Source organism: Bubalus bubalis, chromosome 3, assembly GCF_019923935.1.
Source record: "Bubalus bubalis isolate 160015118507 breed Murrah chromosome 3, NDDB_SH_1, whole genome shotgun sequence".
Classification (NCBI taxonomy): Eukaryota; Metazoa; Chordata; class Mammalia; order Artiodactyla; family Bovidae; genus Bubalus; species Bubalus bubalis.
The window spans coordinates 135,609,646-135,753,824 of record NC_059159.1 but is presented as its reverse complement, the minus strand read 5'-3'; the positions used below and the strand labels follow the sequence as shown (position 1 = coordinate 135,753,824).

The 144,179-nt window shown below is 41.7% G+C and overlaps 1 protein-coding gene across 5 annotated transcripts; it reads left to right on the top strand.

Annotated features, from left to right (window-relative positions):
- Positions 1–38,555: 38,555 nt before the first annotated feature.
- On the top strand, positions 38,556–143,757 carry ADRA1A (adrenoceptor alpha 1A). 5 transcript variants are annotated; one of them, XM_025281887.3, is made up of 5 exons: positions 38,556–38,728; positions 40,119–41,656; positions 135,971–136,356; positions 137,758–137,803; positions 141,412–143,757. In XM_025281887.3, exons 2-5 carry the CDS (start codon positions 40,774–40,776, stop codon positions 141,603–141,605), a joined length of 1,509 nt encoding a protein of 502 aa, XP_025137672.1. In that variant the 5' UTR covers positions 38,556–38,728; positions 40,119–40,773; the 3' UTR covers positions 141,606–143,757. The 5 variants fall into 5 exon arrangements, with proteins under 5 accessions (XP_025137672.1, XP_025137671.1, XP_006057386.1 ...); XM_025281886.3 differs by having other exon boundaries at positions 38,556–38,883; XM_025281888.3 differs by lacking the exon at positions 38,556–38,728 and adding an exon at positions 38,904–39,703.
- Positions 143,758–144,179: the final 422 nt, after the last annotated feature.

The following is a 144,179-nucleotide window of genomic DNA, read 5'->3' as shown; positions in this document are numbered from 1 at the left end:
AAGTTAATTACAACATTAATTGTTGATACCTATATTTTAGCAACCATAATTTTTTTAAAGCACGTTGAAATTACTGAGAAATGTGATCCTTTTAGACATTACCAACTTAGAAATTAACACCATCAAAGAATCAGGATTTTTAATATTTTATATACCCTTAGAAATTATCTTAGCTAATGATTTTCAAATGCATGGAACACTTAGGATTCCATGGAAACCTTATAGGACCTTGGGAGGGGCCGGCAGCAAGCAGTGTCAGAGGAAATCAGCGACAGTGAATGGGCTGCCAAAGATATTTTTTTTTTTTTTTGGAAAGAAGAGAAGTATTTGTTTAGCTTAAAGAAGTATTTTTTCGTTAGTACTCATTTTTTTAATTCTTTATTTTGTGGTGGTGGTGGGGGTCTTTGTTATGGTGCACAGGCTTCTCTAGCAGTGACTGGCAGGGTTAGTTGCCACTCGTGGGCTTAGTTGCCTCGAGGCATATGATATGGGGCTTTCATTCCCCACCCAGGGATCAAACCTGCATCCCCCAGGTTGGAAAGTAGACTCTTAACCACTGTACCACCAGGGAAATTCCTCGTTGTACTCGTTAGTAACAAGGTTCTAATCCTACTTGTCTTCTCTTGTGGCTCAGATGGTAAAGAGTCTGTGTGCAATGCAGGAGACCCGGGTTAAAGCCCTGGGTCAGGAAGATACTCTGGAGAAGAAAATGACAACCCCCTACAGTATTCTTGCCTGGAAAATCCCATGGATGGAGAAGCCTGGTGGGCAGCAGTCCATGGGGTCACAAAGAGTCAGACATTACTGAGTGACTTCATTTTCACTTAAACCTACTTGAGATGACAAGATACCCAGTTCAGAAGATTCCATTCCCCACCCTCCATCACACAGATGAAGTTCTAGCCGATGAGATGTCAGCAGAAGTATTACATAAGACTTTGAAAGACGTTTGAAAGGTAGAACCATCCTTTGGTTCTTGCTTGCTTCCTCTGCTCTGGCTTGGAATGTGGAGGTGATGGCTGGATTTCCAGCCCTCACCTCAAGCTCCTGGGGACCTTGGAGACAGAGGCTATGCAATGAAGATGAAGCAATTTAAAGTAAAGAACTTCAGTTGAGATGACAGTAGGGAGCCATCATACTACAGCAGTCCCATACAGCCTGCCTCCAGATTTATTTTAAATGAGTAAAACAGAAAATTCTGTCCTGCTCAAGCCAGTATTCATGTCTGTCAGTCACAACCAAAGGCAGTTCCTAGTGCTAAACCTCATTTAACATATAAAAAAGTCAGAGGTCCTAAGACTTGCCTTTGAGGAGTCAATTCTTAAAGAAGTTAAACATTTATCCACTGTTCTTTTTGTAATCCCAGTTTGAGTAACTTCCTAACCATCTAGGTGTTCTTAATAAAGAAATGGTGCCCATGTGTTCATATTTCAAAGCAAATTTTACAGCAAATACAGAGAATTTTTATAAGTATTTCTGTGAAATTAAACCATACAAGGTTATTTTCAGAAGCCAGTTCATTTAGCTGACCATGAAAATAAAAACGTAAGTTGAAATAATTTAAAGATGATGGTAAAAAGTACTATTACATTAAATCAATATATTTTTATTTTTGGACAAAGCCTCACAAAAACTTTAGAATAAGAAATGGATATAAACTGCCCATTAAAATTAGCTATACAGTAAAAAAAAAAAACAGTAGGAAAATACATAGTGTTGATTAAAAGAGGAAGTATTCAAACAAGGGACTACTGTGAATACATCTTTTTTCCAAGGATATTGAAAGAGATTTTGAGTTTGGTTTTGAAGTAAGGATTATGACAAAGAGAATTTCTAGTAAGTATACTTGCTCACCTATCAAGATGAAAGCATTTGTCTTCACTTCACATTATATAATGCCTATGAATCCCCTTTTATTCATAAAATACATAAAAAGCATATGTAAAATATAGGAAAAATAAAATTAAATCCCTTCTACTCTATATTTCACCAAAAAAATGGCCAATCAAGCTCCAAGCCTTTCTGTTTTGTTTTGATTTTGCTCTGAGAGATTGTTTGAAGGAACATTTACATCTCTAGATCAAAGTTTCTTAACCTTGGCACTCCTGACATTTGGACCAGATGCTTCCTTGGGTCCTGTGCTTTGCAAGATGTTTAGCATCATCTCTGGCTCTACCCACAAGATGCCATTAGCAAGGCTCCCCACACAGTCATGATCATCAAAAATGTCTGCAGGCGTTACTGACAGTCCCAGATAGGGAACAGACACTCTCCACTGTTTCGGCTGTGTTACTTTAATCAGAGGCTTCTCTGGTGGCTCAGATGGTAAAGAATCTCGTGCAATGCAGGAGACCTCAGTTCTATCCCTGGGTCAGCAAGATCCCCTGGAGAAGGGAATGACAATCCACTTCAGTATTCTTGCCTGGAAAATCCTGTGGACAGAGGAGACTGGTGGGCTATAATCCATGGGGTCCCAAAGAGTTGGGCACAACTGAACAACTAACACTTTCACTTTCACTTTATTTTAATCAAAGGTTAGAGAGCTTGCCTGATGCTAAGCATGTTGGAAGTAGGGAAAGAATGAAAGAATAAGCCCTCTTTCTGCTAATTTTGTAAAACTCCTTCTCTTAGAGGAGTTAGATAAAAGAGATGAACTAGAGAAGCTCTCCAGCCATGTGCTCTTCTCATGCAAGGGCCCTTGCTTCTCTGCTCAGGCTGTGACAATTTAGTGTTTTTAATAGCCAAGTTGTCCTGGGCATGGTTACTGCAAAGAAACCGTCTCCTTGCTGGTAATTGGTGTCTACCTACTGCCCTTTGTTTCCTTCCCTTTGGCCTTGAGTGCATTTTCTGGTGAGGAAAAAAAATAAGGTCTGAATATTATAGAGGAGAGGACTTCCCTGGTGGCTCAGATGATAAAGAATCTGCCTGCAATGCAGGAGACCCAGGTTCAATCCCTGGGTCAGGAAGAGCCTCTGGAGAAGAGAAGGGCTACCCACTCTCCAGTATTCTTGCCTGCAGAATTCCATGGACAGAGGAGCCTGGCAGGCTACAGTCCATGGGGTTGCAAAGACTCAGACACGACTAAGCGACTAACACTTTCTTCTTTCTAATTGTAGAGGAAGAACTTCCCTGGTGGTCCAGTGACTAATACTCTGCACTCCCAATGCAGGGGGCCCAGGTTTGATCTCTCATCAGGGAACTAGATCTCACATGCTATCGCAACTTAAAATCCCTGAGTGCTGCAACTAAGACCAAGTGGAGCAAAATGAATAAATAAAATACTTTTAAAAAAATAAATATTGTGGAGAAGGAAAAAACTTTCCTCTACCCTTCTAGGCTCTTCTGGCTGACCTAAGAATGAAATTGACATGAGAGAGATGAACAGGAAAAAATCAAATTTAATTACATGCACACATGAGAGAGATAGATATACATATGTGTTCAGTCACTAAGTCATGTCCAACTCTTTGCAGCCCCATGAACTATAGCCTGCCAGGCCCCAGTGTCCAGGGAATCTTCAAGGCAAGAATACTGGAGTGGGTTGCCATTTCTTACTCCAGGGAGATATAAATATAGATAGCCCTAAGTCTCTCCTATTTAAATAAATTAATAATTCCTAGTGAAGGTGAAAGTTGTTCAGTCGTGTCCAACTTTTTGTGACCCCTTGGACTATACAGTCCAAGGAATTCTTCAGGCCAGAATATTGGAGTGGGTAGCCTATCCCTTCTCCAACGGATCTTCTCAGGAATTGGACCAGGGTCTCCTGCATTGCAGGCAGATTCTTTACCAACTGAGCTACCAGGGGAGCCCGCTCCTTATCCCACACCTCTCTCCGCTACCATACTTCTGTTCTCCTGTTCACAGTCCAATTTCCTAGACATGTTTTACACTCATCTCAGTTTCCTTCCTTCCCATTCCCTCACCCTTCCATCAACTCCAAAATAGCTTTTGTCCCTAATTTTCTATAAGAAAAGCACTTACTAAAGTCCTAAGTGTCTTGTAGGTTTCTAAATGCACTGGACATTTTTCAGCTCTCATCTTATTTGACCTTTAAGCAGAATTTGGCACTGCTTTTCTCTCCTTTTGGAAACACCTCTTTTCTTTGCTTCCATGACAATTTGCTCTCCTGGGCTTTTCTACTGGCTCAGCCTTCTCATGGTCTTTGTAGGTTTGTCCTCTACCTGGCCATGACGTTCTCAATACCTGAGGCTCAGCCCTAAGCACTCTTTTCTTCTCTCTCTGTTCTACCGCCTGCCCCTCACCCCCAGCCTGTTCTCATCCTTGACCATGGTTTCATTTGGCCCCTCTCATATACATATGCCAATGATTCTCAATGTCTATCTTTTGACCAATCCTACTTTTTATCCATTGGATCCTTACGTATAACTACCTACTTGAAATCTCAACGTGGATTTCTAAAGGCTATCTCAAACTTAACAAGTCCAAGATCAAATTCTTGATCTCCAATCCAGTCCAAACCTGCTTATCTCCCAGGACCTTCTATTGATGAATGGCACCACCTCACTACCTCATCTCATACCACACTTCACCTTACTCTCTGGCTTTGGATTATATTGGCCTTCTCTTCATTTTTCAAATTGACCATGCTTTCATCCCCAAAAAGCATGTTGCTCTTTCTTTCTTTTAAAATATTTTTTTTGTTGTTTGTTTTAAAGTATTAATTTTTTAGATGCCCCTAATTTTATTTTTTGGAAAAGACCCTGATGCTGGGAAAGACTGAGGGCAAGAGGAGAAGAGGGTGACAGAGGATGAGATGGTGGGATGGCAGCACTGGCTCAATGGATATGAGTCTGACCAAACTCCAGGAGATGGTGAAGGACAGCAAAGCTTGGCGTGTTGCAGTTCACGAGGCTGCAAAGAGTCAGACAAGACTTAGTGATTAAACAAAAACAGCAACAATTTTATTTTATTTTTGGCAGAGCTGTACAGCATGTGGCATGTGGGATTTAGTTCCCTGACCAGGGATTGAACCCTGCATGGGAATGCAGAGTCTTAACCACTGGACCATCAGGAAGGCCCAAAAGGCATGTTGTTTTCTCTGTCTGGAATGCTTCCCTTGTTGTTCTCATCTCAACTTGGATTTATCTTTCAGATCTCCACTCAATATTACTCGTCAGGAAGTTTCTCCTGACATCTCAGTGTTCATGGGACTCATCTGATATCTGCTCTCAAAATACCATGCTCCCTTTGCTTCATGTAATTACATACCCATCAGTCAATGTGATGACTTCTTCTCTGGATTATAAACTTCATGAAGGCAAGGACCTCATCTGTTTTTGATCTCCATTTTACTTCAAGGTCAGTATATTTGGAAAGAATAAATGAATGAATCAAAAAAAAAAAAAGAAAGAAAGAAAGAAAGAAAATTGCTTTCTCGTACTGAGTTGCTTGCCTTTCCTCATGATTGATAATTTTAACATACTGACTTTTTTATTTTTGTGAAATCTAATGTGTTCATCTTTTCTACTTTAAGGCCATTTTTAGAATGGCCTTTGCCACCCCAAGATCACATAAATATTCACCAAAATTTTCTTCCAGTACTTTTATGGTTTCATTTGCAAGATTCAATTCTTAAATCCATCTGGAGTTTATTTCTGAAAGAAATGAAATAGTGCCAGCTATTTTGTTTAGAGCCAATTTCTCCTAAGTTGAAAACTTCAGCTATATCCAGTAGTATGATACCATTAAAGATAACAGGATTTGGAATCAGAAGTCCTGGATTTAAGTTCAGCTTCCCCACTTGCTCACTGTGCAAGTGTTAGCAAGTCATTTAATCTCTTTGAGAGTTATCAGAAAGCTTTATGGGAGGAAGACTCACGGGAAGAGGCAGTTCTGCAATTCTCATGAACAAGATGACCTAATGCAGGGGAAGGATAAACTAGTGGTTAAGAGTGTGGGCTTGAGTCAGACTGGGTGTCAGTCTTTATGTTTCTCACTTTATCTTCTGTAAAGTAGAATTAAAAAATTAAAAATAGAAACCTTCTTTATATGGTGTATTGTACGGGCTATATAAATCAATGAATGTAAAGCAGATAGACCAGTGTCAGATCCTGGTAGCAATAAATAATAAGCCAAGGTCCTCATAGACAGAGATGCCATTATTTCAGTGAGGATAATGGAGATGCCGTTTTCATACTCCCTTGAAGAAACTAGGAGAGTATGTTGTCAAAGTGTACTCCACAACAAGCTGCTCATCGGACCAGTAAAGAAATGAAACCTCAGTTTCTTGGCAATCCAAAGTCAACTCTCTCCCAAGTCTAATTTCATTTTCTTCTTGCAGAACTATTGTCTGTATATTGTTTTTGTTTGTTGGGTTTTGTTTTTGTTTTTCGGTGGCACTGTGTGGCATGCAGGATCTTAGTTTCCCAACCAGGCATCCAACCCTTAACTCCTGTATTGGGAGCTTGGATTCTTAATCACTGACTGCCAGGGAAGTCCCTGTATGTTTTTAATACAAGCAGAATAACTTCAAATGTTTTCAGTTTTAAGGTAGTATGCTTAGTAAATTCAGTAAATTGTTATGTCAGAGTTTATAAAAACCAATTCCTTTGATATGGACACATTTTAATAACGTCACTGGATATGAGTATCTTTGGAAAAGAACTGGTAAATGTGTCACATAGTGTCAGTGAGCTAGTGAATATGCCCAATCATAATGAATCTTTTCATTACCATTCTGATCCCCCAAAATGCAGGAGTAACTGGGGAGCTGGCATGTTTTAACTGCACAGTACCACGGAATAATAAACATGAAATCACCATTTTCACTTTCCCTTTCCTTTCTGAATATTTCCTTCAGTTACAGACCATGATACAGTCTAACCTCACATCAGAACAGTAATGGGCAAGCTAAGAGATAACGGTGTCCAGAAAGCGATTTCAATGATGAATGGAATCATGTCTCTTTCATTGATTTAAAAATAAGGGATTTATTACTTGCACAGAATTTTACACTCTAGCTCATTTGGAATAGCTCATCATTTTACAGTTTGTCACATAACTAGATAGCATCAGCCATTCAAATAAGGAAAAAATAAATCATTTTATTGGTTTTGTTTTGGGGTTTTTTGTTTTATTTTTGTGGGTAAAAATTTTTTTTATTTTCTGACATGTTCACTTTTATAGTAGAAACATCTTCAACTGACAAGTTCACACAGAGAATTCAGGTGTTCATTTGACATCAATGATTATAAATACAGTTTGGTAATTTTATAACATTATAAAATCTAATTTTATGTTACATTGTATATAATACATTATACATCTAATATAGTAAAGTTTATAAACAGAAATCTCATTAAAATTTTTTCTATAATGTATTGAATCAGAGAAGCAACAGTTACTGGAAACTTCAAAATAAAATTATTTTTTTCCACCTATATTTACCCCCCTTCTCCATCACCAGTTCAGTAGTGGAGATGGAGGTAGAGTGGGAGGCAGGGGTGGGTCATCAGTGTATTCTCTACTACGTAGTTTAAAAAAGCAACCCAGGAGCTTCCCCAGTGGTCCAGTGGTTGAGAATCCACCTACCAATGCAAGAGACACAGATTGATCCCTGGTCCAGGAAGATCCCATATGCCAAGGGGCAACTAAGCCTGTGTGCCACAACTACTGAGCCTTCACTCTAGAGCCCGTGCTCTGCAAAAAGAGAAGCCAACCTCAATGAGAAGCCCACACACTGCAACTAGAGAGTAGATCCCACTCGCTGCAACTAGAGAAAGCCCATGCACAGCAACGAATACCCAGCACAGCCAAAATAAAATAAATAAATAGATAACTTAAAAAAAGCAGCCTGGGCTCCTCTTCTCTGACTCTCTCATGCCCAACCACCTCCTGAGGTGTGCATACCCAACTCTCGCTGCCGCTTCTGCCCCAACCAGGTCTCTGATCCTTTTCTTCTGGCCACCGGGTACATATAATTCAAGTCAGCTCTTCAGTGACGGCCAGTTTTCTTAAATTCAGAGGCAGGAGTCAAATGTCCCATTTGCTCTTGGGTTCAAGCCAGAATCTCCAGTCTAGGGTTGGCAATAGCAAAACTGATGTTTTGAGGCCCCCTGCAATCCTATCCCCTTTTGCCATTTTGTATTTCTTCTCTACATACTGGAAACCAAAGAGAGAAAGTCATGCTTCACTGGGACTTGTGCTCTCATGTTATAATATGTTCACAGTTTGTGCAATCCAGAGCACCAGGCAGAACCCTCATGATTAATGTGACTAGCAAAGCAGTGAAATGTCTGTTCACTACATGAGCTGAAATTTCAGTTTCACATGGAAAGAAAACACCACCGTGATCCAATCAATTTTCAAGTTTTTATATTGTGACTAGAATGATCTGCAGTAGCAGAAAAGCTGTTTTAATTTCTGTTTTATGCATGCATGCTAAGTCACTTCAGTCGTGTCTGACTTTTTGCAACCCTATGGACCACAACCTGCTGGGCTTCTCTGTCCATGGGATTCTCCAGGCTAGAATACTGAAGTGGGTTGCCATTTCCTTCTCCAGGGGATCTTCCCAACCCAGGGATTGAACCCGTGTCTCCTGCATTGGCAGGTGTGTTCTTTACCAGTAGCACCATCTCGGAAGCTGAGATAGGAATCAGATCCTGTTCAGGGAATGTTTACCCAAAACAGGGGGAACAAGAACAAAATCACTGATTTACTTCCACTGGGGTGGGGGGGTGGGGGGGGGAAGAATTAATGAAACCCTTAATTTTCTTTCATAATTGTTCTCTCTTGAGTTTTTCTCAGTTTGATGGGGGGAAAAGTTCTCAGATAGGATGTTAGTGCTTTTTTTTTTTTTTTTTTGGTAAGAAAAAGAGTCACTGTTTTTTTAAAAACGAATGTTTACCCAAAACAGGGGGAACAAGAACAAAATCACTGATTTACTTCCACTGGGGGGGGGTGGGGGGAGGGAATTAACAAAACGCTTAATTTTCTTTCATAATTGTTCTCTCTTGAGTTTTTCTCAGTTTGATGTTCTCAGATGGGACGTTAGTACTTTTTAATTTTAGATAAGAAAAGGAGTCACTGTTTGTTTGTTTTTTTTAACAACTCCAGGTCATACACTATTATCCCATTTCAGGATTTTGTATGGTTTTACTGATGACTTCAGGCAACTGTCAACCCATGGGTCAAGGATTGGTGTCTGGATCAATATCACACCCTCTAAGATGCCAAGTGTCACTAATATGCTCCACAGACCTGGGTCAGGACTGGCAGGATTTATTGTTTTTATTATTTTTACTATTTACTTGAGGATACTATTCATTTTATTGGGAGCAGGAAATAATTACATTTTGCCAGTTTTATTAGTCTCCTTGGGCCATCATAAGAAATTACCACAAACTTGGTGACTTAAAACAACCAAAATTTATTCTCTCACAGTTCTGGAGACTAGAAGTTTAAAATTAAGGTGTCCACAGGGCCATACTGACTCCAAAACTCTAGGGAAGAATCCTTCATTGTCTTCAAACTTCTAGTAGCTCCAGGCTTTCTCAGTTTATGTCCCCACAATTCTAGCCACTGCCTGTCTTCACATGTTTTCTACTCTGTGTGTAGGAAGGCTCTTGTTCTATCTAGTCTCTTGTCATTGGATTTAGGGCCCATCTGTACCCAGGAGGATCTCATCTTGAGATCCTAAATTACATATGCAAAAACTTTTTTTCCAAATAAGTTCACACTTACAGGTTCTTTTAACATGCCACTATTCAACCCATTATACCAGCTATGGAAGAAGAAGAGGATGTGGAAGCCTGAGTTAGCTGGTTCTGTATTTCTGATATCTTTTAAGGATTTCAAGCCCCTTAAAGATCACACTGCTGAAGTGGATGAACCTAGAGTCTGTTATACAGTGAAGTAAGTCAGAAAGAGGAGAAGCGATTATCGTTTATTAACGCACATATATGGAAACTAGAAAAAAAAATGGCACTGATGAACCTATTTCCAGGGCAGGAGTAGAGACGCAGAAATAGAGAACAGACTTATGGACACAGAGGGGAAGAAGGGGGGAAAAATTAAGAGAGTAGCAATGTTCTTATCAGTTTAATATGTGATATGTCCTCTATCCCTGGTGGTTCAGAGGTTAAAGTGTCTGCCTGCAATGCAGGAGACCTTGGTTCGATTCCTGGGTTGGGAAGATCCCCTGGAGAAGGAAATGGCAACCCACTCCAGTATTCTTGCCTGGAGAATCCTATGGACGGAGAAGCCTGGTGGGCTACAGTCCACGGGGTCGCAAAGAGTCGGACACGACTGAGCGACTTCACTCACTCACTCACTCACTGACATATATACACTACCATGTGTAAAATAGATCACTAGTGGGAAGCTGCTGTACAGCACAGTAAGCTCAGCTTGGTGCTCTGTGATGACCTAGAGGGGTGGGATGGATGGGTGGGAGTCTCAAGACGGGGGGATGTATCATGTGTATACACATGGCTTTTGTGTCCATGGGGTCATAACAGAGCTGGAAACAACTTAGTGACCAAACAACAATCGTCTCCAAGCTACATAGGGCTTCCCAGGTGGTACAGTGATAGAATCCACCTGCCAATGCAGGAAACACAGGAGATGCAGGTTCAGTCTCCGAGGTTGGGAAGATCCCCTGAAGGAGGAAATGGCAACCCATCCAGTATTCTTGCCTGGGAAATCCCATGGCCAGAGGAGTCTGCCAGGTTACAGTCCTTGGGGTCGCAAAGAGTCGGACACGACTTAGCGACTGAGCACACACGCATGGCTAATTCAATTTGTTGTACAGCAGAAACTAACACGACATTTTAAAGTAAATACCTTCCAATTAAAAATAAATTTACACAAGGATTTTAATGATGGACTTACAATTGGAAAAATATCCTCAACTATCCACTACTAAGAAAGAATAACAAATAAAATTTGGTTATATTTAAAAAAAAAAAAAAATCACAATGCCTTTCAAAGCTTCCCAGCAGGTTCTATCCCAAATCTGGCTTTTGCCTAGTGTGGAGAAGAAGATACACTGATTTAAGAAAGAGACATTTGAAAGAAGTCTTTTAAGTACATTCTTCCACCAGAACTCCACTGGTGAGTGTTCAATAAACATTTCATGAAACTAAACCTACCAATATAACTAATACAACTTCCTTCATTATCCCTTCCAGTTCAAATTACCATCCTGCTTAAACCTAATATCTACCTTCCCCTCTTATTCCCAAGTATTGACCAAAGTACTCACGTACCTCATATTAAATTCATGACCATCACCAACAAATTGACATTAAACACTGATCAGCCATCCTACTTCACTTTCCTCGCTCTCCACCTTCTAGAACTATTTTATATCTTCTCCTTTATCATCAAATAAATATTATCAGCACTCGTAATTTGTAATCTTGCTTCTCAATGTACTGATGATATTGAAACAATCTTCCCATCCTCAAATTAGTAATTAGCTGACATCTATATCCAAAATCTCTATCTCTGCCTTTCCTCCTGTTGTAATGTTTTCCTATCAGACACCACTACTTTTGGATAGCTTCTCATAACTCCTTCTGAAAGACCTCACTCTGGCAATGAGCTCTTCTTCCTGTCATCAGCTCTCCTCCATGAATCATTCCCATTTTCATGTATCAGTCCTACTAGTACCCAGGTTTTTTGCTGTTTATTTGCTAAGTCATGCCTGACTCTTTGGGACTCCATGGACTGCGGCACGCCAGGCTTCCCTGTTCTTCACTATCTCCTGGAGTTTGCTCAAACTCATGTCCATTGAGTTGGTGATGCCATCCAACTATCTCATCCTCTGCCACCCCTTCTTTTGCCTTCAATCTTTCCTAGCATCAGGGTGTCTTCCAGTGAGTTGGCTCTTCGCATCAGATGGCCAAACTTTTGGAGCTTCAGCTTTAGCGTCAGACCTTCTAATGAATATTCAAAGTTGATTTCCTTTAAGATTGACTGGTTTGATCTCCTTGCAGTCCAAGAGACTCTCAAGAGTCTTCTCCAGCACCACAATTGGAAAGCATCAATTCTTTGGTGCTTGCTCAGCCTTCTTTATGGTCCAACTCTCATATTCATGCAAGACTACTAGAAAAACCATAGCTTTGACTATACGGGCCTTTGTTGGCCAAGTATCCAAGTATGTTATAGCAATTCCAATATGAGAAAACTTTTCCTTGGCCTGAAAACACTCATCTATTTGGTGATTTCTTCTCCTTTCCCCTTTTCAGCAATTCTTTTTCATTTTTCAGCACATTTTCTTTGGATTTCATTTCTCATTACTGTATGGACTCTACCCATGGTTAAGTTCAAAACTCCTTCATGTTGTCTTTTTCATTGGTTATCTCTACATCTTTAACTTCCTTAAATTTGCTTGAAATTTTTTCCTGTTATTTGTTGATTTCTGCACTCTTTTTTTAAAAACTATATCAGTAATTCTCTCTCTCTCTCTTTTTTATATCCAACGTATGCAGAAATAAAATCCTGTGGAGAATCTACCTACCTCAGTTTTCAACTTGGGAGACTGATTTTTTTAAATATTGGAGAGCTGTTAAATTATGCATGTATCTACTTTACCAACATCATTTAAATATCCCTATTAATATAAATTCTATGTATCATACAAAATAGCCATTGGGTTTTAAAATCTACCAGAAAAATGAATAATTATCTTTAAAAATTGGCAGGGCCTCTGTTTCCTTAGAGGTGATTAAAGCCTGACATTTTGCGCAAATTAGATTGTTAAACTATTTCTCTGGAGGAAAAGGGTCTAAATATAAATCTAATCGTGCACATAGGTATAACCCTTTACAGTTTTCAAGGAAATTTTATATCCATTATTTTATTTGACCCTTACAAACACCCTGTAAGATACTGGTATCTATCTAATTTACATAAACAGGAAGAAAAAGATTCAGAGTGTATAGGACTCACCTGTGAAAAAATAAGTGTAAGTGCTAGTCACTCAGACATGTCCGACTCCTTGCAACTGCATAGAGCCCACCAAGGTCCTCCATCCATTGAATTCTCCAGGCAAGAGTACTGGTGTGGGTAGCCATTCCCTTCCCCAGGGGATCTTCCTGACTCAGGGACTGAACCCAGATCTCCTACATTGTGGGCAGATTCTTTACTATCTGAGCCACCAGGGAAGCCCATATGATTCACCTAACACTCTCCAACTAGAACTCAACTTAAACCCATGTTCATTGTGCCAGTGGCTCAACCTGGAGTGCACACTAGAATCACCTGGGGAGCTTTGAATACTCTTGAAACGCAGGCTGGACCCCATACTAATTAAATCAGAATCTCAGGGGGTGAAACAAGGCATCAGTATTTTTGAAAACTTTCGAGGTAATTTTAGTGCACAGCTAAGTCTGAGAACCAGTAGATTACCTGTCCTTTCTGAAGGAATGCCATCTCTCCAACTCCCTCTACTCTCCCCTTCAAAAAGGATTTAAAAAAGAAAAAAAGGATTTTTACTTCAACTTAAAGGAGAAGATAACCCTCTTGGGGCCAAGTTTCTTACAGCATAGATATCAGCCATTTATAAGGGAAAAACAGAATAAAGAAACAATATCAGTCACATTAGATATATAACTTTCTCTGAAGCCTCTGATAGATGTTTCTACATTTGCCTTTTTTTTTTTTGACCGTATCACATAGTCATGCAGGATCTTAGTTCTCAACCAGGGATCAAACCCACTCCCCCTGCAGTGAAATCATAGAGTCTTAACCATCGGCCTTCCAGGGAAGTCCTTCTACATCTGTATTGACTGGAAGATAAAAGGTATCAAAAAAGTATACAGTGTGATTTATGGTAGGCATCGAAACATTTGGGCCTATCTCATAGGTTTTCACACATCACATGGACTTTCATATTCAAATTTACATTTAAATGTCTTATGAATATCATCATCTTCTCACTCTTCCTAAAGGAATTACAAATGTGACTCTGTCAATATAGCTTCAGTTCAGTTCAGTTCAGTCGCTCAGTCATGTCCGACTCTTTGTGACCCCATGAATTGCAGCATGCCAGGCCTCCCTGTCCATCACAAACTCCCGGAGTTTACTCAGACTTACGTCCATCGAGTTGGTGATGTCATCCAGCCATCTCATCCTCTGTCGTCCCCTTCTCCTCCTGCCCCCAATCCCTCCCAGCATCAGAGTCTTTTCCAATGAGTCAACTCTTTGCATGAGGTGGCCAAAGTACTGGAGTTTCAGCTTTAGCATCATTCCTTCCAAAGAAATCCCAGGACTGATCTCCTTTAGAATGGACTGGTTGGCTGTCCTTGCAGTCCAAGGGACTCTCAAGAGTCTTCTCCAACACCACAGTTCAAAAGCATCAATTCTTCGGCGCTCAGCTTTCTTCACAGTCCAACTCTCACATCCATACATGACTACAGGAAAAACCATAGCCTTGTGTCTTTTTAATAGCTGGGGATAACATTAGAATGGTTTGAGAAAGAGCTTAAGTATCTTAACAGGTCCTAGAAATGTATCCAATATATGTAAGGTCTGAGAACTGTTGGTTGTAAAACAATTTTTAAATGTATCCCCTTGGCTCTGAGGCTGAACTGGAAAGTGGCAGTTATTCTTCTATGACAATGAGATAGTTCTGCTCCTGAGCATGTGTTGGGGAGGGACAATTTTAGTAAATTGTAAACCAGCATCTCACTGCAGTCCTTCAATTATTAAGAGAGCATTTTTCTTGCAAAGTTGGGCTGTGAATGAAAAGTAAATAAAAAATAAACATTCCCAGAGTGCTGCTGCTGCTAAGTCGCTTCAGTCGTGTCTGACTCTGTGCTACCCCATAGACGGCAGCCCATCAGGCTCCACCATCCCTGGGATTCTCCAGGCAAGAACACTGGAGGGGGTTGCCATTTCCATCTCCAATGCATGAAAGTGAAAAGTGAAAGTGAAGTCGCTCAGTCGTGTCCGACTCTTAGCGACCCAATGGACTGCAGCCTACCAGGCTCCTCCATCCATGGGGTTTTCCAGGCAAGAGTACTGGAGTGGGGTGCCATCGCCTTCTCCATACCAAGAGTACAAGTATAGCAATATTACTGAAAGAAGAAGAGTATAAGAACTAAATTTAAAAATGATGATTCTTAAATATTTAAAATGATAATCAGGTCTAAAGAATATAAGGTTTATTGTTACATTTTATTCTGAAACCGTTGGTTCAGTTTGCTATATGTAAAAATGGGAACGTAAGTTGTTAATTTTTTAAAAGTTACGTATTTGCTTCTTTTTGGCTTTGGGTCTTCGTCGCTGCCCGCAGGCTTTCTCTAGGTGTGGTACGCAGGCTTCTCATTGCGTTGGCTTCTCTTGTTGCAGAGCGCAGGCTCCGGGTGTGCATGCTAGTTGCTCCGCAACATGTGGGATCTTCCCAGATCAGGAATCGAACTAGTGTCCTCTGCCCTGTAAGGCATTCTTAACCACTGGACCACCAGGGAAGCCCCGGTGATGTCATTTTTAAATTTACACAAAGCCTGAAGAGTTTGCTTCTTAATTTTCTCAGCACATAAAGAATGGAATGAAATCATTTTTATGTTGTTACTGAACTAGTTTTCATTGCTATGTTTTAAGTGAAATATATTTAATTATGATGGCTTAGGTGAGTGATTATATGGAAGTTGTCAGAGACCAGTATTCTGACCGTTTACTTATTTCTAGATATTACACTAAAATGGCCACCTCAGCTTTGGGGAGAAAACATGGCAAAACAGTAGAGCATAAAGAAAATAATGTCAGATTTTGAGCTAGGAGAACAGCAATTTCTGTAATTTAATTTCAAACTGATCTTCACCAGATCTGTAACTTGTATAAATAACAAGTTATCTTTGTAGCAGATTTATATGTGTATGTCTCTGTGTATGTGTGTGCTGTGCTTAGTCACTCAGTCCTGTCTGACTCTTTACGAGCCCGTGGACTATAGCCTGCCAGGCTCTTCTGTCCATGGGGATTCTCCAGGCAAGAATACTGGAGTTGGTTGCCATGCCTCCTCCATGGGATCTTCCCAATCTATGGATCAAACCCAGGTGTCCCACATTGCAGGTGGGTTCTTTACCAGCTGAGGTACCTGGGAAGCCCATATATATGTTACTAAGAGAAAAATATATATTTACTACTTTAAAAAAACTAAAAAGAGGTAACATAGTAATGAATATACTTAAATTGACTGTTTATTGGATATAAAGAATAGCACTATGTTAGAAAATAGATTGCAAAGGTGACCAAGACAGTGGGTACCTGGGAAGCCCATATATATATATATATATACATATATATATATATGACAAATATATATTTACTACTTAAAAAAAACTAAAAGCCGATAATATGGTAATGAATACACTTAAATTGATCATTTATTGGATATAAAGAGTAGCACTGTGTTACTTAAGAAAATAGATTGGAAAGGTGACCAAGACAGTGGAGTAGGAAGACCCTGAACTCCTCAACTCTTACAGGCACACCAAAATCACAACAATTTACAGAGCAACGATCTACAAAAACAACCTGAAGACTAGCAGAAAACATTTTCCCACAACTGAAGATATAAAGAGCCACAATCAGATATGAAAGGTGGGGGGCGGGTAGAGAAGTAGTATGATGAAGACCTAGACCTCTGTGTAGGAATCCTACAAATGGAAAGATAATCACAGTTGCAAAGGTTCTCCCCAAGGAGGAAGAAGTTGTGGAGAAGGGGAACCCTTGTGCACTGTTGGTGTGAACGTAATCTGGTGCAGCCACTGTGAAATAGTATAGAGAGTCCTCAAAGACTTAAAGATAACAGTGCCATATGACCCAGTACTTCCCTTGTGGATATTACCTGAAGAAAGAGAAAACACCAGTTTGAAAGATACGTGCAAACTAATGTTCACTGCAGCACTGTTCACAATAGCCAAGATATGGGAGTGACATAAGTGTCTGTGTGTGTGCGTGAACTTAGTCACTCAGTCTTGTCCAACTCTTTGTGACCCCACGGATTGTAGCCTGACAGACTCCTCTGTCCATGGGATTCTCCAGGCCAGAGTACTAGAGTGGGTAACCATTCCCTTCTCCAGGGGATCTTCCCAACACAGGGATTGAACCCAGATTTCCTGAATTGCAAGCAGATTCTTCACCATCTGAGCTACCAGGGAAGCCCCCTCATTGTCCCTTTAATCCATGCACATCTGCTAGAATTTAAGCTTTGTCAAAGCAGGGAAGACCTCAGCACCTAGAATGATACCTAGAGTACAGCAGCAAAAAAAAAAAAAAAGTGTACAGTAATTGAATGGATGGATAAATGTGAGATATTCTGAAGGACTGGAGGGATCTCATTTGACAGTCTGAAAACAGAAAAAGTCCTTCTGGACATGGTGATGTCTGTGGACAAAGGAACAATGACTAGTCAAGGGTACCATGCATCTGGAGTATACCGACCCACCTGGACAGTCTGGGACATGCCTGATGTTTGTGTGATCCATAAAACCCTGGAGGGTCAAGTCCACAGAAATCTTGTGATTTTTCTGATGCAGTTCCCTCAGAGGAGATCATTAAGATTTGAAAGGTGAAATGACTTGCTGAATTCAGATAGCAACCAGGGGAGACAATCGGCTTTCAGATTCCTGGTTCAAATATCTCCACATATACCCATATCCCCCAGCCTACTTGCTATGGACTAAATTGTGTTCCCTCAAATTAATATGTTGAAGCCCTAACCCCTCAATGTGACTGTAATTGGAGACAGAACTCGTAAGAAAGTAATTCAAATAAAATGAGGTCATAGGCTGTTCTGATAAAAGTTGTACCCTGAGGAGAAGAGACTCTTTATGACCCCATGGACTGTACCCCACCAGGCTCCTCTGTCCATGAGGAGTATTTCAGGCAAGAATACTGGAGTGGGTTGCCATTCCCTTCTCCAGGGGATCTTTCTGACCCAGGGATTGAACCCAGATCTCCTGCATTGCAGACAGATTCTTAACCATCTGAACCACCAGTGAAGCCCCTAGAAGAAGAGACAGCGGAGAGCTTGTTCTCTTGCTCGCTTCCCCAGACACGTTGAGCAAGGACCCTGTGAGCACACAGTGAGAAGGTGGCTGTCTGTAAGCCAGGAAGAGAGCCTTCACCGAGAACTGAACCCTGAGCACCTTGATCATAAAATTTCCCATCCCCCAGAACTCTGAGCAAATAGATTTCTGTCTCTTAAGCCCCTCAGTTTAGAGTATTCTGTCATGGCACTGAGCTAACTAAGACACTGCCATCCTTTCTCAGTCAGTGCCTCTTGATAAAACCAGCATCAAATGGCTAATCTACATCTCTAGGTGACTGTGTCAATCACTTAGAGGGGAATAAGGAATAAACTGGGAAGTGGGTTATAAATAATATCTTTAGCCAGCTCACATTATTAGACATAGTCTTCACAGGTGATTCACTCAAATAATTCAGTGGCTTCAACTTGACGTTTATAACAGCCATCAGAACTCTATCATGTGAACGTTTCAGAAGAGATTCAAACTGTCTTCTCTTATTGTCTTGTTCTTTGGGAACAAGCTGCATATGAAGGTGGGGGCAGGGACAGTCAGGGAAAGACAAGCTGCTATTTTCTTTTTCAGTCTATCAGTTTCCCAGGGTAATTCATCCAGCATGAAAGCAATGAAGCATGGATTTCACTTGTAATGATATAGACCCAAGCATATTAACCCAATTATTTTATTAAATTACTTACAGAAAATTTCTCTTATCTGGTGCTCTAATATCTCCTTTTTCTTCCTAGAACTCAAAAAGAAAACTAGAGACTCAAGTCTTAATTTAGAAGAATCCCTGCAGGCAAAAATATTGATATTTAAAGCCTGAGTTTGGAAGCAAGAAAGTGGGAGAGATTGCATTAGAATTCAATTCATTTCACCCATGGTTTATAAAATGTAAATGATATGCAAAGCACTGGTTATGGTGTTGAAAATGCAAGAAAACCTAAGACTTGCTCTGTGGTCTGGTTAGAGATATGTATAAGATTCAGCAGAAAGCATTCAGAAGCAATGTGGAGACCAGACAAGATGTGATATGTGTACAAATATCAAATTGCTTCTCCCCGATTCCTATCTAAATGATGATAAAGATTATGAAAAGATATTCAGTGCTGTAGTTCCAGGAATTATTTTATATACCAGAAACCTTGAGAAAATCATTCAGATATAGCAAGATAGGGAGATAGGATTAGATTAAAATAAAGAATCACCGGGCTTCCCTGGCAGCTCAGTGGTGTAAAGTCCACCTGGCAGTGCTGGAGACATGGGTTCCATCCCTGGTACAGGAAGATCCCACATGCCACAAAGCAATGAAGCCTGTGAGCCGTAACTACTGAAGTCTGTGTGTCTAGAGCCCATGCTCTGCAACAAGAGAAGCCAACCTCAGTGAGAAGCCCACACGCTGCAACTAGAGAGTAGTCCTCTCTTGCCACAACTAGAGAAAAGCCCACACAGCAACCGAGACCCAGGACAGCCAAAAATAAATAAATTAATTAATTTAAAAGCAAGCAAGAATCGTTGACTACAATGCTGTCTGCCCAGAAAGTAAGAGGAAGAGAATCCAGCAAAACTGCTTTAATATCTTAGGATGCAAAGGAGCAAAGGAGTGAGGATTCATACCGACAGGCTGTAGGGTGATATGGAGAGAGATGGTGATGTCTTACCTCCACCATTCACTATCCAATGTCATGTTGAAGAGCTGGGTGAATCATCTCCATTCTACCAGCACATGTGGAAAATCCTTCTGATCTGGAACCAGGCACCCCACTCCAGTACTCTTGCCTGGAAAATCCCATGGATGGAGGAGCCTGGAAGGCTGCAGTCCATGGGATCGCTGAGGGTCAGATACGACTGTCTTCACTTTCACTTTTCACTTGCATGCATTGGAGAAGGAAATGGCAACCCACTCCAGTGTTCTTGCCTGGAGAATCCCAGGGACGGGGGAGCCTGGTGGGCTGCCATCCGTGGGGTCACACTGAGTTGGACACGACTGAAGTGACTTAGCAGCAGCAGCAGAAGGTACATACTAGGGGCAAGCATCAGGGGATCTGGTTCTCTAGGGATTCAACACAGGGAAGGTTCCTGCTGAGATGCCTTCCAGGACCAGGTCAGGCTTCCGTATGCCATTTGGTGACTGACATTGAAGAGGGAATGGAGATGTGCCAGCAGGCAACTGCCGCAAAGTATACCAGAGAAAAGCTGAGCTGCCCTGTCTCCCTTCCATTAGACTGAGAGATTGAAGAAGAGATAGAGTCACCCAATCTTAGACAAAGCACACACACACACACAAAATCATGAGTTCCTAACTCTATGAGCTCATCTTGGCAAATGTGGACCTCCCTCCTAAAGGAACAATAAACAGAAAAGCCATTTAAACCATCATATTTCATAACAAGAGGAACAAATGTCAGCTTCTGAAATCCACAGGTATTATCAGAAACGGACATTTTAAAGCAATTGTGTAATTTTTATTCTCAGTTTCTTATGGTTTGTTTTGGCCCTGTGTCCAATTTTAGTATTTAATGCCCTCCACCCCCATCAGAGCTGATTCTTCTTGCATTTTTTCCTTCTGTCAGTAATTCATGTGTTCATCTTCACTGATCTCCCAGGAAGCATTCCATAGTGGTTCAGCTCACAGTAGTAGTAACCTTTTTTATTCACATCAAAAGAATAGAAACCTTTAACCAAAGCATTTTATCAAAACAGAGCATTACAAATATGCACCTCTGGAGGTGTGTTCTTATTTCAAAGCAGTAGATGCCACAGAAGTTCTTTTTAACAATGACTGAAAATAGAGTTGATTCCCACCTTCACAGCTTATTATTTTCATTGTGAAAAGTAATTAAATATAAGTTGGAGATGAACAATGAAGTGTATAATAATATGATACTCCAAACTAATCTTAGTTGAAGATCAACACTGCCCCTTTCAGTTGGCATGAACCCAGTGACAGAGCACTGAAATAAACCAAGTCAGATGCTTAAATGCACTGGAATCACCAAACCATTGGATCACCTTCAAAGTCATCTTTAAGCCAATCCTCCCCAGGCAGTCTGCACTCTGTGGCTGATAAACGTTAGTAATTGTACATCCATTCCCTGTGAGAGCCAGTTGAGGGCTATGCCAGCATTTAACAGATGAGAAAACTGAGGTTGAACAGCCTGTTGTTTCTCACACAGTTAATGAATGTTATGCCAGAATTGGGCTTTTTTTGTGTGATTATACCTTCCCCCAGATCAGCTCTTCATATACCCTGACTGCAGCAAAACATTTTTTCACTTTGGTCAAAACTCTTAAAATATATTTTGTAAGCTTTACAATATACTACCATGCAAATAGTCCATGACCTGCTCATGCATTCCTGAATCATTGGATATTTGTTTTTCTAATGTTTTGCTATTAAATAAATATTGGAAGCAACAGACTATATAAAATATTTTGCCTGAACTCCCTCCTGGAAGGTAGGATCTGACTAAGGGTTGGCTTTCAGGACCAAGGGAACAAAAATAAGAACAATGTAGGGCTAGTCTTCAGTCACTGATCATGGAGTCAGGAGACTGCTGCCAGAGGCAAGCGAGCTTCAAGAACTGAACAGGCTGCCAAACCAAGCATCAGTCCAAAGACAGAGAAAAGGTAAAACCACACCCACGGCAATGGGATTATAAGTGGGAACGTGTGTGTTCTCCTTCAGTCGTGTCCAACTCTTTGGGAACCCATGGACTGTAACCCACCAGGCTGCTCTATCCGTGGAATTCTCCAGGCAAGAACACTGGAGTGGATTGCCATTTCCTTCTCCAGGGGATCTTCCCAACTCAGGGATCGAACCTGGGTGAGACAAACCAAGCAGGTACAGAAGAGAGATTCCAGGCGGATCCTTGAAACATTATGCTGTCTGTAACACCACAGTGGCAGACAGAAGGAACTTGGCAAATCATGTATCTGATGTTAAGTTTCTGTCTGAAATGTCTCATGCCTTCTCCTAAATTCAAGGGGCAAAGAACTGAAATTATACCCCATGTGGGAAAGGAGAAAAACCAGAAACACAGATAAATACTATAAAAACTATCACAGGTAATCTATTACAGTGCAGACATCTAGAGGTTTTCAACAGTAAATGTATGTATAAAACACTATACAGTCTTACATGTAAGAATCTCAAACAAGTGAAAATGAGAACAAATATGTTATCATTTTAACAGTAATGACTTAAGATGATCAGATTATTGGTGGCCTTTTTCTGCTTCTTTATGTGTTATTAATTTTATATAACTAGGCTATATATATATATAACAGTCTAGCTTACTGTTAAAATGAGCAAGACTAATATTTATTACTGTTTATGCCTAGCTGTTTTAATCAAGTTTTAAAATTCTGTTAACCACAAGCCTGGAAGGTCAGCTGTTTGGATGATGAAATCACAACCAGGGTACAACTAGTAGGGGAACAAAAAGGATATACAAATTGTAGGCAGAAAAACAAGTAAAAAGGTAAGCAGACTATGTATAGCCAGCATTAAAGAAATGAATGTTCATTTTGAATTGATGAAAAGAATAAAGAGAAAGAAAAACTTTTCTTTTTATTCTACATATCCATATGACAAAATTAATATCTGCAGAGAGCTGAGTGGCAGGCAGGATAAACAGTGAATACAGTGGGTCTTATCAGGAACCTTGAGAAATGGGAAGGCAATTCCTGGTGTTTCATTTATCTTAAATACAGATGTATTAACCTAAATGTAAGTTTCCCCAATAAACTGATATATAAACAAAAAAAAGATTTAAGTGTTCAGTTGATAGCAAATGTCAAAATATAGGAGCAACAATCTATATTGCAAGTAACATTGTCATAAGATACTACTAATGAGAATCTTGTCTAATGAACAACCTATTTCCAAATTGTTTGATCAAAGTTTAAAGTTTTCCTCAAATCTCACCTTCTTCGTGTTCAATAAAATCAAAAGCATTATAGTCTTTGGTTAAAATATACTTAAGCATATCAAAAATCATAGCTTTTGTAGTGGAAAAAAGTAGCTGTTTTTAAAAATTCTCCTAAGACTGAAGAAAACTCTAAGCTTGTATCTAATAAAATATAAACTCACTTTAATGATATTGCAGATCTAATGTCCTCTGTTATAAGTTCCCCATTCAGCAAAGAAAACATTTTATTTCTGTCTCTTTTGCAGTTATCAGTCACTGACCTTGCACCCCAGTCTGACTCCCTGAAGAACTGTGACCCCAAAGTCTGGGGATGGGAGCTGGTTGCTTTGAGTCACGCTGTCTGAGCCAAAGATGTCAGTTGTGTGCTGTTTTGTTTCTTACTGAGAATAGGGTTATCGGAGAGAGGACGTTGAGTTAAATGGTGCTTGTAAACCAACCCAAAGCAGCATAATATTGTACTTCTGCTATTGAAGAAAATGCAGGCTAATAGCTTATTTGCCATCAAGATTTTTATTTTCTTCAGCAAATTAATGTCATTAAAAAAGATGAAGGAGGTTGCTTGGTATTAAAGGAGAATTTTAAAGCACAACCCAGTGAAATGTGTGGACTCCAACCAGTGCAATAGAAAATATCTTGGATACACAGGGAAATTTAAAGGCTGAGTATTGCGTGCATGCTGCATGCTCAGACATTCAGTCATGTCCAACCCTTGGACACGTGACCCCATGGACTGTAACCCAACAGGCTCCTCTGTCCATGGGATTCTCCAGGCAAGAATACTAGAGTGGGTTTTCATGCCCTCTTCCAGGGGATGTTTCCCACCCAGGGATCAAATCTGAGTCTCCTGCATTGCAGGCAGATTCTTTACCACTGAGTCACCAGGGAAGCCTGAGAGCATTTAGACAGTTTATAAAATTACAAAGTGTCTAAAATAGGAGCAATAACATAGAAGTCAAGACTCTGCAAAAGAAAGCCAAGTGTTCTTAGGCCCTTTATTGTTTCAGAGGAGGGTAAAACAATCGATTAATAGTAGACTTTAATATGTATACACGCCGAATTTCTAGAGTAACTACTAAAATAATAGTTTAAAAGTGCATATATTCCAAACTAAGGGGAAAAATAAATGGAGCAATATAGTGAAGACAAAAGTCAAGAAAAGCATACTACCAGTGGGGCAAATGAGAAGTATACACTAAGATCTTTTGAAAGTTCACCAACTTGAATGGTTTGTCTAAACTGTGGAATTTCAGTAAAAGAAAAGTTTTTATGACTCCATTTTGGTTGTCAAATGATCTGCAATTATGGGAGAGAAAGAACCAAAATCATCCAGTTATCTCAAGACTTGAACTTGAGGAGTCCTGATGCATTAGACCAAGGTGACCTCAACCAAATTCTACTTAGCCAGGACAGTGAGGTCCCTGAAATACAATTTCATTGAGAAAAGTGGAGTACAGTCTCAGAAGGAAGATTCAGGAAGATTCAAGAAGAACCAAAGGTTCCATATAAAAGGATCCATTTCTTCGGTGGGGCTGATTCTGGAAGATCCTTCAGATCAAACGCACTGTCATAGTGCTTCTAACCTTGGAAAACTAGCTGAGAATGAGAGCTTTATAGGAGCATCGTGGAATGAACCTGGTACTCATCTGCCCTCAGGGGACTTTGACAGCATATATATTAATAGTTATTGCTGGTTATGAATTACTGCCAAAAATTTGTGTCTGAAGGCAACAAATACTTATTATCTGTTAGTATCTGTGATGAAATTAGGAGGCATGGCATTTGAGATTTAGAAGAGGTCATGCAGGCAGAACCCTCGTGGTGGGATTCGTGTCCTTAAAAGAAGAGAGAGCAGAGCCTCTCCATCTCTTCACCACATAATGACACAGCAAGTAGGAGGCTGTGTGCAACCCAAGAAGCGGGGTCTTTCAGGACACTGAATCAGCTGGCACTTTGATCTTGGACTTCCCGCCGTCTAGAACTGTGAGAAATAAATGTCTGTTTAAACCACACAGCCACGGTGTTTTGTTACAGCAACCCAGACAGACTAAGACTTGTGAATTGACTCGTTTAATCCTCACAATGACTCAGTGAAGATGTGTTACTGCTGTACATTTCACCGTGGAAGGAAAAAGAGGCACAGAGAGGTTAAATAACTTATCCAAGATCATAAAGCTAGTAAATAAACTTCCTGGGCATTCAAACCCAGGAAGTCTGGTCACAGAGCCTATGCTTTCATCCACTCATTCCACTGAGTGGACATCAGTGTGAGTAACTGAATGGACACCGGGATCCTCCCTTAAGATTGTACAAGCTGTTGAAGTTTTGGAAAAATTGGAGTGAAGCAAGAAGACAGATTTATCTGACTTCCTTCCAATACAGCAGATGGAAGCTTAAGCAAGTGTTAACCTGAAAAACAAAAAGATACAATAACATCTGTTCCTGTAAAGGCAAAGAGTTATGAAGTGCTTTGCTCCGGGTTTTCAGTGATTTGCTGACTCTGGGGGTGTTCATCTTCTTTGGATTGAGCCGCAGATTTGGGTAGCTAGGTAGGTTTCAGGGACCAGGGAGATTGAAAAGTCCCAGGAAAGGCATCTATGGTTCTTACTGAACCCCACAAATATTAGCTCAAAGAAAGTCCTCGGAAGACAGCCGCTTTCCTTAATGGCTTTTGGTGGCATTTCATCCTTTTCCTGTACTCACCTTGGAAGTACGTAATAGACAAGCCTTGCCTTACACTGAGAGCCTACCATAAAAATGAGTTGGGACCAATTGACTTGCATTGACATAATTTAAAAGCAAAGATTTTTCACTTAGCACCTCTGAATTTCTTCCTCTTCAAAGAATATTGCCTTCCAGATGCCCCCACCCCTGAAGTCATGGTCCATCTGTCAGTGGCCATCACTGTGTCTCCCCATAGTCCAAGCCATTTGCAGCACAGTGTGGGATGAGCTTTCTCACAAACTGGGACTTTCTCACAAACTCAGATGGTAAAGAATCTGCCTACATTGCAGGAGATCCAGGTTCAATCCCTGGGTCAGGAAGATCCCCTAGAGAAGGGGATGGCAACCCATTCCAGTATTCTTACCTGGAGATGGACAGAAGAGCCTGCTGGGCTACAGTCCATGGTGTCACAGTCAGATACGACTGAGTAACTAACACTTTCACTTTCAAAGTGAAGGGAGCCCTCCTCCAGATGCCTTCACATAAACCTAAGTTTTCATTGGCCTGAAAGGAGAATGACTATTTCCATTTGAACTTGGCCTGGAATCAACACTTTTTGCTTCTCTGGTTTTGAGACCACTGCTCCCTATGCCAATTTCTCATAATTCATCTGGAAGCCTGGGACAACTCAAAATGCCCTGATAGCCAAAGAAACTCTAGAGCGTGAGAGAGTAATTCTGTAAGCATCAGTCAGCAACATCCAGTTTAGAGGGAAGCAAATGCTCCTTCTGGAATCTCTGAGTACAGAGGGAAAACAAATTGCAACAGGTTGGGTTGGTATTCTTTTGCTCCAGGATAAAGTAGAAGATGTGCCATCTGAAAGGGAATGAACAAAATGGGGAAGTAAAAAAGCAGAGGCAATCTGTAATGGCAGGAGATAACACTTATTTTTTGGGGCTCCAAAATCACTGCAGATGATGACTGCAGCCTTGAAGTTAAAAGATGTTTGCTCCTTGAAAGAAAAGCTATGACAAACCTAGACAGCATGTTAAAAGACAGAGATGCTATTTTGCTGACAAAAGTCTATCTAGGTAAAGCTATGGTTTTTCCAGTAGTCATGTATGGATGTGAGAGTTGGACTATAAAGAAAGCTGAGCACCAAAGAATTGATGCTTTTGAACTGTGGTGTTGGAGAAGACTCTTGAGAGTCCCTTGGACTGCAAGGAGATCCAACCAGTCCATCCTAAAGGAGGTCAGTCCTGAATATTCATTGGAAGGACTGATGCTGAAACAGAAACTCCAATACTTTGGCCACCTGGTGCAAAGAACTGACTCATTGGAAAAGACCCTGATGCTGGGAAAGATTGAAGGCAGGAGGAGAAGGGGAAGACAGAGGATGAGATGGTTGGATGGCATCACTGACTCAATGGACATGAGTTTGAGCAAGCTTCAGGAGCTGGTGATGGACAGGGAAGCCTGGCGTACTGCAGTCCATAGGGTCGCAAAGATTCAGACACGACTGAACTGAACTGAACTGAAAACTTAGTTGCATGAGTCAGAACAAGGGGCAAAGAGGGGTGGGAGGATTTAGGAGATTGCGTCTGACACATATACACTGTTGAAACCTCATATAAAACAGATAACTAATGAGAACCTACTGTATTGCATGGGGAACTCTACCCAGTGCTCAGTGGTGACCTAAATGGAAAGGATATCCAAAAAAGAGGGGATATAGGTATACATAAAGCTGATTCACTTGGCTGTACAGCAGAAACTAACATAACATTGTAAAGCAACAATACTCCAATGAAAAGTAATTTTTAAAAAACTAAAAAATTCTTAAAAGAGTATATATGTGTGTATGTATAACTGATTCACTTTGCTGAACACAACATTGTAAATCAGCTGTACGCCAATAAAAATGTTTAAAAAAATATATTTCAAATAGAAGGAAACCTTTTCAGCTTCCTGATTCCCCCTTCATTCTTTCACACAATTGCTCAGGATAAGAATATGAAAATGAGAAAATGACCTGTTTTTATGTTCATTATTGAAAAATGCTCCTTAAGCTACCACCATCATGTAGAGTTCTAAGCCAGATGTTTCAGAACATTATTGGGTATTCAGAAATAAAGAATGACTCCAAAATTGCTCCTATCCTCACCTAAAAGCACACAGCCAAGAAGCCCTTGAGGCAAAAGCCTATGGAAAAGCCAGCCCCTACTCTGCTGGGGTCTAGTTCCTTAGCCAAGGAAGTTACACGGGTCCATTTCTAGAGACTTTCTGGGAAGTACAGACCAGAGGGCCCTGAAAACACTCACTATCCTCCTCCCAAACTCTTAAACCTAGAGAAACGCTTGACAGAAAAGCAGGAGCCTCCAGGCATGCCTAATACCAACCATACCATAAAATAGTGATCAGCACAGTTTGTTGTAAAGGACCAAATAAATATTTTAGGCTTTGCAGGTCACATAACAGTTGCAATTTTTTCTCTGCTTGCTTGTTTTTACAAACCTTAAAAATACAAAAACACTCTTAGCAGGAGGACACCTACAAAAAATTAGTGCGGAAACGAGATGTAGGTCATGGGTCATAGTTCACCAATCCTTGAATTGATGCTCTTTTACTTTGATGATACCTCCAAACCAACAGTAAGTTCATTTTTTGTGGACCTTTTCTTATTAAAATGTGTTAAGGGTTTAGGTTCTGAAAACCTAGGTTTCTATCACTAAGGCACTGTGTGATTGGGTAAGCTCATTTGACTTCTTAAATTGCAGTTACATCATCTTAAAAATATGAGCAATAAATGAGTATCTTATATTTGGCTGTTCAAATTCCCCAGTGACAAAACATATGTCAAAGTTCTTTGTAAACTATAAACTCTATTTAAATTTTAGCTATTATTACTCGATGTTATTGAACTTATAGGAAATAGAATCACTCTGATGACATTATGGTTTAGTTTGTATATATACAGTCCCAATGATAGAGTGTGGGAAAAGTCCCAAGAAGTATTTGGTTTGAATCATAAATTATTAGAAAGCTTCGAACTTTTCTTAGAAGCTATTATTTTGTTTATGTGGGAAGTTACTTGTATGGAAAAGAAGCTGTGGCTTTTTAAACCTTCCACATTCAAAGGAGAAAAACCACAAAAGAAAAATAAAATAGTTTTCTAAAAACTATTTGCAGAGATTTGTTTTCAAATGCCAAAAATTCTATCCTTCAGAAGTTAAAATGAGCAAGGATCTGTTTCTTTAGAAAAAGAGAAATTCAAAATTTTGCTGCAAATTAATACAGTATATTATATAATATACAAGGAGAAAAATAGACATATATGAAGAAATATATAAGGGTATAGTATATAAGGCGAAAAGGCAGATTTAAGTAAATGGTGTTGGCTGATTGCAACCACAATGCTACCTTGTCTAATACATTGAGGAATTGAACAGCTATTAAATGTCAGACTTTATTTTTTGGGGCTCTAAAACCTCTGCAGATAGTGATTGCAGCCATGAAATTAAAAGACACTTACTCCTTGGAAGGAAAGTTATGACCAACCTAGATAGCATATTCAAAAGCAGAGACATTACTTTGCCAACAAAGGTTAGTCTAGTAAGGCTATGGTTTTTCCTGTGGTCATGTATGGATGTGAGAGTTGGACTGTGAAGAAGGCTGAGCACCGAAGAATTGATGCTTTTGAACTGTGGTGTTGGAGAAGACTCTTGAGAGTCCCTTGGACTGCAAGGACAGCCAACCAGTCCATTCTGAAGGAGATCAGCCCTGGGATTTCTTTGGAGGGAATGATGCTGAAGCTGAAACTCCAGTACTTTGGCCACCTCATGCGAAGAGTTGACTCATTGGAAAAGACTCTGATGCTGGGAGGGATTGGGGGCAGGAGGAGAAGGGGACGACAGAGGATGAGATGGCTGGATGGCATCACTGACTCGATGGATGTGAGTCTGAGTGAACTCCAGGAGTTGGTGATGGACAGGGAGGCCTGGAGTGCTGCGATTCATGGGGTCGCAAAGAGTCAGACATGACTGAGCGACTGAACTGAACTGAACTAGATGTTACCAAATTTGGCAACAAACAAAACAAAAACTGAATTTATGTTCTACCCGTGTACCTCTTAAGGTATTTCTCCCCCAACAAAAGTTATGTAAGAATATCAACAAACTGTCATAAATAGTGATAGCAAATAGTGTGTCCATTTATAAAATGTGTATAACAGATTATCTTTAATAATTCTTTTCAATTCTTTGTATTTGACTCTAGATCACACTTTAAAAAAAAAAAAGCCTCAAACTTTTGATATTTTATTCTCCCAGCTCTTTATTAGTTTCTAGCTCCTCTTCCATGTCCCATCTTGAAAACATGAGCATTTGCCAACATTTTTCGATTGACCCAACTGTCTCCTCAGCTCCATCCTCCAGACAACAAAATCACTCATAAATAGTTGCCTAAAACACTTATTCCTGTTAGATTATAAGGTCCATGAAGCAGGAACTTTCTTTCCTGCTAAATATCTCTGTAAGGAATTTGGAGCCCAGCTCATGACAATAACGTTCAGTGTTTTAATCATTGCTGTTACCCACCATACTCTGTAGAACTGTACTCTGCCACAAAGCTCACTAGCAGCATCAACTTCATCATATTCAAACCACACTTTCAACATTTATCAGCCATCTCATAAATCTTCTCCTCCTGATTTCATAAATGTCACCAACTATTTTCTCAGTGACTTAAAGGTATTTCTTTTCATCAAGTGGCACTTTATTTGCTATGTTATGGTCAATTCTGTCTTTTGCAGGGGAAGCTTCTAACATGCATAGGGTGACCAAATAGTGCCACATATAAACTAGACAGTGTTTCTATTAAAGTATTGTTGATTTACTTTGTTGTGTTAATTAATGCTGTACAGCAAAGTGAATCAATTATAACACACATACATTCTTATTTTTTAGTATTCTTTTCCATTATGGAAATTTCCATTGTTACAGAGGTTTATTGGCAAGCACTAGTCTAGAAGCTTGAGAGGAAATAAACTAATGCTATATGCAATAATGGAAAAGGCAATGGCACCCCACTCCAGCACTCTTGCCTGGAAAATTCTATGGATGGAGGAGCCCGGTAGGCTGCAGTCCATGGGGTCGCTAAGAGTCAGACACGACTGAGCGACTTCACTTTCACTTTTCACTTTCATGCATTGGAGAAGGAAATGGCAACCCACTCCAGTGTTCTTGCCTGGAGAATCCCAGGGACGGGGGAGCCTGGTGAGCTGCCGTCTACGGGGTTGCACAGAGTCCGACACGACTGAAGCGACTTAGCAGCAGCATATGCAATAATAAGGGGACTCTCATAATGTACGAGTGATACTAAATGAAAAAATATATATACATACATATATATATATATATGCTTAGGACTCCAATCATGTAAATATAAAAAATAGGCAAAATTAACCTCTGGTCTTAAAAGTCAGTATAGTTGTTAATTTTGAGAAGGAAAGAAATGATAATAATTGGGAATGAGCATGAAAGGTCCTCCTGGGATTCTGGTAAGAATGGATTTCTTAATCAGGATGTTTCCTTTGTGAGTATTCTAGCTAGCTGTACAGTAATGATTTTATTGGTTGTTGTTTTTTTTCCACATTTTATACCTCAAGGAAAATTTTATTTAAAAAATACTAATAAGAAAACAATATCAGATAACTCAATAGGAATTTCAAAAACAGACCTGAACACTGCACAAAAAAGATAGGCAACCAATAAATATATAAAAAGTTTCTCAAATTCATTAGTAATCAGGAAAAATGCAAACTAAAGCCACAATAAGCTATTTCTACATACACACCAAGATGGTTAAAATTAAGAAGACTGACAATAGACATGCTTGTACCTCTGATAGGAATGTAACTGGTACAACTACTTTGCAAAAGTATGTGTCAATATATACTAAAGTAGAACATCTATAATTTATACTTTGCCCTAAGATCCAGTAATTCCATTTCTAGGAAATATATCCAATGGAAATTCTGGCCATGTGCACCAAAAATCTTCACACGAAGTTCATTGCAAGATTATTGATACTAGTTGAACAGCACACAAAGAAAAGATAATAAAATATTGGCTTATTTATACACTTAAATACTATTAATATAAAGCAGCATCAATAAATGATCCATATGATGTATATGAAAAGCATGATTGAATGCCATAAATGTAATCCTGAACTAAAGAAGCTAGACATGATTGAATATATATTGTATGATTTAAATAAAATTCAAAAATAGACATAAGAATAAAGTTAGACATTGAGATAGTGATTACCTTTAGGGAAGAATGTAATTACCTATGAAAGAGACTGTGAGCAATTGGAAGTGTTCTTGTTCAAAATCTGGGTGATTGTGATAATCCATCAAGTTGCACATTTACAGTCGGTGCACTTTTCTGCATCTGTGTTTTATTTCAATTTTTAAAGTTTAAATGAAGAATGACAGATGGAAATTGTTCAGAAATAATCACTCTGAAAAGACACCATACTACTCAACAGAATGGAAACAAATTCACATTTTTATGAAAATGCAGAACATAAAAGGTAAAAATAAAAACTACTAGGGAGATAAAAGATTACACACAAATGCCAGTTAGACTGATGGCAAAATTATCAGCAGCAAAAAATGAGCAATAGCATAAAAGAATTAATCTTCTAAATACTAAAGAGAAAATCAATGTTAACTTAGAATTTTATCACCAATAAAACAATCTTTCAATAGTAAATATGAAATAAAAATGTACTTGAATTCACACAATCTTCAAATAACAGATTTTCTAATTTATATATACTGTCCCAGAGAACAGAAAAAGAGGGAGAGCCAGATATCATTTTTTTGGTGAGTACAATTATAATTTCAAAGAAGAATAGATAAAATAGTAAAAAAGAAAATCATAGTCCAATCTTACTGGTAAATAGCACTAGGAAAAATTATGAATAAATTACCAAAAAATGGAATTTAAAGTATATAAAAGAAAATATTATATTAGGACTAAGTAGTACTCATAAATTAAGAGCATAAAAATATTCAATATAAAAATCAATCTATGTAATTCACCATATTAATAAATTAAAAGTGAAAAATCATAAAACCTTAAAAGTGAGAAGAATTTTAAAAAGCCACTTAGCAAATTAAAAACAGATGGGAACCAATTTAACAAATTATTAGCAAAAGATATACAAACATCATCCTAACTATTGGAAGTCTAGAAGCATTCCCATTAAAGTAAGGATTAAGGCAAGAATGTTTATAATTATCCCTAAAATTCAACATTATACTGGGGCTATAATTAAATATAAAAGTAGTAAGAAGAGGTATAAGCATTTGAAAGAAAGACACAAAATTGTTAACTAAATATAGATAATTGTCTTTGTAGGAAATCCAAGATGATGCAGAAATTTAAAAAATCAATATTAATTTTTGAAAGGAAAAAGAAAGAAAAGAAATTCAGTACATAAGATCAGTGTACAAAAGTTAAGGCCATTTCCATATATCGGCAAATCAAATAAGGAAAAGACACTATTTATAATAGAACCAAGAAATATAAGTTATCTAAAAATTACTAACCAAAGTCAGGCCAGATGCTTATGAAATTTTTTTTTCAATTATTAAAAAATATATTTTGAGTAAGAGGAGAAATAGAACTATTATAAATATGTTAATTCTCTACAATCTAACTCTTGCAATTACAACTAAAATTCTGGTAAGATTTTTGTTGAAAATCAATGAACTCATTAAAATTCAAATGACATTTCTAGCTTTTGGAAATAGTGGAGTATTTCGTCATAGTAATCCTGCATATAACAATTCTAAATTCTGGATTATCTATATATACCTGTGCATATGCACACTGGGTATGTGTGTGTGTACAGACATTCCCAGACAGACATACACAGCTTATTCACACTCATGATAGTTATGTTCTAAAAGTCACTGCAAGCACTGAGTTAGTGAATATGGAACCATTCCTGGGAATTCAGGGTTAGGTTCCTGCAAGCCTCTGGTCACATTTTCATCAGCTGACCAATGTGAATCAGCTAGAAAACGAAAACTATATACTATCTACAGTGACAAAATAATATAAATTTGTCTGACTTTTCAGAAACGGCAAAGGTTAGACAGTAGAACGTATATACTCCGGAAAATAATTTTAGTGTGCTATATATTTTACAGTATTTGCTCCCAATTAAACTTATACTTTTATCTTGCCCTTTTGTATCTTTTATCAAACTGCAAAGTATTAAATATTGATGGAAATTTGTCAATTTTTTTCAAAAATTCTATTCTTTATGTTTTATTTAAGAATTCATATGTATATATAAACTCATAAGGTGTTTTCCTTTAAATATCCATGACTGGAAGAAATAACAACATATATCACAAAGGGCTGACATCCTTAATATATATGTTAATTTTGTACCCCAGTAAACAGACACCACAGTTCAAAAGCATCAATTCTTCGGCGCTCATCTTTCTTCACAGTCCAACTCTCACATCATACATGACCACAGGAAAAACCATAGCCTTGACTAGACGGACCTTTGTTGGTAAAGTAATGTCTCTGCTCTTGAATATGCTATCTAGGTTGGTCATAACTTTCCTTCCAAGGAGTAAGCGTCTTTGAATTTCATGGCTGCAATCACCATCTGTAGTGATTTTGGAGTCCAAAAAAACAAAGTCTGACACTGTTTCCACTGTTTCCCCATCTATTTCCCATGAAGTGATGGGACCAAATGCCATGATCTTTGTTTTCTGAATGTTGAGCTTTAAGCCAACTTTTTCACTCTCCTCTTTCACTTTCATCAAGAGGCTTTTTAGTTCCTCTTCACTTTCTGCCATAAGGGTGGTGTCATCCACATATCTGAGGCTATTGATATTTCTCTCAACAATCTTGATTCCAGCTTTTGCTTCTTCCAGCCCAGGGTTTCTCATGATGTACTCTGCATATAAGTTAAATAAGCAGGGTGACAATATACAGCCTTGACGTACTCCTTTTCCTATTTGGAACCAGTCTGTTATTCCATGTCCAGTTCTAACTGTTGCTTCCTGACCTTCATATAGGTTTCTCAAGAGGCAGGTCAGGTGGTCTGGTATTCCCATCTCTTTCAGAATTTTCCACAGTTTATTGTGATCCACACAGTCGAAGGCTTTGGCATAGTCAATAAAGCAGAAATGTTGGACTGTGAAGAAAGCTGAGCACCAAAGAATTGATGCTTTTGAACTGTGGTGTTGGAGAAGACTCTTGAGAGTCCCTTGGACTGCAAAGAGATCCAACCAGTTCATCCTAAAGGAGATCAGTCCTAGGTATTAAGGACTGATGCTGAAGCTGAAACTCCAATACTTTGGCCACCTCATGCAAAGAGTTGACTCATTGTAAAAGACCCTGATGCTGGGAGGGATTGGGGGCAGGAGGAGAAGGGGATGACAGAGGATGAGATGGCTGGATGGCATCACTGACTAGATGGACATGAGTTTGGGTAAACTCCGGAAGTTGGTGATGGACAGGGAGGCCTGGTGTGCTGTGATTCATGGGCTTGCAAAGAGTCAGACATGACTGAGTGACTGAACTGAACTGAACTGAAATAGACACGGAGACAATTAATCATGCAAAAGAGATAAGGGGGAAATTCCTGTGAAGGAAAAAGGGAAAGTTGGAGAAAGAGAGCCTTCAAACTATGATCTAAGTCAAAATCCTGTGAAGAAGAGAGGAAGGAAGAAGTACTGGGAAAGAAATATATTAGACTGTTGCACAGTTAGAAGAAAGTTTTGGCCAGCTAATGAGGAGCACATGAGACAAAGTCCCCCATTCAGGAAATCCCAGGTCTTATAGTAACAGGCCTGCATTAGAACCTCTTCCATGCTTAGCCATTGGTTGGGAGTAGCCTGTAGGAAGTATAACATGAGCAGAGGGATGGATCCAGAAGGACAAAATGTGGGACTGTCAGTCAATTATGCATCAAGAGATCTTGATAGCACATTTTCATGGCTGCCATAATATGTAAAGCGTACTTACAAACCAATAAGACAAAAGGGGAAACACCACTATAAAAATACCCATGGACATTACACCAAATTACCCATCAGCCACTTAGAATTATTTTCCCTTCTCTATGTTCCTTTCTGCATTCCAATGGATGGAAGAATCTCTGCCAGCCAGATTTGGGGTTATAATCTACCAATGAGAGGAATTCCTGTGGAAGTTCTGAAAGGAAAAGAAAAGCAGAAGTCATCGTGCACTGTTTACCACTCTTGCATAGGAATGAAGGCTTCAGCCCACAGCATATGTGAAGATTTTCCAGGAGATTTTTTTTTCTGGATATTCTGCACATTATTGATCCTGAGGCAGCCGAATGCACTATTGCGACGTCCTGATATTCCTGTACTTACAGATTTCCTGTAAGCAAATAGCAGTTTTCCCTGATCTGTTTTCCAATCTTTCTTAACTGTCTCCAGAGTGAAAAAGTGAGAGTGAGTTTCATCCTGGTCTCACAGGAGGGCAGGAACAGACCTTTATCACTCCACAGCCTACTCTGACCTCACTGCACCTTCTCCTGGATCTCACTGAACATCTTCTGGGGCATCCACGTCAACCATTTTTTAAGGAGATGAATAGTTTCCTCTTAGCAACTCTGTGATTAGCTACGGAAAGATTGGTTCTGATAGTTTAGCAAATGTTGATGTTCACAGGTTTAGAAGCAGATTTGAAAGACCTACCTGGCACCATCCGGGGGCCAAGCTGGAAATAAAGAGCTGGCACGGGTTACTTGGTTGAGGGAGCTGGGATTGTGAGTATGCTTGTTAGTTAGGGATGGGAGATTGAGAGTTGCAAAGTCTTGTACATTTTGACCCTGCAGAGTTGAGCGATTTTTACTTGCTCTTCTTGATTACACTATTTCCCTATCTACCATGGAACAGATCTTACCAGAAAGCTTGCATTCATGCTAAAAGGTTAATGGATAAGAAACTAAACGATAATATAGTCCTCTGGTGGGCGGGATTTCTGAAGAACAGACATTGTATACATATTGGATGATAAGATGTAGGAGTCTCAGGGAACTGATACAGCCTTTCCAACCCAGGGGACTACATCTCAGAGAGCAAGTGGCTTAAGGATGAGAGCAAACCCAGATTTCCTGCCTCCTCTCATGTCTGCTTCTCCTTCAACATAGAATTCAGTTTATGAATAATAAAGCCATTTGTGTATTTATTTTTAAAATAATATTAAAGTCAAGTCAAAAAATTAATCAAATAGTATTAAAGTCTAATGAAACGTGACAAGTGTCAGTTGTTGTTTGTTGTTGTTGTTCAGCCTCTAAGTTGTGTCCAACTCTGCGACCTCATGGACTTTTAGCCTGCCAGGCTCCTCTGTCCATGGGATTCTCCAGGCAAGAATATTGGAGTGGGTTGCCATTTCCTTCTCCAGATAAGTGTCGGTACCACTCCTATAGATGTGGGGGTAGAATGGCATTGTTTTTAAGAAAGAGGTCATCTATACACTAGGTCTCGGATGAAGCAAAAAAAATCCCTTCTCCCTGCTTCCTCCTCCCCTGATCTTCCTGAGGGCATTTCTATGAGATATTTTGAGGTATACTGCTATGATAAAAGTCTTCCAAACATTTCCCTTGAAAAAGGTAATAATAAACTTCTGTTAAGGGGAGGGAATTCAAGTACTTAGCTCTCTGTTACTAGATTTAACAGAACCTACCATATTTTACAAACAGAGTGTTTTGCCTGAATCAATAAAAATGAAAGGAGGGGACTTAGGAGATGGGAATCAAGAATGGAGAAAATTCTGGCATTTCCCCAATATTCCAAAACACTTTATTCAACTGTAAGGTAAAAAGCACATGGGATTTATCAAAAAAAAAAAAAAAGTAAATAAGACTGGCAATGCCAACTATTTGAACTCTAATTATTCATTCATTAAGAAAATTAAAGAGAAGTAATACTCTTTTGTGGGGGGGGGGGGGGGGGGGGCGGTGGAGGGGGCGGGCACACTTCCCAGGTAACACCAGTGGTAAAGAATCCGCCTGCCAATACAGGAGACACAAGAGACACGGATTTGATTCCTGAGTCAGGAAGATCCCTCCTTGGAGGAGGAAATAGCAACCCACTCCGGCACTCTTGCCTGGGAAATCCTATGGACAGAATAGCCTGTCAGGCTACAGTCCATGGAGTGACAAAAGAGTCAGACACCACTTAGTGACTAGACGACAGCACTCTTTTAAAGGATATATTTTCTTATGGAAACTGGAAAATAATAAATGGCACTTTAAAAACACTAAGCTGTGTAAGAAACTGCAGTGGAACCAACATGCTTTCTTAATCCATTTGTCTGCAGAAATGAGAAGTGAATCATATTTCAAAAGGTTTAGATATGCTCACTTTATTCTTCTGGAATTATAATTTTATTGCAATCAGATTTATTGAAATTTATCTGATTTTACATTCTTCTTAAAACATCTGCAAATAATATAATTCACCTGCATATTTGGCATAACAATATGCTTCTTTTCTATTTTAATAGAACCTAGTCCAAGCGCTAATTGAATCAAGCTGTTCAAAAGTAAATCTACTGGGCATTTCTTTGAACACATCATACGCACTGTAATACTTGTCTGGCAAATGTCTATTTTTCTTTATTTTTAAAATCAGAGCATGTAAAGAAGTTATTTACTACAAATAAAAAAATTCCTTCTCCCCGCTTCCTCCTCTCCTCTCACACACTTTCTTAAAGTAAAGCGAGAACCTAATTCACTCAAAGTAAAAAGGCAAAAGCCAAAAATTAAAAAACAAAACAAAACAAAATTTAGTGGGCGCATAGGGCCTATTACCGCCGAGTAATACGGTAACAGCAGGAGATTACGGTACTAGCTGGGGCTACTGACTGTGTTACGTCAGCGAGAGCCGCAAAGTTCCTTGCCAGTCTTTGCTGATGTAGGGGAGCTGAATATTAAAAGGGCGAAGGTGGAGTTATTGCTTGACTGTATTTTTTTTTTCTTTTTCTGTTTTCTTTATTGTTAAAATTTCCAGGTAAAGCGTCTGTGAGCCAGGATCTTAAAGACGTCTCTGGTAGAGGGGTGAGTCAGCGGGTGCAAAACGACCGGGAACTGTTTGGTGGGAGAGACAGTCCCCTCTCCCCGCAGGGAGGAGGCGGCGGAGTTGCTCGGGGGACCGCGGGCCGCTCCACTTCTCGCGGCGCGCGCGCACCAGTGGCTCTGCATCCGCGCTCCAGGTGAGTGCGCTGCAGGGCCGGGCGGGTGAGGGCAAACCTCCCGGGGCCTCCAGGCGAGACCCTACTCCCACTTTCCCCAAGCTCCTGCTCCGTCTTTCTCCCCTCTTCCCCACCCCACCGCGTTTCCCTCTTGTATTCTGGAAACTTATCTCCTAGTTAACAAGTGTGTTTTTAACAGCGTATTTATCTCTCCGCGGTAAGGGGAAACGGGTTTCTGCAGTTGCTTGCGTTCTGTTATCACCTGTGAGCTCTAGAACTTGGGATTTTCACAGAAGCCTTTGCTGAGGGAATCCCTCCTCGGGGCCCAGCCGCAAAGTGGGTCCCCACTCCCCCGCATTCCCACCGGAGTCCTTGTGGTCCGCTAGCAGCTATGGAAATCTACCTTTCTTACGCAGACGGTGGCCCTCGGCTCGGAAAATAAATACGAGGCGTCCCCTGGCCGCCGGCTTGATTTTTACGCCTACAAAATCCGCAGTGACTGCCTCCAGCAAAGCCCCTTAGGCTTAGCGATGCTCCCTGCTCCCACTCCTCCACGGAACCCCCAGGGCCCTCCTGGGCGTGGCTAGAGGCTCGAGTCCTCCGGGACCCCTGATCCTGTGGCTCGGAAAGGACTCTCGGACCTTTCCTAGAGTCGGGTTCAGCCCTCGTTGTGTCCCGAGGGCTTTGCTCCGGACCCGGCTTTCAGGCTGGCTTGGCTGGTCGACAGACCGGCGCGCTCCGCACACTCAAGTGTGAATTCCTCTGGCGTGAGCGTGCGCGTGGCATTGCCTCTGCGGTCCCCGGGTCTCGGCGACTCCCTCTCCCAGGCCGCCCCCTCCAGGTGACTGCGAAGCAACCTGTGCAAGTGGCCACCGGGTAGATCCTCCGGGTTTCCACCAGCTTGGCTTGGCGCGGCATACCCTTCAGCCTCAAATCGCGCCACTCGGGCTAGATTTTAATTTCAAGCTAGATTTAAATTAATTTCAGATTTTAATTTCACGCCGGCCGTGCTGGAGCTTGGGGTGTGTTTGCCTCGGTCCTTGAAAACCGCCAGAGGCCGCGAGAAGGAGCGCGCCAGGGCAGGTGCCCAGAGGTTGGGCACGGCTCGCGGTCCCCTCCCGCGCGCTGGGCTGCGGCAGGACGGGTAGGGATCTCAGAGTCCGCGGGACTCCCGGCCGGGTCAGACCCCGCGTCTAGCACGGCCTCGCTCCCCGCGGCAGCCGGCTTAGACTCTGCATTTCTTTGCGCTCTTTCAGGACAACGCTGGCAAACTACGCTCCGCAGCCATCTCGCGCTTGGTGAACATTTCACATCCTCGTTTCCCCTTGGCCTGCGCGATCTATCATGAATCCAGCCACACCGAGTGTAACTGCGGGTGGGGAGAAGCACCCAGATGCCAACGGTCCCCGCCTTTGAGTCGACGGCAGACCAGTACTTGCTTGTGGTTTGTGGGGGGGAAGACTGAAGTTTTGAATTCCAATTATGTGCAGAATGCTCAAACTTCTCACCCGGACGGAGCGGACAGTGCAGGAAAGGGGACTCCCATAACTCTGGGATTGCATTTTGCATCGCGTCTCCCAGAGTTCCGTGCTAAGGCTCGGATAGGGAGGGAGCTGGGGCCCCGGGCCAGCGCTACGGGTGGAGAGGGTCGGCTGGCAGCTCCGCGAGCCCCTGGCCATGTCGCCTTTAAAGCCCTACCCCTTTGCGTGGCCTACTGAGGGTTTCCCGGGCTGGCCGGGGTTGCTTCCTCCCTGCACGTTCTCTCTTACCCACAGACAACCCCAGCAGACGAGGCTCCTGGGAGCCGAGAGCTTTTGACTCCCCGCTCCCTCGCTCCCCTCCTCCTCGCCCGCCGAGGGGTGGCCCTCAAGAGCCGGACTTTGCCGGCCCTGGCCCCGGGGGGCTGGGACCATGGTGTTTCTCTCCGGAAATGCCTCCGACAGCTCCAACTGCACCCACCCGCCGCCACCGGTGAACATTTCCAAGGCCATTCTGCTCGGGGTGATCTTGGGGGGCCTCATCCTTTTCGGGGTGCTGGGGAACATCCTCGTGATCCTTTCCGTGGCCTGCCACCGGCACCTGCACTCGGTCACACACTACTACATAGTCAACCTGGCGGTGGCCGACCTTCTCCTCACTTCCACGGTGCTGCCCTTCTCCGCTATCTTCGAGATCTTGGGCTACTGGGCCTTCGGCAGGGTCTTCTGCAATGTCTGGGCGGCGGTGGACGTCCTGTGCTGCACGGCTTCCATCATGGGACTCTGCATCATCTCCATCGACCGCTACATCGGCGTGAGCTATCCTCTGCGCTACCCCACCATCGTCACCCAGAAGAGGGGCCTCATGGCCCTGCTCTGCGTCTGGGCGCTCTCTTTGGTCATCTCCATCGGGCCCCTCTTCGGCTGGAGGCAGCCGGCCCCGGAGGATGAGACCATCTGCCAGATCAACGAGGAGCCGGGCTACGTGCTCTTCTCGGCTCTGGGCTCCTTCTACGTGCCGCTGACCATCATCCTGGTCATGTACTGCCGGGTCTACGTGGTGGCCAAGAGGGAGAGCCGGGGCCTCAAGTCGGGCCTCAAGACCGACAAGTCAGACTCGGAGCAGGTGACGCTCCGCATTCATCGCAAAAACGCCGCGGTAGGAGGCAGCGGGGTGACCAGCGCCAAGAACAAGACGCACTTCTCCGTGAGACTGCTCAAATTTTCCCGCGAGAAGAAAGCGGCCAAAACGCTGGGCATCGTGGTCGGCTGCTTCGTCCTCTGCTGGCTGCCTTTTTTCTTAGTGATGCCCATTGGTAAGTCTTTACATCAGCTCTTCCCCTTCTGCTGTCCTAGACTCACAGTCATGGGTGGACGAGAAAGGATCTGCGTTTCAAACGGCAACGCTAGGAGGGCAGTTAGGAAAGACTTCCCTGTAGAAAAGTAAATTTTCATTCCCTTTCTGCTCCAATCTCACTTATATTCAGTCCTAGGGTACTTTTTCGACTACTGCAAAGTGGTTTCCCACTGATGCAGATTAATTGGTCTTCTTAATAAGAATATCAACTTCTGTTAATGCTTTTAAGCCTGTGTTTAACTTAAAAACATCCATCCTTGGATTTCAAGTCTCTGAGTCTCCTCCACCAGGCACTTAGGCAGGGGCAATGGAATGTCACTTTCATCTCTGCTGCTGTGGACTGCAAATTCTCTTGGCCTAAAAATAAGCACGATGCTTATCCTGAACAAACTTGTGCAATTTGATTATTAGATTAGATTATTCCTAAGGGTTAGTGAAAATGGTCTGCTTATGTTCTATATCTGTGTTCATTTTGTTTTCTGGATTCTGTGTGGAAGAAACTATAACGAGCTCCTGGCAAGAAAAAAATATATCTCCAAAACAGTTTAACCTTTAAAGAATTCAATATACTGTTTCCAATAAGTAAATACATTCCTCTTTATTTTAATGCTAAGTATTAAAGCAAACAGTAATGTTACAGATCCAATTTTCACAAATGCTGAATGAGCTGTTGTCAAAACTAATTAGTTCATTATAAATGTCAGCAAGCTGATGCACTTGGATTCATCATTTACCTCTGGAAGGCCTTCCTGACAACCCAGAATGGTTGTTTACTATTTTTAGTTTGTGAGCTCAAATGTAGACCCACATACATTGGTTATCCACTAGCTCAAGCAAACAAAAAATTACAATAAAAAGTCATAAAAGTCTTTATGTACTTTAGGGTCAATTTACATGGCATGTACTGAAAGTCCTTTTATTGGCAATACCAAGTGGTCATTGCCACTATTATTTTTTGAAGACTAATTATGTTTCAGACATTGACAATTTGATATCATTAGTCCTCTCAGTAACTAAGTGAGGTATATGTTATTATTCCAAAATCACAAGTCAGGGGAAGGAATTCTTCAGGTTCTAAAGCTTTGCTGTCTACTGTCATAACCGCTAGCCCCATGTGTCTATTGAATGTAAGTTAAAATTAAAGAAAATTAGTATTCAGTTGCTTAGTCCCACTGGACCATTTCAAGTGTTCGGCAGCCACACGTGGCCAGCGGCTACTGCTTTGAACAGCAGAGATATAGAGTATTTCCATCATTGCAGAAATTTCTACCCAACACAGCTGCTTGAGAGGCCCTTCCAAGTCCATTCCCTGGCCTTTCATCATTATTGCATTCTCTGCTTCTAGAATGACATCACAGCTTTGATTGTATTTATACAACCTTCTTTACCTGAGCCACTACCTCCTTACCTATCGTCTGCATCCCATCCCTTCCTCTTGAAGTTTGCACATTTAGTTATGCATCTGTTCACCTGTCAAGTATTGTATTTATTAAGCACTTGTTCTAGACACTTAGGGTGAACAAGGCAGAAAAGTCCTTGCACTGAGATGTTTGCAATCTTTGGGGGGAAATAGACAAAAACAAATAAATATACCTTTAAAAGTCAAGGATTAACAAGCACCCTTTTAAAAGTAAACAGGATAATAAGATAGAGACTGGGATGACAATGTGGTGAATGGCATGGAAAGTCCTCTCTGAAGAGGTGATATTTGAGCAGAGACCTGACTGAAGTGAGGAGCAAGCTTTGCAAATTCTAGGAGGAAGAGTTTTCTGGGCAGAGTCAATACCCAGTGCAGAGCTGGCAAGGAACCTGACTTGTCTTTTAGGCCAAAGTAGAATTTGCATATTATTCTAATTGTGATGGGAAGTCATCCAATCAGAGGGGCTTTAGCATGTGAGTGGCTGGTCTTATATTTTTAAAGGATGGTTCTGGCTACTGGGAGGAGTGAGGGCTGTTTCCTAGATAAGAGTTGAAACAGGGAGACCACTTAGGAGACTGTTGGAGATATCAAGGGGGGAAAAGTGGGGAAGCCCTGTACTCAGGTAAGACAGGTGGGCGTGGTTCAAAGTGATCCCAGTTCAGTTCAATTGGTCAGTCATATCCGACTCTTTTCAACCCCATGAACCGCAGCACACCAGGCCTCCCTGTCCATCACCAACTCCCAAACTCATGTCCATTGAGTCAGTGATGCCATTCAACCATCTCATCCTCTGTCTTCCCCTTCTCCTCCTGCCCTCAATCTTTCCCAGCATCAGGGTCTTTTCAAATGAATCAGCTCTTTGCATCAGGTGGCCAAAGTATTGGAGTTTCAGCTTCAACATCAGTCCTTCCAATGAACATCCAGGACTGATCTCCTTTAGAATGGACTGGTTGGATATCCTTGCAGTGCAAGGGACTCTCAAGAGTCTTCTCCAACACCACAGTTCAAAAGCATCAATTCTTCAGTGCTCAGCTTTCTTTATAGTTCAACTCTCACATCCATACATGACTATTGGAAAAACCATAGCCTTGACTAGACGGACCTTTGTTGACAAAGTAATGTCTCTGCTTTTTTAATATGTTGTCTAGGTTGGTCATAACTTTCCTTCCAAAGAGTAAGTGTCTTTTAATTTCATGGCTGCAATCACCATCTGCAGTGATTTGGGAGCTTAAAAAAATAAAGTCAACCACTGTTTCCACTGTTTCCCCATCTATTTGCCATGAAGCGACGGGACCAGATGCCATGATCTTAGTTTTCTAAATGTTGAGCTTTAAGCCAACTTTTTCACTCTCCTCTTTCATCAAGAGGCTCTTTAGTTCTTCTTTATTTTCTGCCATAAGGGTGGTGTCATTTGCATATCTGAGGTTATTGATATTTCTCCCAGCAATCTTGATTCCAGCTTGTGCTTCTTCCAGCCCAGGGTTTCTCATGATGTACACTGCATATAAGTTAAATAAGCAGGGTGACAATATACAGCCTTGACGTACTCCCAATAGGCACTTATTTCAGAGGTAGAACTGACAAGTTTGGACATAGCATATAAAAAAAGAGAGGAGTAGAGATAACTTTTGGGTTTTAGGCCCTAACAACTGTGTAAATAGTAGTATTTCCTGAGACTGGAGAAACTAAAGAATGATGGAGGTAGTAAGGGGCTGGCAGGAATATGAAGCACAGTGCTTATTTTATACAGTCCATGCTGAGAAGTGTCTATTAGATGTATGAGTAGATATGTCAAGTAGGCAGTTACATGCATGTATTTGGAGCTAAGAGGGCAAGCTGTTTATGTTTATCCAAGTTTATGATATAAACTTGGGACACATCCACATATTTCCACAGAAATGGAAAGATATGCAAGTGAGAAAGTGTGGAGAGGAACAAGAGATGAAGACTGAGCCTTGGATCCTGATATTTGAGGGTCAGGAAAAGGAAGAGAAATGATCAGCAAAAGAAACTGAGAAGGAGTGGCCAGGGAGGTAGAAGAAGGTGATGTCCCAGAAACTAAATGGAGATGTTTCATGAAGGCGGGAGTCATCAGCTGTCACATGCAGTTGCTAGACCAAGTCAGAGGAGGACTGGGAATCCACCATGGACTTGGCCTTGTAGAGGTCTTTGGTGATATGAGAAAGTCCTGAAGGAAATGGCAACCCACTCCAGTATTCTTGCCTGGAGAATCCCATGGACAGAGGAGCCTGGCAGGCTACAGTCCCTTGGGTCGCAAAGAGTTGGACATAACTGAGCAACTAACACTTTCTTTGAGGACAGTAGTTTCAGTGGAGTGATGGAGACGAAAGCCTGATTGTGCACTTTTTTGAGAGACTGAAAGGTGAAGTGAAAGGGTTTTGCTAGACTGTGGGACAGGGAAAGGCAGTGTAGCTATAAGGATCTAGAGAAAATTTTCAAAGGTGGGAGATAGGATATCATGTTTATTTTCTGATGGAAATGATGGCCTAGAGAGATCTTGATGGTACAGGTAAGGGAGGAGACAAGAGGGTTTGAAAATGATGGGGAAGCCAGAGTGTATGGGCACAGAGGCAGTAGGTAAGGAGGGGAAAGGTCAAGATCACTTCCAAATACATGCATGTTCTCCATGAAATAAGACTCATGGTCATCTCAAAATTTGATGAAATTTATGTATTTTTAAAACTAAGCTGATTTTAATTTCAGAATGACTAAGAGAATAGAAAACATTCGTTTTTAAAAAGCAAATGTTCCTACCAAGCAAACAGCATCATTGTTAGAGTTAAATTTTAGATATAGATAATGCTGATGGCTTCAGCCTGGCTTGCTTTATACATCAGGAGCAAATTGTAGTCAGATAAAAGTACACATCAGCTTAATTTCTCTTGCTTTGGGTTCCCTTCTGTATAATTCTGCTCATCATTAAAAAGAAGTGAACCAAATATCTAAGTGTTTATGAAAATGTCCTGTGGCATCTCTATTCCCTATTTTCAATAAATTGAGTTGGAAAGAAAAAAAATAATTAAGATCATCAACTAAGAGTGAGGAAGGAATAGGAAGTGATGGTAGTTTGAGGAGTAAAAGAAAATGTGAAAGATCAGTCTTTGAGGTGAGAGAGTAAATAGATTATGGAAATTTTCTAGAGTTGCCAGTAGGTCCTGAGGACATGTTTGAGACTTAAGGTCATATATTTAAAGGAAGACCAATCAAGAAGGCTGAATGCTGGTCTCTCACAGCTACGAGGCTGGGAATGATAGGGAATGTTGCTGGTGACTGATTATATCTAGGGGCTGAAGTAAAGAAGGGGAGACTGTGAAGGAACATAGGCTAGATCAGATTGTGCTGTTTGTGTGCTCACTCAGTCATGTCTGACGCTTTGTGACCCCGTAGACTGTGGCCCATTAGGCTCCTCTGTCCATGGGATCATCCAGGAAAGAATACTGGAGTGAGTTGACATTTCCTCTTTCAGGGGATCTTCTCGACCCAAGGATCGAACCACATCTCCTGAGGCTCCTAGATTGGATTAGGGGTCATACAGAGCCACATGGTGGGAACAGCTCAGATAAGGATGGGTGACTGGGAGTTTGGGACTTCCAGTGGTGGCTTAGCTATCCAAGAAGATGAGCATGATAGACTGGATCTTGAGTCCATCTAGGGGAAAGGAGACTCTGGTCTTATCAGAGCTTCTCTTGTGGATCTGCTGTCTTGGGAAGCTGGTAATGTTGAAGTGAAAATGGGCACTCCTCCGTCCATAGGATTCTCCAGGCAAGAATACTGGAGTGGGTTGCCATTTCCTTCTCCAGGGGACCTTCCCAAACCAGGAATCGAACCCACATCTCCTGCATTGCAGGCAGACGCTTTAACCTCTGAGCCACCAGGGAATAACCGAAAATGGGCACAAGATCACCAAACCTACCAAATCTATGGTCCACAGTTTCTTTTTGACACCAAACAAATAAGACATTGTCTCTTCCCAAAGTGATTGGCTGTATAATAAGTGCCAGGCACTGTGTTAGAACAAAAAGTTGACCAAAGCACAGACTCTGCCCTCAAGGGTCTCACAGTCTAGTTAAGGAGACAAATTGAAAACAATGATCACAAATCTATGAGATTGGTCCTCAAAGTGATATTAGAAATGCTAAAGAATAGAATAGTGAACGATGTCTGGAAATCACTACAGAAGCATCTAGATGTCTCGCAGTTGACTAATCAGGGACTTGAAGACTGCACTGCATCTCGTGAGCCATCAGTGAGACATTGTTTGTTTTTAGTAACTATCTTAAGTACATTTTTCATGCAAAATGTGGAGAGAAGAATAAATATGCCATTATATTATTATACCCAAGGGACATGAGCTCTTAAGTAGGACAAGTAGTCTCTTGGGAAGAGAGCTTATGGGTTTGCCCTCAGCTGCCAGAGGACAGAGGGCTTAGAAACTAAAACCAAAGCAGGGGTGGATGTACTGTGCAAAGCTGAGGGTGAAGCACCCATGTGGGCAGGAACCAAGCCAGGATAATCAGGTGAGGGGGGCCTCCCATCTCATTGCTGAAGGCCCCTCTGGATTTGTGAGAAGGTTCTGTCTCCCCATGGATTCCACACTTCACTCTCTCCCCAGTTCTTCCCCACCAGGGCTGGGTTGGTTGCTGGGCTGAATAGCCTGATTACAGGTAGAAATCTGACTTTTCTGCCTTCAAGTCTAAGTCTTGCTAGCCTTGTCTTCTTCCCATATCCTAAATATTTGCCTGAAATTGAGAACCCCTTCAGGGGAGGGAGATTACACTTGACGTAATGATTAGTCATTTATACCTGAGAGTGAATTTTTTAAATTTTATTTTTGCTTATTTATTTTTATTATTTTTGGTTGTGCTTGGTCTTTTCTGCTGTGCAGGGGCTTTCTCTAGTTCCAGTAAGCGGGCTTCCCTTTGCATTGGCTTCTCTTGTTGTGGAGCATGGGCTCTAGGGCACACGGTCTTCAGTAGTTGCAGCTCGTGGGGTCTAGAGCAAGGGCTCAGTTGCTCCAAGGCATGAGGGATCTTTGTGGACCAGGGATTGAACCCATGTCCCATGCATTGGCAGGCGGATTCCTAGCCACCGAACCACCAGGGAAGTCCTAGAGTGAGTGAATGTTCTTAGAAAACAAGTTTTGATCATGAAGCTAAATAAAAAGAATTTGAAGCTGTTAGCCTTCAACATCAGAGAAGGCGATGGCACCCCATTCCAGTACTCTTGCCTGGAAAATCCCATGGATGGAGGAGCCTGGTAGGCTGCAGTCCATGGGGTCGCAAAGAGTTGGACACGACTGAGTGACTTAACTTTCACTTTTCACTTTCATGCATTGGAGAAGGAAATGACAACCCACTCCAGTGTTCTTGCCTGGAGAATCCCAGGGACGGGGGAACCTGGTGGGCTTCTTTCTATGGGATCGCACAGAGTCAGACATGACTGAAGTGACTTAGCAGCAGCAGCAGCCTTCAACATATGAAAGAAGGAAGGGTATAAACTGTGCCTCAAGGAACCTTGGCACCTGGAGTGTGTGTTTCATCTTTGCCTATTACATTCTTTTGTCTAGAGCCAACTGGTACCAAAGGCAGTGTGCTGGATGGAGAAAGTATTGACCTGAGATTTCAACCTAGGCTTTCTTTTTTCATAAAATACAGAATGTTATATGGGTCAGCTGCCTAATATAGCACCTAGCACTGAGCAAATGGCAATAAATGTTCATCTTATCTGAATTCATATGTTTCATGGATCATTACTGACATATGTTGATGTGGGATGTTGCCATGAAGAGTGGATGCCTTTGGAGGTCTGGGCAAAAGAAAGCATCAGAAAGAAGGGGATGAGGGGGGAAGCATTTATTGAACACTTGGTTATACGCATCAGAACTCTGAACACATCTTATTTACATTCAAAATAAGTATTATTATTGCACTGAGCCATTGCCATTATCTCTGAATGAAAGGAGACAGCACTGGCTGAGCTGTGCTTCAGATGGACATTACTATTTGAGAATTATTTTAAAATAAAAAAAAGACAGTACAGCAACTTCCCTGGAAGTCCACTGGTTAAGATGCCATGCTTCCACTGTAGAGTCTGTGGGTTTGATTCCTGGTCGGGGAACTAAGATCTCACATGCCACATGGTACGGCCAATTAAAAAATAACTTATTTTGAAAAAGTTTATAGATGTTTTTTAAAAAAGACAGCACATGGTAAGGAGAGAGAATGTTTTAAGATGCAGTGTCCAGGAGAAGGCAATGCAGGCAAGATGATTACCAGGTGGAAGCAGTGAGGCATAGTCATTTATTCATTCAGCAAAATTTCATTGAGCATCTCCTATGTGCCAGGTAGCTAGAGAATCCCTGGAGATAAAGACAAATCCTTGCCCTAGTGGAGCTGAAAATCTGCACAATACATAGCAAGTTTCAGATGATGATGTGTGAAAAGTAGCAAGAAAAAGGGGTGAGTGCACATAATGACATCGGAGAAGGCGATGGCACCCCACTCCAATACTCTTGCCTGGAAAATCCCATGGACAGAGGAGCCTGGTGGGCTGCAGTCCATGGGATCGCGAAGAGTCGGACATGACTGAGCAACTTCTCTTTCACTTTTCACTTTCATGCATTGGAAAAGGAAATGGCAACCCACTCCAGTGTTCTTGACTGGAGAATCCCAGGGATGGGGGAGCCTGGTGGGCTGCCATCTATGGGGTCACACAGAGTTGGACACGACTGAAGTGACTTAGCAGCAGCAGCAGCAGCAGCACATAATGACATAGAATGATGATTGTGGATGCCCAGGCCAGTTAGAAATTGCATCTTTTTGCTGCAGGTACAAAAGAACAGGCCCCTGATTCTTATGGAAAAGGCTGACTTAAGAGAGATAATGGTGTGGAGAGAATCTAAGAACCACTTTGACTTTAAGATAAGAGACCAGTTTTTCAGTTACTCTAGCTGCATCACCGGAGAAGGCAATGGCACCCCACTCCAGTACTCTTGCCTGGAAAATCTCATGGACCGAGGAGCCTAGTAGGCTGCAGTCCATGGGGTGGCTAAGAGTCAGACATGACTGAGCGACTTCACTTTCACTTTTCGCTTTCATGCATTGGAGAAGGAGATGGCAACCCACTCCAGTGTTCTTGCTTGGAGAATCCCAGGGACAGGGGAGCCTGGTGGGCTGCCGTCCATGGGGTCACACAGAGTCGGACACAACTGAAGTGACTTAGCAGCAGCAGCAGCTGCATCACATAGGTAGGTGTGTGTGTGAAGTCGTGTCCAACTCTTTGTGACCTCATAGACTGTGGCCCCTAGGCTCCTCTGTCCATGGGATTTCCCAGGCAAGAATACTGGAGTGAGTTGCTATTTTCTTTTCCAAGGATTATCATTTCCTTCTCTAGGGGATGTTCTTGACCCAGGGGTTGAACCCACATCTCTTGCATCTCCTACATTGGCAGGCAGGTTCTTTACCAGCTGAGCCATGGGGGAAGCCCCTTGCTGCACCACAAATCATCTCAAAACTTAGTAACTTAAGGCAACAATCCTGCTATGGCTTGTGACTGTAGGGCAGTTATGAGTCAAAGTCTAGTTTATTGGGCTGTTGGGATGTTAGAATTGGTGGCCGCTTTCCCCCCAGTAGTTGAAGCCAGCTCTCCTGCAGTGTGGCAGTTCTCTCCAAGAGAATCGGGGCAGAAACTGCCAGGCTTCTGAAGCACAAGAGCCAGACCTGGCCCAGGGTCACTGCTGCCTCATTCTGCAGGAAAACCAAGTCACCGAGGCCAGTATACCTTCAAGGGGAGGGAAACAGACTCACCTCCTGGCGGGAGAGCAGATTCGCAAAGGGATAAGGGGATTATTGCAACCATCTTCCAGTACATCTTCCTCACAACTGTATCAGGCAGCATTTCTCATTCATCTTCCAGTTACTTATCGAGAATGTCCCATATACTGGGGTTTATGAAATGTAACCATGTAAAAACAACCTCGGTGTTTGCCTTCCTGCAGGCTTCTAATCTCCATGAGGAGACAGACATGAATCAGATAACCACATAAAAATGCCAAAATTGTGTACAAGGAAGAGGATGGAGTGGTACCTTGGAAACATGTGCTGTGGATAAGAGTGACCCTGGGCGAGAGGGTAGAATAGGCTTGCTGGGAAGGAGAGCTTGACCTTCTTGACCTTGATCTTTGGGACTGAGATCTGTAGACCAAGGAGCTGTTGATTGGCTAAAAGGAGACTGGAGGGAATGAGATGGATAAAGACTCTGATAAGACTGGACTGAAGGGTCATTTTTATGAGTTTGTGTTTTTATTTGAAGATGACCAGGAACAAGGATGACATGATCAAGTTTATATGTTAAGTTATCAGAGGCTTAGCAAAAAGAAGACTGGCTAGACCAGTTGGGAGACATTGACCCAGGACAGGTGAGAGATACCTTCCCAAATAGGATCCTTCTCACTCGAGGTTGAAAATATTTATTTCCGCGAGCTGCCACAGAGTTCTCAAATGCCTCTTGTGTCATTGCCTCCAGAGCAGATTTACGAGAAAAGCTTTCCCTGATCACTAACAGTCTAACCAGACTTGGCTTTAAATTAATTGTGGCTCTTTCCACAAGACGAATCTGTCATTGGAGATTTACCATCATATTCCAAAGAATGTGCCTCAGGCTCAGAAGACGTCTACGATGAGTTCTAACAAAGCTTTGAACAATAACTGACTCTTTTAAACCAGCTGCATACAGGCAAGTCAGTACTCCGAAAGAGACACCACTTAGTGCCCTAGGTATTGCTGTGTTTTCTTATTTCGTGGTTGCAGGTTCAGGCGGAAGGATTTTTCCTAAGGCATTTTCCTCATTGGACAGGTTCACCATCTTTTAGTCCTTTAACTTGGCTTTCCATTTGGACATGTGTATAGTGACTTTTCATCTTGAAACTGCATTTTTCTTTACTATTTGAAATCCCCCCATATTTTTATATTTGAAATCCACTCCCCCCATATCAGTCATTTCTATTTCAATTTTGTATTGTGAAATCACTCATCTGTGCTCTTTGGCCACTTTTTTGTTAAGCCACTGAGTTTTACTTCTTTTCCATTTGTAAGTTTATTGTATACATTGACCATATTAATCACTTATTACTGTATATCCTGGGTTGCCAGTTTTCTCATGCTGTATTCAGACATGCTGAGAAAATATAGCTTCTTTATTTTTCAAAAACTGATGTGATCTTTTTCATGAACTCCCAGGGGACACACACACACACACACACACACACACACACACACACACACACACACACACTTTTCGTTAAACCCAGTAAGTTCAGTCAAATCCAATCATTTAAGCAGCATCTTTATATACTCAGCATCTCTTGGATAACTCAGCATTGCAGGTCTGCATGCTAAATTGTTAATCAGGGGCACATGTTATGGTTATTGGGGTAGTGGGTGATAGGAAATTATCAGGTCCTAGGTTGATCTCTCTGAAGAAGGCAGTGGCAACCCACCCCAGTATTCTTGCCTGGAGAATCCCGGGGACGGGGAAGCCTGGTGGGCTGCCGTCTATGGGGTCGCACAGAGTCGGACATGACTGAAGTGATTTAGCAGCAGTAGCAGCAGCAGGTTGATCTCTCATGGTGATTTTTAGTTTCTGGCACTGGGGATGTTGTTTTAATCTAGTGGCTGGCCACAGGTGCCAGTCCCTAGCCATCAAACAGCTGTCCCCGATGAGTCTGAGGGTGCTCACCCATGGACAGTTGCCCCACCTGATGACCCAGCCCTCTTAAGTCACTATAGGTTTATCTGTTTTGCCTCCATTTGGTTCCTGGCTGGGGTGATGCTTGTTCTATTGCCATTGGCCAAGGAGTCACTTTGTCTGTAACGGCCCGCGTGGTCACTGTTCACAGGCTCCTGAGCTAAATTCTCGATGATGTTTCACCATTGTCTGAAGGCATGGAGAGCCCTATGGGTTCCTCCAAGTCCACACCACTCACACCACACCTCACCACACCTCACCACACCTCACCACACCACACCACACCATACCACACCACTCCACACCACACCAAACATTTGTGCCAACCCACACCTACTCTTCTGCACCCAGCCACATGGGCTGTGACTTTAGCAGATGTAATAGCCCTCTTGTGTCATCTCCCAGATGCCAGGATGGAGAGGGGGAAAAGGCACCTTCATTTCCACCTTTGTCTTAACAGCCTCTGCAGTGCTTGTCAAGAGGGGAGTTCGGGAACCCCAGGCTTTCTCTTTTCACTTCCTCCTTCCCCACTTCCCCCACTGTCCACCTGTGGAGGGCAGATAGAGAAAGCTTTCCCTTCCTTTTTCTGGCTAAAAGGGACCCTCCTTTGAACCACATACTCCTCCTCCTCCATGCAGGCGGAGAGAGGTATAGGTTTACTAAAAAGGGAAAAAAGATGAGGGATATTAACAATTTTATAATCTTTATACATATTTAGCAACTATTCTTCTCATTGATTTTTTTTTTGCATTTTATCCTTTTTGTCCTTTTACAAATACATAGACTTTTAAAATTTTTATGTAGTCTCATATTTTAATGTTTCTTCATGGATTGTGCCTTTTAAGGGACCCTTGGAGAGATCTTCCTCCATGTAACTCAGATAACCTCTATTTTCTCCTAGTTCTTTTAGAGCATCATTTATCATGTACCTGGAATTTAGTTTTGTATTTTGGTAGGTGATGTCTAACTGTATTTATGTTGAAATAGCTAGGCAGATATTCTTTTTCTTAAAGATTTTTACGTGGACCATTTTTAAAGTCTTTATTGAATTTGTTACAATATTGCTTCTGTCTATGTTTTGGTTTCTTGGCCCTGAGGTATGTAGGATCATTGCTCCCTGACCAGATTGAACCCACACCTCCTGCATTCAAAGGCAAAGTCTTAACCACTGGACTACCAAGGAAGTCCCTAGCTAGATACTCATGAAAGACTTTTTGAATAATCTATCCTTTCCCATCTTCTTTGGGAAACTGCCTTTGTTACATTAGGAAGAATCTTGAATCTATTTTGGAACTCCCACTTCTGTTACATTTATCTGTCTCTCTGCTATTAGTGCTACATTATTTTAGCTTCTGTGGTTTCGTAATAAACTTTCATATTTTGGGGGTGAAGGCACCTGGATGAATATTGTTTTTCAACATTATTTTGTCTGTCTTTGCACGTTCATTCTTCCAGGAAAATTCTGAGCTCATTTTGTCCAGTTACATCTCCTACTCCACCAATACCACTGTATATGTACATGCTCTCACACATACATACACAAATCCTGTCACATGTTATTCATAATTTTTGGATATATAGATCAATTTGAAAGGCACCATCTTTATCACACTGAGACCTCTTGTAAAGAAATATGACATATGTAAGTCAACAGTACTTCAATAAAAAATATAACATTTTTCCATTTACTTCCCAAATTATTTTTTGACTCTTGTTTGTACTTTCCTTTTAATCACACTTAATAACATGTTCTTGAAAAATGATTGTTACAAAGAAGTTGGGAAATGCTGCTTTGGTATTTCTTCATTAGATATGACAGTGTTGGTTTTTAGATCAATATCCTTCATCATATCAAGGAAGTATCTTTCCACAGTTTATAGAACAATTTTATCAAAATGAATTTTTAATTTTATCAACTGTTGGCTTTTTAATAGGCATCAATATAATATTTTTCATTGACATTGAGTTGATAAATTTTATTTCCTAATAATAACCAATCATGTATTCTTGGATTAAATTCTAGCTGATCAGTGGTATTATTCTTTTTTATGTTGCTGTATTTTACTAAATATTTTATTTCTGGTTTGCATCTATATTTCTATGTGAAATGAATATATTTTTTTATTTTACAGTGGTGTTTTTGTTGCTTTTTTGGTTTCAAGATTATGTTAGCTTTATAAAATGAATTGCGACACTTTTCCTTTTTTTCTACTATCTGTAACAATTTAAATAGCATAAGAATTATGTGTTCCTTGAAGGTCTGAAAGAACTTGCCCATAAAACATCTGGGTATAGCACCTTTTATGGAAGCAGCTCTTGGAGACTGTTTTCTATTTCTTCCATGGATAGTGGTCTATTCTGATTGTCAGATTTGATAATCTTTGTTTTCTTCTTTTCTATTTTCCTTCTTATTGAGGTCCTACATTTTAGCACAGAATTCTACATGAAATTCTGTTATTTTTTCATTTCTTTTCAATCTCTCTCATTTTGTACGCCATCTATTTATGTTTTCTCACTTTTTGTCTTCACTGAGGTGTCTTGAAAGATTGTTCATTTCATTAGTTTTTTTCAGAGAACCCACATCCTGAATTTATTCTCTAATAATTAGTGATGTTGAGCATCTTTTCCTGTGCTTTTTAACCATTTGTTTTCTTTGAAGAGATGTCTATTTTAGTTCTTCTGCCCATTTCTTGATTGATTTGTTTGTTTTTGTGATATTGAGCTGCACAAGCTCTTTGTATATTTTGGCAATTAATCCCATGTTGGTGCTTCATTTGCAAATATTTTCTCCCATTCTGAGAGTTGTCTTTTCATTTTGTCTCCTGTCACTCTTTTAAAAGTGAAGTTTTATACCTGAGAATCTCTGATTCCTCAAATCAATCTCATCTACCGAACAGCTGAATCTTTTCACGTAAACAGTAATTCTCTTTTTGTTCAGCCTCACGAGGGTGACCTAATAATAACATTTGAAATGGGCTCTGTTTGGAATTGGTTGGGTCCCAGTCCAAACCTTTCAGACCCAGATTAAGGGACTTTCAGGTGGTGCTGGTGGTAAAGAACCTGCCTGCCAATACAAGAGACATAAGAGATAAAGTTCAATCCCTGGGTTGGGAAGATCCCCTGAAGGAAATGGCAGCCCCCTCCAGCATTCTAGCCTGGAGAATCCTATGGACTGAGGAGCCTGGTGGGCTACAGTCCATGGGGTCACAAAGAGTTGGACATGACTGAAGCCACTCCATATGCACGTGAAGGGCGAAGGAAAAGAACTGTCTTTGTTGTAGTTGACATTTGCCAGAATCTTGATCTGTTCATCCATAGGGAGCAGAGGAGAGAGAAGGACAAGTGTTCACTTGTGCCTAGCAGAGGACAAGAGTCCTTGTCCTGTTTGGTTGACACAGTGAGTGCAATGGCCTCTCCTCCATGTGGCATGACCGGCTCCCTGGGATCGATGTCCCAAGAGCCTCCCTTTAGTTGCTGGCTGGTCTTGATGAGAAAACTGAGAGATTTCCCATCTTGTGTGGACCTCGGCATCAGTACTCTAATTAGACACTCAACTGCAGTTGACATTTGTCTTTGAAAAGCTACCCTGACTCTGCCTAGGTCTCCAGGATCTACTATTCCAAGCCTCTGGGGGTGTCACCCAGCAGCAACGGGGAGCCGTCTTCCCTTCATCCTGTTTTTTGAGATAAACTGAGGACTCCATCCTTCATTCAGGCTGGTGGTGACCAAACTAGTTTCCAGAAATCTCTCAGAGGTTCTGCCTTATGTGTATGACCCTTTCTTAGTGTTTTCAGTAGTGATGCAAAATTTCACCTATTTGTGTATTCTTTTAGATTTTAAAAAATATGCATTTATTTGACTGCATTGAATCTTAATTGTGCCACACAGGCTTTTGGATTTATAAAGAATTTAGAAAGGGGATCAGGAGGTTCATTGTGAGCCACACATGCCTGCCTCAGCCCTGGCACCTTTTCAGGTTGATATTGAAGTGTGCAGCAGAAATGAAAATCAATGGACCTGTGAGCATTTCCTTTGGTCTCATGTAAGTTTGTGGTTCAAGGCAGAGTAGTCAGAGAGAGATACCTATGGGGTCAGGCAGGGGCAGAGTCTGTGTAGGCCAGCAGGCTGAGCTTTCACTTGATCACAAGAGGAGATGAAATCATGTGAAGGGCTCTTGTCTGTGTGTGTGTGCTCAGTCAACTCAGTCGTGTCCGATTCTTTGCAACCCCATGGACTGTAGCCCTCCAGGCTCCTCTGTCCACAGAATTCTCCAGGCAAGAATAGTAGAGTGGGTTGCCATGTCCTTCTCCAGGAGATCTTCCCAACCCAGGGATCAAACCTATGTCTCCTACTTTGTCATGTGGATTCTGTAACACTAGCGCCACATGGGAAGCAAGAAATGAAGGAGTTTATGTAAGGGATATGAAGAGTGCTTGCCCTAGGCAGGTCAAGCTGTTGAAACAGAACACCATAGACCAGGTGTCTTAAACAACAGATATCTACATCTTGCAGGTTTGAAGACTGGGAAATTCGAGGTCAGGGTGCACCATAGTCAGGTTCTCCTGAGGGCCCTCATCCTGGTTCACTGACAGCCAGGTTCTTGCTCTATCTCTCAGGACAGAGGGCAAGCCGGCTCTGGTCCTTCATCTCCTTTTAAGAACACGGATCCCATCACAGGAGCTCCGCCCTCATGACCTCATCCAAACCTAATTACTTCCAAAACGGAGGCCCCACCTCCAAATGCCATCACAGTGAGGGTTAAGGCTTCAACAGATGAAGTTGGGGGGAGGGAAGGGACACAAGGATTCAGTCCATATTAGTGGTGCTTGTGGCCACTTCCTGACTCTAGTTTAATTTCTAGAACAAGCCTGTAAGCTAGAAGCCACTGGGCTCACATAGAGAAGTAGAAACCAAGGCATGGCAGGGAGGAAGTGACCTCTCACTGGAGTTGCCTGGAATAGGGGAAAGTGCTCTGGCCCTGAGTTTAAAAGCCCTGGGTTCCATCTTCTCATCTGTAGAAAATGGGGCTTTCGTGGGACCAGTAGCTTTCCAGCTCCTCGACTTCACAATTCCTGGTTCCAATGAAATCCTTCTCAGACACCCAAGATATAAAGTGGTTAAAAGTGGCACTGAACCCATGAAAGTGGTCAGGGGACCCCGAGTCCTGGACACTGAACCCTCACCTTCCCACCAGGAGTGGTCGGTGGGGCGTCTGGGGCACTGATTGCTCTCTCTTCTACTAGATCTGATTCCATGCTCAGTAAATGGTATCAGAAGAAGTTCTGGAAAGAGTTCAGTCTGCATTTTCAAACGAGCAGGAGGGAAAGTTGACAAAGGGCACATCAGCTGTCATTATTCTGGAATGCTGGCAGAGCCGTCGTCTTTGCCCAAAAAGGGTTTGAGAAGAGAACATTGCACGCTAACTTTGTTTCTTTTTTTTTTTATGCTCTCCGCATTTAGCTTATCGTCGGGGCATTTCGTTGCCAGTGAGAAGCCTGCTGTTTACAAATTGGCTGTGTGGTTTGAGCCCATGTGATGAGAAATGTTTTAGAAGGTTACCTGCCATCTGCAGTCATTCACTTTGTGAAATGATTTCACTGTCTTCATAACTGAAGGACCATCTCAGAAATGGATTTTTTTTTCCCCAAAGGAAACTCTAGGAGAGGACAGAACCCCAGAGTAACAAATTACTCCTAAAGAAGTTATTGGAGAAGGAAGTGGCAACCCACTCTAGTATTCTTGACTGGGAAATCCCATTGACAGAGGAACCTGGCAGGCTACAGTCCATGGGGTCGCAAAATAGTCAGATGTGACATAGCAGCTAAACAACAATGAAGTTACAGCAGTTGTTCTCAACCAGGGGTGGTTTTGACTCCTAGGGAATGTTTGGCAATGTGTGGAGACATTTTTAATTGTCACAATGTCTCAGCTGGGGTGAGAGATGCTATTGGCATCTTCTGGATAGAGGCCACGGATGCGGCTAAACATGGTACAATGTGCAGGACAGCCCCACAACAAAAAGGTATCCAGCCCCAGATGAAAACGTTGCCAAGACTGATTAGTTCAGTTCAGTTCATTTCAGTTGCTCAGTCGTGTCTGACTCTTTGTGACCCCATGAATCGCAGCATGCCATGCCTCCCTGTCCATCACCAACTCCCCGAGTTTACCCAAACTCATGTCCATTGCGTCGGTGATACCATCCAGCCATCTCATCCTCTGTCGTCCCTTTCTCCTACTGCCCCCAATCCCTCCCAGCATCAGGGTCTTTTCCAATGAGTCAACTCTTCACATGAGGTGGCCAAAGTACTGGAGTTTCAGCTTCAGCATCAGTCCTTCCAATGAACACCCAGGACTTATCTCCCTTAGGACGGACTGGTTCGATCTCCTTGTAGTCCAAGGGACTCTCAAGAGTCTTCTCCAACACCACAGTTCAACAGTATCAATTCTTCAGTGCTCTGCTTTCTTCACAGTACAACTCTCACATCCATATATGACTACAGGAAAAACCATAGCCTTGACTAGACAGACCTTTGTTGGCAAAGTAATGTCTCTGCTTTTGAATATTCTATCTAGGTTGGTCATAAATTTCCTTCCAAGGAGGAAGCGTCTTTTAATTTCATGGCTGCAGTCACCATCTGCAGTGATTTTGGAGCCCCCAAAAATAAAGTCTGACATTGTTTCCACTGTTTCCCCATCTATTTGCCATGAAGTGATGGGACCAGATGCCATGATCTTCGTTTTCTGAATGTTGAGCTTTAAGCCAACTTTTTCACTCTCCTCTTTCACCTTCATCAAGAAGCTTTTGTGTTCCTCTTCACTTTCTGCCATAAGGGTGGTGTCATCTGCATATCTGAGGTTATTGATATTTCTCCCGGCAATCTTGATTCCAGCTTGTGTTTCTTCCAGTCCAGCGTTTCTCATGATGTACTCTGCATATAAGTTAAATAAGCAGGGTGACAATATACAGCCTTGACGTACTCCTTTCCTATTTGGAACCAGTCTGTTGTTCCATGTCCAGTTCTAACTGTTGCTTCCTGACCTGCATATAGGTTTCTCAAGAGTCAGGTCAAGTGGTCTGGTATTCCCATCTCTTTCAGAATTTTCCACAGTTTATTGTGATCCACACAGTCGAAGGCTTTGGCATAGTCAATAAAGCAGAAATAGATGTTTTTCTGGAACTCTTGCTTTTTCCATGATCCAGCAGATGTTGGCAATTTGATCTCTGGTTCCTCTGCCTTTCCTAAAACCAGCTTGAACATCTGGAAGTTCACGGTTCATGTATTGCTGAAGCCTGGCTTGGAAAATTTTGAGCATTACTTTACTAGTGTGTGAGATGAGCGCAACTGTGTGGTAGTTTGAGCATTCCTTGGCATTGCCTTTCTTTGGTATTGGAATGAAAACTGACTTTTTCCAGTCCTGTGGCCACTGTTGAGTTTTCCAAATTTGCTGGCATATTGAGTGCAGCACTTTCACAGCATTATCTTTCAGGATCTGAAATAGCTCAACTGGAATTCTATCACCTCCACTAGCTTTGTTCATAGTGATGCTTTCTAAGGCCCACTTGACTTCACGTTCCAGGATGCCTGGCTCTAGGTGAGTGATCACAGCATCGTGATTATCTGGGTCATGAAGATCTTTTAAATGGCAATCCACTCCAGAACTCTTGCCTGGAAAATCCCATGGATGGAGGAGCCTGATAGGCTACAGTCCATGGGATCACAAAGAGTCGGACATGACTGAGCAACTTCCCTTTCCTTACTTTCCTTTCTGTGTATTCTTGCCACCTCTTCTTAATATCTTCTGCTTCTGTTAGGTCCATACCATTTCTGTTCTTTATTGTGCCCATCTTTGCATGAAATGTTCTCTTGGTATCTCTAATTTTCTGGAAGAGTTCTCTAGTCTTTCCTGTTCTATTGTATTCCTCTATTTCTTTGCACTGATCGCTGAGGAAGGCTTTCTTATCTCTCCTTGATATTCTTTGGAACTCTGCATTCAGATGCTTATATCTTTCCTTTTCTCCTTTGCTTTTCGCTTCTCTTCTTTTCATAGCTATCTGTAAGACCTCTCAGACAGCCATTTTGCTTCTTTGCATTTCTTTTCCATGGGGATGGTCTTGATCCCTGTCTCCTGTACAATGTCATGAACCTCCGTCCATAGTTCATCAGGCAGTTTATCAGATTTAGTCCCTTAAATCTATTTCTCACTTCCACTGTATAATCATAAGGGATTTGATTTAGGTCATACCTGAATGGTCTAGTGGTTTTCCCTACTTTCTTCGATTTAAGTCTGAATTTGGCAATAAGGAGTTCATGATCTGAGCCACAGTCAGCTCCCAGTCTTGTTTTTGCTGACTGTATAGAGCTTCTCCATCTTTGGCTGCAAAGAATATAATCAATCTGATTTCAGTGTTGACCATCTGGTGATGTCCATGTGTAGTCTTCTCTTGTGTTGTTGGAAGAGGGTGTTTGCTATGACCAGTGCGTTCTCTTGCCAAAACCCTATTAGCCTTTGCCCTGCTTCATTCTGTAATCCGAGGCCAAATTTGCCTGTTACTCCAGGTGTTTCTTGACTTTCTACTTTTGCATTCCAGTCCCCTATAATGAAAAGGACATCATTTTTTGGGTGTTAGTTCTAAAAGGTCTTGTAGGTCTTCATAGAACCGTTCAACTTCAGCTTCTTCAGCATTACTGGTTGGGCCATAGACTTGGATTACCATGATATTAAATGGCTTGCCTTGGAAATGAACAGAGATCATTCTGTCGTCTTTGAGATTGCATCCAAGTACTGCATTTCGGGCTCTTTTGCTGACCATGATGGCTACTCCATTTCTTCTAAGGGATTCCTGCCCACAGTAGTAGATATAATGGTCATCTGAGTTAAATTCACCCATTCCAGTCCATTTTAGTTCGCTGATTCCTAGAATGTCGACGTTCACTCTTGCCATCTCCTGTTTGACCACTTCCATTTGATTCATGGACCTAACATTCCAGTCCTATGCAGTATTGCTCTTTACAGCATCGGACCTTGCTTCTATCACCACTCACATCCACAACTGGGTATTGTTTTTGCTTTGGCTCCATCCCTTCATTCTTTCTGGAGTTATTACTCCACTAATCTCCAGTAGCATATTGGGCACTTACCGACCTGGGGAGTTCCTCTTTCAGTATCCTATCATTTTGCTTTTTCATGGGGTTCTAAAGGCAAGAATACTGAAGTGGTTTGCCATTCCCTTCTCCAGGGGACCACATTCTGTCAGACCGCTCCACCATGACCCGTCTGTCTTGGGTGGCCCCGCACGGCATGGCTTAGTTTCATTGAGTTAGACAAGGCTGTGGTCCGTGTGATCAGATTGGCTAGTTTTCTGTGATTATGGTTTCAGTGTGTCTGTCCTCTGATGCCCTCTCACAACACCTACCATCTTACTTGGATTTCTCTTACCTTGGACGTGGGGTATCTCTTCACTGCTGCTCCTTACCTTGGATGAGGTCGCCCCTCCTGACCTTGAATGTGGAGTAGCTCTTCTTGCCCTCCTGCACCCGTGCAGCCGCCCTTCCTCGGACGTGGGGTAGCTCCTCTCGGCTGCGGCCCCTGACCTCGGACGTGGGGTAGCTTTTCTCAGCCGCCTCCCCTGACCAGCTCTTCTCAGAGGCTCTTGTGCCGTCACAGCGGGGCGCTCTCGGTCACGGCCTGGCGCTCTCGGTCGCGGCCCCTGACCTTGGGTGTGGGGTAGCTCCTCTCGGCCGCACTTCTGCCGAGACTCATTAGTAGTTTATATTAAAAGAATTCCTAAAAGTCAATCAAAATCTTTAGAAACACCGCATTTAAAGCAAAAAAAATTTTTATTATGATTCAGACTTTTACTTGTATTTCCAATATCTTGGCTAGTGATTTAAAACAAAGCAAGCAAAAAAGGTTTCATGTACCTACCAACAATATATGAGGGGTCCAATTTCTCTACATCCTCACATTGGTAGGATTTCTCACATCCTCACATCCTTCTTTCCTTTTTTCAATAATTTAATTATAACCATCCTAGTGGACATAAAGTAGTATCTCGTTGTGGTTTTGATTTGCATTTCTCTAATGACAAAAGAAGTTGAACACCTTTTCATGTGCTTGTTGGCCATTTGTGTATATTCTTTGACATAAAGTCTATTCAAGTCCCTTGCCCATTTTTAAATTAGAATTTGTCTTTCTATAGTTGAGTTGTAGGAATTCTTTATATATTTAGGATACTAGAACCTTATGAGATATATGACTGGCAAGTGTTTCTCTCATTTGTGGGTTGTCCTTTCACTTTCTTGATAGTATCCTTTGATGCACAAATATCTAATTTTGTGAAGCCCAATTTGCCTAATTTTCCTTTTGTTGCTTGCGCTTTTAGTACCATATCTAAATTGTCTGATCCAGGTCACAAAGAATTATTCCTAATCTTCTAAGAGTTTCTCATTTTATCACTTACAAGTGCCTTTGATCCATTTTGAGTTAATATTTACGTATGGTGTGAGATAAGGTTCCAACTTTATTCTCTTGCATGTGGAAATCCAGTTGTCCAAGCACCACTTGCTGAAGAGACTATCCTTTTCCTAATGAAATGGTCTTGATGTCCTTGTTGAAATTCAATTGACTGTAGAATATGGGTCATTTCTGGACTCTATTACATATTTCATGTGCCTATTAATCTTATGCCAATACCAAACTGTTTTGATTACTGTATCTTTGAAATAGTTTTGAGATTGCTCAGTTCAGTTCAGTTCAGTCACTCAGTCATGTCCAACTATTTGCAAACCCATGGACTGCAGCATGTCAGGCTTCCCTGTTCATCACCAACTCCCAGAATTTACTCAAATTCATGTCCATTGAGTCGGTGATGCGATCCAACCAACTCATCCTCTGTCATCCCCTTCTCCTCCTGCCTTCAGTTGTTCCCAGAATCAGGGTTTTTTCCAGTGAGTCAGTTCTTCTTCACGTCAGGTGACCAAAGTATTGGAGTTTCTTCTTCAGCATCAGTCCTTCCAATGAATGTTCAGGACCGATTTCCTTTAGGATGGACTGATTGTTTCTCCTGGCTGTCCAAGCTGTCCAAGGGACTCTCAAGAGTCTTCTCCAACACCACAGTTCAAAAGTATCAGTTCTTTGGTGCTCAGCTTTCTTTATAGTCCAACTCTCACATCCATACATGACCACTGGAAAAACCATAGCTTTGACTAGACGGACCTTTGTCAGCAAAGTAACATCTCTGTTTTTCAATACACTGTCTAGGTTGTTGTAGCTTTTCTTCCAGGGAGCAAGCATCTTTTAATTTCATGGGTGCAGTCACCATTTGCAGTGATTTTGGAGCCCCAGAAAATAAAGTCTGACACTGATTCCATTGTTTCTCCATCTATTTCCCATGAAGTGATGGGACCAGAGGCCATGATCTTCGTTTTCTAACTGTTGAGCTTTAAGCCAACTTTTTCACTCTCCTCTTTCATCTTCATCAAGAGGCTTTTTAGTTCCTCTTCACTTTCTGCCATAAGGGTGGTGTCATCTGCATATCTGAGGTTATTGATATTTCTCCCGGCAATCTTGATTCCAGCTTGTGCTTCTTCCAGCCCAGCGTGTCTCATGATGTACTCTGCATATAAGTTAAATAAGCAGGGTGACAATATACAGCCTTGACGTACTCCTTTCCCTTTTTGGAACCAGTCTGTTGTTCCATGTCCAGTTCTAACTGTTGCTCCTTGACCTGCATACAGATTTCTCAGGAGGCAGGTCAGATGGTCAAATCTCTTTGTGAATTTTCCACATTTTGTTGTGATCCACATATTCAAAGGCTTTGGCATGGTCAATAAAGCAAAAGTAGATGTTTTTATGGAACTCTTTTGCTTTTTTGATGATCCAGCAGATGTTGGCAATTTGATCTCTGGTTCCTCTGCCTTTTCTAAATCCAGCTTGAGCATCTGGAAGTTCACGGTTCATGGACTGTTGAAGCCTGGCTTGGAGAATTTTGAGCATTACTTTACTAGTGTGTGAGATGAGTGCAATTGTGTGGTAGTTTGAGCATTCTTTGGCATTGCCTTTCTTCGGGATTGGAATGAAAACTGACTTTTTCCAGTCCTGTGGCCACTGCTGAGTTTTCCAGATTTGCTGGCATACTGAGTGCAGCACTTTCACAATATCATCTTTTAAGATTTGAAACAGCTCAACTGGAATTCCATCACCTTCACTAGCTTTGTTCGTAGATATGCTTCCTAAGGCCCACTTGACTTCTCATTCTAGGATGTCTGGCTCTAGGTGATTGATCACACCATCATGATTATCTGGGTTGTGAAGATCTTTTTTGTACAGTTCTTCTGTGTATTCCTGCCACCTCTTCTTAATATCTTCTGCTTCTGTTAGGTCCATACCATTTCTGTCCTTTATTGTGCCCATCTTTGCATGAAATGTTCCCTTGGTAGCTCTAATTTTCTGGAAGAGTTCTCTAGTCTTTCCTGTTCTATTGTATTCCTCTATTTCTTTGCATTGATCACTGAGGAAGGCTTTCTTATCTCTCCTTGATATTCTTTGGAACTCTGCATTCAAATGGGTATATCTTTCCTTTTCTCCTTTGCTTTTCACTTCTCTTCTTTTCACAGCTATTTGTAAGGCCTCCTCAGACAAACATTTTGCCTTTTTACATTTCTTTTTCTTGGGGATGGTCTTGATCACTGCCTCCTGTACAATGTCACAAACCTCCATCCCTTGGATCTACCCAAATTGAGATTGCTACCCAGTGTTTTTTACATTTCCTAAAGCTTAATGGAAGATTTAAAAGATACTACTTCTTTTTTTTTAATATTACATAGAATAGCATAGGTACATGATTCCTTTAGAGTTCTTAAATTCAAAAACTCTGAAGATGGAAACTTCTAGATTATTAATTTGAGGCTAAGACCTGACCTGACCAGAACTCACTTGGCAGTGAACACAATCTGAACTCACGTGGATCTATAGATTCAATGCGGAGAAGGCAATGGCACCCCACTCCAGTACTCTTGCCTGGAAAATCCCATGGACGGAGGAGCCTGGCAGGCTGCAGTCCAGGGGGTCACTAAGAGTCGGACACGACTGAGCGACTTCACTTTCACTTTTCATTTTCATGCATTGGAGAAGGAAATGGCAACCCACTCCAGTGTTCCTGTCTGGAGAATCCCAGGGACGGGGGAGCCTGGTGGGCTGCCATCTATGGGGTCGCACAGAGTCGGACACGACTGAAGTGACTTAGCAGCAGCATAGATTCTATGAGATCTATGAAAATATAGATTTCAGAATATAGAGTTTATAGAATATAAAATCTATATTTTAAATAAATTTCATATAATATTTATATTTTATCTAGATTTTATATTCACATATAAAGTTGCAAAAAGGTTTATGTGTTTGATTATGGGATACTGCCCCATGCCTCTCTGGTGGTCTTATTTAATGCATAACATATGATCTGTGTTGCTTTTACAAAATCTGAAACATCCTTGGTTCCAAAACATATAACTCCCAAAGTTTGGGGAACAGAATGGTGGACCCATGCCATTCTATTAGGGCAACACTGTTTATCTCATGATGCTCAAAACTCTGATGATTTTCTAACTTTAGGTAGAAAAACACAAGGAGAAACAAATAATCACATGTGTTTTCTGTACTAACATTGATGGCACAAATGATCTGTGTTAGTCAATATTTACGTGTGCTATCTCATTTTAAATCTTTCAAAACACAGGTTCTGACAGTTCACTTTCGTTCAGTCACTCAGTCGTGCCCGACTCTTTGTGACCCCATGGACTGCAGCATGCCAGGCTTCCCTGTCCATCACCAACTCCCAGAGCTTACTCAAACTCATGTCCATCGAGTTGGTGATGCCATCCAATAATCTCATCCTCTGTCTGTGGGGAAACATTATGAAGTGACCCTTATTAGTCAAAAGTTGGGAGTGGTTTTTCTGAGCCTCTTTTAATATATCAAGAGAAACTGAAAAGGAAAACGCTTTCACAAATTTAATGTCCTGCTTAGCTTCCATGGGTGGGAAACCAAAAGCAAGTTTTCCTCCTGATGTCTGGTCTGGCTCCTGTGTGGGCACTGTTCCTCTCCTGTTTACAGTTTGTTCTGCCTCATCATTCCTGAAAGGCAGCAGACCTGCCCAGATTCCCCTTCACCTCATCATGGACTGTTGGTGATGTCTAGATGATTCTCCTTCTTCAGATTAGTTTACACAGTCTGGAATTTTGCACCTTTATGAGTTCTTTTAGCTTAAACTTTGCCCTTCTGGAAAATTCTCTTTTTTTATATAAGTAATTTATTTTTCTAAGATTTTTTGATGTGGACTATTTTTAAAAGTCTTTATTGAATTTGTTACAATGTTTCATGTTTTTTGTTTTGATTTTCTGGCCATGAGACGTGGGAATCCCCAACCAGGGATTGAACTCTCACTTCCATGTATTGGAAGGTGAAGTCCCAACCACTGGACTACAAGGGAAGTCCCTTCTGGAGCATTCTTTTTTTTTTTTTTTTAATTTATTTTTTTTTAATTTTATTTTATTTTTAAACTTTACATAATTGTATTAGTTTTGCCAAATATCAAAATGAATCCGCCACAGGTATACATGTGTTCCCCATCCTGAACCCTCCTCCCTCCTCACTCCTCATTCCATCCCTCTGGGTCGTCCCAGTGCACCACAGGTTCGATGCACGATACTGGAGCATTCTTTAAAATGAAAGTGCCCCAGCCAATCACAAGGCCTCTGGTACCTCCAATTCTATAGCCCATTATTCAAGTGTTATTTTACTTAACTATGTAATTTCCCTATATAGTTGTGAGGAGATATTTTTATCCTTGTTTTACCTGCTTAAGAAATGCAACTCATAGGTGTTAAATAGTGTAACCAGTGCCACCAAGGTAGAAACAGAAGGGCCATCACGATTTTTTCCTCTACGGTGTGTTAACTTCCTCAATAGAACCATGTCGATCATACAGCAAATAAGACATTAGCTTTGGCCACCATCTCCAGGAGAAAACAGAAGACCTGACACTGTCTACCCTGACTCTGTCAAGATTAGCTCTTATAATTTCCTGGATGAAGGAAAAAAGTAGTTATATAAGAGGAACTGAAGTTGGAGAAACCCAGGATAAGCAGAAGGATCAGCAGAAATGAGAGAGTGTGGGAGTAAATTATTAACATTGTGAGTCTAATGTTCTCTGAGTTGTCAGATGTTTTCACATCTAGTTCTTCTCCTAAACTTGCTTAGTAGTCAGAAGTGTTTATGGGGCATCCAACATCTGCCGTGTGCTCAGTTATAAGTCTAATGAAGGAGACTGGAGAAGGTGACCCACTGCCTCCAAGTCTGATTGGGGAGAAAAGGATAACATCCATAAAACAATAGTTATCAGAAAAAGCTCTAGGATTCAGAGGAAAAATAGGTCAGGCAGGGCTTAGATGCTCATGGAAATTTCTGTGGAGGGAGAGAGTTTTCAGTTGGATCTTGAAAGGTAAGATATGAAAAGTCAAGCTGCAACGCAGAAGTGAACTGGCATGGTTATGGGCTAGTGATCATCCTCTAGAGAGGGTGACTGAGTGTGTGGGTATGAGCACATGTGTGTGCATGCAGGGGACAGCCATCAAAGACAACATTGACCAGGTTTGGTTACACCATTCTCCTGGGTGTCTTTTTGAAAACCAGTCAAAGATTTTGATCTTGAAGTAAGAGAACCTGGGGAGCCACTGTGGGTACAAAGAAGGTAGGTGACATGGTGGGATAGGTGACATTCTTCTCCTATGAAGAAATGGAGTGGGGTAAACAAAAGATAGCATTTTGCTTTGAGTGTGAAGTGGAATGGTGGTGCCAAGGACTGATGCTGGGAGGAGGAATACCTTCTGGAAGGCCATCAGTTTTAACCATATTGCACCTGAAATCATGGTGCATGAGTGAAACTGTGAAAAACTGCTATTCAATGTGAATATGGTAGACTCTAGCCATACGTGGTGCGTTAAAGTTAAAATTCACTGACATTGTTGTTCAGTCACTCAGTCATGCCTGATTCTTTGCAACCCCATGAACAGAAGCATGCCAGGCTCTGCTGTCCTTCACCATCTCCCAGAGTTTGCTCAAACTCATATCCATGGAGTCTATGGACCAACCATCCATGGAGTCCATGGAGTCAACCATCTGACCATATTGTCCTCTCTCATCCCCTATAACATTAAAAACTTAGTTCCTATAAAATCATATATAACATTTTTCCCATGTGGTTCCACTGTAAATCCCATTTCATCCATCCCCTCTCCCTTAGGTTTCTCAATGCCCTGGAGATACCCCATTGGAGATACCAGTCAAAATTGCCATGTGGCTCACTGGTAAAGAATCTGCCTGTCAGTGCAGGAGACAAGAATTCAGTCCTTGATCTGGAAAGATCTTCTGGAGAAGGCAATGGCAACCCACTCCAGTATTCTTGCAGCTGCAAAAACAATTCCATCAAAATATAAATTAAAAAAATAAAATAAAAACTTATCTCCTCATTCAAGCTCACCACATTTCAAGCCCTCACTAGTGACTTATAGCTAATGGCTACCATATTGGACAGTTGCTACCATATTGGACAGCCATATGCCAGTATCAGTAGCCATATTCACATATGGCTAATGGCTACCATACAGAAAAATTTGCATCATCTTGGGATGTTCAGTTGCACTAGATCTAGAAATCAGTAGCAAATATCAGCATTTTGGTGATGAAGGAGCTCCTGGGATAGAAATGGGTACTGGTGATGCTAAGTCAAGGGTCATCTCTCAAGGAGGAGACTATAGGGGTGAATTTTAGGACATGCATGAACTTTAGGGGAAAAGGCATAAGGAGAGCAAACAAAAATTTCCCTGAAGTTTTGAAAAAGTGGGAGACACAGCATAGCATAAGTCCTGCAATGGAACAGGAAGAAAATGTCAGTTAGGAGGGAGTGGAGCCGATATCAATTGCTGATGTCAAGGAGAAAGAGAACCAGAAAAGAAATTGTGTTTAGCAATCTGAGGTCATAGGTGACCTGTCAGACTTGATGCTGATCTCTGAGACTGCGATAGGAGTTTGGGACTAGGAACAGTTTCAGGAGAGTGGTGGGACCAGGGCTTGGTTCAGAGGATGGAGGTGGGGGAGGAAATGGAGATGGGGAGTAGAGCCAGACAGTAAGAGAAGCAAAAGAAAGAGAGGGAATTGTCACCACCCAGGGCAACCCAGTCAAGTATTCTTTCTTTTTCCAAGAAAGGAAGCAAAAAGATGAGAGACTCTCCAAGGATTGTTTGAGAGGATTAGAAGAAGATACCTGTGAAAACCAGGTGGACGCCTTTATGGTTGGGATGGAATGAGAAAGGGGTTTCTGGGAGAGGGTTTAGATTGTCAGGGGGCGGATGGGGGATCAGGAGAGTTATGGGTGGGCTTGTGGCCATTGTCCTCTGAGATTGGAAGACTTGTGTGAAGCCAGGGAATGCCTCTGCTTGGTCTGCTGGCTCTCCTGTTTTCCCTACTTCCCTTCCACTGGATTATTCATTTGCTGCTGCTGCTGCTAAGTCGCTTCAGTCGTGTCTGACTCTGTGCGACCCCATAGACGGCAGCCCACCAGGCTCCCCCGTCCCTGGGATTCTCCAGGCAAGAACACTGGAGTGGGTTGCCATTTCCTTCTCCAGTGCATGAAAGTGAAAAGTGAAAGTGAAGTCGCTCAGTCGTGTCTGACTCTTAGCGACTCCATGGACTGTAGCCTACCAGGCTCCTCCATCCATGGGATTTTTCCAGGCAAGAGTACTGGAGTGGGGTGCCATTGCCTTCTCCAGGATTATTTAGACCGATTTAATTCTGATTTTTTCTAATGCAATAGACCTTAACACTTATGCATAGTATGACTCCCTAGCTCTCTAGATTTCTCTAAAACTATTGCAACTCTACATGCACACTTATTATTTGTCTGTGTCAATGTCATCTGTCTTACTTATTTATTTACTTTTTAGCCACCCCATGTGGCATAGGAGTTCCCTGACCAGGGATCGAAATTGCACCCCTTCACATTGAAAGGCAGAGTCTTAACCACTGGCCCACCAGGGAAGTCCTAGCATCACCTGTTTTAGATTGTAAGGACAAGGACAGGGTCTGTTTAACTCTTGTTACACAGGGTTCATCACACTACTGTGAACACAGAGGCAATTAATGCAATACCATTTAATTATAAAGTCAGTAATTACATTTAAATTTGAAGAGCTGCTTTTTAAAAATAGATGACTACGGTTAATTAGGTATGCATGCATGCATACATATGTGTTGACAACTCTATTGACCAGATAAAGATTATTTGTCCTCCTTGCCTTTAGGGTAAAGAGTTGTTAGAGACTGATTTAATTTTGGATTTTAGTTTATTGTGCACTGATGCTGAATGCTTTGTGGACATTATTGATTGAGTCCTTGCAAACACGTGGAGCAATAGGTATTCTGAGTCTCATTTCAGAGATGAGGAAATTGTGGCAGAGGCTGGTTCTGTAACTTGCCCGGCATCACGCCATTAAGTACAAGTGGCAGAGTAGGAATTGGAACCTGGTTCTCCCTGGGGCCCAGTCTCGTGCCCTTAACATCCTCTGTGTTCTCAGGCCAGCGCACTAAAGCGATGGGTCTATTCCTGCTATCATGACCGAATTTGCCACAGCTGTGGTCATGCCCACATAAGGATGTGTTTGTTCTCGAGAGCCATAATTCTCCTCTCATTACTGAGAGGCAGAAAAATGGTTATGGGGAAATAACAAAAATAACACCTCCTGGTGTCAACCCAGCCTCCACGGAGGACAGAATGCTTAGCAACTCTTTCAAAGTATCCAAGACAAAACTTGACCTTTCCATATTTTCTCCATTTAGAATTAAATTTGTCTTTAATGAATACGGTTTGGATAAATCAAGACATCCTGTTTTAGCTATGTAACTGGGAAGGTAATATTTTCAATCTGATTTTAAAATTTTTCTTTTGCCAAATTCCACAGGGCAAGGAGGGGGAACGTTAAAGTTAAGGATAAAAAGAAACTTCTCTGGAAGTGCACTGATACAAACCATATCTGTGGTCATTGTAAATATCTTTCCAAACTGAAGTCCAGCGTTCCCATGGTAACTGCTTTTCCCCTATCTGGCTTGCATCATGTTTTTTTGTCTAGAAGCCAGTGGAGCGGGACCCAGCTGTGTGGCAAAGTTCAGGTGTCAATAGCAAATGGATCTCCTGGGACAAACACCAGACAGGAAAATATTACATGCACCCAGCCACCACCTTCCCACACCCTTGTGCTTTGCTACTGTGCTGACCAAGTGCCCAGAGCTCCCCAGGGGTGGCCGTCCTCTCAAAGTCAAACCATCAACTATACCCAACTGTGACTTTTCTCTTTCTCTAGTGAGCATTGGACAGAAATTAGAGCCGCATGCTTTGATCTACCAATGTTGCGTCCATCAGTGATCTTGAGCAATCGTGTTTCATAAGGGTCAGAACATGGATTCGATAATCCAGGCCAATTGCCAGCTGGAAAAATTGTGTCTTGCCTTCCTATGACTCACTCCAGCCTCCAGATGGAAGTGATTTCCCAAGGTCACTGCAAAGCCGAGTTCAAAGGTGTCTTATGTGGAGAACGTACGGCATGACAGTACAAGGGAAATTGTACTGAGGGTCAGGAACGTCTTTCCTGTTCTTGCTCTTGACCTTGGCAGATCTGAGAACTTCCGCCCAATCATGGGAGCATCATAGGGACAGCGAATGACTTTCCTCTTCCCCACGCCCTTCTTACCACCCCGCCCTACGCCCTTTCTCCTATATTTTAGGCGGAATGAAGGGACCGAGGAAGAAATGTGCCTTCTTTCACCAAATCATTTCTATTTCTTAAAATAAATCCTTGTTTTCCTCCTTTGGGAAGCCACCCCAGGACTAGGATCTCAAAATATCTTGTATTTACTTTATGTGAGAAACATTGAGAGCCTACTAGGTGGCAGATACAAGCAGACCCTGACTTCAAGGTGGAAACCAACGTATAACAGCCTATTAAAGGGCTGTGATTATTATGTAGGCACTGCTAGAAGAGGTTGCTTTTCCAATTTCGGATATGTGTGTGTGAGTGTGTGTGTGTATGTGTTAGTTGCTCAGTCATGTCCAACTCTTTGAAACCCCACTGACTATACCCCACCATGCTCCTCTGTCCATGGAATTCTCCAGGTAAGAATACTTGAGTGGATAGCCATTCCCTTCTCCAGGGGATCTTCCTGACCCAGGATCTTCTGCATTACAGGTAGATTCTTTACCATCTGAGCCACCAAGGAAGCCCAATTTGAGGGGCAAGGCAGAGTGTCAAAAGTCTTCTTTAAAGAAGATTGGTGTGATCTTCATATAATTAGCATTCACATTTCATGATTAGGACATAGGTTTAAATACACATACCAACATGCAAGTCTGTCTTGATGTCTCCTTGTTCAGTCATTCGGTTGTGTCCAACTCCTTGCGACCCCATGGACTGCAGTATGCCAGGCTTCCCTGTCCTCACCATCTCCCGGAGTTTGCCCAAGTTCATGTCCACTGCATCAGTGATTCCATCCAGCCATCTCATCCTCTGACACCATCTTCTCCTTCTGCCCTCAATGTCTCCTTAGATCACAAAAATCTTCAATATGAAAACCTGGTCTTTCTTATTATAGGTAAAATATCTGACTTACCTAGAATAGAGCTGAGAAGCCAATGAGGGTCATCATAGCCCTGACTTTGCCTCCAAAACTGAGGGAACAGATTGGAGAATCTACAGGCTGTCTATGTGAATTGGTTGGCCTGTGCAGCTGAGTATACAGTGTCCAGTGGGAAATGGATTGATAAGCCCCAAAGCTATAGAGTGGTGCTAGTGGTAAAGAACCTGCCTGCCAATGCAGGAATCATAAGATCGAAACATAACATTCAATCCCTGGTGGGGAGGACACTCCAGAGGAGGGCATGGCAACCCGCTCCAGTTTTCTTGCCTGGAGAATCCCATGGACAGAGGAGCCTAGTGGGCTACAGTCCATAGGGTCACACAGAGTCAGACACCACAGAAGCTACTTAGCATGCGTGCACGCACTACACTACTTTTATTATTTTCAACCACTTCTTTTACTTTCTACCATTTCTTTTTTTTAAAATCCCCTCCCTCTTGAGCCTCCCTCACCCCACCCCACCCCCGCATCCTGCCCCTTTACATCTCACAGAGCACCAGGCTGGCTCCCTATATTAACAGCAGCTTCCCACTAGCTGTTTTACACATGGTGGCGTATATATTCTACCACTTCTTTAAAAGTAATGGCACCTACATTTTAACCATAACTTCGTGCTTTGGATCACCTTGATTCAGAAGCACAACTTTTCTTTTAAATTAGAGTATACTTGCTTTACAATGTTGTGTTAGTTTCTACTGTACAGACAGCAAAGTGAATCAGCTGCATGCGTGCATACATCCCCTCTTTTTTGTATTTCCTTCCCATTTAGGTCACCATGGAGCACCGAGTAGAGTTCCTTGTGCTATAACAGTAGGTTCTCATTAGTTATCTGGTTTTTTCCCTTTGGCCATTTTTATTTATTTATTAAACTTTTATTGTACTGGGGTGTAGCCGATTAATAAACAATGTTGTGATAGTTTTAGGTGAACAACAAAGAAACTCAGTTGTCCATATACTGCATACAGTCTCCCCCCAAGCCCCCTCCCATCCAGACTGCCGCATAACGTTGAGCGGAGTTCCCTGTGCTATACAGTAGGTCCTTGTTTGTTATCGGCTTTAAATATAGCAGTGTGTACATGTCCATCTCAAACTACCTAACTATCCCTTCTCCCAGTCCTTCCTCCCAGCAAGTATACACTCATAGTAGTGGATATATGTCAATCCCATCTCCCAGTTCATCCCACCTCCCTATCCCCCTTTGGTGTTCATATGTTTTTTCTCTATGTCTGTAACTCTATTTCAGAAGCATGACTTTTAAAGATTCAGACTTGCTGCTGTGTGACTCTGGGAAGGTTCGTTCTCTCCAGGCCTCACTTCTTCTTTTAATTAATTAAGCTGTATTGAAGTATAGTTGATTTATAATATTGTGTTACTTTCAGTTGCCTAGCAAAGTGATTCAGTTACACATATACATATATTTTCTCCTTTATAGATAATTACAAAATACTGAGCATATCCCCTTGTGCTATACTGTAGGTCCTTGTTGGTTATCCATTTTATATATAGTAGTGTGTATCAGTTAATCCCAAACTCCTAATTTATCCCTCCCCCTCCTTTCTCCTTTGGTAACCATGTTTATTTCTATGTCGAGTGTGCATGCTCAGTCATGTCTGACTCTTTGTGACTCCATTGACTGTGATCCATCCTCTGTCCATGGGATTATCCTAACAAGAATACCGGAGTTGGTTGCCATTTCCTCCTCCAGGGGATCTTCCCGACCCAGGGATCGAACCCAAGTCTCCTGCACTGAAGGTAGATTCTTTACCACTCAGCCACCTGCGAAGCCCATTGTTGCTATGTCTTTAGACCTCAGTTTTTCTCCAGAATGATAGAGCTGGTTTCGGTGATGTTTCTTAAGCTCTGCATTATATTCTACAGGCCTCACCTAAAGCAGTCTTAGTACGCTCAGTCCCGTCCGACTCTTCGCGACCCCATGGACTATAGCCAGCCAGGCTCCTCTGTCCATGGGATTCTCAGGCAAGAATACTGGAGTGGATTCCCATTCCCTTCTCCAGAGGATCTTCCCAACACAGGGACTGAACCTGGGTCTTCTGCACTGCAGGTAGATTCTTTACCATCTGAGCTACAGGGAAGATCCAAACAGTCTTAATCAGCTTTGAATCCCCAGATACAATGTACAGTAGTAAAGTACTGAATAAATATTTGTTGAATTAAATTAAAAGGACTCAAGGTCCAGTTCTACTTGTGAGATGATAAAATGAATCTTCCTGTGGAGTTCAGATATCCTGATCAGCTGTGCCATATTGTGTATAAATAGCAGAACTAAGAGTTTGGATTTTCTCCATGTGGAGGTGACTTGGCTCTTTAAGTTAGTACAACTTTAATCTTCAGATGTACATTCAAGCAAAGATTGGGCCAGGTTTCATGCTGTTAAACATTTATTTATTATTATTTTTTTTCTGTTGAAATGTTCAAGTATTTTTTTTAATTTTATTTTATTTTTAAACTTTACATAATTGTATTAGTTTTGCCAAATAACATTTAGGTTTAAAAGGAAAAATGTCAATTATCCAAAACACTTAAATGTGATCTTGTAAACTTTTTTAAGTCTCCAAATTCCTTTTCGTGCCAAAAAAGTAAACCCAGTGTGAAACAGCTGTATGATTGAAAGCCTGTCCTGGTTTGTACTCAGTTACTTGGCTTAACTACACAGCCTTGAGAAACAGGAGTCTTGTGATCAGTGTAGACGGCCAACGGGAAAAACTCAAGCCAAAAAGAAAAAATCTGAATTGTCCTAATTATATGTTGCAATGCTTCCAGTAACTTAAAGATGATTCCATTTCCCTGTCCTGAATTGCCTTGTTAGAGAATAAAGTCTTAGGATAGGAATCAAAGCCAGGAAAGCGGGGAATACTGAGCCATCGAAGATGCATCTTCTCAGTTTGTGTTAGGCCACCGGGGTGGGTGTCAGAACGTGTACGTGTGTGCTTAGGTGTGTCTGACTCTTTTGCGACCCCATGGACTGTAGTCCGCCAGGCTCCTCTGTCCATGCGATTCTCTGGGCAAGAATACTGGAGTGGGTCCTTCTCCAGGGGATCTTCCCAACCCAGGGCTCGAACCCGCGTCTCCTGCATCTCCTGCATTGGCAGGTGGATTCTTTACCACTTGGAAAGCCCGAGTGTCAAAACAGCCACTGCAAGCAAAGCATCCTCGTTGTGGACTTCAGTCAGCTCTCTGGCCGTTTACTTGAGTACCAATGGCCACTGAAGACTTCAGTGCAACTCTTACTACTTCTCCTTTTACCTGTGTAATGTCCTGCAGATTCCACACTCCAGCTGAAGCTAGTTTAATACAATAGAATCTTTGTGGGTCCAGAATAAATAAAACATCTTTTCATAAGGGGTTTTTGGAAAAGATTCAGGCAGATGCCTGGTGGAGGAAGTGAACTCTGTCTGCTCCATTTTTTTCTATTTACAAAGACAGGTATTTTCCAGCATGTATCTGCTAAGCCATTTACACAAACTTCATGGCTCCGTGGTAAAGAATCTGCCCGCCAATTCAGGAGACTTGGGAGACACGGGTTTGAGCCCCAGGTTGGGAAGATTCCCTGGAGGAGGAAATGGCAACTCACTCAAGTATTTTTGCCTGGAGAATCCCATGGACAGAGGAGCTTGGCAGACTGTAGTCCATGGGGCTGTAAAAAGTCAAACAGAGAGAGTGTGGGCACACACGTGGGTGCACAGACACACAGAGCGTTTGAAATTCGTCTCCTAACACACCAGTGTAGTGTGAGAACAGTGTCATTGGCCCCAGGGCTCTGGACAATTTGATGGGCTTTCTGTTCAAGGATACGGGGTCAAGGAAGGTGGAAAGGGACTTTTGCAGTCTGAGCACTTAACATGCTTTGTGGGTCAGGGCCATGAGATTAGACTCTTCACAGACCAGTATCCGGGTCATTGCCACATATGTGGCTCCTTTAAGAAGTGGGAAGAACTCAGGGTCATGAATCAGAACATTTCAGGTGAGGGAGTGCGGCTTTAGCACTCACTACTTTGGCCACGTTGCTATCTCTGCCAGGATCTGGGTTTGTTGCCTGAAAAATGGGGTTTGTTTAAAAGCTGCCCCAATTACCTCAGAATAATATCACGGGGGAGTCATGTGAGGGATAAGATTCGAGTGCCATAAAAGATTCGAGTGCATGTTGTGCCATGCACAACATAAAACAGTTGTGCTGTACAGATGTTAAGATTGTCGTGTTACATTGACTGCAGGACATGAAGAATCCTTGTCTAAAGTGGCAGTTTGTTGGTGACGAGATTTAGAACCTTTAGTCAGTGGATGGGTGCTTGGCTGATTTGTTACTGGTCTATGGATAGAGTAAGTGTTTAGAGATGTTTATAGCAAGATGACCGAGAACTTCTGTTAAATATGATAATAAAAATCAGGGCTTGTATTTGCTTGTCCTTTGAGGTTTCTTTCTCTTTTTTGTAATTTATTTTTCTTACATTTAACAAAAGGACTGGTATTGATACATGTTGTATTTGGGGAAAAAACTGGCCTCTCACAGAGATTGGAGAAACTGTAGTGTGGTGGTGGTTTAGTTACTAAGTTGTGTCCAACTCTTTGCAACCCCATGGACTGTAGCCCACCTGGCTCCTCTGTCCATGGAATTTTCCAGACAAGAATACTGGAGTGGGTTGCCATTTCCTTCTCCAGGAGATCTTTCCAACCCAGAGATTAAACCCAGGTCTCCTGCATTGCAGGCAGATTCTTTACCAACTGAGCCACCAGGATGTGTGGGGCATCAAAAACCCAGAAGACAAGTGAAAAATTAAAATGAGAGTTGCATGTTTTACCTATCCCTTGAGAGGCTGACAGGAAGTGGAAAATATCAGCGACTGCCCCAGCTGGGTGTGTCACTTCATTCGAAGATGTCTGGTGTCTTGTCAACACAACCAGAGGACATGCTCTGGTGTCCCAACCTGGGAATCTGCCCCAGTATCATCAAAAGGAATAAAGGCCCCAAGAGTAGGACTACAAGCACTTTTCCTAGGGTGGTGCCGCTGATGAAATCTGGCCATCCACAGAAGGTCATGGTCAGCTGAGCAAGGAGAGGATGCTAATTTCCATGTCCAGACCATCAGAAGTGGCTGAATGATCTGAAGACAGCCTGCTTTCTGCTTTGGTACTGATATTTATAAACTAGCGTACAGTTGATCCCTGAACAACAGGAATCTGAACTGTATAGGTCCACTGATAGGCAGATTTTTTTTTTAAATGAATACCTCCTACAGTACTACACAATCAGAGGCTGATTGAATCTGCAGATGCCAGCTGCATATGCAGAGGGCTGACTGTGAAGTTATTCTTGGATTTTTCCACTATGAAGGCATTAATACCCTTAACCTTCATGTTGTTTGACAGTCAACTGTAACTTTAAAATATATTTTAATATCAAATAAGATAATCCTCATCTCCTTTTGGCTTTTCATACATATTTACTCTTCCAGATGAAATGTGGAATTATTTAGTTCTCTCATTTGGAAGTCTGTTAACTTGTATATTAAAATGAACAAAAGTGACATCTTTACATGTTAAAGAAGCCCCATCCAGGCATGTATCACTTCATTTAAGTCAGTTAAGCTTTGTAACTTTCCCTTTGTGTCTTCTATACACTTCTTATTAAATGAATCCCTAGATATTTTAGATTTTTCATTGGAATATAATTGTTTTACAATGTTATGTTAGTTTCTGCTGTACAATAACAGGAATCAGCCATATGTATGCATATATCCCCTCCCTCTTAAGCCTCCCTCCCACCCACCTCCCATACCCCTCTTCTAGTTCTTCACAGAGCACTGAACTGAGATCCCTGTGCTATACAGCAGGTTCTAGCTAGCTAGCTATTTTACACATGATTGTGTATATATGTCAATGCTAGTCTCTCAGTTTTATTGCTACTGTGAATGAAGTCCTGACCCCCATTACATTCTAACTCTAATGATTACTGGTAGATAAGAAAGCTTTAAGGTTTTAGGCTTAACCAACCACCATCCTGCTGTCTCATTATGGTTCCAGTAATTTTTTAGCTAATTCTTTGGAGTTTTCCAGGTGTACAAAAATCATCTGTGTTTATCAACTCTGGTCCTCTTTCCAATATGTATAACTTACCCTTTTCTTTGGCTAATTGTGTTGGCTATTATGTCTAGAGCAATGTTAAATAAGTAAAGATGTCCTGTTGAGATAACAGGCTTCCAGAACTTTCTTTCTTATCAGTAGAAACATGGAACTTTAAAGTTCTGTGTCAGCCTCCTCTTCCTCTCCATTGTTGCTCAAACACTTGCTGATAAAAGTGAAATCTCATTCAGATGACTGTGAAAGGCAGTTTTGGAGAAATACGCAATTGAGTGCTTTCCCTTGGCTTTGCCTTAATAATATGGGGCTAGAAGGAGAAGGTGGGATTGAAGGACTGATTTCAGTCTAATTATGAGGTGCCTACATTTTGTAACATCTTAATTAGCTTCAAGAGGGTGCTTACCTGAGTTACTGCTTGGCTCCTTAGTGAGGACCCAGTCAAAACAATTGTTCAATTTATGTAGCTCTGCCTTTCAAGGAGATTGTAGGGGTACTTCTGACGACTTTGCTTTGCATTTTGTGCTTAATTTCAGTTCAAACCCATATTCAAGGTACCCACCCCTGACAAGCAAAAGGAAGACAAAATTTATCCCTTGTTTCTATTTCCAACCCATTCAAAAATAGAAGGCAGGCAGAATTCACAGGAGTGGACATTGGTTCAGCTGGGAGACTGGGCATCTGGTCTCCACTGTGACAGGTCAGGGGAAATCACCAGAATTGGCCGGGCTGGGCTTCTCTTCTATTTCCCCTTGGTATAGAGCCTGGTTAGGCTTCAGAATTGTCAATGTTCAGAGTAAATGAAAAATCTGAGAATCAAACAAGCTGCTCTTTACTTCTGCTTACTCCCTTACTTTATGCACTGGCACAGACACTATATATGTGTGTGTGCATACTCAGTCACTCCAGTCGTGTCCAACTCTTTGCAACCGCATGGACTGTAGTACACCAGGCTCCTCTGTCCATGGGATTCTCCAGGCAAGAATACTGGAGTGGGTTGCCATTTCCTTCTCCAGGGGATCCTCCCAACCCAGGGATCAAACCTGTGTCTCCTGCTTTGGCAGATGGGTTCTTTACCGCTGAGCCACCTGGGAAGCCATGAGTAGTAGTTTCTTAAATACACATAAATGTGATCATGTCTAGTGCAGTGGATGCTGTGCTGTGCTGTCGGGTCCCTTCCCTCCAGGACCAAAGCAGTAGATGACACCCCATGCTGGGAGTGCTGATCTCACAGCTCACAACTCAGTCTCACCTCTGCTGGTGGGAGCTGCCCCCTCTCTGGAAGCAGCCTGCGTACAATGACAGTCTTTGTCCTAATTCAGGGCAACTGTTCAGCACTCTCCAGCTGCATTGGGATTGGCTTCACTCCCCAACAGGTGTGATCTCAAGGGTACATCCCATAAACTTCCCACAGGCAAACCTGCATCTTAGAGTCAATTTCCCAAGTAGAGTCTACTGCCCAGATCCTGTCCCTCAGTCCACTTCCCTAACCTATACAATCTGCTGGAATTTTTAGTGTCATTCCTTTTATGAGTGTGCCAACACCTCCCTTACAGAGGTCCTTATGTACTCAGGTGATTTTGCTTCTTGGAGACAGATCCCTAAGAGAAGGATGGCTAGTTTAAAGCGTATGTGTGCTTTCGATTTTAAAAAACATTGTCAGATAACCTTTTTAAGACTCAAGGACATCATTCCACCAACAATGGAGGAGACTTCTTGGCCATTGATGCTCTCACCTGAAGACCAAAGGGCTAGTTCAGACCTTAAGGCTTTGTTCAGACCTTCATCATTTCCCACTGCAGACCCAGTGGGAAATGAAGGAGAGTTTGGTGAGGGAAGGGCAAGACTGATGGGCTTGAGGCTTGAGTCACTGAGGTTTCCTGGTGACTCCTTCCTCTAGATGGATGAAAGGCAGAGTAGAGACCTTCAGGACCTCTTCTTCTCTGGCCCTCCAGCCTGGAGCGCTTGGGGCTGGGAAGCCCACTGGGGGCTGTGGAGCACAGCACGGGGGCTGCTGCTGCTGGCCCGGGGCCAAAAAAGGAGGACCTCGGAGCAAAGGTGGGCAGAACGGGCATAGGAGGAACTGCCGGCAGCATACTCCCCACCCTAGACCGAAAACGGTGTTTAGCTAGCCTCCATGAGTGGATTTATGCTCCTCTTGTCCCTAAAATAACAAGCAGGACGTGAACTGGCATGTGGCTGATATACCCAAGAGGATGGGGAAAGATTAAGATATCATTGTTGTTGTTTAATCACTAAGTCATGTCCAGCTGTTTGTGACTCCATGGACTATAGTCCACTCAACTTCTCTGTCCATGGGATTCTCCAGGCAAGAATACTGGAGTGGGTTGCCATTTCCTTCTCCAGAGAATCTTCCTGACCCAGGGATCAAACCCTCATCTCCTCCATTGGCAGGTGGATCCTTTACCACTGAGCCCCCAGCAAAGCCCAAGATTGAGGTGACTGTCCTTAAATTGGGAAAAATCTATTTAGAATATTTGAGCACAGACGTATCTCCTCTTATGTCTAAGATGTTGGATGTGACCAGGCGCCTCCATGACCTCTGCATCCTCTGCAAACTGGCCATGGTTAGTGACGGGGTGGGGTGGGAGAGCTTGGCAGGTATGTCTCTACGTGGTCAGGCACCAGACATGAAGTATCTTACCGGCTTGGTCATCCTTGGCGCCTCCCCTCCTCTTTTCAGTGTGTGTTGAAATGAGCTGACCCTCTATGCTACTATTGTGACACAGACTCATTATCCCTAATAAGCATTTCATAACTCCATCTATTTTTGCCAATTGTTTTAAGTCTCTCTGATGAGCTATGTGAGGCATGCTGTTATCTTAATCTTCTTAACGTCCATGTGAGAGTTTGACAAGTCAGCAGGGGATCTTGCCTTAGCTGCCAAGGATACACGATTAGGTTACAGCTCCCGTGACCCGTGCTTCAGAGCCTCCCTACCCGTCCCCCTCCTTGTCAAGGATTCATCTCCAGAGCATACTTCTTTTAAAAGACCTCAGTTTTCTGAAGTCTGTGAAGTCATGGTGCATCAGTGAGAACAAAGCTGTTAGGAAGACCAGTATCTTGGGCTTCCAACAAATAATTTAATCTTGTGAAAATAAGTAAATAAAGAGGGGGAAAAGCGTATGTGTGAGAGAGAGAAAGACCTTAACCATCTCCAGTTGGGAGGCTATGCAACAAGCAGCCTCAAAGTTTCGGAATCAAAAGTGTGTGTATATATGGGACTTCCATGGTGGCTTCCTTGGTGGCTCAGTGGTAGAGAATCTGCCTGCCAGTGCAGGAGATGCAGGTTTGATCCCTGGGTTGGGAAGATCCCTTGGAGGAGGAAATGACAACCCACTCTAGTATTCTTGCCAGGAAAACCCCATGGACAGATGAGCCTGGCAGGCTACTGTTCATGGAGTCACAAAGAGTCAGCACAACTTAGCGACTGAGCAACCATGCACATGTGTGTATGTATATTTTTTCACTTAAAAAATTTTTATTGAAGTATAATATGCCCATAGAAAAGTGCACCTAAGTATCCCTCTTGATGAATCTTTACAAAGTGAGCCCACCTGGGTATCCAGCACCCAGTTTAAGAACCAACATTACCCAGACCCAGAGGCCCCTCATACCCACCTCCACTCAGCCCAAGTAACCACTCTCTCAACTTCTAATCCATAGATTCCTTCTGCCAGGCTTTGACCTTCACATAGATGGAATCACACAGGATGTAGTGTTTTAGGCATTTGTGAGCTTTTTCCCTTGCAGTCGAGGCCCTTTTAGTCTCATTATGCAGATTCATATTTTAACCTTCTGCAAGGGTTAATACAGAGTCCAGAGGGAGTAGTTAACATTGTGGCAGAGCTTGAGTGCTTCTTTTCCTCAGATCATTTCAGGGTAGGAAAATAATTGAGGTTTTGGCAGCTGAGATGACTGTGGGCAGAACAGCTTATTGCTCAGTTAATTCCTTAAGTAAACCATCATCTCTGCCAACTATTGCCGTAGCCACTCTGAGGAAGGTCTGACTCTGCTGTCCCTCCAGCCACACCATCTTTGTTTCTACTTTCTATTAACTTTCCCACTTTTTGTGTTGAAAGAATACTGTCAGGTGTCAGAGCCTCATCCATTCACGGCCATTTCCCTGTGGTCCAGACGTGGTTCCTGATACTAAGTTGGTTCTAGAGATAGAAGAAGAAAGCAGAGGTTGGGACTGGGCTGACAGGAGTGAGTGAGCATCTTCATTTCATAGCCATGTTCCTCCAGGTCCTCCCCTTTCTTTGCAAGCAGGGTATCCATGGCTGCCTCCAAGGACCAAGTGCGGGTGCAGACGGAATAGGTCATGAAGCATCTTCTGCTAACCATGGTCTTGGGTATTGACCCAGTCTCCTGCTCCCATCCCCACACCCCAGGGGACCACTGTTCCCTGCCCAAAAGTAGCCAGGTGCTAAAGTGGTGGTTCTTTTTTTTTTTTAACTGGGTTGGGCTGAAGGGGAAGCTCCAATACTGTGGCCACCTGATGCAAAGAGCCAACTCTTTGGAAAAGACTCTGATGCTGGGAAAGATTGAGGGCAAGAGGAGAAGAGAACAGCAGAGAATGAGATGGTTGGATGACATCACTGACTCGATAGACATGAGTTTGAGCAAACTCCGGGAGATGGTGAAGGACAGAGAGGCCTGGCATGCTGCAGTCCATGTGATCGCAAAGAGTTGGACACAGCTGAGCAGCTGAACAGCAAACCAGGTCTTAGTCTGGCACATGGGATCTCTGCAGTGTCATGAGGGATCTTTCTCTGTGGCTCCGGGACTCTCTAGTTGTGGCTCGCAGGCTCCAGAGCACAGGCTCAGTACTTGTGGCACACCGAGTGGCTCCACAGCTTGTGGGATCTTAGTTCCCCAACCAGGGGTCAAACTTACATCCACTGCATTGCACAGTGAATGCTTTAACCCCTGGACCACCAGGAAGTCCCGAAGTGTGGTTCTCATTGGTGAGCATGACCTAGAAAATTATTAAATGTGTAGATTGCTAGCCCCACCTCCAGAAATCCTGCCTCAAGCAGGCTAAGGTAGGTCCTTGTGGTTCTGACACAAACAGTTGAATTGAGTCTATTAGAGACTTGCTCACACACACCTTGTTTTCTGCAAGCGTTTGGCATTTCTTCTCCCTGCAGTACCCAGTCCAGCCTCCTCTGCATTTAGAACATAGAGTCACTATTTCCCTAGTGAATCTGCTTCCACTCAGCTTGTCTGCACCTTAGATTAGGGTTTTCAGCATTTCCTCTAGAGACACTTACCAGGAGCATGTGGGGTTATCCACAAGTGGAATATGTGTTATGGAATTATAGTAAGTCTTCTATATAGGAACCTTCAAGTTGCAAATTTTCAAAGGTGCAAACCTGGAGCTTACTAATGAAGACCTGACGGAATGGGAGGCCCAGGGAAAGGATGAAGAGAGACAAGAGGAAGAAGTAATTTACGACACAGTAAGTGGCAAGAGGATTTTCTTTGTTTGAGGAGGCACTGTTAGTTTTGGAAGCACAGGACTTGAATGCAGAATGGTACATACAGGTTGCAGCAGCCGTTCAGAATGCAACCTAGTGCTACTGTGTCATCTATGATGAGAAAAAAAGAGCTACTACCCAGACTTAACTGGATTGTTTTTTTCAAGAGGGTAGATAGAATTGAATCCAGCAAGGAAACAGGATTGTCAGGTCCCTTCAGTGTCAGGTGTGAGTGTAATTACAGCTTGCCCTCTGTCTCCTATTGCTGATGACCCTTCAGTTCTGCCATCTCTCCCCTCCTCTCCCTCCTCCAGTCAGTAACTCTTCTTGCCTGTTCACTCGATGCCAGCCTCTGTATGCCAGCTGTTGTACTGGACTACTGTACTTTTCAAGGTACTGTACCACAAGATTAAGTGTTTTCTTAATCTTTTGTGTTTTTTATTTATTATTACTTGTGTGAAGAGTATTATAAAACTATTACAGTATAGCACTGTATAGCTGATTGTGTTAGTTGGGACCTTGGCTAACTTTGTTGGACTAACGAACAAACTGGACTTGTGAATGTGCTCTCGGAACGGAACTCGTTCATTTTTAGGGAACTTACTGTACTTATCTAGGTTTCCATTGTATGTCGGGTAGTCTTCTGAACTCCAATACTAGCTCTTTGCCCACATTCATGAAAAACTCAAGACTCGGGCTCTGTGTGTTCAGAGGTGGAGTCAAGAATTGTGTGTGCGTGTGCGCTCTAGGTCACTCCGTCGTGTCCAACTCTGTGCGACCCAGTGGATTGTAGCCTGCCAGGCTCTTCTATCCATGGGATTCTCCAGGCAAGAATACTGCCTGGAGTTGCCACGCCCTCCTCCAGGGGATCTTCCTGACCCAGGGATCGAACCCGTGTCTCTTAAGTCTCCTACATTGGGAGGCAGGTTCTTTACCACTAGCACCACTTGGGAAGCATGGAATCAAGGATTACGTAGCTGCATTTCTTTGCTCTGTGATTGAGCCTTTCATCCTGCTGCCTAGTGCTCATTTGTTCCTGTTGTTCTCTTTCTCCACTTACTGAATTGTCATTTCTTCCTTGCCATTTTTTTTCTTGTGGATAAAATTTCATTGGCACATAATTTTAAGTGCCATTGAAAGTCTTATTTAAATTTATTAAGAATATGGGGTGAATTGGAATCCTTGCAATATGGCTCTTTGCTTTAAGAGACGTGCATATCCCTTCATTTTATCCTTTCTTAGAATATTGCTCTGGAACTGTCTTGCCTTTGTGTTGCTTGCTCCCCAGGCAGCTGTTATAGGGGGTACTACTAGTAGCCATTAATTAGAATTTGCCTTATTTTGTGGTCAGTTTCTTGTCAGCCCTGTATTTACCCTCCTGTCATGTGGTCTTGAGTCCAGCAGGGCTTATCCAGACCCTGGCTTTATCAGCAGGTGCAGCAGGCAGGTTACATGTGGCTCTATGGGTCAAAGTAGGTGATGGTTCAGTACCCGGGCCAGGTGACAGCAAGAAGATGCCACAGTCCCTACTGTGTTTCTCAGCTTCCAGAAACTGTTTGTGTACTGTGACTCTGCTCTACTGAGATGTGATACTTTTGCAAAATTATGTGCCAGCCACCTTAAACTTGATGTGAACTTCCTCATGCATACAGCCTTGTAGGTTTAAAGGAAGAAGCAGTGGAGGAATCCTGAGATTAAGTGATATGGCTTATATATGGCAAATACAGAATGGGCATCCTGCCCTGGGCTCTAACTCAGGATGCCCTGTGTGTGGTTATGATGTGTCCCCGGCAAATATTAGTGCTTCCTAAGTCATAGGCATGACTGTTGTTTCCAGTGTTTAGGTCAGCTGACTCTTGGTCACTGACCATGAAGACATGAAAGAATTGAAATGCACACCCTACAACTTCATTTATTAGAGAAGCAATCTACAGAGAGCGTGTGTGCGAGCATGCTCAGTTGCTTCAGTCAGGTCCAACTCTTTGCAACTCTATGGACTATAGTCCACCAGGCTCTTTTGCCCATGGGATTCTCCAGGTAAGAATACTGGAGTGGGTTGCCGTGCCCTCCTCCAGGGGATCTTCCCGACCCAGGGATTGAACCTGAGTCTCCTGTGTCTCCTGCATTTCAGGCAGTTTCCTTACTGCTGAGTCACCAGGGAAATCCTACAGGGACCATTCAGTTCATTTCAGTTCAGTTGCTCAGTTGTGTCCAATTCTTTGTGACCCCATGGACTACAGCATGTCAGGCTTCCCTGTCTATCACCAATTCCCAGAGTTTGCTCACACTCATGTGCATTGAGTCAGTGATGCCATCCAACCATCTCATCTTCTGTAGTCCCCTTCTCCTCCTGCCTTCAGGGTCAAGAGGGTCTTTTCCCAGCATCAGGGTCTTTTCCAGTAAGTCAGTTATTTTAATCAGATGGCCAAAGTATTAGAGCTTCAGCCTCAGCATCAGTCCTTCCAATGAATTTTCAGGACTGATTTCCTTTAGGATTGACTGGTTTGATCTCCTTGCAGTCCAAGGAACTCTCAAGAGTCTTCTCCAGCACCACAGTTCAAAAGCATCAGTTCTTCCAGGCTCATCTGTATGGTCCAACTATCACATCTATACATGACTACTGGAAAAACCATAGCTTTGACTAGATGGACCTCTACCAGCAAAATAATGTCTCTGCTTTTTAATATGCTGTCTAGATTTGTCATAGCATTTCTTCCAAGGAGCAAGGGTCTTTTAATTTCATGGCTGCAGTCACCATCTGGGAGCATACAGAGAGCATAGTCACCCTAAAACCAAGAGGATTTCATTGTATTGTGGTCATGCCAGTATCACAGAAACAACAGATATATAAAGAAAGAAACACTCTGAGTTCTCAGTATCCCAGGCCTTTGCCCCCAGCCCTGTGTTCTGAAACCCTCCCTCCTTTCAGCAGCTGCTGAAGTTGCTCTCTGGAGACAAGAAGCACCTTTAATTTATGTTAAGGTGTTGATGACTAATGAAGGACTTGGGCATCACCCCTTTCAGGCATATGGTGTTTTTTATTTAAACATGGATGGAATGGGGGAAAGAATCTAGCATTATTAAGCTTAGTACCAAATCTCCTGGTCTCCCATAAGGACTTGGAGGCTTTCATAACCATAGGCAAGTGGGAGGGATTTGTTTACAGTGATCTTCTTCCTCAACAAAAAGGAAAGGCAACCTGTGACAAGGAGACCCGGAATTTTTTTTTTTCTTTTTCAGCTTTTTATTTTGTATTGGGTATAGCTGATTAGCAATGTTGTGATAGCTTCCAGTGAACAGCAAAGGGACTCAGCCATACATATACATGTTTCCATTCTTTCCCAAACTCCCCTCCCATCCAGGCTGCCACATAATGTTGAACAGATTTCCCTGTGCTGTACAGTAGGTCTTTGTTGATTATCTATTTTAAATATAGCAGTGTGTACGTGACTGGTATGGTTGTTTTCTAATTGAACAGCAGCATGAACTAAGTTGAAAGCAGAAAAACATCTACTTCTGCTTTATTGACTATGCCAAAGCCTTTGACTGTGTGGATCACAACAAAATGTGGAAAATTCACAAAGAGATGAGAATACCAGACCACTTGACCTGCCTCCTGAGAAATCTGTATGCAGGTCAAACAGCAGCAGTTAGAACCGCACATGGAACAAGAGACTGGTTCCAAATTGGGAAAGGAGTATGTCAAGGCTGTATATTGTCACCCTGCTTATTTAACTTATATGCAAAGTACATCATGCAAAATGCCAAGCTGGATGAAGCACAAGCTGGAATCAAGATTGCCAGGAGAAACATCAATAACCTCAGATACTCAGATGACACCACCCTTATGGCAGAAAGTGAAGAAGAACTAAAGAGCCTCTTGATGAAAGTGAAAGAGGAGAGTGAAAAAGTTGGCCTAAAATTCAACATTCAGGAAACTAAGATCATGGTATATGGTCCCATCACTTCATGGCAAATAGGTGGGGAAACAATGGAATCAGTGTCAGACTTTATTTTCTTGGGCTCCAAAATCACTGCAGGCGGTGACTGCAACCAGGAAATTAAAAGACACTTGTTCCAAATAGAAAGCCCAGAGATAAATCCACGCACCTATGGACACCTTATCTTTGACAAAGGAGGCAAGAAATATACAATGGAGAAAAGACAATCTCTTTAACAAGTGCTGCTGGGAAAACTGGTCAATCACTTGTAAAAGAATGAAAGTAGAACACTTTCTAACACCATACACAAAATAAACTCAAAATGGATTAACGATCTAAACGTAAGACCAGAAATTATAAAACTCCTAGAGGAAAACATAGGCAAAACACTCTCTGACATAAATTACAGCAGTATCCTCTATGACCCACCCCCCAGAGTAATAGAAATAAAAGCAAAAATAAACAAATGGGACCTAATTAAACTTAAAAGCTTTTGCACAACGAAGGAAACTATAAGCAAAGTGAAAAGACAGCCTTCAGAATGGGAGAAAATAATAGCAAAAGAAGCAACTGACAAAGAATCTCAAAAATATACAAGTAACTCCTGCTGCTCAATTCCAGAAAAATAAATGACTCAACCAAAAAATGGGCCGAAGAAGTAAACAGACATTTCTCCAAAGAAGACACACAGATGGCTAACAAACACATGAAAAGATGCTCAACATCACTCATTATTGGAGAAATGGAAATCAAAACCACAATGAGGTACCATTTCACGCCAGTCAGAATGGCTGCGATCCAAAAATCTACAAACAATAAATGCTGGAGAGGGTGTGGAGAAAAGGGAACCCTCTTACACTGTTGGTGGGAATGCAAACTAGTACAGCCACTATGGAGAACAGTGTGGAGATTCCTTAAAAACCTGGAAATAGAACTGCCTTATGACCCAGCAATCCCACTGCTGGGCATACACACTGAGGAAACCAGAAGGGAAAGAGACACGTGTACCCCAATGTTCATCACAGCACTGTTTATAACAGCCAGGACATGGAAGCAACCTAGATGTCCATCAGCAGATGAATGGATAAGAAAGCTGTGGTACATATACACAATGGGGTATTACTCAGCCATTAAAAAGAATACATTTGAATCAGTTATAATGAGGTGGATGAAACTGGAGCCTATTATACAGAGTGAAGTAAGTTAGAAAGAAAAACACCAATACAGTATACTAATGCATATGTATGGAATTTAGAAAGATGGTAACAATGACCCTATACATGAGACAGCAAAAGAGACACAGGTGTATAGAACAGTCTTTTGGACTCTGTGGGAGAGGGCAAGGGTGGGATAATTTGAAAGAATAGCATTGAAACATGTATATTATCATATCATATATTATCATATGTATATTATCATATCATATCATATGTATCATATCATATCATATCATTATCATATGGCACTCATATCAGATTGCCAGTCCAGGTTCAACGCATGAGACAGGGTGCTCAGGGCTGGTGCACTGGAATGACCCAGAGGGATGGGATGGGGAGGGAGGTGAGGGGGGTTCAGGATGGGGAACACAGGTAAACCCATGGCTGATTCATGTCAATGTATGGCAAAAACCACTACAATACTGTAATTAGCCTCCAATTAAAATAAATAAATTTTTAAAAAATAAATAAAAGACACTTGTCCCTTGGGAGAAAAGCTATGACCATACTAGACAGCATATTCAAAAGCAGAGACATTACTTTGCCAACAAAGGTCTGTCTAGACAAAGCTATGGTTTTTCCAGTAGTCATGAATGGATGTGAGAGTTGGACTATAAAGAAAGCTGAGCACCAAAGAATTGATGCTTTTGAACTGTGGTGTTGGAGAAGACTCTTAAGAGTCCCTTGGACTGCAAAGAGCTCAAACCAGTCAATCCTAAAGGAAATCAGTCCTGAATATTCATGGGAAAGACTGATGCTGAAGCTGAAACTCCAATACTTTGGGCACCTGATGTGAAGAATTGACTCATTGGGAAAGACCCCAGTCCTGGGAAAGATTGAAGACAGGGGGAGAAGGGGACAACAGAGGATGAGATGATTGGATAGCATCACCGACTTGATGGACATGAGTTTGAGCAAGGTCTGGGAGTTGATGATGGACAGGGAAGACTGTCATGCTGCAGCCCATGGGATTGCAAAGAGTCGAACACAGCTGAGAGACTGAACTAGACTGATGAGCTAAGTGGGTTTATTTTTCTAACTTTTCATTTCATATTGGAGTATTATTAATTAACAATGTTGTGTTAGTTTCAAGTATACAGCAAAGGGATTCAGTTATACATTTACATGTATCTATTCTTTTTCAAATTCTTTTCCCATTTAGGTTATCATAGAACATTGACCACAGTTCTCTGTACAGTAGGTCTTTGTTGGTTATCTGTTTTGAATATAGCAGTGTGTACATATCCATTCCAAACTCCTGAACAGTATTTTTAGTACTTGTGAAGCAACTGCTATTATGATTTGATTTTACAGATGAGAAAACAAAGACTCACATGTAAATATGTATCACATGTCATCCTGCTGATGAGTGGCAGAATGGAATTCAAATCCACACCAGTCCTACTCTAAAATCTTTCCATTAAATCTCAACATTTTCCATAAACCAACTTTGGCTGCAGTGAGATGTGAAAACTATAGCCATGGTATCATCCTGTGGCAGTTCTTTGAAAACTCTAGGATTCTATAATTGTGAGCTATTGTCATATTAAATCATAAGAATGAAAAGTTAACATTTATTCAGTGCTTACCACATGCCAGATTCTGTATTAAGCATGAATCACCTCACTTTGTCCCCTCAGCAATACCATGAGAAAGATTCAAATCTTGCACTCCATTTTACAGATGCGAAAACTGATGTTTACTGAGTCTAAGAAATTGTCCAATTGTGCACAACTGTGTCATTGATACCCACAGAGCTCTAGCTCTGGGCAGAGCACTGACATGTGCTAGGGAGCTAGCAAGTGGCCCAAGACTCTGCTGTCGGCCTGATGTGTACACATCATGTGGGCTAAGCAAAGCCCGTGCACTGATTGCCAAGGAAACAGGTGGACCAGCACCATGGAGGCTGAGACCAGAGAGAGATGATCACAGACTGGATAAGAAGAGTACCTAGGAACCATGATTTTTAAGGGCTCATGGAAAGTTTTAATTTCTTTAAAATCAGCATCAAAAACTAAACTTTTATGTCAATGAAAATGTAATCTTACAAAATATATTTATCTTTATACCAACACAGTCATAAAATATAATTTTTAATATTTTGTAATGAAAAGGAAGCCCATGAAGGCAAATGTAACTAGAACCATGAAAATCGTAATGTGGCCTTTTATTATTATGAGCAGAATTCAGGTGACCCCAAGGCCATCAGAAGTGGCAGAGCACAGGTAGAAGGGGCCTACTGAAGAGCTGCCTGTCAGTCAAAACATCCTACTACCAATAGGAAACAGATTCAAAAGATCATCCCATGAAGCGATCATCTTGGTCCATGATTCTGTTGTTGTTGTTGTTTAGTCGATAAGTCGTGTCCATCTCTTTGTGACCCCATGGATTGTATGTAGCCCGCTAGGCTCCTCTGTCCATGGCATTTCTCAGGCAAGAATACTGGAGTGGGTTGCCATTTCCTTCTCCAGGGGATCTTCCCAATCCAGAGATCGAACCTGCATCTCCTGCATTGACAGGCAGATTCTTTACTCCTGGGCTACCTGGGAAGCCCCAGTCAATGACTCTAGCATTCCTCATTTCATTTCCTTGGGAAAACTGAAAGGACTTAAGGTGACACAGTCTGAGGAAGGTCACAGAAGGAAATCCAACTTGATCTGAGTCTTGACAGGCATGAAGTATTGGCTCAACTGTCAGGCACCCTGTCTTCATCATCTCCGTGATGAGAATAAGGTCAGCTTGCAGGAGGGCTGGCCATCTCCTGAGAAAGAAGGGGTGAAGACAGCACTGGACAGAGTGTGTTTCTGATACAGCCAGTTGCCAGCTCAGTGCCTGGAACACTGGAGGAATGTAAAAAAAAAAAAAAAAAAAAGCTCTGTGTTGAACTCAACCCTAGCACCACAGAAAGCTATTTCTGTAGCTTACTGAGTTTGTGCCCTCATGCAAACACCAGCATGTGGAAATTGGAAGTAGGTTCTCTCTTTTAAGCAGGAGTCAAATAGGCAACCAGGTCTGTGCCTAGCATTGAACCAGGACACTCATGGTGGATACAAGAGTGATGGGAGATTTGGTCCCCCTCCTTCAGGACCATTAAATCAAGACATGGAGTCCACATCACATGACAATCAAGTTTGGAGATAATTGTGAAGAACACTTTGTGTTTTTCTAAAGAAGCAAGGGGAATTGTATAAAGGCTGAAGTAGTTAAGGAAGAATTTTTGAGGGGGTGGCACTTGACCTGGACTTAGGGAATAAGGAAGACTTATGTAGGAGGGATAAAGAGATTTTGACAAAAATGGTTGGTGGTTTGCAGGTGGGGTAGACACAGCTTCTGGGGCATGAGAGACCAAGGCTGACCAGTGAGAAGTGTTCACAATCTCCTTGCAGGTGAGGAAGTGGGGCAGACTGAGGAAATGAGGGAAATGTGTCCTCCTCCCTGCTTGCCTTATACTTCTTGTAATGAAACCCAACTCTCTCACCTTGATGTTGGATGGATGTATGGTTAAAAGCAAGGAGAAGAGAGAAGAGAGAAAGTGAAGCCACAGTTGGAAGGTGGAAAACCAGCTAGTGGGTAGGGAGTGATGATTCACAGTAGCCCTCAGTGATGAGAGCTCATTAAACCCTCCTAAAGAAGGGGCTGTCTCCTTTCTCTGTCTCAGCACACCAGTGGGCACCGAGCCCTGGAAGGTTGAGCAAACTCAAGGTGAGACATGTGGGTGTGTGGCTGTCTTCTCGGCAGCATGCAGGCATCGTTGTTCCATGCACTGCTTGAATTCAGAAAAATCAAACGCTCACAGAATGGAGCTGGCACATTATTAGGATGGTAATTTAGTTCCGCACTGTAAATCTGTCCACTTGCTTAAGAACAATTACCATTGCAATCAAAATCTTATGTCCAGTTGGAAACGGAAGCCTCCCTCTTCCTGTAGAGTATAAAACAGGCATACTCATGGATCTGAGAGGCTTTCCATCCTTTTCCCCAGAAATAAAGTTGGGCTCATTTAACATGATTTCTACCTGTTCTCCTGCAATTAGTGTTTAAGTGACCGTCTCTGGGTATTAGTCACTCCCAGGAAATGAAATGATGCTATGGTAATTGGCCATGTGGGTTTGTTCACATCCCTGGAGATTTCACTTGGCTCAGATAGCATTTATACATAGACCCTGTCTGCACTCTTTATTTAGCTAATTAGAGAGCTTGAGGGAATGAGCTGGCATTGGGGTAGGAGAGACGGAAGGGGAGGGGTAGCATATTATAACAGGAAGATCACTTGATTGAAACAGTATCTGGGTTCTAGTCCAAACTAATAAATATTCTCTCCTATTACCTTCTTATCTAGGGCAGCTGTGTTGCATATATTATCTTGTTTAATCCTCACAGTAACCCTGTAAAGCTGGTATCACGACACCACCCCCCCACCTTAAAGAGATGAGAAAAATAAAGTTCAGAGAAGCTGCCCTAACTGAGGCTTCCCAGCTGGAGTGTGGCTGAGCTGAGATTGGAACTCTAGCTGACCGTAGTTCCCAGGCTCTGCAGTCCATTATTAGTGTCTGCTTACTAAATGAACCTCTGTTACCTGAAACAAGTCACTTTACCCTCCTGCTTCACTTCCTCTAACTGTTTATGATTCTATGAGGATGCTGGCTCTCATGGAAACTCTTGAGTGTCTTTATTTCTGAACTGATGTAAACTATGGGGCTTCCTTTCAGTTTTTGGTTCCCTATTTCTTTCTTTGATTCTGTTTTTATCCTCTTTGCTACATATCTGAACCAGGGCTGGTGTTAACAGATGTGGAAATGAGCAAGGGAATGGAGAGAGAAGCAGGTATAGTCACTAGGCATTCTGTTTTCCAGCCCTGAACAATACTTTCTTCTAAATGAGCTCAGAACCCCATGATATATGGAAAAGACCCAGGGGCTTAGAGTTTGAGGATTTTGTTTCCAGTTTTGCCACCATCTTATTGTGAAAAGTGAAAGTGTTAGTCGCTAAGTCACGTCTGACTCTGTGACCCTATGGACTATACCCTGCCAGGCTACTCTGTCCATGGAATTCTCCAGGCAAGAATACTGGAGTGGGTTGCTATGCCCTTCTCTGGGGGATCTTCCCAACCCAGGGATTGTACCTAGGTCTCCTGCATTGCAGGCAGATTCTTTACCGTCTGAGCTACCAGGGAAGCCCCATCTTATTGTGAGGCTTTGACCAAATCACTGTCTCATCATAACACTGGTTTCTTCTCTCTGCAGCTGTAATTGTAATATACATGAGGGAGTGACGTTTCCTTATCATCACAAAAATGTACATGTCAGGTGGAAATAATGGAGTTACGGTCTTTGTGGGGGTCTTAAGCCATAGAGTTCTGATCCTCCCTCAGAATTTCCTGGTGGCACATACATAGTTGGTGGCACAAATATGTTAAGTATTCAGGCAACCTCTTAGCATTCCCAGTGCTTCTGGAGCCAGGCCATTTGTCCTCATTTCCACAATGGAAGAAAGACTTATACCTATCATGAGGGAATAATGAACTATCTGTCAATGAATATCATCTACGTTCATTGTACAACTTTTTTTTTTGAATTGTGAACGTATGCTAACACATTTACAGGAGACTTGGAAAATATAGAGCAAGGTTACATATTTTTCCACTATATATTCCAATTTTTTAAGTAGATAAATTAAGATTTTTAATTGGAGTTTCAATATCAAACTCTGTATAATTTTTTGAGAGGCGAAAGCAGAGATAAAGTTCATCAGGTACCAGTTTTGGGTTTTGTTTTTTTTTTTTTTAAGAAAATGTACTCATTTATGTGGTTGTGCCAGGTCTTAGTTGCGGCATGTGGGCTGTTTTACTTGTGGCACGGGAACTTTTAACTGAGGCATGTGGGATCTAGTTCCCAGACAAGGGATCTAACCCAGGCCCCCCTGTGTTGGGATCGCAGAGTCTTAGCCCCTGAACCACTAGGGAAACCCTAGGGACCAGTTTTTCATGCCAGAGCACATCCGTACTGGTGACCTGTCTCCATAATGAATTCTGTAAGATATTGCTTTGTGAGGAAGCAGAAAGGAAATTGCTACCCACACCCAGCCCCCAGAACAGAGCCACCATGTAAGGTAGAGCTCACCAGGTGACACTGTGGACAGCAGATGCCGGGCTGTGTGGCTGAGTGTATCACAGAGAGGGGCACAGTTTGAAGAAGCACTGGCCACCCATTTTGCTTCCCATTGACATCTTCCTTCACACTGTCCATTTTTTGTTGGTATTTCTTTTTCTTTTTTTTTATTTTATTGAAGTATAGTTGATTTCCAATGTTGTGTTAATTTCTGCTGTAGAACAGCAGCTCATTTATACATATATATACATATAATTTTTCATATTCTTTTCCTATAGTTTATCACAGGATATTGAGTATAGTTTTCCATGCTATAAAGTAGGAGACAGAGGAAGTAATGGAAATAAAGAGCAGAAGAAAGGAAGGAAGAAGGAAGGAAGAAAAGAGAGAGAGAGGAAAAGAGGGGAAGAAGAAAGGAGAAAAATAAAACTACAGTCTAATATCTTTCATGAATATAATGCGGAAATCCTTAACAAAATGATAAAAAAAAAAAAGTACTTCAGCAATATACAAAAGTAGTTGTATATCATTGCCAAGTGGGATTTATTTCAAAGATGCAAGGTGAATTTAATATTTGAAAATCAATCCATGTAATTTATCATATTAACACACTAGAGAAAAATCACATGATCATATCAATTGATATAGAAAAAGCATTTGACAAAAGCTAATGTGCAGATAATATGAAAACTCTCAGAAAACTGGCAGTAGATGGGGAACTTCCTCACCTTGATAGAGATTATCTAGAACAAACCTACAGATAACACTCAACATAATTGTGAAAGAGTAAATGCTTTCCCTCTAAAATCAGAAACAAGGCAATGATCTTCACTCTCACTACTCTTATTCAACATATTTGCTGGAAGTTCTAGTCCATGCTGTAAGGCAAGAAAAGGAAAGGAAAAACATACAAGTTAGATAGGAAGAAATGAAGCCGTCATTATTTGTAGATGATGTTATATATATGTTGAAAATGCAAAGGAATCTATTTTTTAAAAAACCTTCTAGAACTAATAAGTTCAGCAAAGTCTCAGAATACAAGTTAAATAAAACAAAAAATTATATATTTACATACTCATAATGAGCACATGACATCAAATTTAAATATACTATATCATTTACAATTGCTTGCAAAAATGAAAGACTTAGGTTTAAATCTAACAGTCTTTATACAGTGTCTATAAGCAGAAAACAATAAAATGATGATGAAAGAAATCAAAGAAGATATAAATAAATGAAGAGATATATTGTGTTCATGGACTTAATATAGCAAAGATATCAATTCTCCCCAAATTGAAATAGAGATTTAACACAATCACTATCAAAATTCTAGCCTGATTTTTTTGTGGTTATGCATAAGATTCTTCTACAATTTATATGAAAGAGAAAGGGACTAAAATAGCTAAAACCACCTGGACACAAGTTTAAAGCAAAAGGAATCACTTTTTCAGATTTCAAAATTTATTATATAGTGATGGAAACCAAGCAGAGAAACAGACACACATATCAATGGAACAAAATGGAAAAGCCAAACATGGACCCATACAAATATGCTCAACTGATTTCTGATGAAGAGGCGAAAACAATTCAGTGAAGGAGAGATAGCTTGTTCAAGAGCTGATGCCAGAGCAGTTGGACATCCAGACTCTTGAGAGTCCCTTGGACTGCAAGGAGATCAAACCAGTCAATCCTAAAGGAAATCAGTCCTGAGTATTCATTGGAAGGACTGATGTTGAAGCTGAAACTCCAATACTTTGGCCACCTTATGTGAAGAGCTGATTCAATGAAAAAGACCCTGATGCTGGGAAAGATTGAAGACAGAAGGAGAAGGGGACAACAGAGGATGAGGTGATTGGACAGCATCACCAACTCTATGGACATGAGTTTGATCAAGGTCCGGGAGTTGGTGATAGACAGGGAAACCTGGCATGCTGCAGTCCATGGGGTCTCAAAGAGTCGGACACGACTGAACCACTGAAATGAACTGAACTGAAGGTTTAGACAAGACTTGACACCAGAAGTGAAAATGAAAATTTGTTACACTGGGCTTGATAAAAATTTAATTTTTTTGCTCTATAAAAGACCTTAAGAAGATGAAAGGACATTACGTATTGGGAGAAAATGTATTCAAATTCCATATTCAGTAAAAGACTGTTGTCTAAGCTATTTGAGGGACTTCCCTGCTGATTTAGGGGATAAGAGTTCACTTGCCAATGCAGGGGACACAGGTTCGATCCCTGGTCCAGGAAGATTCCACATGCCACAGAGCAGCTAAGCCCGTGTGCTATAACTATTGAAGCCCATGTGCTAAAAGCCTGTGCTCTGCAACTACAGAATCCACTTCAGTGAGAAGTTTGTGCACTGCAAGAAAGAGTAGCTGCGCTCACCACAACTAGAAAAAGCCCACGGACATCAGTGAAGACCTAGAGCTACCAAAAATTAATTTAATTAATTAATTAAAATGAAAAAAAAATTAAAATATTTGAGGAACTCTCAAAACTCAACAATCCAAGTAGAAATGAGCAGAAGACAGGAACAGATCTCTCAATAAGTATATAAAAAGATGTACTTTTGAATGATAATGAAAAGCATCATTACCTATTAAGGAAATGCAAATGAAAACCATTGTTAGATATCATTACACAACTATAAGGGTGGCTAAAATAAAAAAATAACGGCAACATCAGATAAACTGGATAACTCATGAATTGCTGGTGGCAATGTAAAATGATTCAGACTCAGGAAAAGTTTGACACTTTTTTAAAAAATCTAAACACAAAACTATCACACAACCCAGTAATTGCATTCCTGGGCATTTATCCCAGAGAAGTGAAAATTTTTGCTCACACAAAAACCTGTACAGAAATATTTATAGCAGTTTTATTTGTAGTAGTCCCAAGCCAGACACAATGCAGATGTTCTTTAGTGAGTGAATGGTTAAACAAACCATGATCCATTTCTACTCAACAATATAAAAGGAAAGAACTATTAGTAAATGCAACATTCTTTGGATCAATTTCCAGAGAATTATGCTAAGTGAAAAAAAACAACCCTCAAATGATTACATAATGTATGACTCCATTTATATAACACTTTTAATTGAAAAATTATAGAAACAGAGAACAGATTAATGGTAACCAGAGGCGAAGGAGAAAGTGGAGTTGGAAACTAAGTAGGTGTGTTATGCTAGTAGTGATGAAAATGTTCTATATCTTGGCTGTATCAGTGTCAATATCCTGGTTGTGATACGGTCCTATAGTTTTGCAAGAAGTTAACCTGGAGAAGGAAATGGCAACCCACTCCAGTATTCTTTCCTGGAAAATCCCATGGACAGAGGAGCCTGATAGGCTACAGTCCATGGGGTCGCAAAGGGTCGGACACGACTGAGCAACTTTACTTCACTTCACTTCAACCATTGAAGGACTCTTGAGAGTCCCTTGGACTGCAAGGAGATCCAACCAGTCCATTCTAAAGGAGATCAGTCCTGGGTGTTCTTTGGAGGGAACGATGCTAAAGCTGAAACTCTAGTACTCTGGCCACCTCATGCGAAGAGTTGACTCCTTGGGAAAGACTCTGATGCTGGGAGGGATTGGAGGCAGGAGGCGAAGGGGACGACAGAGGATGAGATGGCTGGATGGCATCACTGACTCGATGGACGTGAGTCTGAGTGAACTCTGGGAGTTGGTGATGGACAGGGAGGCCTGGCGTGCTGCAATTCATGGGGTCGCAGAGTCGGACACCACTGAGCAACTAAACTGAACTGAACTGAACCATTGAAGGAAGGGCTTCCCAAGTGTCTCAGTGGTAAAGAACATGCCTGCCAATGCAGGAAACCCAGGTTCAATCCCTGGGTTGGGAAGGTCCCCTGGAGAAGGAAATGGCAAGCCACTCCAGTATTCTTGCCTGGAGAATCCCAGGGACAAAGGAGCCTGGTGGGCTACAGTCCATGGGGTCCCAAAGAGTTGGACATGATTTAAGTGACTAAACAGCAACAAAAACTGGAGGAAACCTGGTAATAAGAGATCTCTCTGTATATTTCTTACAGCAGTATGTGAATCTACATTTACCACAAAAGAAATTTTAATTTTTAAAAATGTGTCTATTTCTGTACACCTATTACTTATAGAAGTTTCATCATTCCAGAATCTCAGTGTAGTCAAGCCAATTCTGTTTGTAGCAGTGTTTATATACTGGTGTGTGCGTGTGAGCATATGTGTGCATTTGTGTCTGCAAATGTATGGCTTGGTTGGATGGTAGGAAGTAGCAGAGAAGCAGAGAAGGTGATTCATGCCTTCGGGAAGGTGGTGAAAGGTCTCACACAGAAAGGAATGCTTGTACTCTCCAGCTGAACAGATATGAAGTTTTAGGTGGATGTTTGTGTGCTAAGTCGATTCAGTTCTTTCCAACTCTTTGCAACCCTGTGGACCATAGCCCACCAGGATCCTCTGTCCATGGAATTTCCCAGGCTAGAATACTGGAGTGGGTTGCCATTTCCTTCTCCAGGAGATCTTCCCAATCCAGGGATTGAACCCGGGTCTCTTTATATCTTCTGCATGTTAGGTGGGTTTTTTTTTGTTTGTTTGTTTGTTTGTTTGTTTTTTTACCACTAATGCCACCTGGGAAGCCCGAAATTGCTCCTCAAGAGGAGATTTAAATAATTTTTTGAAAAGAATTTAGGCATCTTTATAGAATGAATGGAACAGTGAATGAATCTGTCTCTACTAATCTTTTTCACTTAATTATAGTATCTATTCCATAAGATGATTGTGAACAATTAAATGAAAGGATGCATGTAGAAATGAGGACCACAGTAACTGGAACATGCTAAGAGATTAATAATGGTTGCTATGTTTTTAATAGGAAATTCCCTATTTGTATTTGATTGAGGCATAATTTATACAGTATAATTTATTCCTTTTTGCTGCACAGTTCTATAACTGTGTACAGTTCTATAACTGGGTACAGCTGTGTAACCATCAGTATAGTTAAGGTATTGAAAGGTTAGAACATCCCCAAAACTTTCTTTATGCCCATTCCGCAGTCAGCCTCTCTCCCCAGCCTCAGCCCCAAGCAATCATTGGTCCATTTTCTGTCTCTGTAGCTTTGCCACTTCGAGCATGTCATGTCAACACTAAAGGAAAGATACAGTATGTAGCCTTTTGAGTCTGGCTTCTTTCATTTAATAGGGTACATTTGAGAGTCATTCATTTTATTGCCTGAATTAATAGTATGTGGATGTAAAACAAGATCCTTGATCCACCTGGAATTTGTGAAACTGCTTAAATTTGTTTTAAAAATACATTTACAAGTATGTTTGTAGCTGCTTTATTGATAGTATCCTAACAACAAGAAACAACACAAATATCCATTACCTATTAAATAGGTAAATTGTTATGTTCATATGGAATGCGTGCGGCATGCATGCTAAGTCACTTCGGTTGTGTCTGACTCTTTGTGACTCTGTGGACTAGCCGGCCAGGCTCCTCTGGCCATGGGATTCTCCAGGCAAGAAGACTGGAGTGGGTTGCCATGCCCTCTTCCGGGGATCACAAGATGAATCACACAGACAAAAGTGAACAAAGCAAGACATAAAAAAGAGCTGACAGCGTGATTCGGTTTATATGAAGTTCAAAAGCAGGTGAAACTAAGCTATAGAGTTAGAGGTTGGAATAGTCACTACTTTGTGGGGAGTATTGACTGGGAGCAGACATAAGGGAACCTTCTGAGGTTCTGAAGATGTTCTGGATCTGGATCTGGGTAGCAGTTTCCTGTGTATGTACATACATATAAAACCATTGAGCTGGATACTGAAGATTTAGACCCTTTATAAATATTAAGTTAAATCTCAAATTTTTTAAGTGTAAGAAATTAAGAGTAGATTCCCACTTCCATACTCTCATGTGTTGATGAAAAGTTTTGTGAGTGGGCTCTGAGTGAACTGGAGTTTTGTGGCAATGACTGAAGAAAGGTTAATGTAAAGACCAATTTGTCTTTAGATAGCTAGATGGTGACTCTTTCTGGCAAGATCCAACCTCTGTCTCTATTTCTCTCACAAAGGCCTCACACACAATGACGATGAATAAAAATGCACCTGGAGTGAGTTTCTGTTTGTTAACGGGTTCAATGATTGATATAGAATGTCCTGCATGGATTCAAAGTGTTTCATTTCCATTCATATTATTTAACTCCAAAAGCTTAACCAGAAGCACATTTGAAGGATATCCCAAAAGAGTAAAATGCCATGCTGGGTGAATCTTGATTTTTTTTTAATTTTCAGGTAATTTTTCAAATAGCTGATTAATCATAGCTTAAATTAGGCAATATTTTTGTTTGTTTTTACTTTCAAACTCTTTGGGGTCGGTCAAAGAAGTATATAAATTAAAAATAATTGTAGGGAATTCCCTGGTGATCTAATGATTAGAACTCCACGCTTTCACTGCCAAGGGTGCAGGTTTGATCCCTGGTTGGGGAACTAAGATTACAAGAACCACGTGGTGGGGCCAAAAAAGTGCAAAACCTGCCATTCAATGAACAAAGATGTGTCGTCCATGCATGATTCTTCAGGAGTGGTTATGTGAGACTTGGAAGATAGACAATGAAATACTCGTTCTGGTCTCTGCTAGAGCCTCCATTCCATCTCTCTAATGAAGTAGTTGGTTTTTTGCAAAGAAAAAAAAAATCACTGTGTTTATTTTAAACTGGAATGTGCCAGGTCTGCCTTGCCTGTGTGACTCAGGAATGGGATAATAAGGGTTTGCCTTCTTATTTAAAGTGGGAGATCAGGTTTGACATATATACACTATCATGTGCAAAATAGATAGCTAGTAGGAACTGCTGTATAGCACAGGGAGCTCACCTTGGTGCTCTGTGGTGACCTAGAGGGGTGGGAGGAAGGGGATATATGTATACATACAGCTGATTCATTTTGTTGTACAGTAGAAACACAGGATTGTAAAGCAATTATACTCCAATTAAATAAATAAAATGCTTCAGGTCATCTTATAAATATTCAGTTACCTTTAACTGAGCTTCTTGAAATATTCTCCACAATTTCCTTAATACGCTGCTAAAAATTCTAACATATGGTTTCATTCAGAGGACATATGCAGCCTCTCTCCCTAATGAAACAGAGCAGCTGTTTTAAGGTTGTTGCCTGTCACCAACTCTTAGAATGTAGCAAGTAAAAAAATCTGCAGTTATAATTACATCTAGTAGAAATTGCAGTGGGAATTGAAAAGTCCAATGTGAAATTAAGCCATGGTGGAAATTGCCTGAATTACTAGAATCTGCATAACTACTCTTTTGTTAAAAAATATATATATATTACTTTGGTACTTGAGATAGCCAGATTAAAGTTGGTCAATATGTTGGCTTTTATTGACTTGATCTCTGAATGTAAAAGATTAATCATTAACAACATAAAAAAGATGTCCACAAGCCAGTGTAGCTTAGCTGGGAGAAGGGCAGCCTATTTTCAAGGGAAGATCTCCTCCTTAGAACCTGAGTTCCACTACTATGATAAAATTTGCAAGCTGAGACACAGAAGTTTAATAATCTATGGAAGAAATTCTGTTCACCATCTAGGAAATCTGAGGACCAAATTGCTAGAGAGACTTTGTCAAAATTATACAACAAGCCTTTTACAAAGGCAAGCCTAGTTCAGGATTGTCACTCTTCCATCTCCCTTTGAGAAGGTGACATCATTTTGCATTTTATGAGGCTAACTCAGTGGCCACGACTGTCTCTCAACTCTTTGAGGGAACAGACCACCCCTGCATTCCACATAGAGCCCAGTGTCCAGTGGAGGTAGAAGCTGAATATATGTTTGTTTATTTAAGTGTCCTTTGGGCATCACTAAAGTAGACAAGATTTTGTGTTTTTTACAAATGGTTGCTAATTATTATTTAATGGGATTCTCCCTGTTGTTCTTGTTCAGTCTCTAAGTCTTGTTCAACTCTTTGCAGCCCCTTAGACTGCAGCATGCCAGGCTCCCCATCCTTCACTATCTCCCGGGCAGGCCATACAGCTCATAGTGTCGCAAAACATCAGACATGACCGAGAGACTAACACTTCACTTTCATAAAGTATTATTACAGATGAGGAAACAAGCACAAGAGGCTAAGTAACCTGCCTGACACCATACAAGAAGGAAATGGAGGAAGAGGATTTAAACTCCCGCAACCCAGTGATCTGGAACCTACACTCTCAGCATCCACCCCTTGCCCTTCCCACGTGTGGTCACATGGTTTTTGTTTGAAGAAAGTGCTGGCATATTGATCTAATAGATTTCTTCCTTGGAAGGAAGAAAGAGAATCTATCATGCCCCTGCTTCTGCCCCATCTCTGCTGTCCTCCCCCCTCCCCAGGCATGACCCCCTGTGGGGAATTATTACTATCCTATTTTTTACTGGGCTGCAATTCATTCAGCCTCCTGTGTTTGTATCAAAATAATTTCCACCACGGCCTGCCTTCAGATATGGTGAAACCAGCCCCAGAAGCTGAGTGTTTACACATGAGTTTATTTCTTAAATTGAAACCAGGCTTCTGCTTTGCTCCTCTTTTGTACTCTAATAGCTAAGAGGGTGTAAAAAGCTCTTTATCAGTTAATACCATGGCCCTAGGTAGGAAAAAAAGCACAACTCAAGTTTTCTGTGGCTTCTGACTCAGTTTTAATGGAATGTAAGTGCGATGCCAGAGCCTGGTTAAAAATAGAAGCTCTCTGGTGTCCAGGCTCTTCTATAGACAGTGCATGGGAATCCAGATAGTAACTCATCACTGAGAGGGTCGCTATTAATTAGTAGGAAGATGTCAAGCTTCACACAGGGCAGTAAGTGAAAATGGCTTAGAGTTTATAGAGTAGAGCTGCTGCTATTGCCAGAGAATCAGGGTTACTCCCTAAGTCTCTCTGGGGGCAAGTCTCTGGATTAACTGAGAGCTCAATCGCTATATACAGTAGCCACATGCCTTGAAGGATGAAACCGCAAGAGCTAGTGTGGTTGGCCCTGGTTAGAAATGGCCTGCAGGACAGTCCAGGTAGCCACAGAAAGGAAAGTGACATTCTAGATCCAACTTAAGAGAAGTAATGGGAGAACAAGGCCGAGCCCATCACCTCAGGTCCCCAAGAGTGGATGGGGAAGGAGCAGACCTTAGTGAGCATTAAGAGAGGATGGATGAGTGGGAGGGGGGCCCCAGGCTAGGTTTGTGTGGACCATCTGCTTCTTTGAAAGTGTTAGTTGCTCAGTTGTGTCGACTCTTTGCAACCCCATGTACTATAACCCTACAGGCTCCTCTGTCCATGGGATTCTCCAGGCAAGAATACTGAAGTGGGTTGCCATTTCCTATTCCAGGAGATCTTCCCGACCGAGGATCGAACCTGCATCTCCTGCTTTGGCAGGAAGATTCTTTACTGAGTCACCATCTGCTTCTTTACCGAGGGTCTTCTGAGCTTGACTTTGGCCTTGTTCGTAATGTAACTTGTAGGGGAAAATGCTAAGAAGAAGATGTGTTCAATGAATGAGTTTTAAATTCCAAAAACCCATGGCTCAACAAGGTCCTGTAACCAGATGCAATCAATATAAAAAGAGAGAGCCTTATAATAATTTTCACAACAGTAATTATTTTCCATCCTAAAGATGACAAACTTACCCCCCTCCCTTTAAGCATACCTCCTAAGAGGAATTAGTTTCCAGCCTTGAGTGGGCCTCTTACTTCTCCAAGCCTTCCTTCTTTATCTGTACAAGAGCTGTATTACTGTTGTTGTTTAGTCCCTAAGTCATATCCAGTTCTTTGTGACCCCATGGGCTGCAGCATGCCATGCTTCCCTGTCCTTCACCATCTCCCAGAGTTTGCTCAAACTCTGGTCCATTGAGTCGGTGATGCCATCCAACCATTTCATCCTCTGTTGCCCCCTTTTTCTGCTGCCCTCAGTCTTTCCCAGCATCAGGGTCTTTTTCAACGAGTCAGCTCTTCATATCAGATGACCAAAATATTGGAGCTTCAGCTTCAGCATCAGTCCTTCTAATGAATCTTCAGAGTTGATTTCCTTTAGGATTGACTGGTTTGATCTTGCAGTCCAAGGAACTCTCAAGAGTCTTCTCCAGCACCACAGTTCAAAAGCATCGATTCTTTGGTGCTCAGCCTTCTTTATGCTCCAACTCTCACATCCGTACATGACTACTGGAAAAACTATAGTAGTTTTGACTATATTTGACTGTATAGCTGTATAATCATAGCTATTTTCACAGAATTTCTTTTAACAATGAAATAACATGTATGTGCAAGAATTAGAGAGGGTGATTTAGCATACAGCTTATTAAAATATTAATTTAACTTTTAAAATGTTTTTTATTATAAAAGTCATATAAAATAAAACATACTATTGTAACCATATTTAACTGTACAGTTCAGTGGCACTAAGGGTATTCACATTGTTGTACAACTCTCACCATCATCCATTTCCTGAATTTTTCACCTTCCTAAACTGAAACTCTGTCCCCATTAAACACTAAGTCCCATCCTCTCTCCCTGACCCCTCACCCCTTGGTCCTTGGCATCTATCAATGTGCTTGCTAACTCTATGAATTCGACTATTCTAGGTATCTCATATAAGTGGAATCAAACAGTATTGTCTGCACCTAATGTATATTAGGGGCTTCCCAGGTGGAGCTAGTGATAAAGAACCCCCTGCCAGTGCAGGGGACATAAGAGACCAGGTTCGATCCCTGGTTGGGAAGATCCCCTGGAGGAGGGCATGGCAACCCCCTCCAGTATCCTTGCCTGGAGAATCTCATGTACAGAATCTGGCAGGCTACACTCCATAGGGCCGCAAAGAGTTGGACATGACTGAAGCAACTTAGTATGACTTAGCATGACATGACAACGTTTATTAGGATGCACTTAATATATAAATATTAATTTGAGAAATGAAAGTTAATACAAACGATTGTTATCATTAAGTTAGAATCAGAATGAAACCACTTTTTCTTTCTGATTTGACTGTAGGGTATTTCTCCCCTAGTCAATTCTTACTAATTTTCACTATTAAGAATCAGAGTCACCTCTCTGAGAAGCTGTTCTGCAATGCCATGCTACATCATTAATCTCAGTGTCTGTCCATCTTAATAGGCAGTGGACCCCTTCAAGAGAGGGAATGTGCCTCATTCAGGTCTGGGGTCTGCCACCATTCTAGAGGATGGAGGTGCTTAGATATTTAGTGAATAACTGAATGAATGAAGATTTGTGTTGGTGAGAAACATTGGGAAGGGTGTTTGCTTTGGCAGGAATGTGGCGTGAACAAAAGCAGGAACATATTTAGAATATTTAGGAAGATGCAAAGGAGGATAGCCTGGCTGGAGAACAGGAGTTGGGGAGTACTGGGGAACAGATCTGACATAGAGACCAGGTGGTGGTTCAGTTGCTCAGTCGTTTCCAACTCTTTGCAACCCTATGGACCATAGCCCACAGGGCTCCTCTGTCCATAGAATTCTCCAGGCATGAATACTGGAGTTGGTTGCCATTTCTTCTCCAGGGGATCTTCCCGATCCAGGAATCAAACCTGAGTCTCCTGCATTGCAGGAAGATTCTTTACCAACTGAGCTATCTGGATTCTTGACCCACCTGCTTTTGCTCCTTACCTGTAAATTCTGTTCCCTCCTTCCAGTTCACAGCTTCACAAGATAGCTAAATCTTTCCATCATCACCTCCTGCTCCCCTCTGGACATAGAACCAGTTCCCAAGCCCCTTGTGTCATGACCTCTGCAATTCCTTATTTTTTTAAAAGTTTACCTTTGAATGCTAAGACATTGACTTGGTTCAAAAATTGAGCAATATAGTAAGGTATGCATGAAGAAGCCATTACTCTAGGCGATTCTGAATGGCCCTGTTGGGAAACCATTGCTGAAGAACACAATAAAGATTCAGAAACCCATGGGATGTCTCTGGCAGTCCAGTGGTTTAGAGGCTTCCCTTGTCATCCAGTAGTTAAGAATCCACTTTCCAATGCAGGGGATGTGGATTTGATCCCTGGTCAGGGAACTAGGATCCCACATGCCCTGGGGCAACTAACCCTGTGTGCTGCAACTAGGACCCCATTCAGGCAAATAAATAAATAGATATTTTTTTAAAAGAATGAAAGAGAGCGCTATAAATAATTATGGCAAGACAAGAGGCATAAATTGATTCTGCAAACCAGGAAGGTGACTCTGAGTGAAAGAGATAGGTATATTGACTCCCTCACTTCCCCCATTTTCAGTGGTCACAATGAAGTTCATCTAAGTGATATTTTAGAATTTGATTCCTAGCCTAAAATGAGCATCCAAATTACCAATAGCGTTAGAAAAAATTTCAAAGCGATGCTCTAGATCTCCAGAATCAACATGTAATGGACCTGGGCAGTGTGTATTTATGTGTGTGTGTCTATGGCTCCAAAATTGACTTACATCCATCGTTGATGCTGGCTGATGAGCTATGAAATCCCAATTTCATCGCTTCTCTCTAGCTGTTATTAACAAAACAATAAGAATAAATTAAATTTCTATCAGATCTTATAATTGCTATTATTGTTCACAAGTCATCTCATCTGATCTCTTAGACAACCAAATTCTAAGGCAGAAGATATTCCTCTGATGGGATACACAGAAGTTACTTGACTCTGGAATTAGACCCCAAACTTTTAGTTTCAAAATTCTCCACTTTCTATGACCATTTGTTCATTAAACAATCAGTGGCATATTAGAAGAATTCAGAACACCACTCTGGAGTCGTGAATTTGTGCCCCAGACAAGCACTTATCTGTTTTCTGAATCTATCTACTAGACTGAAATTTCTAGAATCTTATGAATGGCATTATATAGTATTTACTCTTTTTTTTTTTTTTTGCCTCTTTAATTCAGCATGATTTTGAAGTGTGTCTATGTTGTGTATCAAGTTAGTTCCTTTTTATTGCTGAGTGCGTGCTCAGTCCCTTCAGTCATGTCTGACTCTTTGCAATTTCATGGACTGTAGCCTGCCAGGCTCCTCTGTCCATGGGATTTTCCAGGCAAGAATACTGGAGTGGGTTGCCATTTCCTTCTCCAGAGGATCTCCCCAAGCCAGAGAGTGAACCTACATTTCCTGCATGGGCAGGAGGATTCTTTACCGTTGAGTCACCAAAAAAGCCCATTGCTGAGTATTATGTATATTATAACATGTTTATACTTTCAACCATTTGCTGAACATTTGGACTTTTGAAGTTTGGGGCTATTACAAACAAAGCTGCTTTGAATATTCTTATATAAGCCTTTGTGTGGACATATGTTTTCATTTCTCCTGGGTAAATAGAACTGACTGGGTCATGTGCTAGGTGTATGTTTTAACTTTTTAACTCTTAAAATCTTTCGCAAAATGATTTATTTTACATTTCCACCATCAATGTATGAAATTTCCAATTGGTTTTTACCAGCATGTGCTATTATCAGGTTTTTGTCTATTATAATGAGAATACAATGGGCTTCCAGGGTGGCACAGTGGTAGAGAATCTGCATACCAATGCAGGAGATGCTGGTTTGATCCCTGGGTGGGGAAGAACCCCGGTAGAAGGAAATAGCAACCCACCCTAGTATTCTTGCCTGGAAAATCCCATAGACAGAGGAGTCTGGTGGGCTGCCGTTCATGGGGTCACAAAGAGTCAGACACGACTTAGTGACTCAACCACCACCACACTCAGGCATTAAATGATATGTCAAGATAAATAACCTGCTATCTCTGTCTGGAAAAATAATTGGGGAATGAAAAATGTCCTTGTAACAAAAATAAATGAGAATAAGCAGAAGGTAGGTGAGCGTTGACAGTGTTTATGATATATAAGCAAATGGGTAAGTGGTTTCGGATCTGCTGAATGTACTAGGAGTCCTTTTTAGAACATACTCTTTCTCCATGGTTTAATAAAGCTATGCTTTTCTTAGTGAAGTTCAAAACTTTTCCCATCCACTCAGCTAGAAGAGAAAATAATTTGGAGCATCTCCAGGAGTTATTGAAAACTAACTCACTTGTCAATGCAGATAACAATTTGTAACAATTTGTATTCAAGTCAGTCAGTCAGCCTGCTTGACAGCCTGAAGATAATTTTTATCCCTCTAGCTTCTTTTTTGGAGAAGGCAATGGCACCCCACTCCAGTACTCTTGCCTGAAAAATCCCATGGATGGAAGAGCCTGGTAGGCTGCAGTCCATGGGGTCGCTAGGAGTCGGACACAACTGAGCGACTGCACTTTCACTTTTCACTTTCATGCATTGGAGAAGGAAATGGCAACCCACTCCAGTGTTCTTGCCTGGAGAATCCCAGGGACGGGGGGGCCTGGTGGGCTGCCGTCTATGGGGTCGCACAGAATCAGACACGACTGAAGCAACTTAGCAGCAGCAGCAGCTTCTTTTTAGTACTTTGGATGTAGTGAGTGTTTAATGATTATTTACTGAAGTAATTGCCGTGTCTTGACCACTTTTCCCTTACACTCTGCTTTTTTTCCCCTCCATATTCTTAATAAACACTTGAGTATAACAGTTCTTAGATTTTTTGGTCTCGGGCCTCCTTTATACTTTTAAAAATTATTGAGACCCTGAAAGAGCTTTTATTTATGTGGATTATATCTGTTGATGCTACTATATTGGAAGTTAAAATTGAGTTTTTTAATATTTATTAATTCTTTGGAAATAGCAATAATAAACTTATCACATGTTGACATAACCTATTTTTGTGAAAAGAAACTTTATCTTTCAAATTAAAAAAGAAAAGATAGTGTAAAGAGGAATATGTTTTACATGTTTGCAAATCTAGCTATAAAAAGAACAGCTGAATCCTCATGTCTGCTTCTGTATTCAATCTATCACAATAATACACATCACATCATCATCTCTGGAACATTCCACTAGACTTTTTGTGAGATGCAAGTGAAAAGGCAAATGTCTTTGTATTATTATGAATGTATTTTCCACCTTGCAGCCCCTTTAGAAGAGAGCTGTGAGAACTGATGCTCTAGTATGATTCTTCATTTCACACCAGATTCCAGTCTCATCTCTATAAATATTGGCTCAGTGCATGAATAAACCTCTCCAATGTATCCTGATCATGTCTCCCTTAAAAGCAAAGCTGTATCCAGGCTTCCTCTGATCATACATTGTAAAGGCTGCTGAATTATCACTGTATCAAATGATATAATGATATAGTTATTAAATGATGCAATTATCATTGTATCAAATACAATGATCATTGTATAAATGACTACTGGATTTCCTGGGCTTGCCTGATGGCTCAGACAGTAAAGAATCTGCTTGCAGTGCAGGAGATCCAGTTCAATCCCTGGGTCCAGAAGATCCCCTGGAGAAGGTGACCCACTCCAGTTCTTGCCTGGAGAATTCCCTGGACAAAGAAGCCTGCTAGGCTACAGTCCATAGGGTCGTAAAGAGTCAAACACAATTGAGTGACTAACACTTTCACCAGATTTCCGGGGACTCCTCATCTCTTCTGACTCTTTCTAACTTGGTGTTTCTACCCAGGTCCATTCTAATCCTCCCTTTGTATGGTTCCCTTCACTTGAAATGCAAAACTCACTTAAGAAAGTTTTAAGAAACTTAGAACTGCAGATAAAAGTACAAAAACCAGGGAATAAGTGAATTTTTGATAGCTATGAGCTTTCATTCCTTTTTAATTTTTAAAAATTTTATCAGGGAAATTATCAAATATAAATAAAAAAGTAGAGAGAACTGTGTAATGAGGCTGCTGTACCCGTTACCCAATTTTAACAATTTTAAATAGGTATGTAAACACTTCTGTTTCACTCAAATTCCCCACTCCATGGAGATTCTTTTGAAGCAAATTCTAGACAGTGCATTGCTTCATCTGAAAATTTTTCACTGGGTACCTCTATATAGTACTCGTTTTTGAAATGTGTAACCATAATATCTGGAGGACGAAATGTCAACACACTCCAGTATTCTTGCCTGGAGAATCCCATGGACAGAGGAGCCTGGCAGGTTACAGTCCAACATAAGAGTTGAACACAATTGTAGCGACTTTTCACACACACAACCATAATATCATTATCATCTCTAAGAGGAAAGTCAACAATAACTATTTTCAAATATCCACCCAGGGTTCACATTTCTCCAATTTTCTTGTAACGCTATTAGAATCTCTTTGCTTCAATGAAGATCCAAGTAAGATTCATATATAATGGTTGGTTTTATGTCTGTAAAATTTTTTTACCCTCTTCATCTCTCTTTTTTCCCTTTTCTTTGAAATTTTTATTGTTATTTTATTTGACCGAGCAGTTTTCTATAGATTAGATTTTGCTGTGTTCTCTGTGTTGTCATGTTCCTTTTCTCCTTGTGTTTCCTGGAAACTGGTCATTAGAACCGAAAGGTTTTCTCCTGTTTTTGGTTTGTTTTAAAATTAATGTTTAGATGATGTACTTCCATCAGGAGGTACATAATGTTTATAGACTGTATCCATCATGATGACCACTGTCTTGATTCATCAATTTGCTTTTATTAGGATTGCAAAATAGTTACCTTCTATTCTATTCTCTATCATTCTATCTTCATTTATTATTAGCTGGAAAACATCTGAAAGGACCAACTTTCACTCATCACCTATTTGATTAATTGAGGTATAGATTTTACAAGAGAGGCAGGTTAAATTCTTGATTCAGACTTACAGATTGAAACCCATTATTAATCCTTATTGTGATGATTAATACTTTTTAATATCCTTATCAAGCTTCAAACCATACCAGCTTTGGTCAGTGGCAGTTTCTTCAGATTAGTTTCTGACTCCTCTTGTCAAAATCCCATGGTCTCTTGTGACTACCATTCTTGTATCTTATACATTTCCTGCCCAGATCTGATTTCTCCAAGCATTCTTCATTCTTTTCAGTGATAAACAGTGTTTGAGGCCACAGTCTAGTCAGAGGCTTATTTCAGCTGCACTGATCACTGTTTCTAGGTCTTTTTAGTAGTCAAAACTAGGAAATGTGATTTTTAAGATAAATACACTATTTGTTTTCCAAGCAACAAATAATAAGTTGTCTTTTCCATTATATTAATATCCCCTGTTTCTTTTCTTCTGTCATTGCATTTTCTAAGCCATCTAGAACATTGTTCATTAATTATACTTTTAGACATCTTTATTCATTAAAAACATTTTTGATAATCAAGGAAGGAACAGAAAAAAATATTTCTGATATCAGACACTTTCCCCTTAAAGTGAGGGGGAAATACTTTAGGTATTAGCAAGCTGTGGCCCAAGGGCCAAATACAGCTGCTTCTTTTCTTTAATGACTATGAATTAAGAATGATTTTTACCTTTATTAAATGATTGAAAAAATCAAAAGAAGAGTATTTTGTAATACATAAAAATTATACGAAATTCAATTTCAGTATTTTCTAAGTTGTCTGTCACTAGTGTTTATTTACTCTTCAACTGAAAAATTATCAGTAGATATTTTGGTGAGTTTATATTTTAGTCATTCTACTATGAATATAGCTTTATCAATTTTTTCCAAGAACATTTTAATGTATATATGTGTGTGTGTGTGTGTGTGTGTGTATGCACGCATGCTAAGTCATTTCAGTTTTATCCGACTCTTTTCTACCCTATGGACTGTAGCCCACCAGGATCCTCTGTCCATGGGATTCTCCAGGCAAGAATACTAGGGTGGGTTGCCATATCCTACTCCAGGGGATCTTCCCAACCCAGGGATCAAACCCGCGTCTGTTCCATCTCCTACATTGGCAGGCAGGTTCTTTACCCCTAGTGCCACCTAGGATGCCATGTGTGTGTGTATAATATACATATTTGTGTGTATATATATATATATATATTTGATTTCTTTTGGTGTATAAAATACAATAAATATAGCTCTATTGGGAAGTATGCCTTTTATCAACATTAAGTAAGATCTTTATCCCATGAAATGCCTTGTGCCTTGGATTCTATTTTATTTAATACTAATATTGCTGCTCCAGGTTGGGTTTTTATGTATTATTTTTTGTTTATTTTGTTTGTTTAATTTATTTTTAATTAGAGAATAATTGCTTTACAATATTGTGTTGGTTTCTGCCATGCATCAACATGAATCAGCCATACTTATACATAAGTCCCCTCCCTTTTGAACATCCCACCCACCTCCCACCCCATCCCAGCCGGAGCACCTAGTTTGGTCTCTGAGTCAGGAAGATCTCCTGGAGAAGAAAATGGCAATCCAATCCAGTGTTTTTGCCTGGAGAATCCCATGGACAGAGGAGCCTGGTAGGCTACAGTCCATGGGGTCGCAAAGAGTCAGATATGACTGAAATGACTTAGCATGAACACACAGCCAGCGCTAACAGCCAGACACTATGCTTACCAGTAAGAGGAAATTGAGGCACAAAGAAAGTGAGAAACCTGCACTCACCAGTGGACCTATCAGTGGAAGGATTTCCTTTCTAGGAACGAGGAGTAGCTCTGAAAAGTTGGTAGCAGGCCCTAGTATGTTTATGCAGCACAATAAATGTGGTAACTATTGAGTTGATCAAACAGTTCAGGTTTTCTATAACATAGTTTGGAAAAACCTGAACAAACTTTTGCCAACCCAATATTTTCATTTTCCTCTCCTAAGGAACTCTGTATTCAAGAGCTACAGATTCCAGTTCTCCTTTTAGGCCTGAACTCTAATTTTTTTATAAGTGGCAAGTCATACGTTCTGACCTAGTCTAACCTGATTGTTTTTTAAGCCGACCTTATTAACAGAGTTTTGTCAAAGGTTTTTTTTTTAATTTGACAGAATACAATCTTCACAGTTTTTCACATGGCCAATCATGTCCAACTTGAACAAATAAAATTATTAACTTGGAAGAATTTATTGTTCTTTCAGTGATTTGAATTATACATTTCTCTGCTTTCTGAAAAATAGACTATAAAATGTGTGATTAATTTCCTTGGCCACTCAGATGATTGTTTTTGTTTCGAACGTTGAGCATTGTGGCAGTGAACACTATTTTCATTATAAAACCAGCAAAGCAGAGATTGACTCTTAGCGTGATCTGAAGGTTAAAAGCATAAGCTTTGGTGTCAAACAGGGCTGGGTTTGAATCTGAGCTCAGCCATGTCCTTTAGTCATGAATTAAACTCCTTAAGTCTCAGTTTCTTCATCTGCAAAATGAGAGTGAGAGCATATTCACATAGGGTCATAAGGAAGAATTAAATGGGATAGGTTAGTAAAATATCTTGCATAAAATAAGTATCTTCTAGTAAAACAAGTCTGGTGTAAAATAAGTGTTCGGTGAAATGTCAGTATGATTCATGAATATTTACTAAGCACATACACTGTACCAGGCTTCCCTGGTGGCTCAGATGGTAAAGAATCCACCTGCAATGTGGAACATCTGGGTTCGATCCCTGGGTTTGATACTGTGCCAGGCACAATCCCTATTTGGATGAAATTTATTTTTTAAATGTTATTTATTTTTAAATTAATTTTTATTGGAGTATAGTTGCTTTATAATGTTGTGTTAGTTTTTGCTGTACAGCATAGTGACTCAGTTATACATATATCCCCCTTTTTTGGATTTTCTTCCCATTTAGGTCACCACAGAGCACTGAGTAGAATTCCCTAAGCCATACAGTGGGTTCTCATTAGCTATTTATTTTATACATAATATCTATAATGTATATATGTAATATCCCAATCCTCTATTGATGAAATGTATATATATAGAGAGAGGAGCTTCCTAGGTGGCAGAGGAGCCTAGTGGGCTATGATCCATAGGATCTCAGAGTCTGACACAACTATAGTGACTTAGCATGCACACATGCATATAGGGAGAGACATTAAGCAAGTCATCACACACATTATCACATGAGAACAAAAAGTTATGAATGTAGAGCATAGGATGCTGTGGTCACGTTTAACAAGAGAATTCCTAGGTGAAATCTGGAGTGTGCAGATGGGAGGAGAAAGATCACAGTCAGTTTTCTAAAGGAAGTAGAGTTTAATCTAAGACCTAAAGGATGAAGAAGGGGTGGAGGTGGAGAAAACATTATATGTAAATGAAACAACAGGTGTGAGGGTCCTGGGGTGAAAAGTTGAGAAAACAGCAGTGATTAGAGGAGTTGTGTAAGGTCTGCAAGGCAGAGCAGGAGAGGCAAGACCAGATCATATGGCCTGATGGGTGGTGTTAGTGAATTTCATCCAAGTGCACTTGAGACATACAGGCAGAGATGTCACAGAATAGGAGTTAGTTGAATTTCATAAAGATCATCCTAGAGAAAAGAGATGATACGTGCATGCAGGAGACCAATGAGTAGAGTCATGCAGATGATAAATAGCAGAAGTTTGGATTAGGCCATAACCCATGACAGTGGAGACAGAGATGTACAAAAACTTGGACAATGTTAGGTATAATCCACTGGAGATATCAATAAGGTATCAGAATTGACTTCCATGTTTTTGTCATAAACACATGAATGAATGTTAAATATTCTTTATAGAGATGAGGAATACTAGAAGACAAGCAAGTTAGAGTGTCATTTGGGACATATTAATACTGAGGTTCCTATAAGACATCTAAGTATAGATGCATGTATGGGTCATGAGCTCAAAAAATAAGCACTGACTCAAGCTATATGTGTGTATGCTAAGTCGATTCAGTTGTGTCCAACTCTTGGCTACCCTATGGACTGTAGTCTGCCAGGCTCCTCTGTCTGTGGGGATTCTCCAGGCAAGAATACTGGAGTGGGTTGCCATTTCCTTCTCCAGAGGATCTTCCTGACTCAGGGATCAAAGCCGAGTCTCATTATGTCTCCTGCATTCTTAGGCAGGTTCTTTACCACTAACCACACCTGGGAAGCCCATGGTGTGGGCTATATACTTGATAGCTAAATGCTACCCACAGATATTAATCTTGACGGCATCCATATTTTTAGAGCAAATTTTCTGAGCACTCCCGGATAATCAGAGATATTTCTACTCTTGCTATGGAAAATTTCAGTGTATTGACTAGTAGAACGGTTTCTGAACTGAGAGTCTAAAGACCAGAGTTTTAATTTAGTCCTTCTGCTCACCAGCTGTGTAACCCTAAGCAAGTGCTTCACCCTTTTGCATCTTCATATCCTTATCTCTTTGTAGCTCAGATGTCTTGCTTGACTCTTGGTGTTTCAGGGGCTTATAGAAAGGGGTTATAAATAATTTCCATAACCATTTAGATCAAAATATGCATGCTGGATCTCAAATAGACTACAAAGAAAATCTACCAAGTATTGAAATACATGTCGATTAGTACCACTCCCAGAAAAAAGCTAAATCGTGCTCAGTATATTATTGGTGAGATTTAATAATATGTCCATATTCTTATATCTGTGGGCCTCCTAAAATGCTTCCAATTGACAGTTTCTTTTTTTATATTTTATTTTTGGCTGCACTGGGTCTTAATTTTTGTACATGAGCTTTCTCTAGTTGCGGCAAATAAGGGCTACTCTCTTGTGGTATGTGGGCTTCTCATTGCAATGACTTCTTGTTTTTTACTTACTTTTTAATTGGAGGAAAACTGGTTTACAATGTTGTGTTGGTTTCTGCTATATAACATTGTGAATCAGCCATGAGTATGTGTGTGTGTGTGTGTATACATATATATATATATATATATATATATATATATATGTGTGTGTTTGTGTGTATATATATGCATGCTAAGTTGTTTCAGTCATGTCTGACTCTTTGTGACCCCATGGACTGTAGCCACCAGGCTCCTCTGTCCATGGGATTCTCCAGTCAAGAATACTGGAATAGGTTGCCTTGCCCTCCTTCAAGGGATCTTCCTGACCCAGGGATCAAACCCACATTTCTGGTGGCTCCTGCATTGCAGGCAGATTCTTTACCGCTGAGCTGCCCAGGGAAGCCCTCCCTCCCTCTTGAGCGTTGCTCCCCTCCCCCATCCCACCTCTCTAGGTCATCACAGAGCACCGAGCTGAGCTCCCTGTGTTCTATAGCAACTTATACAGAGTGAGGTAAGTCAGAAAGAGAGAAACAAATACCATATGTTAACACATATATATGGAATCTAGAAAAAATGGTATAGATGAACCTATTTGCAGGGCAAGAATGGAGATGCAGATGTATAGAATGAACTTGCGGTAGCTTCTTTTGCTGTGGAGCACAGACCCTAGAACGTGGGCTTCAGTAGTTGCAGCACGTGGGCCCAGCAGTTGCAGCTCCCAGGCTTTAAAGCACAGATTCAATAGTTGTGGGACATTGACTTAGTTGCTCTGAGGCATGTGGGATCTTCCCAGATGAGGGATTGAACCCATGTCTCTTGCATTGGCAGATGGATTCTTCACCACTGAACCATCAGGGAAGGCCAGTCCAGTTCAGTCACTCAGTTGTGTCCGACTCTTTGCGACCCCATGGACTGCAGCACACCAGGCGTCCCTGTCCATCACCAACTCCTGGAGCTTCCTCAAACTCCTGTCCATCGAGTTGGTGATGCCATCCAGCCATCTCATCCTCTGTCATCCCCTTCTCCTCCAGAAGCCAGGAGTTAACTTCTAACTCACCAGAATCAAGTCAGAATAAGCAAAAACAATGAGTATTACAATTTCATGTTAACAGACTGTCGAAGCTTTCTTCTCTTCCAATGATAATTTTTCTGGGAATGAGAGAGACAGATTGACAACCAAGCCAGGTAAAAGTTAAGCTGCTTCAACACTTGCCTGGAAACTGAAGTGAGCTGGACTGAAGGTGCTGAAGGAAACTCCTATCCCAAACAGACCATCTAGAAAAATATTGCTTGTGATTATCTGATGTGTTCTGAATGAATCACTTAATTTGAGCAGATATTGGGTGGGCATTTCAGAAGTGAATAGCCACAGTGGGAAACAACCTTTCTTAGAAACATGACTCTTCTGGGTAACAGAAAGTCACACCAGGGATTAGTTCTTTTCAGGAAGAAAGGCATTTGTCTCTGTCTTTGCTTTTTCTTTTTAACTTTTTATTTTGTATTGGAATATAGCTGATTAACAATAGTTTCAGGTGGACAGCTCAGGTACTCAGCCATATGTATACATGTATCCATTCTCCCCCAGACCCCTCTCCCATCCAGGATGCCACATAGCATTGAGCAGAGTTCCATGTGCTATACAGTAGGATGTCCTTGCTTTTTCTTCACCATTTTCCATGTTTATCCTTCAGGCATCTTTTTTTTAATTAATTAATCTATTTATTTTAATTGGAGGCTAATTACAATATTATTGTGGTTTTTGCCGTACACTGACATGAATCAGCCATGGGTGTACATGTGTTCCCCATCCTGAATCCCACTCCCACTTCCCTCCCCATCCCATCCCTCAGGGTCATCCCAGTGTACCAGCCCTGAGCACCCTGTCTCATGCATCAGACCTGGACTGGCGATCTATTTCACATATGATAACATACATGTTTCAATGCTGTTCTCTCAAATCATCCCACCCTTGCCTTCTCCCACAGAGTCCAAAAGTCTGTTCTTTATATCTGTGTCTCTTTTGCTGTCTCACATATAGGGTCATCATTACTGTCTTTCTAAATTCCATATATATGCATATGGCACCCCACTCCAGTACTCTTGCCTGGAAAATCCCATGGATGGAGGAGCCTGGTAGGCTGCAGTCTATGGGCTTGCTAAGAGTCGGACACGACTGAGCGACTTCACTTCACTTCACTTCATACTGTATTGGTGTTTTTCTTTCTGACTTACTTCACTCTGTATAATAGGCTCCAGTTTCATCCACCTCATTAGAACTTATTCAAATGCATTCTTTTTAATAGCTGAGTAATAGTCCATTGTGTATATATATCACAGCTTTCTTATCCATTCATCTGCCGATGGATATCTAGGTTGCTTCCATGTCCTGGCTATTGTAAACAGTGCTGCGATGAACACTGGGGTACACGTGTCTCTTTTAATTCTGGTTTCCTCAGTGTGTATGCCCAGCAGTGGGATTGCTGGGTTGTATGACAGTTCTATTTCCCGTTTTTTAAGGAATCTCCACACTGTTCTCCATAGTGGCTATGCTAGTTAGCATTCCCACCAACAGTGTAACAGGGTTCCCTTTTCTCCGCACCCCCTCCAGCATTTATTGTTTGTAGACTTTTTGATAGCAGCCATTCTGACCAGCGTGAAATGGTACCTAATTGTGGTTTTGATTTGCATTTCTCTGATAATGAGTGATGTTGAGCATCTTATCATGTGTTTGTTAGCCATCTGTATGTCTTCTTTGGAGAAATGTCTGTTTAGTTCTTTGGCCCATTTTTTGATTGGGTCGTTTATTTTTCTGGAATTGAGCTGCAGGAGCTACTTGTATATTTTTGAGATTAATTCTTTGTCAGTTACTTTGTTTGTTATTATTTTCTCCCATTCTGAAAGCTGTCTTTTCACCTTGCTTATAGTTTCCTTCGTTGTGCAAAAGCTTTTAAGTGTAATTAGGTCCCATTTGTTTATTTTTGCTTTTATTTCCATTACTCTGAAAGGTGGGTCATAGAGGATCCTGCTGTGATTTATGTCAGAGAGTATTTTGCCTATGTTCTCCTCTAGTAGTTTTATAGTTTCTGGTCTTACGTTTAGACCTTTAATCCATTTTGAGTTTTTTTTGGATATGGTGTCAGAAAGTGTTCCAGTTTCATTCTTTTACAAGTGGATGACCAGTTTTCCCAGCAGCACTTATTAAAGAGATTGTCTTTTCTCCATTGTATATTCTTGCCTCCTTTGTCAAAGATAAGGTGTCCATAGGTATATGGATTTATCTCTGGTCTTTCTCTTTTGTTCCATTGATCTGTATTTCTGTCTTTGTGCCAGTACCATACTCTTTTGATGACTGTAGCTTTGTAGTATAGTCTGAAGTCAGGCAGGTTGATTCCTCCAGTTCGATTCTTCTTTCTCAAGATTGCTTTGGCTGTTCAAGGGTTTTTGTATTTCCATACAAATTGTGAAATTATTTGTTCTAGTTCTCTGAAAAATACCTTTGGTAGCTTGATAGGGATTGCATTGAATCTATAGATTGCTTTGGGTAGTATACTCATTTTCACTATATTGATTCTTCCGATCCATGAACATGGTATATTTCTCCATCTATTTGTGTTATCTTTGATTTATTTCATCAGAGTTTTATAGTTTTCTATATATAGGTCTTTTATTTCCTTAGATAGATTTATTCCTAAGTATTCCTTCAGGCATCTTTATTCTCAACTCAGGCCTTCCAGATTTTGCAAATCTATTTGAACCATTGTCATCAATACGACAGGAATGGCTGGAAATTCTTGAGTGGTTTCTGTTCCTTGACCTTGAAAAGCTGTTTTAGTGAGCATGCTGCCTTCTGGACACCATCTCTTTGCTCCTTAGGATTAAGCCTTCATATATCAACCACAATAACCCAAACCACATCCTCAGGAACAAAAATGCCCTATCACTCACTTGAGTTAACAATTACACACTATTATTCCTGTTGTTTATAATTTTCTACTTTAGATGGCACTGTTGCAAAGACTCGCCTGCCAGTTCAGGAGTCTCTGGGGCCACGGGTTTGATCCCTGGGTCAGAAAGATCCCCTGGAGGAGGAAATGGCAACCCATTCCAATATTCTCACCTGGGAAATCCCATGGACAGAGGAGCCTGGTAGGCTACAGTCCATGGAGTCGCAAAGAGTCAGACAAGACTGAGCAGGCACACAAGACATAGTACTAACTAGAGACTTTGAATGAGCACTTGGATCATTTTACTCTACTAACTAGTTATCTAGCTAAGTGGATTTTCACTCTCCCAGACCCACGAACCTAATAAGTCCTAGTACAAAATTTGTGCTTGACCTTGAATTCATTGAAGAGGTACTGAGATGATTTAATCAAGGAAGATAAAATCAGGTTTGTTTTCTCAGACTCTCTCTGGCTATACTTTGGAGGTAGGTTATAAGGCAGTGAGACAAGAATCAGGAAGCTTAGTTAGTAGGCTGATATGGGGTCCTAGCTAGAAATGATGGTGGCTTGAATAGGATGGATGGTGACAAGGAGAATGAAGTTTCCGTGGTCTGCACTGGGTGAGTGGATGGAATGGAAGAGTTGGGAGAGTGAAGAATTGAGGATGACAGTGGGTGTCTGGCTGGGACAACTCAGGAAGAGGGGCGCCATCTGCTGAGGATGGAGCAGAGAAGAAAGAGTAGGTTTTGTGAGAAACAATGAGTTCAGTTTGTTTATGTTAAGGATGCGATGGTCTGGGAAAACCAAGAAAGATGCCTGGGGACTTCCTTAGTGCTCTAGTGGTTAAGACTTCACCTTCCAATGCAGAGGATGCAGTTCTTACCCCTGGTTGGAGAGCTAAGATCCCACATGCCTACATATGGCCAAAAAAACCAAAACATAAAACAGGAGCAACATTGTAAAAAATTTCAATAAAGCCTATAAAAATGCTCCACATCACACACACACAAAAGAAAGATGTCTCTTAATAGTTGTGTATGCAGAACTTGAGTTCAGGAGCCAGATATGGTCTCAGGATGGAGATTGGAGAATTCATCAAAGCAAAAAAGAAATTGAAGCCACGGAAATGAATGAATGTCCCTGACCTCTATCTTCCCCCTTAGAGTATCAGACAGTTCTCAGTTAAGACTGCAAAGGCTTGGGTTACATTTGAAAAGAATGAGCATGTCCCCTTGCAAGCAAAACTGAGCTTTCTCAATATTGCATTTATTATGAAAGATGGAGACATGGTCAGTTCTTTTTTTTCAAGGAGATCTCTAATCAAAGCAGTGTCATACTCTATTGCCTTTTAAAAATAAAAAGTAAAGTTTCCCAGGAAAAAGTAAAGTTTTCCTGCATTTTAAAGTTGTTTTTTTCTAGCTGTGTTTAGAAGCCATATAACAGGTTCCGTGAAATCACCTTTTATTTAGGAAAATAAGCTATCAAAATGCCTATGCATATATGTTATGTCAGTTTGACTACCATCCACTTTGGATGAAGGTCAGCACTCTCTGCTGGCCTGGCCCAGCTTGAGTCTAAGGCTGGAAGCAGTAGCAGGGGCTTCAAAGACCACCTGCATCCCTGTCATAGCCCGGGCAGTGGAGGGGAACATGCAGGAGCTACGGGTGGAGACCAAAGTGCTAGTCATATTCTACCTTGAGCAGAGTTAGATGATACTCCTGGAGGATGGCTACAGTATTAGTGGACATACCTCTGAGTGGCCTGGTGGCCAGTGAGAGGACCTGGGGTTGTCATTTCCAATGTCATTCCATATGTTTGTGTGTGTGTGTATGTGCGCTGGGTCTTCATTACTGTGCACACACTTTCTCTAGTTGTGGCCATTGGGGCTACTTTTCATTGCAGTGCATGGGCTTCTCATTGCAGTGGCTTCTCTTGTTGCGGAGCATGGGCTCTAGATGCACAGACTTCAGTAGTTGTGTCGCACAGGCTTAGTTGCTGTGAGGCATATGGGATCTTCCTGGCCAAGTATCGAACCTGTGTCTCCTGCACTAGCAGGCAGATTCTTATCCACCAGGTTACCAGGGAAGTCCCCAGATTCTATAGCTTTGCTGTCAGTCCTTGCCAGCTCCCCTGTCCACCTCTTACTATGTAACCACCAGCCAGCTCCCATGTCCCTGATGGAATGGAGCCTGCTGTAGCCTATAAGCTGAGAGTGAAGAGACACCACCCCAATAAGCTCCTGTGCTTCCTCCTTGGGTGACCGATTTTGGTTGTTTCTGTCACTGCTTTGGATTTGTAGTGTTTGGCCTTGGATTCATATCCCACAAATATGAGAGACTGCTGATGATTATGACATCTTAATTACAGGCTCTGACCTTTCCTACAGGACCCTATAAAATGTCTTTATAAGTACTGGAAGTAATCATTTTATGAAGTGCCTGCAACTTAGCTGTATCCAATTATTTGTAGAATGGTTTTATTTTCATGTAAATATGAGTGTCTTGAAGATCGGGAAGATATAAAGTGTTGGAATGTGAGTTAAGACAGGCTCTCTTTCTCCATTTAAAAGCGTTATTTCCAGCTGTAAGTAGTTGAAGCCCAAGTTTTATTCAAAATGTCATTTTCTTCCATTGGCAAATGTCATCCATTGATTCCATACACATTTATCGAGGATGCGTTGGACACTGATGGAGATTAAATGAAGGATAAGAAGTATGTGTCCTTAAAGAGACACTGAAAATAAAGATCAAATGTCTTATCTATTCAACATATATTTGTTGTGAGCCTACAAACTGTTGGCATTGAGGACTTAGCCATGAAATGTAAAGATAAAAACCTATGCCTTTGAGGAGTTCATATTCAAGGAAAGGGACAAAAAAAAAGAATAAGTATACAAGATGGTGATGAGTGCTATTAGATTGACCCATTAGGGGAGACGGTGAGAAGACAGGTTAGACTATGAAGAAGGAGGGGCTTGATGAGCTGGATTTTGAATACAACCGTTTTTCTTTAATTTTTTATTGATATTTGCTTTACACTATTGTGTTGGTTTCTGCCATTCATCAACATGAATCAGCCACAGGGGACAGCCATATGTCCCCTCCCTCTTGAACCTCCCTCCACTCTCCCACCTATCCCATCCCTCCAGGTTGTCACAGAGCACTAGATTGAGCTCCCTGTGTAACACAGCAAATTCCTACTGGCTCTCTGTTTTACATATGGTAATGTTTACACTTCCAAGCCACTCTCTCAATTCATCCCACCCTCTCCTTCCCCCACTGTGTCCACAAGTCTATTCTCTGTCTGCGTCTTCATTGCTGCCTTGCAAGTATGTTCATCAACACCATCTTTCTAGATTCCATATATATGTGTTAATATACAATATATGTCTTTCTCTTTCTGACTTACTTCACTCTTTGCAATAGGCTCTAGCTTCATCCACCTCATTAGGACTGACTCAAATGTGTTGAATGCAACGTTGAAGATAGATTTTTTTTAATGAATTTTTATTGAAGTGTAGTTGCTTTACAATGTTGTATTAGTTTCTACTGCACAGCAAAGTGAATCAGCTCTCAGTATATATATACCCCTGTTTTTGGATTTCCTTCCCATTTAAGTCACCACAAAGCATTGAGTAGAATTCCCTGAGCTATACAGTAGGTCATGGGTGTCTGTCATACAGAGTGAAATAAGTCAGAAAGAGAAAAACAAATATATTTTAATACATATATGTAGAATCTAGAAAAATGGTATAGATGATCTTACTTGCAAAACAGAGAGCCCAGGAGCTGCAACTACCGAAGCCTGTGCACCCTAGAGCCCATACTCTATGACAAGAGAAGACACCGCAATAAGAAGCCCGTGCACCACAACTGGAGAGTAGCCATGGTCACCGCAACTAGAGAAAACCCCATGCAGCAATGAAGACCCAGCACAGCCAAAAATAAATAAATAAATAATTATTTAAAAGCCAGAACATGATGACTTAATTACTATTGTTTTCCTGAATCAAAATATATTTCACTAAGTAAAGGAGAAGAAAAAGTCTTGCCATCTGTTGAAAGTGCTTAGATTATGTATTAATTTTAAACAGACAATAACAAGGAGATTTTTGAGGGAAATGTACCTGATGAGTCTAGCTCTGGTCTAGCTGGTCATTCTTTCCTGAGTTATCTTGGGATAAGCATGCATGTTCTGGGAGACACGGTGCTCTTTTCTACAAGGAGAAATGCTGTTTGGGGCTTTGATAACTGGTGAGAGACACTGTTTAAAGAGCTTTACTTCGAGCAGCTTGGATTCATCCAGGATAAAAACCCCTGATTCTGCAGAGCTACACACTACACAGCCAGAAGGATCCCATAAAGAATGTCTTCCACTTGCAGAAGTATGAAGTATGAGACAACCTCTCCCCAGGTGATCTCTTTACCCATCAGGGTTGGGTGGAGCAGTGGTTCTTGACAACAGTGTGCATGCTCTGTCAGTCTTGTCCCACTGTTTGCGACCCCATGGACTGTTGCCTGCCGAGCTCCTCTCTCTGTCCACGGGGATTCTCCAGGCAAAAATTCTGGAGTGGGTTGCCATTTCCTCCTCCAGGGAATCTTCCCCACTCAGGGACTGAACTTGCATCTCTTAGTCTCCTGCATTGGCAGGCGGGTTCTTTACCACTAGCGCCACCTGGGAAGCCCTTGACAATAGTAACCATGGCCGATATACCCTGGTCCCCAGAAAATGAGAAAAAGGGCAACTCTCCCATCCACAGTTGGTCCCCACAGTGCTCCGGGTTTGTTCTGTTCCATTTGTACCCTGCACACAGTGTGCGTCTTTTCCCCTGCTCACTGCACCCTCCCACACTGCCATCCTTCCTCACCCTACTATTTAAGCTACCCAAGAAAGCTCAGAAAAGACCAGCAGTTAACTCTTTCCAGGGAGCAATCATGTGACTGTCCTTAGAGGCAATTTTAAGTCCCAATTAACTAGGAGAAGAAAAGAGCAAGTCCTTCTAAAGAGGAGTTGAACTGACATCTTTTTGTCATGATTATAAGCTGGATGCTCTTATCAGGATGTATAGGCTAAGTGGGGGCTTCCCCGGTGGCTCAGTGGTAAAGAATCTGCCTGCCAATGCAGGAGATGCAAGAGACGGGGGTTAAATCCCTAGATGGAAAAGATTCCCTGGAGTAGGAAATGGTAACCCGTTCCAGTATTTTTGCCTGGAAAAATCCATGGGCAGAGGAGCCTGGTGGGCTACCATCCATGGGGTGGCAAAGAGTCAAACATGACTGAGCATGCACGAATATAGGCTAAGTGAGGTGTGCCAGGCAGAGGTACCACTTTTGCTCAGCACCTGGGGTGCTTGGCCATACCTTGGGTCTCCAAGACCACTGTGAGTAGGTGATAGAAGCTGAAGCCTTCTTCTCCAGAAAACGAATCTCTGTTCATACAAAGACTGTATTTCATTTCATGGGAAGTCTATTCATGGATCTTGGGTCAAGAGCCCAGGGTTCCAGTTTGCAGTTAATCTGGCAGTATTCTTAGAGATTTCTGTCCACTGTTCCAGGGAGCTAACTTAAAGATTCTTGTCTGGCTGAGAATTGCATAAGGGTGGCCCCTGGATGAACCTCAGAAGGGCTCAGGCAAGTCACTGTGACACAGCCAAATCAGCCACCCAAGGTAGAACATCTGGTGGACTCCAGGGTGACAAAGAGCTTGAGTCTGTGCTTATACTCTGATTCCAACAGCTTTTCTCTCGAACTTAGCTCAGTGAGGCAAGAACTGTCTTCGTGGCCAGAAGATGCCAACCAATCTGGCTTGAATACTGCTTGGCACGGGAGCTCCTTGACCTGGGGAACTGGCCACCTATTTATGTAACAGCTTGTGTCTCTTCCCTATTCATTGGATGCATACCAGCCACACTAGACTGTATACCACACACATGGAGAGACCGCTGGTTAGACAAAGAGAAACAATTAAGGGTTATTTTCTCCCATGGCCACATAACATTAGCTTCTCCTTGGGTGTCCGTGTTTTTTTAATTGAAGTTATTTAAACTCCAGTTTTCAAAATGTGATACCCTTCATGAGCCCTTCCAAGACCATCACCCACTGTTCTCCTTTCCAGTGTCTGAACATTGCAACTTTTAAATAGTGTAGTTATTGATGACACTGCTCTCCTTCCCCTTCTTTCTCATTATCTCTGCAAAACCTGTTGTCATTCTATGACCACAACTGGACATATCACCATCAATACTTCCCATGCCATCATGCGGTTGCCAAATGGCCCAGCAAATCGGGAGAAGAAATGGAAGAAACTGAGCAGAGTCTGGGTCTCTGGACCACAGATGAGCAGATAGTTTTATGGAAACCACTTTCTCTTCTCGTCCATACACTCTTCATCTGTTGTGGAGGGGTTGACGGTGCCTGCTAGGTTTCCTAGTTTCTGCCACTCTTCACATTCTAACATCCTGTGACTCCAGCTAATTAAAGCTTGTCATAACCTGATATCTCTCAAAGTTGTCATTAAGATGTCAGGTTTTCAGGTAGGTGAAACTAAGTGTAGAAGTTGGAAGGCTAGAACCAAGAAGACTGACTCATGGCTTCCAACTTCTGTATTGAGTCCCCCTGATTCGACAGGAGCTGAACTCAAAAGGCACCTTCTAATTATCAGTGCCGAGTAGGAATTTGAGAACTTCTGGGTTTTTTTAATTTTTTAATTGGAGTAAAATTGCTTTACAATGTTGTATTGGTTACTGCTATACAACAGTGTGAATCAGCCATATGTATATATGTACATCTTCCCTCCTTCTTGGACAGCCAAGAGTTCAAACCAGTCAATCCTAAAGGAAATCAACCTTGAATATTCATTAGAAGGACTGATGCTGAAGCTGAAGCTTTATTTGGCCACCTGATGTGAAGAGCCGACTCATTGGAAATGACTCTGATGCTGGGAAAGACTGAGGGCAAGAGGAAAAGGGGGTGACAGAGGATGAGATGGTTGGATGGCATTACCAACTCAACAGACATGAGTTTGAGCAAATTCCGTGAGATAGTGAAGGACAGGGAAGCCTGGTATGCTGCAGTCCATGGGGTCACAAAGAGTCGGATGAGACTGAGCAACTGAACAAACTCCTTGAGCCTGTCTCTCTCTCCCTACTGCCCTCATCCCACCCCTTCTAGGTCATCACAAAGCACCAGGCTGGGTTCCCTGTGCTATACAGCAGCTTCCCACTAGCCATCTGTTTTACACTTGATAGTATATATATATGTCAATGCTACTTTTTCAGTTCATCCCACCCTCTCCTGAGAACTGCATTTTTATCCTCATGTATTTTAGAGAGAACTGGAACACTGGTGGATAAAACACACTTAGGAGGCCAGTATTGGCAGGAAAATAGTTTTCTTTCTATGGGGACCATTGAGAGCAAACTTTGCTGTAACTTTGTAGCTAAAATATGACTATGGTGTAGCCTTCACTGGGATGGGTCCTGGTATCTTCCACAATAAGCCTACAGATGAGCCCCAGATCAGAAACCAAAAGCGAAATGCTTCCAATGGAGAGGACATCAAGTGAGACTTAAGTGCATCTTTTGAAATCGTCAGTTTCTATTTCTCCTTGGTATCTAGAGCCCTCAACAATGGAAAGGAGGATAGTGAATCTCCAAGGGTGAAGATGTAGATGGTGTTGAGGGGATAAACTCAGGCTCTTCCTGTCTCAGTCTGGCCAAATTTTAGTCAACCAGAGTGTTTGGATGAACCCGAAAATAGTCAGAAATTCTGCAGCAGGACCTAATCGTGGAGGAAAGTCAGTGCATGGAAGAGTCTCTAGAGGCTTGGGGATTTTCCAAAGCTCGGGAATTCAGTGAAGCAAATTCACATGCAAGGGATGACCCAACCTGCAGGGGGAAGAGTTCTGGGAATTAAGCCGGAAGCTGTTTGTGTTTCTTGCAGCAGAATCTGAACAGAAATTGTTGAAGTGCCCAGCATACCTACAATGACAAGAGAAATAGAAGACCCCGTGCTCTTATGGGTAATTCAAATGTCTGGCTCCTCCTGTGGAGTATGGTGAGAAAAATTAGAGTATTAGATACCAGGTAATGCAGTAAGGTAAAGCAGATAGTGGAGAAAGCCATGGCAAACTGCTCCAGTATTCTTGCCTGGAGAATCCCATGGACAGAGGAGTCTGGCGGGCTATAGTTCATGCAGTTGCAAAGAGTTGGACACGACTGAGTGATGAACACACAAATCAGATAGTGTAAGGACAGCCCAAAGAACACCAGAGTTTTGAGCAGAAACTCTGCCAAAATAAAAGAAAGAGACAACAGAAGGAAGGCAGGGGCATGATGAGAAATAAGGGCTATGGCTGTGAGGCAGAGAAGAAGCCAGGCCACACTATGAAGCAGTGATGGGGGACAGGGAGGATTATTCAGTCAGTCAAGAAATTCATTGAGCCATTCATTCAGCAAAAATTAGAAGGATGCTTTCCTCAGTGGTTCTGTGGTAAAGAATCTGGCTGACAATGCAAGAGGCACTGATTCGATCCCTGGGTGGGGAGGATCCCCTGGAGGGGGAAATGGCAACCCACTCCAGTGTTCTTGCCTAGGGAATCCCATGGACAGAGGAGCCAGGTGGGCTACAGTTCATGGAGTTGCAAAGAGTTGAACACAGTTTAGTGACTAAACAACAACTCTGAAACACCAGCATTGTGCTGGGTTCTGGAGCTCTATGAGCAAGAAGAACTGACACAGTTCCTGCTAAAAGGGAGTTTTCATCCTAGTGACTGGGTCCAGAGATGTCTGTCCCTAAACCAGGCAGATTCAACCCCGGTGCTCCATGCCGTGGTGGGTGGACAACAAAGAGAATCATGATCAAGCTTCCTGATCTAAAAAACACCATCATCATCAAGAAGAAAGTGAGGTTTGGAAAAGAAACTGTGAGAAATTCAGAAAAGATGATGCCTGAGCAGAAGAAGGGGTCCTGAGATGAGAGCATCCTGATGGGGACCATGAAACAATGGAAAAATGAAGGGAAGAAAGAGATCCAAAGATGTGAATAAGGGACTTCCCTGTGGTCCAGTGGCTAAGAATCTGCCTAGCAACACAGGAGACTCAGGTTGAATCCCTGGTCAAGAAACTAAGATCCCACATGCCTTTGGAGCAACTAAGCCCATGTGCCACAACTAGAGAGTACATGGGGTGCAACAAAAGATCCCACATGATGCAATGAAGATCCTGAGTGCCATAACTAAGACTCAACACAGCCAAATAAATAAATAAGTGCAATTTTTTAAAAAGATGTGAATAATATGAAGAAGTTTGGAAAGAAGCCCTGTACTGTCTTCTTTTAACTTTTGGAAAGCATTTGAAGGAAATACAGTTAGGAGTCTTTCTCCAAACCCCAGTTCAGTTCAGTTCAGTCGCTCAGTTGTGTCTGACTCTTTGCGACCCCATGAAGTGCAGCACGCCAGGCCTCCTTGTCCACCATCAACTCCTGGAGTCTACCTAAACTCATGTCCATTGAGTCGGTGATGCCATCCAACCATCTCATCCTCTGTCATCCCCTTCTCCTCCCGTCCTCAATCTTTCCCAGCATCAGGGTCTTTTCAAATGAGTCAGCCCTTCACATCAGGTGGCCAAAGTATTGGAGTTTCAGCCTCAACATCAGTCCTTCCAATGAACACCCAGGACTGATCTCCTTTAGGATGGACTGGTTGGCTCTCTTTGCAATCCAAGGGATTCTCAAGAGTCTTCTCCAACACCACAGTTCAAAAGCATGAATTCTTTGGTGCTCAGCTTTCTTTATAGTCCAACTCTCACATCCACACATGACCACTGGAAAAACCATAGCCATGACTAGACGGACCTTTTTTGGCAAAGTAATGTCTCTGCTTTTTAGTATGCTGTCTAGGTTGGTCATAGCTTTCCTTCCAAGGAGTAAGCGTCTTTTAATTTCATGGCTGCAGTCACCATCTGCAGTGATTTTGGAGCCCAAAAAAATAAAAGTCAGCCACTGTTTCCACTGTTTACCCACCTATTTGCCATGAAGTGATGGGATCAGATGCCATGATCTTATTTTTATGAATGTTGAGTTTTAAGTCAACTTTTTCACTTTCCTCTTTCACTTTCATCAAGAGGCTCTTTAGTTTTTCTTCACTTTCTGCCATATGGGTGGGGTCATCTGCATATCTGAGGTTATTGGTATTTCTCCCAGAGATCTTGATTCCAGCTTGTGCTTCATCCAGCCCAGCATTTCTGATGATGTACTCTGCATATAAGTTAAATAAGCAAGGTGACAATATACAGCCTTGACATATTCCTCTCCCAATTTGGAACCAGTCTGTTCTTCCATGTCCAGTTCTAACTGTTTCTTCCTGACCTGCATATAGATTTCTCAAGAGGCAGGTCAGGTGGTCTGGTATTCCCATCCCTTTCAGAATTTTCCACAGTTTATTGTAATCCACACAGTCAAAGGCTTTGGCATAGTCAATAAAGCAGAAATAGATGTTTTTCTGGAACTCTCTTGCTTTTGATCCAGCGGATGTTGGCAATTTGATCTCTGGTTCCTCTGCCTTTTCTAAAACCCCAGTTGCTGCTGCTGCTAAGTCACTTCAGTCGTGTCCAACTCTGTGTGACCCCATCGACACAGGGCTTCAGTCCATGGGGTCGCAAAAGGTCAGACGTGACTAAGCAATTAACACATTTACACTTTCACCTTTATCATCCTATGCCTCAGCTGCCACCAGGAAATGGGTATTTTGAGCAGGGCACCTGAGAGAAAGGGCAGATATTTATCTCTGAAGCTGTGGACACAACAGGAAGGCCAGAGTAGCTTGGCTCTGTAAGGAGACTTCAAAGGAGGGAAGAGGAATAGGAGGAAATGGACTGAAAGGAAATGTTGAGATGTCTTAATGCAGAACAGGACTCTGTAAATACAAAGAGTGTCCCTGAAGGAATTATGGGAAACTCCAAGGATCTGAAATCATTTCACTAGTATTAGCGTTCAGAATTCACATATTTTTTTATTTTTCTCTTAACTTAAATTCTTCAAATAAGGGACACTCACTCCCCTCTCTAGCTGATTTACAGAAGAGTGAAATTCCAAGACAAGGTAATTTGAAGCTTGCCCTGCTCATATATCCTAATTAAGCCCAACTCAAGGCCTGCCTTGAGAAGAGAGTCCCCTTAATCCTGTCACTGTTGCTATTTGGAAGAAATATGGAACAACATATAGGCATCATAAGTAAGATGGATTTTTCTGGAACTGACCACATTCACAAGAATCACCATTCATGTTCATATTAGCTGCTTTTTTCACCTCTAAGATTAAGTTTGAGAAACCATCTTTCTAGTTTAATTCCCTCAACTGTATGCTTTATCATTCTCCATACATCATCCTCATTCCCTAGATATGCATTATTCTAATGTATTTTCAGATATGATAAAGGAACATAGGCCCTAAAGTCAGACTTCCCAGTTTCAAATCCCAGCTAACCCTCTGCCTGTGTGACTTTAGTTGAATTATTCTATCTCATTAAATCACAGTTTCTTAATTTGTAAAATGGGGATGTTGATATGAATCATATAACTTTTATTTTTATTAGAATACATTAATAGTTGATTTATAGTGTGTTAGTTTCAAATGTACAGCAAAGTGAATCAGTTTTACATACATCCACTCTTTTGTAAATCCTCTTCCCATATAGGTATTTTCCCATATAGAGTGTTAAGTAGACTTCCCTGTGCTATACAGTAGGAATAATATGACTCTTGATGTTACTCAGTTCAGTTCAGTTCAGTCGATCAGTCGTGTCTGACTCTTTGCGACCCCATGAATCGCAGCACGCCAGGCCTCCCTGTCCATCACCAACTCCCGGAGTTCACTCAGACTCACGTCCATTGAGTCAATGATGCCATCCAGCCATCTCATCCTCTGTCGTCCCCTTCTCCTCCTGCCCCCAATCCCTCCCAGCATCAGAGTCTTTTCTTTTTTTAATTTTTTTTGTTTTATTATTTAACTTTAAAATATTGTATTGGTTTTGCCAGTCAACTCTTTGCATGAGGTGGCCAAAGTACTGGAGTTTCAGAGGTGATTAAATTTATGTAGACTGTTTAGTACAGAGCCTGGCTCAAACCAGACACTCAATGTGAGTACATTGTATTATAACTATAAGAAAATGTTAAAAGCTTTGGAGATAAAGGATAATACTTTCCCACTTAACAACCATCATCTCTGTATGTGCCTGAATGTGTTTTAATTTCTCTGAGACACATTGAATTTAACAGGGAATATGCTTCAGAGACAAAAAATACTCTCATCAATCATTGTACCATTTTGCCTTCTTTGGTTCTGCAATATTTAACTTTACCCTTTGTTTATATTTATGAGATTTTCTGCTAAATTTCAGGGCACTGTTTGCCAGAGTAGATTTCTAAGCCTATCCATCAGTTTGTCATGACTCTGATGGGTCTCTAGAGCAGAGAGAAAAAGAAAGACATAAAATCAAGATCTTTATGAGGCTGAGGCAAAAGAAAAAAATTGTGCAGAAAATAAATAACACTAGGCTGGCAGTTCTATATCTCTTTATCTATCACTGTATTAGTACATAGCTATTAAGTTTGTGACAACCACTTTAATCATTGTTTTTTTCATTTGGAAATTGAGTAATTGAATAAAATAACCTCTAAGACTGTTTGCACGGCACTTCTCTGGTGGCTCAGGTGGTAAAGAATCTGCCTGCAATGCAGGAGACACTGGTTCAATCCCAGGGTCGGGAAGATCCCCTGGAGAAGGAAATGGCAGCCCACTCCAGTATTCTTGCCTGGAGAATTCCATGGACAGAGGATCCTGGTGGGCCACAATCTGTGGGATCACAAACAGTAGGATACGACTGAGCGACTAACACTTTAACACTGTTCCCACTTTAAGATAACTTGGTTTTGCCATTTTGCCTCCAGGAGCTATGAGATAGTTATTATGTAAGATGTAAAGAGACCTGAAACTTGATTCCTGCTGGGTAAGTTAAAGGATGACTTGGGTAGGTAAAGAGGACAGTAAAGGTCATTTTGGACATCTGGACCCAAAAAAAATGAGCAGTGACTTGGAGAAAGTTTTGTAGTGTGTCTGTTTACGTTGGAAGTATTAATGTTAGAAAGCTAGAGTAGGTTTAACATTGGAAAAGACCCTGCATGTCAAGCTCTTAAGAAGCATTTGGCTGCTATTGGAGTATTTTGAGCAGGTGAGTATACTGCAATGTCAAAAGGCATCGTCAGAGAAAAAAAATCACTGGTCAAAGTTGACAAAGTCAATAGTTTGTAAATTTGAGATTCTCATTAGAAAATACTACCCCAACATTCAGGAGAGAAAAAGATTCAAATTATTAATATTTAGGCTGAACTTGTATAATATACTGCTTGTATGCTCAGTTGCTCACTCATATCCGACTCTTTGCGACCCTATAGACTGTAGTTTGCCAGGCTCCCCTGTCTGTGGGATTCTCCACACAAGGATACTGGATTGGATTGCCATGCCTTCTTCCTCTTATGTCTCCTGCTTTGGCAGACAGGTTCTTTACCACTAGCGCCACCTGGGAAGCCCATATAATACTGCATCAAAGAACAAAAGAACAATTCAGGTGATCTTATTTTAATATGAATGTTTGGATGAATTTCAACTTAGTTTTAAATTCAGGCAAAACAATTTGCATATGTAGACTCAGCCTCCATCTCATGTTTTCATGATTTAAAGCTTCCTAGTGGACATCAAGTGATATTTCATCACTAAGAACCAGTGCAGCCCTATCCTTTGGGTCTTTTCCCGTAAACGATATTGCTCATGTGGAGCAATATCAAAAGCCAAGTGTGAATGGCTTTTGAGGATATTATCAAGAATGTGATCAGTCAAATCTGAAAACTCAAATTCATTTGGGATCATTTGGAGCTTTTTCGAGATCCGATAAAGGCGTTTGTTGGAGGGTTTGCTTTATTTTCCTAGCCAAGTGGCCCATTGACTTGCAAATAACACGTATGAATCTCTTGTGTTTTCTTCCAGGGTCTTTCTTTCCTGATTTCAGGCCCTCAGAAACCGTTTTTAAAATAGCATTTTGGCTCGGTTACCTAAACAGCTGCATCAACCCTATTATATACCCATGCTCCAGTCAAGAGTTTAAAAAGGCCTTTCAGAATGTCTTGAGAATCCAGTGTCTGCGACGAAAGCAGTCCTCCAAACACACCCTGGGCTACACGCTGCACGCACCCAGCCACGTCCTGGAGGGACAGCGCAAGGACCTGGTTCGCATTCCGGTGGGCTCTGCAGAGACCTTCTATAAGATCTCCAAGACGGATGGGGTCTGTGAATGGAAAATTTTCTCTTCCCTACCCCGCGGATCTGCCAGGATGGCGGTGGCCAGAGACGCATCAGCCTGCACCACTGCCCGGGTGAGAAGTAAAAGCTTTTTGCAAGTGTGCTGTTGCCTGGGGTCCTCGACCCCCAGTCATGGAGAGAATCATCAGATTCCGACCATTAAGATCCACACCATCTCCCTCAGTGAAAATGGGGAGGAAGTCTAGGAAAGGTCAGAAGGATGGGAGGGTGATCTTAGGCACCCACTCTCCACTTCCTTCTGGGAAGGCCAGTTCATGTTCCGTGGATGCTGAGACACAGCCAGTAAACCAGGGACCATCTGGGAATGGGCTGGGGAGGAGAGCTGACTCTGGGGCAGAGGTAGGGCTTAGAGACGAGAGAGGATGTCCTACCACCATCCAGTTCACTATGATGAGAAACAGCATTTCCTTGAGGCTAATGCTCTCTGGGTCATTCTCTGAGCCTGCTTTCTATGCCTGTCCCTTTCAACGACAAACACCATGGGAAACAGAATTTCATACACAATCCAAAAGACGATAAATATAGGATTGTGATTTCATCATGAATATTTTGAGCATGCACTCTAAGTTTGGAGCTATTTCTTGATGGAGTGAGGGGATTTTATTTCCAGGCTAAACTTGCTGAAAGCCACGTTGGATTTTTATGGAGAGAAGGCCTGGAGAGGAAGAGCCTTAAGATGGTAGCCAATATCCAGATGCGTTATTTTTAGAGCAAGTTTTACAGTCTACCCTTTCTCAGTTTGGGTGAAACTTGACAGTGAGATTTTATTTACCTTTCGCTGCTGCTTGACAGGATACTGCTCCCAATTCCCTAAGGATGAGGGTGAGGGGCACTCATTATGCCAATGGTCATCTGCACTTGCGTCTAGAGAGTGTTGAAAGAACCAGTTAGGAAAAGGATGGCTTTTCCTAATGGAAGACAGTAAGGATGAGAGTCAGTTCTTCAAATTCTATGGACAGAATTCCATTAAGTGGTTCCAAGATCAGGTGGAGGAAGGCTTCTTGTGTAACATATTTAAAGATCAAGAGTTTGGGGTTGGGTGGGTGCTACTTTCAGGCTAAGATAGAGGCTGCAAAATTACTCCACAGCCTTTTCAACATGGCATAGAAAGGCTTTTCTTGGCAAATCACTTACTTTTCCAGAATTCCACTATGAAAATCCAGGGCATATAATATTTTGAATGGCATATCACCACTGCCGTTTTTTCTCAGCTGCTTCACTGCTGCATAATGAGTAAGGTCCATGGTCCCCAGGGCACATGGGACATGCCAGAATGAGCCTGATGATTCAAGTACCTCCTTCCTGAACTCTGAAAGATACACTTAGGAAAATGCTTTCTGGTCACTTTAAGCCCATCAAAAACAGAAGTTTGCAAATTGTTTTTGACAGAAGCCTGTTTATGCTGAGAAAAGATCCAGTTGCCCATCTATTGAACCTGTTCCCACTTTTTACAGGAACTTGGGGGAGGAGCTGTTTTTTGCTTTCTGAATATCAAAGTTGGTAAGCCTCATAAATTCAATATATTACAAAGATACAGATGGTGACAATCTGTAAAAACTAAAATATTTTCACATTCCACAATAGGAATTTATAAGAAGATTTATGTTTTTGAAATAATGCTTGACTAGAATCACTGGTCTAAAACGTCTAACCATTTCTATGGTCTATTTCCCCTATTTGGGGTAATTCCCTCTAAGAATTTTAAAACAGATTATTGCCTTTTTTAATTTTTCATTTATTTATTTATTTATTTTTGCCACCTCACATGGCTTGCAGGATCTTAGTTCCCTGACCAGGGATTGAACCCAGGTCCTTGGCAGTGAGTGTGCAGAGTCTTAACCACTGGACCACCAGGGAATTTCCCATTACAGACATTATTTAACCTTCACTGCAAAGGTAGTGGCACCATCATCTTTTCCTTGCAGCAAAGTGATAATTTCCTGAAATCCTTCTGAAAGGCTAGTTTGTTGCATACTGCCATGGAAGGTATGTTTGCACATCAGTTGGAGTTTGGTTGTTGGTTGTGTTTTGACATAGAATGTTACTGCTTTCTCAGTCCTTTCTGGAAAGTGTCTCATCGTTGTCCAGTTAGACACTCTGCCTTTCGCTTGTAACTTAGACTCTGGCAGTAGATGCTGGCTGGATTTCTAGACTCTTCTGGTCTGTTTGCACGTCCCACAATGGCTCTTCCAGATGTGGGTGTCATATTGTGCATGGAGACACGCGGGAAGGACTTGACTACGTAAACCTCTCTTCAGTTTCATTGTTGAGAAGAACTTCTTTTAGGATCTGAATTTTTAAAACTACTTATACCAGGCTCACCCTTATAAGAAGAATAACTCCATGAAAAGAAGGGTAACAGTTTTTCTTCACCAGAATATGACTCCATGTTTGAACTGGTCTTTAAACACCTCTAGAGACAAATTTAAATTTTAAATACTAAAAAGCTTAGGATCACCAGAAAACTAGCCTTAATGCCACTTTTAATCAAAGACAACAATTTGAAAACCTTCCGGTCATCAGATAAAATCCATGACAATTGTATTCATGTAAAACTATCCATAAATAATTGTCTGCTACACGCTTCTCCATCCCCAGGCCCTCCAGGGAGGCAAACTTTAACATTTTTTTCCCTTTCCCATGACTTGATATTAGGTATAAACACACCAGTTTTACGAAAAATTGATAATGTCACCCAAGACTTAGTCAAAGCGGGATAAACAATACACGAGTTATTTTTTTACTCATCCACAAAAATCTCTGTACCTTGGAGCATGCCAAAAGCTCTCTAAAATTGTCACAGTTAAACAAATGATCGTCATATTTATACTCACATGTTTACTGCTTCTATTTGGAGTTTGGAGAATGTACCCAGAGTAACAGTGATCAAAATATCTTCTCTAATGTGTTATAAAAAGCAGTTGCTTTTAGGATTGTCTAAACATCAGCAAAAAGTCAACTTGACATTATGGGATAGGTGAAACTTGAGTTTCTTCTGCAATTCAAATCGCATGCATTAAGAGAGACCTTGAATCTCTTTATTCAGGAATTGCCCCAGACCTTTGCAAGGATTTCAGAAAAGCATTTTATGTGTTAACGCTTTCTTCATTTTACCTCCCATAAGGGAGGTCTCAGCCAACACTGCTTCTGCCTATAATCACTTGGGGTCTGCTAATACTCTCCAAAAGGCTTCTAATGCTCTTGCCAGCTACTTGGATTGGTCCATCCATAGTGGACAGTGTTATTTGGGTAAATAAATATTTTCTTAAGGTTTTCTTCTTAGGTGTTACTATGTGCCAAGCATTGGCAGAACATTTCACATCCATAGTCTCTAAATGTCATAGCAGTTCTACTGTTCTTATTTGAGAGCCAAGAAATGTGATAGTTAAATGTGATTAATGATTCACCCAAGGCCAAGGAGGAACCATGATTTGATCCTGGGTCTTCCAAACCCTAATGTCTACATGTTTTCCACCAACACCTCAGCCTCATAAGTAGTAAACGTCAAAGCCCCCAAATTGGAGTTGGATATGCTGATGATACTAAACCATTTTTGTCATTGTTATTGTTCAGTTGCTAAGTCATATATGACTCTTTGCGACCCCATGGACTAGCCCACCAGGCTCCTTTGTCCATGGGATTTCCCAGACAAGAATACTGGAGTGGGTTGACATTTCCTCCTCCAGGGGATCTTCCTGGATCATGGATGGAATCCGTGTCTCCTGCATTGGCAGACGGATTCTTTACCACTAAACCACCGGGGAAGCCACTATACTCAAACTTTGAATGTTTTGTTTCTTTGGGATTTGCTTCCAATTAATCTCAATAAATATGCCGCCAATTTTCCAGCCCAGCCAAAGCCAGGAGCAGGTCGTAATTGTAAGGGTGTGGCACCTACAATTCTAACTACCAAACTGCAGCACTTTTGTAGGGTATTGTGACCTGGAATGTGGCTTTGCGTGAAGGACAAATTATATCAAACTGGGTGAAGGCAGACATGTAAGAGAAGGCAGAAGAGGCTGCCTTGGCTTAGAACAGCAAACACATTTGTGGACACAAAACACATTGTGCAATGTGTTGAAGTTATTGACGACCAGCCACAGTTCATCAGCAGGCTTTCAGGAAGTACAGTGAAGTCGCTCAGTCGTGTCCAACTCTTTGTGCCCCCATGGACTGTAGCCTATCAGGCTCCTCCATCCGTGGGATTTTCCAGGCAAGAGTGCTGGAGTGGATTGCCATTTCCTTCTCCAGGGGATCTTCCCAACCCAGGAATCGAACCCGGGTCTCCCGCATTGCAGGCAGACGCTTTACCATCTGAGCCACCAGGGAAGCTATAGCCCCCACCTTTTTTTTTTCCACGAAGTATGGCCCTTTTAAAAATAAATAAAAAATAAATACAATATCACTTTCATTCACCTGTACTCCAAAAATAATGTTTTTGAGTTGGAGAGAGAGAAGGAATTAGAGATACTTCACCAGGAATTATAGAGTCCAGAGAGTATGTCAAACATGTGAATTTCATGTCTGTCACCAGGAGGAAATGGTTCAGAATGCTGGTCTTCAAGTACCCAGAGACCTGGGCGGTCTTTGAAAATGAAGACTCAGTTGGTAGCTATAGCTACTTCTTAGATGGCATCCTCTTGCTTCTGGATTTCACAAATGAAAACTTTAAAGTCCTGAGCATCTTGGTTACCCCCACCCCCCGCCCCCCCAAAATGGACCATCACGCAGACCTTCTGGCCCCATAAGTTTCATGATTACGGCCTGGGAGTTAGAACATGCTAGGAACTCTTTGCTTGGGCAGGTAATTATTCGCTCTTTAATCACAGCTACTTAATCACAGCTTGACAAACGTTCTCACTTGCTTCGGGGGCTGTTTCTGCTCAGATCATCCTGCCAGAAGAGACGCTGCCTCTGTGTATGAGTACTTGTTCACTTAATTAAGGAGAGAGCTCTGCTCGTCAGCAAGGGGAGAAGGGAGCCCAAGCACATGGAAGGTAAACTCTGCAAGCAAAACCAGGCAGACTCAAAAAGAAGGCAGCAGTGGTAAATATGGTGGCATCTGAGATGTGCTCATTTGTTACTCTGATTTCTTTTTATACTACTAGGACTTTTAACCATCAAACTAACTGCACACAGCTCTGGTGGAGCTCCGGTTGGAACACTGTTGACATCTGCTCCCTGTCTGCAAACTGTACTGTGGACCAGGGCTGAGCCCAGGCTGCTGTGGGGTCCACCAGCTTCCAAAAGCAATGGCAGAAGTGAGGGCCTCTGGCCCTCCAAGTCCCTGCAAGATGAGTGAGTGCAGATGACTGTGATGGGGCTGGGCTGTCAAGAGCAAGCTGGAATTTGAGCAGAGGATGCCGGATCTTGCCAGCGATCCTGTCAGCATTGCCTCTTTCCCTCTTACCCAGACCTCAACGTCACAGGGGCTGTGGATGGATCTTGTCTGCTCTGTACAGGAAAAGATCATGTCTTGGCTACTGCAGCATGAACTACTGAGTCTTCTACCTCGAAGGAAGGTCATAGCATTGGAAGAGGAGGAAGACTTACCCTGAACATTGCTCAAAGCTGTTCAGTAATGCATTCCTGCAACTACTCAGCAGGAAACTTCCCTAAAGCTGTTGCTGATTCATTTCCAAAGACAAAACAACTGTCTTTTTCCTCTACTTGTGGCTCAGGAGCCACTATGTTACTTGCCCTCCATAGCATAGTCAACGTGGCACGTCATGAGCTAGAAATGATTATTGCGAAACTATGAGGAGTCCATATTTAATTAGGTTATAACGTCTGAGGACAAATTTGTACTATATTTGGCAAGGGGGGGTGGGCAAATGAAGACTCTGATCTATTAGAAAGCTTGAATACAATAACTGCATTCTGATGTGATGGGCTTCCGCAGTGGCACAGTGGTAAAGAATATGCCTGCAAGGCAGGAGACACTGGTTCAATCCCTGGGTCAGGAAGATCCCCTGGAGAAGGGCGTGGCAACCCACTCCAGTATTCTTGCCTGGAGAATTCCATGGACAGAGGGATCTGGCGGGCTATGGTCCATGGGATCACAAAGAGTTGGATACAATTGAAGCATGCAAGCATATTCTGATGTAATAGAACAGAAACTACAGACAGTCCCAACAGAAGTTTAATATTTTCTTCTATTTATATATTTCATACGAGTCCAAAGTACATTTGCATATCTCGAGTCCTACCCTGTGAGGTAGGAAGAGAAAAAAGGAATTAGGTTTATTAGCGTATAAAGAGCCAAGGTGGGGGATGAGGTTAAGCTGAGGATTTCTTTGACTATCTTCAAATCCAGCCTCTGACTTCTTTTTCCTAGATGCCTTCAATATCCCCAAGGTCCACTGTGTTTCTCAAGACCCTGACATTCACATCTCACTCACTCACCTCTGAGCCGTATTTTCAGCTCTGTTTGTACCTTCTCTCCCGCTGTATCTCTGCTGGTGGCCGGGCCGATCAAGATTGTTCTGGGGGCTGAGTGCATATTTGTCTAGGCTTCTCTCATTGGCTAAAAGACAAGCAGATGTTATTCTGCTCATTCTCCCTAGATAGGCAGCAGCAGAGCTAAGGAAATAAGCAGGGCAGGAGGGGCTCTTGGCTTGCTCAATGCAGTGACCTGTCAGGCAAAGACAGCAGTGACTGACACCTTAAGGACTTCAGGAACGCAAAAGTCCCAGAGAGAGTTTTGGGAATGTTCATTTTCCTGTGAGCCTGAGAGTTGTATACACCATGATCATCACCATTAGCAAGTTGTTCACTTCTTCTCCTGCACCAGGCCCTGCATTTGGCACAAAAAGAAAAAGAAAATACGGAAAGGCACAGACAGTCCCCAGCTTGTGATCTGGGTGTGTTCCAAACTCATCTGTTGCATTTTTCCAAGAGGCATTGTTATAAATGGGGGTGGGAGAGGATGTTCTCCGATGAACCAAAAACAAAAAATAAAAGTCTATTTAATATACACCTGGGGTTGGCCAACATTTTCTGCAAATGGCTAGATAGTAAATAATTTCGGCATTGTGGGCAATACAGTCTCTGTCACACATTCTTCTTTGTTTGAAATTTTTTGTGGGGAGGGGAGACCCTCTAAACATGTACAAACCATTCTTAGTCCACAGACTGTACCAAGAAAAACAAAATAACAACAGACCGTGGACCATAGTTTTCTATCCTTGATCTCTGCCATCACTTGTTTACAGCGTAGTACAAACAATGCTAAGCATTGGATTTGGTTGTTCAACAGCAAGTTGTTTTTTGTTTTTTTTTTTAATGTTCAATTGCCACATCTACACTTGATTATATCAGCATCTCCAAACTGTACGAGTTGTTAAGTAAAGTGATAGCGTTCATGTTCAGGGCTGGAGCCTGCTCCAGTATTACCTGCCCACCCAAAAGATACACTCCAGTATGTCATTGTGATTTTCAATCTCCACTCCCACTGCTGTATTCTGCAGAGCCAGCAGTTCAGCAGACGCCCAGGGCCATCCACAGGGGTCTTCTTAGCTCTTCCCCTCATTGGAAAAATACTCCAGCACAGTCTGGCCAACTCTGAGAGCAGCAACAGCCAACCACAGCCACTTGACTAAGGCCAATGTGAAGTTCCTCCCAGACTGCTGGAGGCTGCTGTAGGGAGGTCCTCACTTGGCTCCATGGGGAAGCCTCCTGACCACAGCACAAGTACCCGGGCAATTAGGGGTCTGCTACTGGAGCTCACCAGGACCTGGGGTCCAGAGGAGGTGCTGGACAGGCAAGGAGGTCAAACCAGTCAATCCTAAAGGAAATAGAACCTGAATATTCATTGGAAGGACTGATACTGAAGCTGAAGCTCCAATACTTTGGCCACTTGATGCGATGAGCTGAC

What these genes read in the sequence shown, in the direction of transcription:
- ADRA1A (XM_025281887.3), top strand. Translation starts at nt 40,774, where the DNA reads ATGGTGTTTCTCTCCGGAAATGCCTCCGACAGCTCCAACTGCACCCAC. An exon ending in TTTCTTAGTGATGCCCATTG is followed by an intron (nt 41,657 to 135,970) that starts GTAAGTCTTTAC and finishes GTTTTCTTCCAG; the next exon opens with GGTCTTTCTTTCCTGATTTC. An exon ending in CAGCCTGCACCACTGCCCGG is followed by an intron (nt 136,357 to 137,757) that starts GTGAGAAGTAAA and finishes CACTTTTTACAG; the next exon opens with GAACTTGGGGGAGGAGCTGT.